The 134,539-nt window shown below is 37.6% G+C and overlaps 4 protein-coding genes across 10 annotated transcripts; 3 read left to right on the forward strand and 1 right to left on the reverse strand.

Annotated features, from left to right (window-relative positions):
• Positions 1-2,637: 2,637 nt before the first annotated feature.
• LOC131144224 (uncharacterized) lies at positions 2,638-30,362 on the forward strand. The gene is made up of 18 exons (XM_058092739.1): positions 2,638-2,821; positions 2,891-3,197; positions 7,007-7,219; positions 10,458-10,516; positions 10,623-10,760; positions 13,017-13,091; positions 13,213-13,296; positions 13,401-13,462; positions 13,678-13,747; positions 24,981-25,056; positions 25,162-25,292; positions 29,061-29,120; positions 29,233-29,307; positions 29,385-29,489; positions 29,568-29,663; positions 29,759-29,839; positions 29,917-30,018; positions 30,098-30,362. Exons 1-18 carry the CDS (start codon positions 2,780-2,782, stop codon positions 30,164-30,166), a joined length of 1,845 nt encoding a protein of 614 aa, XP_057948722.1. The 5' UTR covers positions 2,638-2,779; the 3' UTR covers positions 30,167-30,362.
• A 13,139-nt stretch (positions 30,363-43,501) lies between these two features.
• LOC131144225 (UDP-glycosyltransferase 74B1) lies at positions 43,502-46,541 on the forward strand. Its single transcript, XM_058092740.1, has 2 exons — positions 43,502-44,162; positions 45,602-46,541. Exons 1-2 carry the CDS (start codon positions 43,518-43,520, stop codon positions 46,340-46,342), a joined length of 1,386 nt encoding a protein of 461 aa, XP_057948723.1. The 5' UTR covers positions 43,502-43,517; the 3' UTR covers positions 46,343-46,541.
• A 540-nt stretch (positions 46,542-47,081) lies between these two features.
• On the reverse strand, positions 47,082-76,212 carry LOC131144226 (DEAD-box ATP-dependent RNA helicase 22). 7 transcript variants are annotated; one of them, XM_058092745.1, is made up of 9 exons: positions 75,742-76,212; positions 74,558-74,845; positions 74,282-74,404; positions 73,754-74,187; positions 68,972-69,299; positions 66,223-66,375; positions 65,883-65,934; positions 65,554-65,634; positions 47,082-47,710 (listed from the first exon to the last, which is right to left on the reverse strand). In XM_058092745.1, the coding sequence occupies exons 1-8, from the start codon at positions 76,078-76,080 to the stop codon at positions 65,576-65,578; spliced, it is 1,776 nt and encodes a 591-aa protein (XP_057948728.1). In that variant the 5' UTR covers positions 76,081-76,212; the 3' UTR covers positions 47,082-47,710; positions 65,554-65,575. The 7 variants fall into 7 exon arrangements, with proteins under 7 accessions (XP_057948728.1, XP_057948729.1, XP_057948727.1 ...); XM_058092746.1 differs by having other exon boundaries at positions 47,082-47,715; XM_058092744.1 differs by having other exon boundaries at positions 47,082-47,878.
• Positions 76,213-120,509: 44,297 nt separating this feature from the next.
• LOC131144390 (endonuclease 2) lies at positions 120,510-122,840 on the forward strand. Its single transcript, XM_058093014.1, has 9 exons — positions 120,510-120,841; positions 120,943-121,117; positions 121,333-121,431; positions 121,530-121,585; positions 121,678-121,761; positions 122,001-122,093; positions 122,183-122,250; positions 122,360-122,433; positions 122,528-122,840. Exons 1-9 carry the CDS (start codon positions 120,728-120,730, stop codon positions 122,620-122,622), a joined length of 858 nt encoding a protein of 285 aa, XP_057948997.1. The 5' UTR covers positions 120,510-120,727; the 3' UTR covers positions 122,623-122,840.
• Positions 122,841-134,539: the final 11,699 nt, after the last annotated feature.

Consider the following 134,539-nt stretch of genomic DNA (forward strand, 5'->3'; position numbering starts at 1 on the left):
ATTTTTAATGTTGTAATACATATACCATACATTTCACATACCATAAAACATAAATCATAATATGATTAGATAAACATATAATTTCATACTTCAAAGTAATCATACAAATCATGTATTATCTGATATAATCTATAATACTGAAAACTACCCGGGATGTATAACTAACTGATGTCATGTATTACCCCCCATGATGGGTTGTGCAGCCTGAAGGCAGGACCCGACAATGGCTGGCCGACTACTGCCGAATAAAAAATGTTTGTAAGTACGATGGGCTCGCCACACCCTGGTCTGGATTGCCAGGTGGACGTCTACACTCTACACTAAAAGCCATATCGACTATCTATCTCCCACCCCTTCGTGGGGTGGTTAGCACCGATCTGATAATAAATATCTGATTTATAAGCTACAGTACCGTGCTCTTGAAACTGAACTAAACTAACATTCGAGTTTTGATAACATATAATACATGAACATATATTGTTTATCATAAATCAATAACATTTTTTGAATCTTACATTAACATAATAATTACGGCCTCGCGCCGAAAACATGAATAAATACGGCCTCGCGCCAAAAACATGAATAAATACGACCTCGCGCCGAATAACATGAGTAAATACGGCCTCACGCCAAACATCAATTACGGTCTTGCGCCGAACATATCATATATTCCGAAAACATAATTTACTGTATTACCATGTTATTCCTGAAAATACTTATCAACATACTTTATCTTGTAAATCTAACTTAACATGGTATAATATATATATAAAATAATATTCATGCCATATGAATTGAAGGAAACCGTATATTCCGTTCTGAAAACACATTTCCTGTACAATTGCAGTATTTTCCCAAACTTATTTTTTCTCAAGTATCCTTATATATAATCAATTGATTTCTGAAAATTATTTTACTATTAAATAATAATAATTTCAATGAAAAATAACTATTTTAATTTATCCCCTTACCTGGCAACTAAAAAGCCCCTATGAATTCCTGGACTCAAACTCGTAGGATTTCCTGATCAATACCCTGAAAATGAAAACTCCCAGTATTAAATTTCAATATTTATTCGAGTACATCATTTCCTTCAACCGTGGAAAGACTAAATTTTGAATAAAAAACCTTACCTCAACTCAGGGATGAATTCCAATTTGCTTTCTCCAACGCTCCGTTCCAATAGATTTGGAGAGAACTTCCCCAGGAACGTCGTTGTGGCCTCAAATCGTCAATCCGGCGAACGACGGAGTCGAAATCGAATAGAGAAGGAAGAGAAACCGAAGGGAGAGAGAGAGAGAGTGAGAAATTTCTGATTTTCTACAATTAAATCCGAGTTTTAGGCTATTTATAGAGCTGAATTTGTCGACGAGACACGTCACCTCGTCGACGAGTCCTGTAGAAAGTTCGTCAACGAACCTGCACCTTCGTTGACGAATTTCAGAGTTCCCAAAATCCTCTCTCAATATCTTCTCGTCGATGAAACTTGTCTTTGTTGACGAGACCCTTTTGTACCCTCGTCGACAAATCCCCTGTATTCGTCGACGAGGACCTGATAAATTCCTTAGTCATTTCTCCCAAAGTGCAATGTCATTAACGGATGTGAAACATTCATCGACGAAGTCGACTGGCTCTTTCTATTACTGTTTCCATTTCTCTTCCTCTCTATTTAAATTACATTATTATTATTCGAGTCATTACAACCTATGTATGTGGGGTTTGGGGAAAGTGCGGACCATAATGGGTCTATAGTACGCAATTTTACCATGCATTTTTGTAAGAGACTCTTTCCACACCTCGAACCCGTGACCTCCAGGTCCACGCCTCGAAACCATGAATTCACCATGTGAATTACACACACACACACACACACACAAAATTATGTAATTGTAATTATTTTTTGTATACATGGTCAAATTATATTGGTTTCAATGTACACATCTGGTGTACCAAATAATTTTTTTGGGAGCAGGGGTCTCCTCCTTCCCTCACCTATGAGAGAGAGAAAACGTAAGTAAAAAAAAATTTAAATTAAAATTAAAATAAAAAATTGGGGGTGATGCATACCTAACCCAGGCTTAAAAACTTTATATGGATAAAAGATATGATAGAAGAAATTAATCTCCTTGAGGTTAGACTAAAGACAATAATATCTCATAATGTTTCAAAATCATACAAACCTTTTCTGAAATTTCAAAAATCCTAGACCTTTCTTGAAAGTTTGGTTTTTGAAACAATTATGCCTTTAAAAATTTATTTTTTTATCAAGTATAAAGAAAGGTATGTGCTTTTTAGGCAAATATTAAGGGAAACTTGTGAAAATTTTAAAATTTTAGGAAATATATTTAAAATATTTAAAAATTTTAAAAGAATTGTATGTCTTTTTGTCGAACTATAGGAGGTTAATATCTTTTACACTAGAAGATATGTTTGGTTCAAAAATTGATCAAATAATCTTGTAAAAAACAAAAATAATAACTGGTCTGAGAAAACAAATTTTAAAAATAAAAATAAAATCTTGTCGCAAAAAGCACATTTTTGAACCACTTCAATGAAATGGTTGCATTTAACGGGTCGGGTTTTGACCCGAGTTTGAAAACACTAGAAGTGAAGTTTGCGTGATAATAGACTCGGCGCCCCATCCCTCCTCCCCCCGCCTGGTCCATCCCTAGTCACCCGCCGCTGCAACTCAGTTACTCTCCCGACGGTCCGTAAGGGCAGGATAAGAACCTACCACCCCTATGCTCTCCTAAGTCACCGTCGCCTCTCCCTCTTTGCTATGGCCTCCGCCTGCACCGTCTCTCTCTGCTCTCATCCCAAGGTCTCTCTCTCTCTCTCCTTGTTTTTTTTTTTTCAAAATCTAATGCTTACAAGCGTGCGGATTTTTCAGATTCCGGCTGGGGCGGTCTCGCTTAAGCGTGGACGGCGAAGCCTAGTGTTGGGCGGTTCCTCCAGCTATTGTGCGCACCAGGTGCTGTATCCTGTGTTTTGTGGCTCGTTTATTGATAGGAGAAGATGTTTCAGATTGGTGACTTGGGCGGCTGCTTCTAGGGGTTCCGGAGCTCCGAGGCGGCCGGCCACCAGCCGGAGAGTGTACAGGGAATCGCAGAGCGAGCGGCCTTTTCTTGGTGGCATTCAAGGGAAGGAGATTGCCTCATTTGTTATCCCTGTCGGTGTGTTTGTCACGGTTACACTAGGTATTGCTTATTCTGGTTACTTATTTTGATTCAAACGTATTATTTTTATGCGTTTTAGCATTTTTATGTTCATATTGTAGTAAACTTTGCTTATTAAGTGGAAGCATATGCAACTCGCTGAACAGGGCAAGAAATGAAGCTAATGTTTATCTTATAGTTGCAAGCATTGTCACTATAAGTGGATGATGAGTGGAAATCAGAGGTGAAAGCTACTTTAATGGAAATTCATCTGACTCCGTGTTTCCATAGTATAATTGTTGTGCATAATTATTTAGTCTTCTCATAGCCTCTGAACGTATACTTTTGGCTGTGTCTTTGAGAATTTTGCATTTCCAATAAAAAACTATGATTAAGCCTTCATTTTATGCACTAGAAATAAGTTTGCAAGGTAAACGGTTTTGATCAAGAGTGGGCATGTCAATATTTTTACGGTGATTGGTGAATATTCCTTTGGAGTTTGGATTAGGCATTTATGGGGCCTTCATGTATGGGTATCTCATTTGTCTGCCATATCATGCATCCAATGCCTTTTTATGTTACCGAAGTCCCTTAATCATAAGTTCTATGCTGCTGATACATTATTGCAAACCCCCGCATAATAAGCCATAAACTCAGTTTCGTACTGCATGTTTTCCTGCATGACAGCATATTCAAGCCTCAAGTCATTGCTTCTATCCATGCAATATAGAAAACAGACCAAGTTCCCACTTCCAGTCTCACTAAATTTGATAGCAGTTGTAATGCACTATGGTCACATTGTTAATCAATTGTAGACCTTCAGCAGGTCACAATCTTCATCTTCTATTTGCTTCACTCCAAAACAATGTGGTGAAAGGCAATGTAAGTTTGTTTGAAATAGGATTCCCGGAGGTTCCTTATGGTAGGTTTGGCTGATGAATTACATGCTTATCTCACACTAGAGGACAAGCAATAAGTTTGACAAACTTATCCTAGCTCATTTTTTATTTTTATTTTTATTTTTTTCATTTGTGCAAGTGTTGACCATTTTGTTGGGGTAGTGTGTTTTGAAGGATGACTTGAAAGACTATGAAGACAAGTGGCATTTTGCCTTAAACATGTCTCGCCGCAATGTTTTGTTGCACCTCTCATAAATGTCTACCATACTGAAGTCATAAAAACCTATTGAACCTTTTGAACTCCTAATTTGTGTCAATGGGAATATACCACTTCCTGTAATGTTGTGTTGGAGTTTTCTTGACTAGCATAGAAGCCTAGAAGGCAATGCTGGACCCAATGGCATTAAAACCTATTAAGGCTTGATGTACGTGAATGTTTTAAAAGGTGAAGGCGTAAGGCAAGGCGTTTTAACCCTTAAAAGGTGAGGCGTAAGCCTTTTAAGAATTTATTTTTAAGATTAAAAAAAATGTAAATAAATTTTATATATTTTAAAAATAAAGAAAAAATTAAGAAAATCACAAATATAATGTAAGAAAGAAATATTGTATATACTTTGCAAACTACTTGTAGGCTATTCAAAAATTGCTAACTTGAATACATGGTATAAATCATGACAAGAATTAGCTATACTATTTCATAGTTCAAATTATTTTCATGATCTAAGATATGACCTTTGTTATTTTGGAAAGATTGAGGTTCAAGAGTTCTAGAAATCAACTCATATTATGAGATTCTTTTTATACAAACATGTAGTTAAAATATTTTAATCAATTTTACTTGAGAATCACACACCCAAAATGCATAAGCTTCATCTAAAAGGGCACAAAAGGTGTGTCTTTTCTAAAAATGCATTAGCCTCAACATATAATGCGTTAGCTTTTTTGGAATTTAGTATTTTAGATTGAGCCTCAAGGCGTTTAAGGCATGTTGTGCCTTGAGGCGAGCCTTGATTGAGCCTTTTAAAACACTGATGTACTTGTTGGCACACAACCTATTAGTTTAAGCTTTGAGGCGAGCGTTGATTGAGCCTTTTAAAACACTGATGTACGATGTTGGCACGCAACCTATCAGTTTAAGCTTTTAGTTAAAGTTGTAATCTAGCATAGTATCAAAACCATGGTTGCTAGGAGATCTTGGGTTCTAGTCTCATTGCCTGCATTTAATTTAAGTTTGTTAAAAAAATAATGTGTTCTCAATATGGGTGTTATTCTTTATTTATTTATTTATTTATTTATTTATTTTAATCTCTCCATCATGCCACACGTGCTAGGGAGTGTCAAGGCTTGATATACTTTGGCTTAGTTTGGCCCCCTTGTGGCTTTTTAAAAGGATCTAGAGACGAGCTAATGAGAAGGAGCTTATTGATAGTGTTTTAAAAATGTTTGGGCCCATGTGAAAAAAAGGAGTTGTTAGAAAGAAAAAGCTAACTTTGAGTGTTTGGTAAAAAACTTGTGAGATGCCTGAAAGTAGTACTAAAATGGATATGTATTTTCTTAGGAAATATAATTAATGATTTTGATAGTTTTTGTAATATTTGAAAAAAATTAAGGACGACAATGGAATAAAATCATTTACTGGAGAAAAGAAGTTAGCTTTTTTGCTTTTAAAAGCTCCCCCAAAAAGTTAAAAGCTGGATTTTAAAAGGCAGAGAAGTTGATTACCAAACACGATAGACGTGGCATTTTCTTTTAAAAAGGATAAGTTGGGGCAAAAGAGCAGGCTATAGTTGGCCCATAATCTATCAGCTTGGGCTTTTAGGTAAAGTGGTAATCTAACCAAAAGGGAAGGTCACAGAAACAGCTCCTCTGAATGTGGAGATATGGCTGCGTGCATCGTTTCCCCCAAAGATCCTGATATAATGTGGGAGACTTTTTATCTGGGTGTTACATTTTCTTAGACTAGCACAATATGTGGCTGGAAGATGGATACTCAGGCTTCCAATATGGTCCTAACGGTGTTTTGCCGTACCGAGCCTTTTCCATGTAGTTTTACCCCCCTGTATCCTCTCATGGGGAATGCCTTAAGCATGCATTGAATTCATTAACTGTTGTTTTGCGATTTAACGAGAATTTTGTCATTCCCTGAGCCTGAACAAAGGTTTGGTTGGTCCGTGCACTCATGAGTTTATATTTATCCAGAAAACTCATGCTAGTGAATGGTATGTGCATCTTCTCTATCACTTTATTTTCTGACAGGTGCAGTTACATCCAACATAGGTGATTGACTTGCATGATTTTGTCCTATAGAAAAAAAATACTTGTCACAAAACTCATGCTGTTGTGTTCCAATTTTCATTTAGAGCGGCTGCATTCATATCATCTACGGGATCTTTTTTTTTTTTTTCCCTATTTCAATAGGCTTACTAATATGTGAATCATTTTCCTTTGGAAATATTGCCCGAATAAGTGTTCATTCTTGTCTATTTTCCAGAATAACTGGTTAAGTTTTGAGAAATCTTATTGCATTCTCTCATGATTTTTTTTTTCTTATGGCATTGATGGCATGGGGGGTAAAGATCTCTTAAAATTTTCCTCTTTATCTGCTATTTACACAATCTCACCTTTTGACTTTATTCCCCCCTTTACTTTAGTCAGGAACTGCACTTGTTCTCCTTAATCATGCTACTACGTATGAACTTTACTTTCCATTAGCAATTGATACTTTTTTGAGTAATTGAGATGTTATTATGGATGTCTTGTACCATTTTTAGAATCTAGATACAATATTTAGTTTGTTGATCAAAATTGATTCATAGAAAATATCTTTGCATCAAAATATGTATATTCAAGCACATTTTTTGATAGAAAGATTCAAGTACAATTTAGGTGTCATGATTCATGAAAGATGAAAGATTCTCAATGGATGTACTAATTTATGCATTCAGCTGACAGTTTTATGGAAATTGGTGGAGAGAGTCGTCATGCCAAAACCATTGAAGCCATCAGTAGCGGAGAAAAAATCCTCTGCGCAAGGAATGAAATGGTCAATTGCGGCAGGAACAAATTTGTTGTCAGGATTAGGTGCAAAGATTGAAAGAGAGTCCAAGCAGAAGCTCAATGAATTTGCAAAAGAGCTCAGGTCATTCAGAAGCGTTGACATGTCAGGTATGGTAGTTGAATAGACCAAAGGTAAGAAATGTGTAGAAGATTGTTGCGAAATGATTTAGTACTGATTCATGCTATTAGTTTGACTTATTATTTTTGATTGGCCCTATTTAAGGCCCAACTTGCCTTACCATTTTTTATTGTATTGAGCTCCCAAAATGACAATTAAGTGAAACATTGGCTGTTAGGGGCTCCCTGTGGCCAGTCATCTATTCTGGGATCATTGATCTTTCGATATCGAAAATGATGCATTAATTTTGAAGAACAATGATAAATGAAGCATCTGGTGTGCTGATATTCGATGTTGGAAAATTGGTTCAAATCCATGGTTGGCAATGATGCCTGACTATTTAGTGAAGATTGATTTTTCATAATTGCCTGAATTGAGGGAAATAAACTGAGAAAATAATTGGGTATTTAGGGAATATTTTCTTACATAGTTTTGGGAAGGGACTAAAGGAGACATCCTGCAAAAGGCTGGATCTCTTAACTCTAATGCTATGAGTATAGGGTACGAGGAGATACAGAAAACAAAGCATGGATGGCGACAGGAGACTTAAAACCCTAGAAGAGATAAGGAAAGGTGGGGGGGGGGGGTGTTGCGGTTAGAAGAGAGATCACAAGAGGGGTACTCCCTTTCCCTCCTTCATGGATGCATAAGCAGCCAGTCAACCCATCATCCCCTTCCTTTCTGTCTCTTTCTTCTCATCCAAGGTGAAAACCACCATGGCCAAGCCTTTAGAAAGCCGAACCATCATTGGCATTTAGCAGAGTTGGCATCCACAACCACCTGTGCCTTGAATCATTGTTCACACATATAGCCCCCAAACTCGAGACAGCCCCTAGTCCCCTTTTGTTCTTGTTCTTCTTAATTTGGAGTTTAGTGGGTGAGATGAGCCACTACGGATCATCACTGGTGATGGCAATTGATGAAGGAAGTGCAGCAGCAAAGGAGCATTTCAGCTTCGCCAATGATGGCTGGGGGGGGGGGTGTTTCACTGAAACCTAGATGCATGGAGAAGATGAGGATTGAATACCTCCTGGTGCTGTAACTACATGCAAGTATTTGTACTGGGTCACCCAATCTGACCCAGTCAGGCCTACCTGGCCAGAGCCTTTCTTTATATATATGTATGTATGTATGTATTCTTCTTTTACAAAATTCATAAAAACCTATTTAAAAAATGAAAAAAATGGAAAATAAAAAGTAGAAAAATATAGTGTTTAGAGTTATATGGTTGCAATGGTTGCCCAAAAAGCCCCCGTCTGGAACGTTTTAAAAAATAAGTACTTTTTATAAGTACTTATGTCAATAAGTAGTGTTTCGTTTACGCTTAAGTACTTATTTCAAAAAGTACTTTTCCAAACTACTTTTTTTAAGGAAAATAAGCATTTTCAAAAAATAATTTTTTTGAAAAAGTACTTGTAATAAGTAATCTCAGACTAATTTTAGATAAGTATTTTTTTTCAAGTAAGTACTTTTTCCATAAAAGTACTTTTTATAAGTGGTCAAACGATCCCAAGCTGTGCTCTTTCTATGTTTGACCTTGTTCTGTACAGAACTCTATGTTTGTAAATTGTTTTCTATTGGGGTGCCTAGCCCCATGAAATAGAGAGAGGCGCTAGAATCCTAGGATCTCTCCCAAAACATCCCCTTTCTTTTCCTAATTAAATAGTGCATTATTTTCCATGGTTTTTGGAGCAAATAGCAATTACGCAGGATGTTGATATCGTGCAATCTGGGCAACCTTGGACAGGCTGTTGGAGTCGATCCAATCTGTAATTTTTCATTATAATTTTGTATAATTGGAGCAGTCCGCCCCTTCCCCGGAGTCCGGACCTCGCATACATGGGGGCTTTGTGCACCAGGCTGCCTTATTTTATTTTATTATTTTAATTGGACTGTTTTTTATGGACATTTTTGAAAATTTATTTATTATTTATTTTAATGCAGTGATTCAATATCGTTCTGTTAATGAAATTAGGTTCCAGGACCAATCTATTCCCGCTACCAATTGAATTGAATACACAGATAATAAGCAATAAATAATTTGGCAATATAAGCTAACAGCCCATGAAATGCTAGTCCAAATAGCAATGAGTGTCAAGCCGGCCTTGATCAGTCAAAATAGGATGTCTACGTATGGTATGGATTAATTTACTACTTATTTTAATGCAGCAATTTGATATTACTCTGTTAATGAAATTAGGGTTGAGGACCAATCTATTCCCATCACTAATTGAATTGAATACACAGTTAATAAAAAATAAATAATTTGATAGATAAATGCTAACAGCCCAAGAAATGCTAGTCCAAATATCAACGAGGTCAAGTCAGCCTTAATTAGTCAAAATGGGGTATCTACGTATGGAATTGATATCCCAATTTTTTTTCATTTTCTTTCTAACAGGTAGCCTTAGATGCACCGTGTCATAGTCCCACATCAGGTGTGTATTAGGGACCTATTGTGCTTATAAGGTTAGTTTAGGTTCAAAGTATGCGGGACACTTTTTATAGGACAAAACCATGAAGTTGGTGGGTTGAAGCAGACAATAACTAACTGGAGTTGGGCTGAGACCATTACATTTGGTATCAGTGCTGCCTTAGGGTTAGGGATGCTATCACTCTGACGAGAGCGTCAGAGATTGGATGGGGGAGTGTGTTATGATCTGATATTGGAAGTGTACTAGGGAGATCTTGGGCTTATAAGGTTGATTTAAGCTCCAACTGTGTGAGGTGCCTTTTATAGGTCAAAACCATGAAGCTGGTGGGTCAAAGTAGGCAATACCTTGCTGGAGTTGGGCCGAGACCGTACACACTGCTTGCACATCTATTTTATCTATGCTAGTTTATTCATAATTGGACTAAGATCTCCTGAAATAAAGTTTCCTGCACTCCTGAGATGTGCTCATGTGCTTTAATTTTCTTCCCTCTCTTGTACTCGGGATGAAATTGTCCTCAGCTTCGAATAAACAACTTACAGCTCAAAGTACAATCCTACAAAAATTTTCTAAAAAAGAGAGGAAGTGTATGGCCTTGATCGCAGGATATGAACATTTAACATTTATCTTAATCATCAATTCCTTAACATCTAAAATATGGTAGAGAAGATCCATTTTTTATTACCTTTTTTTTTTTTTTTCTGTTGGGCATTTATTAGCAATAGTAATATGCTTTTAGCTAATATGGAATCTCTATTTTTGCCACTTAATGGATCTCAAGAAAATTTATTGGCAGGTTGCAACTTTGGGGATGAAGGATTGTTTTTTCTTGCTGAGAGCTTAGGGTACAATCAGGTTATTGTTTAATAAATCTTAATTTTATCTTATTATCCAATATTTAATTTGATACTACTGGTATTCTTTCTCCAAATATCTGAGCAAATCTCTTATCTCGTTCCAGACTGCAGAGGAAGTGAATTTTGCTGCTAATGGAATAACTGCTGTTGGAGTGAAGGCCTTTGATGGTGTTCTTCAATCAAATATAATATTGAAGACTCTTAATCTTTCTGGAAATGCTATTGGAGATGAAGGAGCTAAGGTAATCCAAGTCTGAACTGCTGTCTTTTGGATCTGATTACCAGAGTGAGAAGCAAAAACTAGCAACGTGGTTAGCAGGTGGAGAAACAGTATATGAAGAGTGGACATAGTTAAAATGGAACATGAAACTTTTGTGGAAATTTAGTGTACGTTGTGCAGTAATACGTGCCTTAAATTGTCAAGCATAAGCATGTAGCCGCAACTCTTAAGGAAGGTGCTTCATGCAAAAAATCTCAACGCTTGTATGATATTACAAGAAAACTCTCATGGAATGCAAGCCACATGCATGTGTGCATTGAGAGAGATAGAGGATGTTGGGAAGTTGGTTCTGCACTTGAAACTGAGTTTCCTTATATAATGGCCAGTGGTTATAGTGAATTTGAATATTTTTGCAAGATTGAGTTCTGCCAAAAAGAAAAAAAGAAAAAAAGAAAGAAAGAAAAAGAAAAAGGAAAAGAAAAGGTGTAATGCATTGTGCAATGACTTAAGAAGAAGGTTTCTAGGTCAATTTATGCGCTTGTGTGCAAAGTGCAAACCATGTTGTTTGATTTGTGAGCTGTGGTTTGAAAACTAACAGCTTTTGGAAAAGGGTCACTGAGTAATCAATAAATTTAGTATAGTTTTAAAACCAGTGTGTATCAGTCATATCAAATGTTACATATGGTCACAGCAGATTTGGGGTGATACTATGCTGCCTGATGAATAATATGAAATGGGTCTTTCAAGCCTCCTTTTGTTTTTTTGTTTTTTGTTTTACCATCTTCCCTTTACTAAATCTTAGTAGTTCAAAAGCCTACTTAGCAATTGTTCCCAAAACTTTCGTTCTGGCCTGCTTTCTGCTGTTCACTATCTTCCCTATGCTAAACTTAGAAACTCAATTTATTTTAGTTTTTTTGTCAAAATTAGTAATTGTGTTTAAATGATTCATTTTTAGTTTTTTATTTTTTATTTGATAACTAGCCTTCAAATAAATCCAGAGTTTTTTCTCTCATTAAAATAATAAAAAATTGTATTCTAGTTCTGTTAATTTTCTTATTTTCTTTTTATGTTTTTTTTTATTCTAATCTGGAGATTAAAAAAACACCTTCTACAGATATGCATTTATGTATTTCTGTGAAATATGAATATTCTATCTTTTATGTTTCATTATATTTATGGTTTCTTAGTTTAAATTGCATTCATAGTTAATTAAGTAGAGAAAGTCGAAAACTAGCAGATACATGCCTTTCTCACCAATAGCTACTAGAGATACCAAAAGAACATTCAATACTTATAGTGTTTTGTGGATTAATTAAAATTTGCTAAAATCATTTAAAACATCAGTGTATAGGATTCTGCAATTGCAACATGTGAATCAATATGTTATGCAAAACTGAATTTGCGGATGCTGTTTCCTTTTATCTCTCCCTTAACATCTATGATTGCTATGACTGTTGCACCACCTCCATCACACTGACTGCCATTGTTTTTTAAAGCATTAGTATCAAGCTGGACGGTCATTCTTTCTCTCGTTTATGGGATTTTCTGTGTACTTTCAGAGTTGGGGGGAGAATTCACCAGCTTTCAAGCTCATGTTTTCTGTCCTGGAAACTTGTATTGATTGGTCTGAATATGATAATTTGCAGAATTTAGGGCCTTGTTCCTTCGTTAAACTTCTCTGTGTGGATATATTCAGATTGGTCTTTCTGTTCCTCATTAAATGATGAAACACTGCTCTAAATTGATTGAATAATTTAGAAAGATGTTCTTTCTTTTTTTATTTAGAGAGTAAATTGTGCGATTTTAAGTTACACAATTGCCTTTTTTTTTTGTTTGGGTAAATGATGAAATGCTTTCTCATCAGGAGCTTAATTTGATTCAAATAATTTTAGAAAAACGTTACTCCTTTAGTCATTCACATGGGATTGTGTAGATTGTGGAATTTTTAGTAACGAGCGTTAAAAAAGTTCCTCTGTGGTACTAAGCATGTTCTGGCTATAATGATTTGTGATGATAAACATGTTGAGTTTACTCGAAAAGTAATCAAGTCTGCATTTCTATATTGATATCCTTTCTGGGATGCTGCTCATGGATTGCAAAAGTTGCACCTTAAATTGTATCATTTGCTATGAAATAAGTCAAATAACGTCAATAAAGTGTATGAGAGGCTTCTGCACTTGTTGTTGGCTTCTTGCCATAAGCCACACATTTCATCTGAATGTTTTACTGTGTTCTGACATTAGTAAGAAATGCAACATTCCCTGCTTGGACTTTGCAGTGCCTATGTGATATTCTGGTGTACAATTCTGGTATTCAAAAGCTCCAGCTAAACAATGCTGACTTAGGGGATGAGGTTAGCTTTTCATTAAAGTCATTTCCTGCTGAGAATTAACCTTTGCCTCGAAGTTGAGATGAAGAACAAAAGGCTCTTCAGTGGTGGTATGCTCTAATTGTATGCTTACTTTTCTGTGCAGGGAGCCAAAGCTATTGCCGATATGTTGAAGGGAAATTCAACTATATGTGTTCTTGAACTCAACAACAATATGATTGACTATTCTGTATGCTGTTGACCTTTAACATATTCCAAGTGTCTTGCTTCAATGCAAGCTAGCCAATGTAGCTGTTCTGATTTTGTTTATGCTTCATTTTTAACATGATGTAGGGATTTGCAAGTATTGCTGGAGCGCTTCTTGAGAATAACTCTATACAAAATTTACAACTCAAGTGAGTAGTGTTTCTTGCATGCGTTGTCTTGTCCTTGTCCTCTATTCCAATGTCATCTCTGTTTTACACATGCTATTAATTTGTGCATTAACAGGCTTTGCACATCTTTCATTCCTGCAAAAATAAATTAAGTTTCTTCTACCACTGCACTTTTTTTTTTATTTTTTATTTTTTATTTTTGTTTCTTTCTGTAATGATATTAATTTTTTTTTTAGTGGCAATTATGGTGGTGCCCTTGGGGCTGCTGCTTTGGCTAAAGGGCTTGAAGGGAACAAGTCTTTGAGGGTAAGTGTTTTTTACTTTCATCTCTCTCTTTTCCCCTATTTCAACATGGAGAAAGTTCTAGTACTGTGTTAATGACTTTCAATTCATTCATGGCTCATGAAGGGCTTGATGGTTTTTGTTACTGGTCTGGAAAATTAGTGCACAATTAGGTAATCTAAACAAGCTATTTATGTGAAAATTAACAAGCAAATTGGCATATCACTAGTGGCGAGGAACTTGATTGTATAACTCTCCTTTCAAAGGTGTTCCTACATAGTGTGTTGTTGTTTGATGTAAGGTTCTGCATTCATCTCTGTCAATGCTGAAACTGAATCAGAATCCTAAATATCCTTTGTAAATATGGAATGAGGCTGTTTTCATGGTAACAGCCCTGCTAAGAAAATTCAAATTTGCTTCTCAGGGATAAATTCCATTTTATGAAAAGAACATATGTGGTTCTCCATTTGGTCATCTATCTTCTTCTCTTATAAATTTCTTTGTTTATTGGAAATATAAAATATCAAAAACATAAAATAACATGTGGTTTATGCATTGACTAGGACAAAGTTTAATGGTCATGCTTGAATTGCTATCAACTGGAGATCAATGTGGTAATTTGATAAATTTCAAACATGGTTGCCTTGCCTTTTGAGGATTCTCATGCTGCCTATTTTAATTTTCAAATTTAAAACTCTGGTTCTAAACACAATGCATCTGCAAATTTGAATTTAAATTTTTAACCTGTTGAGGCCCTTAGTTTCTAAACTATGGTCCTAACCATCACGATCCCCTTTAATATGAATTATGAATTTTCAAGAATTTTATTCTAAAGACACCATGGCAGACCCTAAAACTTGAGCTATATGTTGAGACTTCAAAGGTTTCTCAATTTTTTAAAATTTTTTGTTTCTCATCTGTTCCAATGTTGAGAGACCCTTTTTTGTCGTGATTGGCTACATTGAGCTCCATATCCTGCACGAAGGTGGCTAACACCTCAAAGGTTCCTAGGGTTGATGAGTTGGAGAAAATAGAGAAGGTCCCAAAACATGGCCTCATTGCTTTCGTTTCAACTTTGTATTGGTGAGCTCAATGGTGCTAACACACATCTTACCTATGAACAAAAGGTGATCATTACAATCGAAGCTCGATCAGTTACTTTGTATTGGCAAGCTTGATCACACTAGCTGTTTGGTGAATAGTTGAAGTGATCTATAAACTCTTGGTATTGTTGCTTCCTATGCAATGAAGTCAGGCTTTAAATGTGTATGCCAATCAATTGTGTTGCCTTTGGAAAAGTGGTTGAAGTGTATGGTAAGCAGGTCATCCTTTCTACCAACATTATTGCATGTTTCAAAAACTGAGCAACAATCTGCTTTCTGTTGCCTTTTGCTGAACTGGAACTTGGGAGGTTGATACCCAACAGGGATTCTCAAGCTATGATTTCTCTTGGTGTATGGTTTGCAGCAGAGGAGAAAACTTTGAGGTGTCCCACCATATTGTGCTGGTTTTGTTATCATGTCTTGTAGCTGTTGGACAAATAATGAAGCCAAAGAGGTGAGATGAAATGGAGCAGCTTGGTTCGTTTTGTAAACCGCATCAAACTTTTGTGATGCCTTGCTCTTTCCTAACACCATTTTAGGCCTACATAGGCATCATGGTTAACTCATCAACACTCTTAATTCTTAACTTATAACTTATTCATATAGTTGGTGATTAGGAGATTGTTCTCGAGTTACAAGTCTTCTTCAAAAGTTATGTTGAGCTCGATTGCTTGCTACATTTTTGCTAATTGCTCGTGGCAATTCGTTAGTAGTTCTTCGATATTTTTAAAGTGATCGGTTGGTGCCTTGTGGCAGTAGCAGTGTGTGTAGGCTTATTTTTTAGGGCTGTGGCAATGCTGTCTGGTTGTTGGTGACTTCTTCATGGTTGAATTAGTGGTTGACTCATTTGTGGTTGTTTTGGTTGGTCCAGAACTTTTTTTTCGGAATTCCAAGAGCATTTTGTTTTGTGTATTTTCGGTTTGCTGCTGTATCAGTTGTGTGTGTGTGTGTGTTGGGACAGCATCCTCAAATCCCAAAAGTGTGTCTCTCTTGCCAGCACTTGTTTAGGTGGACAATGTACTATAACTGTCTTGGAGGTATTCATGGTTCCTACAGGATCAGGCATTCCAACAAGCATCTCTTCACAGTGCATCATTGGTTTAGAAGGGTAATCCTACAGTCTGTATGTCATCTGGTATTTCTCTTGCTAGTCCTTGGATTATTGACTTTGTTGCTATTGACCATATGATAGGTGTAACCAACATCTTTTCCTCCCTGCAATATCCTAACAATCTACCTCAAGTTACCCTTTCTGATAGGTCCTAATCGTGCCACATTGAAATTGTGGTTTCGGTACTTTCTTACATTTGTTGATGAATACTCGGGATGACTTGGTTGTATTTAATGAAAGATCGTTTTTAGTTGTTTAATATATTTTATGGCTTCTATTCTTAAATAAATACTTAGTTTAATATGCCAGTCAAGATACTTTGTACTAATGCTAAGGAGTAAGACTAATTTTGGTATGATCTACCATTCATCTTGTGCTCGCACTTCACAACAAAATGGTGTGACGGAATGAAAAAAATAGACGTATTCTTGAAGTCACTTCTACCTTATAGCATCAAATGAATGTTCTCAAAGTTTTTTGGAGTGATGTCGCGCTCATTAATATAATATCATCCTCTATCCTTGGTGGTAAATTCTCATGTTCAGCTATCTTCCATAAGGCTCCTTTGTTCTGTCGCCCTCCTCGTATATTTGGTTGTCTTTTGTTCATCAATTAACTCTAGAAACAGATAAGTTGGATCCTTGTGCGATCAAATGTATTTTTCTAGGGTATTCCTATACTCAAAAGGGATATTGATGTTATAGCCCTACTTTACGTTGATTATTTGTCTCTATTGGTGTCTTTTTTTTGAGTCAACACCATACTATGATTCCTTGAGTTCTGTTGACCTTAATGAGCCCCTTCTTGCCTTGCCTTCCAGATCCTAATCTAATATTTGTGCCTAATCCTCCTACATCTTCATCTAATTTGAGTCCTTCTCATTGCTTGGATCATCCCAATTTGCAGGTATACACATAGCTACTCAAGGGAGGATAACCTTCTCTAGCTTCCACTTCTACACCTTTAGCTCTCTCATCAGATGACCCTATTTCCCACAATGTTGTTCCTCCCATTGCTGTTCGAAAAGGTAAATGTAGTTGTACCCAATATCTGACCTTAAGTTCTGTTATGATTTCTTGCCACCCTTATATTACCATTTTGTTAGTACTTTATCTTTTGTTGCTTTTCCAAACTCTATTTTTGAAGTCTTGTCAATTATGGGTGGAGGAAAGCAATGATTGACGAGATGCATGCACTTTAGGATAGAGATACTTGGTAGTTGGTGCCTTTACCTTTCGATAAGTCTATGATTGGTTGTTGTTGGGTGTATACTATGAAGGACAATCAAGATGATTCCGTGGCTCGGTTGAAGGCCCGCCATTTTGCTAAGGGATATACTCAAGTGTATGGTTTGAATTATTCAAACACATTTTCTCAATGGCTAAACTTGCTTCAGTACATTTATTCATCTCTTAGCCACTACTTGTTATTAGCATCTAATTAGTTAGATGTCAAGAATACTTTCCTACATGGTGTTCTTCAGGAGGAGGTCTATATGGAGCAACCGCCTGGGTTTGTTGCTTAGAGGGAGTCAGGCTTAGTGTGTCATTGTATGGTTTAAAGTCTCTGAGAGCATGGCTTGGTCGATTCAATGCCATTGTACTTGAGTTTGGCCTCCAATGTGGTAAATCAATTTGTATTTTATCATCATACGCCGTTTGGTAGGATTTTGCTTGTTGTGTACGTGGATGATGGCGTGATTACTAAAAATGATGATCAAGGAATCTAGGATCTAAAGCTTTTCTTATAGTCTAAATTTTAGACCAAGGATTTGGGACCATTGAAGTACTTCTTGAGTATAAGTATCGAGGTCTTGTATGGGAATATTCTTGTCATAGAGATTATGTTCTTGATCTTTTAGATGAGACTGACTTATTGGGATCCAAACTTGTTGATACACTCATGGATCTTAACAGTAAGTTAGTCCTAGATATGGGTGATTTGTTGCCTAACCTAGGATGGTACCAGGGAATTATTGGAAAGTTGAATTATCTCATAGTCGCTCGATTAGATATATATTTTGTAACGAGTTTTTTAAGTCAGTTTCTTGATTCTCTCAGAACAGTCATTCGGATGTAGTAATTCGCATTTTGAAATATCTCAAAGGTGCCCCATGGAGTGGTCTGTTATATTAGGATCATAGTAGTCAGAGGCGCGAGGCGAGCCGAGGCGCAAAGGGTCTTTGAAGCTGAGGCCCGAGGCGCGAGGCGAAGGCGCGCGCCTCACGAAGGTGAGGCGCACAATTATTAAAATGGTGTAAAATATCTATTTGGGGTAATTTATATATGAACATATGAATATCTAGTCATATTAGAATTTAAAATGTCAAAACATTCAATAAAAAAATTGGAAATTTAATAAAATTGCCAAGACAAAGCCCAAAAGCCTCAACAATTCAACATAGTTCAACATCAAAAGAAAAAAGTACAATAAAAGATTTCAAAATATAAAATCTAAAAATCCTCCTCAATCATCACTCATCACTCATCATCAACTAGGTCGGTGAAGATATCATCATCTTCCTCTTCATCATTAGAACTGTTTTCTCCAACATCTTTTTCCTCTTCCGTCTCCTCTACACTATCCACTTGGATTTCATCCTCATCTACAAGTTCCAACATTGTGGTCCGACCCGTAGCAGTGGTTGCACTACTAGATGAAGCCCTTCCTCTTCCTTTAGACGATGATGGCATTCTTGATCTAGTGTGATGCGGGGGGTTATTTAGTCCAGCGGCTCTAGCAACAGAATCCCAAGTCAAATTATCATCTTCAAACACAAGTTCATCATCCTCATCAGAATCACCATCCATCCTACCAATCAACCACTCATTACTATCATCAATGTCCTTCAGGAGGATGGGATCAATGGTGTCACGTTTGTCGTATCGACGCCTCAAAGTTCGATTATATTTCACAAATACCAAATCATTCAAGCGTTGCTGGGATAGCCTATTTCTCCTTTTGCTATGAAGCTGCAAAAAGTTTAAAGTAATATGGTTAATAATGATTCTAAAAAGCAGTAGATTGGTAGTTCTTGTTCTTTAATAATTAATCCATGATATACTAATGGCTTACATGTTGGAATATGCTCCAATTTCTTTCGCAGCCGGTAGCACTACACGTGAGGCTAAGAATTTTCACAGCAAACTTTTGCAAGTTTGGAGTTGTTGATCCATATGCCATCCACCATTGCGCTGTTATAAAATAAATTTTAAATGAATACCTACTAGGTAAATAGCAAAAATAATTTTCAAAAATGAAGAGGTAGTACAAATGCCACTTTACCTGGTGCTTTTGTCTTCCTTTGTCTCACTGCCAAACTAATTCCAAAGACGCCACTAGCGGCATTGTATTTTTCCAACTCATTTGAAACTTTATCTTGCATTTCAATAGTTGGCACTAACCTTCCAACACATTTGTACAAACCCGTCATAATTTCTTCATCTTGCAAAATGTTGGGGTTTGAATAGAAAAATTCTGGATTCAAGTAGTGTGTAGCTGCATGCAACGGTTGATGGAGTTGGCATCCCCACCTCGTATCAATAATTTCAAATGCCTCCTTGAATTTATCCTCTCTCTCACCAAAAGCCTTAGCTATGACTTCCTTAGCTCTATCCATTGCTTCATAAATATATTCCATTGCAGGCTTCTTTTCCCCATCAACCAAACGGAGTACACGAACAAGTGGACCTGTTAACTTAAGAGCATAGACGATGGTACTCCAAAAAGTAGGCATCAAAACAATAGTAGCTGCTCTTTTGCCAGCCGCCTCCTTTGCCCATTTAGTAGTATTCCAATCTTTAGAAGTAAACATCTTCCTCAAGTTATTCTTTTGAAGATGGATTGAACGAAGAGTGATGAAGGCAGTTGCAAATCTTGTAACTGCAGGTCTTAGCAACTCCTTTCCTCCAGTGAATTGTCTCATCAAGTTGACAACGCCAACACGATTATAGATATAGCCATTCAAAAAAATTGCCCTTTTCAAAGTTGCATGAATTGAAGGCATCTTCCCAATATCCTCCAAAATTAAAGCAATGCAATGAGCAGCACACGGTGTCCAATATAAATGTGGCCTCTTTGCTTCCAACAATCTCCCTGTTGAAAAATTAAGGAATGAAGCCATTAAAATATTAAAATAAACAATATATACACTATAGAAAGTAGTTCTAAAAATAAGTTCTTACCTGCTGCAACATAGTTTGACGCATTGTCAGTTACCACTTGAATCACATTTGATTCTCCAATTTCTTCGACCATCTCATCAAGTAATCTATACATTCTATCTGCATTCTTGACAATATTAGAAACATCAATAGACTTGATGAATACTGATCCCCTTGGAGAGTTCACTAAAAAGTTGATTATGTCCTTATTAGCAACTGAATCTCTCCAACCATCAGACATAATTGAGCAGCCATATTTTGTCCATTCCTCCTTATGGACCTTCAACAACTCTTTCATTCGACTGACTTCCTCCTTTAGGTAAGGAACTCTCACTTCATGATAGCTAAGTGGCTTTATTCCAGGACCATATTGTCCAATCGATTCAAGTGCCACTGCAAAGCTGCTCAAACGTACAGCATTAAATGGTATCCCAGCATCATACATCCACCTAGCAAAATCTCCCATTGCCTTTTTTCTAAGTTCTTTTTTCCACGCTTCATTTATTGATGTTTGCTTCATCTTCCCTTCTTTCCTAGCTTGAATCGCTTTCTTTGGATCGGGAGTAAAAAACAAGTCTATAGGCCCCTTCTGTTTTGGTTTCTTCAAGTTGGATTGGTATGATCTTTTACTTCCATCACTAGTAAACACTCTCTTGCCACGAATGTCAATTTCTTGAACTTCATCTTCTTCATCTTCACCGTAATGATCTATATCATCAAAGTCGGGCAATAACTCATTTTCCTCCTTTTCCATATCTTTCTTCAACATATACTCTTTAATCTCCTCACGTACATGAGTAGGGCATTTAGAGCATTCTTTCACATTTCGAAATCCTCCGACAATGTGTTGTTTTGCTCGAAATATTCCTCCCCTTGTGACTTTAGCACAAAAATTGCAAGTCAAATTATTTCTATTTTTTTGATCCTCCAAATATGCATACTTCCATGCGGGATCTTTCTTTGACGAGGCCTCACATCCAGAACTAGAATCCATTTAAGATTTTAGACTTGGTATCCCGTATCCTAACTGAAAAAACAATGCATCATATATTTATAATTTAAGACTTACATAATGCATTTCCAAACAAATTAAAAAGCAGTACCTAAATTTCAATAAAAAGAAATATTATGTATTAGTTATAATTTATAAACTTACATTAATTAAACTAAATATTATAAATTAAAAAACAGTAGCTAAATTTCTGTAAAAAAAATAAATATTATGTATTAGTTATAATTTGTAAGCTTACATTAATTAAACTTAATATTATAAATTAAAAAACAGTAGCTAAATTTCTGTAAAAAATATACATATTATGTATTAGTTATAAATTGTAAGCTTACATTAATTGAACTTAATATTATAAATTAAAAAACAGTAGCTAAATTTCTGTGAAAAAAATAAATATTATGTTATTAGTTATAATTTATAAGCTTACATTAATTAAACTAAATATTATAAATTAAAAAACAGTGAGCTTACATATAAAGAAGAAGAAGAAGAAGAAAAAAAGCAGGCAGCAGTCAGCAGTCAGCAGTCAGCAGCACGCAGCAAGCATGCAGCAGGAAGAAGAAGAAGAAGAAGAGAAGCAGCAGCAGAAGAAGAAGAAGAAGAAGAAGAAGAGAAGAGAAGCAGCAGGCAGCGGGACGCAAGCAGCAGCAGCAGCAGAAGAAGAAGAAGAAGAAGACTTACAAAGGTTCGAAGTGTTGAAGGCGACGTGACGAACTCACGTCGTGCTCGAAGGCAGTCAGACGAACTCACGACTGCTTCGAAGGCAGGCAGACGAACTCGCGAGGGCTCCGGCTGGTTCGAAACGAAGTTGCGCAGGTCGTGCTTCTTCAAAATGTCGAAGATGAACTCACGATCCTGGTCGAAGCTCGAAGACGAAGTCGCGAAGGCTTCCGGCTGGTTCAAAGGCTCGCAAACGAACTCACGAAGGGCTTCGAAGGGTCGAAAGGGGCTAGGGCTCTGTTCGTTTGAGTCGAATAAGGGATACGAGTCTGGGGCTTGGGCTATTTGTCTCCTTTAAATGGCTTAAAAATACACAGGCGCGCCTCACTGCGCCTCGCGCTTCACTGCGCCTCGTCTTGCCTGGGGTCGCCTCTTGCAGGTCGCCTCGCCCCACCTGGTATGAGGCGGCGGACTCATCGCCTCACTGCGCCTTGCTGAGGCGCGCTTTTAACTACTATGATTAGGATTGGGGCCATACTTATATTGAGGGATGTAGATTGGGCCAGACCGCCTTCTAACCACGTACTATATCTTTGTTGGTGGTAATTTGGTTTAAGAAACAAACGGTGGTGACCTAGTCAAGTGTTAGTATAGGGCTATGGCTCACATTGTATTTGAACTTGTTTGGTTGAAGAGCATGTTGGAAGAACGGGGTTTTCCATGTTCTTAGTCTATGGAGTTGATAATGTGATAATCAAGCTATTATTTATATTGCCTCCATCCTAGTTTCTCGTGAGCAAACAAAGCACATTGAATTTGATTGCCACTTATTTTAGGGGGAAACTTGTACAGAAGCTCATTACAACTACTCATGTGAAGTTTGATTGCTGATTTATTCACTAAAACCTTGGGAGATGCTTGTGTGAGATTCATTTTTAACAAGCTAGAAGCATATGATATATTAATGGGTATTTGGTCATTTATCGTTATTTGTATGTGTTAAGAGGTGTGTTAGTATGAGTTAGTTCAACATGACTAAAATCAATTTGTGGAGACTTGAGTAGTCTTGCCAATTGGTGAAATTCACCCCTTGACAATAGGAAAATGGCTGGGGAACCACACATAAAGTAATCACATGCAGCATTTGACGATTACCTTTCTTGATCCTTCGGCAAAGACTTAGGGACCTAAACATCTCTACTAAGATGGCGGGCATTAGGTTCACCTAGGTAAGAGAAAAAGGACCACAACTTGCTCATGAATCAGCCCTATGGATAATAAAAAAGATGATGAGACTGTAGATGGCTAATGCAAAGGCACGGTTTCCTATTAAGATCAGCATTGTTCTCAACAATGTGTTTCAAATGCCACCAAAAGGATCTCATCTTGCTTGATATATTCACACCATTGTGGAAATTTTTTGAATATGTCAGGACAACTCAAAGCAGCATCATAGAAACATTGCCAAAAATTTCTTAACCACATGACCAGCATAATAGGGACAGGACTGCCCTGTCCGCTGTAGTAAGATGACACCTATGCTCATCGTGTTGAAAATAGAAAATAGGCCAAGCCACTTTGGGTATATCGTGCCTTTTGTGGTCTTCCTTTTTTTGATCTGAAAATTATAATTATAATGGTCACAATAGATATGTACATCTACACTGGGCATACCCAGGAGAAAGGAGTACTTGACTCCATCTACTCTTCCTACAAGTTCCTCAGGCCAGGGCATATGCCCATGAGCATTCACAACTACTCAATAAACATCACATAAGTACTACTCAACAATACATCAGATCCTGAGCATACCCAGGGGTGCAAGCATCAATATCGCTACAACTCAATTGCATAAAGAAGGAAATTTATCATACATCACTCTAAAAGTATGCGTCTGAATCACTTTTATGATGACATCTGGATGGGTGATAACTCCTTCAAATTTCCTTTTGTTTCTAAAATGCCATAACCAATATACTGTGATTGCAAGACAAGCTTTCTTGGCCACTGCTTGAATCCCTGGGCCTTTTTCATTCCTTTAGGAGCCACTTAAGGCTAGCTTTGATGGTGGACATAGCTCTACTCAGACCCAGCCAGCTTTTCAATCTGTTCCAAACAACAAAAGAGTTTCTGCATTTAAAAAAGAGATGATCATTCAATTCCTCTTCAATACCACACAACCCACATTTATTATCAATCCCCAATTCACTGATTTTGTCACATGTCAAGAGCTTCACTTTTGCAGCCAACCAGAGAATAAAAGAGTGTTTCAGGTCACTGGCATTCTTCCAAATAATCTTCTGCCATGGCGCATTCCAGCCCTTCACTCTCCAGAAATTATAAGCCTCCGAGCGTTGGAATTTACCATTCACTGTCCATTGTTTTAATAGAGCACCTGCCTTGCTGCAATCCCCCAGTTGGACCAACAATTTATCTTTGATGTCCATCAGTTTCTTAAGTAATGGGGAGTCCTCATGCTTAGCAGCAACCTCCCAAAAATTCCCACCCCTCAAGTAGACATGATTCACCCACTTATTTTGCACATGATTATACTTTTATTTGTAAAATCGGAGAATTAAATTCTATTTTCAATCATTATTAATCTGCCTTACAAAAGAAAATCTCTTTTTTGAAATACCTCAACATCCTCTCTGAAAAATGCAGGTACTGCATTTTAGAGCATGTACCATACAGTGATCCTATTCCCTTCCACAGACCAGTGAACATTCTGGGTAAAACTGCTTAAGACAAAACCTGTTGTCTGAATCTGATCACCGATTTCCTTTTGTATCGCGTGCTATTCCAGATTTGGCTTGTACATGATTACAGGTAAATTGTTGATCACAAAACCATTACATCTCCTACAAAGGGATGGTGATTGTAAACATCTTGGACTCCTGGAACGCAATGGTTCCAATGTTGATTTTGTATAATGTATTAATCTGTTTGATTGAAATGATTTTCTTGTTAAAAATTTATGCTTGCAGCAGGTGATCAGAGAAGACTTATGAAAAGTTAAAAAAAAAATCTTTGTAGCCACTGTTCATCATTGTGTTTTTTAAGACTGTCTGAGCAGTATCTTAAAACAACTAAGAAAAGCTGAATTTTAAGTTTTTGCTTCTTGTACATCTGCATGAGTTTGCAACTGAAATATGGTATGTTGCCCTTTTTTTGGGGCAAGAAATTCATTTGTAAATTATGTGTTCAGGAACTTAGTTTACATGGAAATTCTATTGGAGATGAAGGAGTGCGTGCTTTGATATCAGGTTTACCTTCACGTAAAGGTCTGCATTTGTCATCAATTGCCAATTTGATAATGACACTCCTATATAATTCATATTTCGCTGTTTCTGGTAATGCATTTAATCTTGTGCATGGTTTCTATTTAGGGAAACTTGCACTGCTTGACATTGGCAACAATAGTATTAGCTCAAAAGGTGCCTTCCATGTTTCTGAATACATTAAGAAAAGCAAGAGTCTGCTGACATTGAATCTTTACATGAATGACATTGGAGATGAGGTATTGTTATTTCTCTCTGGATGCCTATTTCTGTAACAAAATTGATGTCCTTTTTAATTCTCTCAAATATTGAAATTTTATTCCGTTAACATCAAATTACTTTAATGTCTCCATTCAGTTGTTACTCTATAAAATTCAGAGGTTAAGTGGTTTTGTTGCTTTGAACTATTCTGAAGCTGTTTCTATTTTAGCCTCACTGATTTTCTGATAATTTAATAAGCTGATAAAGAAACAATGGAAACCAAGCTATATTTTCAGAAAACATTCGTGCGTGCATTCATGAAACATGCATGCATATGCATGCGAGAGAGAAAGAGAGAGAGAGAGAGAGAGAGAGAGAGAGAGAGAGAGAGAGAGAGAGAGACAGGGATACTTGAATAAGAAAGAAGTGGTGAAATGGCCTGCGTGCATATGTTGCAGTGGGACTGAGTGAGAGATTCTCCCATTTATATCTTGATTGTTGACATCCTATTTAGTCTAGGGTCAATTTAGCCAAATTTTGGGTTAGGAGTTAATTAATTGAGCAAATAAGGAGCAAAAAGTTAAGAGCAAGTAATTAAGGAATTCTATATTTTTGATTGTTTTAGCTTGCATATAGTGGGTTTGGGCCATTTTCAAGCTTCAATTTCATGTTTTTAGAGTTTTGCTCCCTTTTATTGGAGTAAAGAGGACATTCCTAACACATTTGGCTGCTGCTAATTGAGAATAGGGTGGGATAATACCCAAAAAATCATCCCATTTTGGATAAAGAAGGAAACCCTTTTGTTTTTAAGGGTATTAGGGCTAAGGATTCGAGGTATGCGCTTCCTTTTTCTTATATGCTTATTTTAATTACATATGTTCCCGTCCTATGTTAGGGGTTCACCATCATCTTCCATTCATCCCCAAACATCACCTTAATCCTCCACCATCAACTATTGCTATCTTTCATTCATCCACATAAATATGCACATATAGCTTAGGGTTAGCTCCATCATCACCTTTATTATACACACAGATTACTCTCCTGTATTATTAATAGCCATAAAAAAACAGCAGCAATAGCAAGAAATAAAATCTCCATAGATCCACAGTGTGCACTTCCAGTGTCCATGGGTGCAGTGCTACCATCATTCTCTTCTTCTCCTTCTGCTTTCCTCTTTTCTTTTTCTTGAGAGAGATAGGGGGGAAAGATTAAAGGAGGGAGAGTGATCAGAACAAGAGCAACAGTTTCCTCAATTTTTTTTTTTTTTGGAAAAAAGCTCCGATAGGACGAGGTACTGAAACGAGTAGCAGCAGCAATGAGCTGAACAAACGGCCGGCTACAACCATGGCTGCACTTGCAGGTTCGATGCTGAGTCGTCTCTGAGAGGAGTGTCTACCTGTTTCGGCGACTCTCCGATAGCCGACAGTAGCATCTGGCAGCAGCGGCACTGGATGATGTTGAGCAGCTGGGTGGGCCAATGGGATGCCCTAACCAAGTGGTGGCCACTTGGCCTGGCTTCCTTGTGTGATGATGCCCTAGCCAAGGTAGAAGATGAAGTCCTGCATGTGCTAAACATTTGTTTCAATTTTCATTATTTTATTGTTATTTTGCTGTTTTAATTAGTGTAAATTAGAATAGAAATCCATTAAAACATTAAAAAAATCTCAAAAAATTCAATTTTTTTTTAAAAAATTTTGGTAGTTATTACAAAAAAAAAAAATATTTTGGTTATTATTATTATTATTATTAGGATAAAAAACACTGACATTGCCTGAGTTTGTCATAAAGATAGAGACCTTCCTTGAGGTTTCAAAAGTCTCAAAGACCTTTCTTGAGGTTTGAAGAATTCTAAAAACCTTCCTTGAGGTTTGTCAAAAAGACACAAACCTACCGATATATTTAGAAAAATGACAAGTCATTTGAAGGGAAACTTGTGTCTTTTCGGCAAATTTCAGGGTTTGAAATCTCAAGGGAGGTAAATGGGATTTTTGAAACCTCAAAGGAGGTCCTCATCTTTTTGTCAAACCTCAAGGAGGTCACTTTCTTTTGCCCTTATTATTATTTATATTGTTATTATTATATTTTGTTCAAAATAATCAAAAAAATTAAAAATTTATAAGTAGAAAAAAATTAATTTTCTTGTTTATTATTATTTATAATTTTATTTAATTTGTATTATTAATAGGATTTTTATTTATTATTAACCAGTTTTACCAACAAGTAAATCATTTAGATACAAAAAAAAAGTGGAAAGTTACCAAAGAAATTTTTTGATGTTTGCAAGGGTTTTTAGGGCTTCTAGGATTTTCCGTCAATGCATTTTAGGGTTTTTAAACTTGCAAATAAAATAAATAAAAGATAAAAATTGAAAAAAAAATGAAAAAGAGTTTCCTTGTGATAAAAAGTGTGTATATATATATATATATATTTGGTATTTGTTTCTTAAATTAGAAATATAGAATCTTTTAAAATAGGAAATTAGGGTTTGAATTTGCTTAGTTACCTCTTGTAGATTAGGGTAAGTATCTCATTGAAACCACATTCTTTTTTCTACCTTTCAGAAGATGAATTTCTGGCAAATTCACCAGTGCTGGGAGTTCTCAGGGCCAAAACTGTAGTTTGATTGCTCTCCTTAGAAACTTCAGCATTGGTCTGACTTTTGGCAGTGCAAGTGAAGCCCATAGTTCATCTTCAAGTTTTGAAGAGAGGAGAGATTCTTGACATGGGAGCAGCATTGCGCCCCCCACAATGAGAAGAAGCTCTTGCTGCTGATGACCATGGAGGTTGCCTGTGTTAAAGGTTACAGCACCAAAAAGCTCCGTTTTAAAGCATTTTCTTCTCATATTTATTTTGTTCTCTCAAGCTTTTTCTTTGTTCCCAGTCCAAACAATTGGCTTTGAAGGAATTGATAAAGTTCATACCTGAGAAAAAAATGCCAACATATTGTGGCTTGACTTGTCTGGATATGGATCTCTTTCCTGTAAAATTTAATGATGTTAGTCCGGATATGAGATCAGTTTTGGTCATTATGCATAGTTCAGAGAGCGTTTGAGCGTGAACCATGGATTAAGTGGGTTGATAAAGGAGTTCATGGAGGAAATGGCCTTGAAAATTGATTTGGTGAAGGCGATAAAAGCATGGGGTCGAAGGAAAATGAGAATGAGACTTTTTTGGTTAAAGCAACGGCCCTGGAAGCATGGTGGCAAGGTGTGCTTTTTTAGGTGCAGGGCCTGTGTGTGAAGGTCTTGAGGGTAGGTGTTAGATATATTGAAAAGACAAAAAGAACTGAAAAGGAGATTAAGGGCTACTAGATGAGGATAATATTTTAAGCTAATTAGTGATGCATTAATGGCGGGGACAAAAGTGGGCGTCTCCAAACTAGGGGATGCTTTTGTTAGTGAGATTAAAATAAAGGGACCTGTTAAAAAAGTGATTTTGGTGCTTTATTTCCTTTTTTGTTCATATTGGTATCGAGAAGATAGGAAAATATAAGAAAATTCATATTTGTAACCTAATCAACTCCAGTTTGTTGTAACCTTACGAATTCTCTTCCTCTTCTTTGACTTTCTCGTTTCTCAACAACCAAACATTGTGCTCTGTTTTGATAGAACTTCCATTGTATGCTCTGGAAAGTGCGGAAAAGGTTTTAATTTCCTGAGAAATTCTCATAATTGAATTTCTCAAGGGGGAAATCTCAAATGTGATAATTAATTTGAAGCATCTCGCTATGTTTTTTGGAGCTTTGTTCTTCCATTCCTTGTCTATTCATTTCTTGTTTTAAGGATTTATTAATATACATCCAGGGGGCTGAAAGAATCGCAGATGGTTTGGAGCAAAATCGCACAATAACATACTTAGACCTGGTGAGAAGAGAATGCTTCTGTACTCAAATCTCTTGTATTTGCATGTTTGATTTTCTTAAGGATCTTTGGCAAGTCAGTTCTAAGAGATGTCAAATGGGGAGAACTCTTACAGGGGGGAAATAACATCCATGCCAAGGGGGTCAGTGCTATAGCTGAAGCTTTGAAAGATGAACTTGCCATTATATTTGTGAGTCCTCTGTTACTATTTTATTTTATTTAAACTTTTGCCGAAAGCTAACATTGGCCATATCTCCCTCTCCTCAGCTTGATCTTGCTTATAACCCTATTGGGCCTGATGGAGCAAAGGCTTTATCTGAGGTTCTTAAGTTTCATGGGAAGATAAAAACCCTCAAGCTTGGTTGGTGTCAGGTAATCCATAGAATTCAACTGTTGTGGATCCATCTTAAAGAATCACCCGGTGGTATAATATGGGCGTTTTTTTCACAGATAGGAGCAAAGGGTGCAGAGTTCATAGCAGATACTTTGAAATATAATACTACCATATCAACCTTGGACTTGCAGGCAAATGGACTTAGAGATGAGGTATTTTACTCCAGATAATGACATCATTATTTGGCTTTTAGGCCACTTAGTTGCTCCTTCGGTACTTCACCTTCTTTTACTGCTATTTTTTGCAGGGTGCAGTCTGCCTGGCTCAGAGCTTGAAAGTTGTTAATGAAGCGTTAACATCACTTGATTTGGCATTTAATGAAATTAGGGTATGAAATTTCTCTTCCAGCTCTTTGCTTAGATGACCATAGCCTCATGCATTATATTATTTATGTTTCGTTAACAGGATGAAGGGGCTTTTGCCATTGCTCGGGCACTCAAGGCTAATGAAGATGTGGCAGTTACATCTCTAAACCTATCCAGGAACTTCCTTACAAAATTTGGACAGGTAACGTTACCTCTTTTTTCTATGTTTTTTATTTTTTCATCCCTAGTCTGTATTCTAATACTTTTTTTTATATACACAGAGCGCTCTCACCGATGCAAGAGACCATGTATATGAGATGAGTGAAAAGGAAGTCAATATTTTTTTCTAAGGGACTTCCCCTTGAATACATTTTTGTGCGTTTTTTAAACAGGTCCATTCTTTTGGTTACTCCTTGCGGCATGTATGCGGAAGTAATTATTGAGCTTTTAGTGGGTCATTGTTGAGGGATTGTTGTAAATTTGAGGGGGAGAGATTGTAGTTAGCTTCATCAATAATATAATTTTTCATCTTACCTCTTCCAGAAAGTCTGAATGGGACTTCTTAAAATCCATTTACAAGTCTGCTTAGTTCGGTGAAGCTGCTGGCTGAAAATCTAGTCTTTAAATGTTATGATAAATTACTCATTTTCTTTTTAAGTAATGGTAAGGGCTTTGCTTTTAAACTTGCAGTAAAATGTTGCATTCAAACTTGAGAGACGCAGGTTCAAATCACAATCTGTATGAGCATGGATGTAAGATTTACATACATCTTCTCCGATGGCATGGGAGTTATGTGGTAAGTGAAATGATGTTTTATTTTTTGGCATTATTCATCTGAGTTTAATTTAGTCCGTTGGCTAGTGGATACTGTATTCGTTGCTTATAAAAAGATAAGAAAGATTGTTGGGCTAATGTAGGGAGGGGCAGGTTGGCACAATACACAGCTCATTTCCATATTTAAAATTGCTAAGTATCTGAAGCAACTGGAAAAAGTAGTAGCAACCACCCTCATCTTTTATTTTGAATGTTGGATGAAAGTGTCCCCAACTCATAATACGGAATGGGTCAAAGACATGGACTCGCGCCAAATTATGTGCACTGAACATAGCTAGCTATGAGTGCTGGCCGGGGGACCATGGTGAATGAACGTTAGGAGACCAAAGTATGAATCTATGCCATCCATTGTCATAATTTCATATCGAATATGTATTAGTGAGATCTTGGACTTATAAAGATGATTTACACTTTAATTATGTGACAAATTCGACATGCCATAGGATCAAGATAAACAATATCTTACCGAAGCTAAGTCTAAGATTATTACAATATGTAATGAAAAGCGTATGTGCGGATGATTAATTCATGTGTATTTTTCTAAGGATGGTACAAAATCTCTTATTAAGTATATACTAAAATCTATACAAATTAAAAGAAAGGAAGCTTGACTTTCTTTTTTCCATTCTTTGATGTTTGGGTGATAGCAGGCTGAGGATAAAAATTAAACCATTTTCACCTTTATTTGACTCATTTCAAAAATGGTTTAGTACAGTTTTTACAGAAAAAATTGAAAATATTTTCGTATGACATTTTAGGCTGGTTATGTAAACTAAAAAAAAATAATAATAATTTTTTTTGCAATTATAAATTTTTTTTTTTAAAAAATAAAACTAAAATTATTTTCACAACTAAATAGCTTTATTTTTTCGTTATTCATTCACCTTGATTTTTTTTTCTTTTTTCTTTTTGATAATTCGAAAACTCCAGTTACCATCTTGTCACATTGGATACTATGGTACGGCACCAAACTTGGGAGTGAAAACCGCCTACCTATTGACATAGTCCTATTAATTCACCGGCTTAATGCCTTGAGGAAGAATCAAATCCATGACTTTGGGTCTCCAAAGTCACAAGTTCACTCTTACCAGTTGCCTGGCTGGGCCATTCCCCTTTGATTGTTATTCAACAATGAATTCTAGAACACAGAACAAAGCTTAAGTGCATACTTTTATGCACGCACTTATGCATGTAAGCGTGCATGTATATGATAATTTTTGAACCCCATGTATGTATATATTTGATTTAAAATCACACACAAAAAAGTCAGTTATTAGATTTTTAAAAAAAATAATTTGTTCTCCCCTACTCAAACAAAAATGAAGAAATTTTTTGTTGTAGAAGAAATTAAGAAAGAAAAATTTGAAAACTGAAGAGGGCAGAGAACTGACTATCCTCTGGAAGATACTATCCATGCGAATTGCGATGCATGCATTTCTCACCTCTCAACTCCCATCCTTTTCTCATTGTGCAGAGAGTCCAAAAGTACATCCACAGAGAGAGAGAGAGAGAGAGAGCTGCCGCCTGTATCCCAGTTGCATCAGCTGCATGCAACTTGGCTTCGAGATCGAGAGAGAGATGATGATATATATATTGATATATAAATTATATAAGATGAAAGTGCCGAGTCCATCCATGATTTGCCTGTCACCATCTTCAGCTTTTCACACACAAAGACGTACATTATCAATCCAACCCTCCTCCACCCGAATAATAATAATGTAATTTAAATAGAGAGGGAGGGAAATAGAAATAGTAACAAAGGAGGTAGTCAATGACGTTGCACTTTGGGATGCAATGACCTAAGAAAATTTATCAGGTTCTCGTCGACAAACATAGGGGATTCGTCGACGAGGGTACAAGAGGGCCTCGTCAACGAAGTCAAGTTTCATCGACGAGAAGATACTAAGAGAGAATTTTTGGAAATCTGAAATTCGTCGACGAGGGTGCAAGTTTATTGACGAACTTTCTACAAGACTCGTCAACGAGGTGACGTGTCTCGTCAATGAATCCGACTCTATAAATAGCCTAAAATTCGGATTTAATTGCAGCAAAATCAGAAAATCACACACTCTTTCTCTCCCTACGGTTTCTCTCTCCCCTCTCTTCGATTTCGGCCCCGTTAGACGCCGAATTGATGATCTGAGGCCATCACGACGTTCCTGGGAAAGTTCTCTCTAAATCTGCCGAAGCGGATCATTGGTGGAAGCAAGTCAAAATTCATCTCTAAGTTGAGGTAAGACTTTTTATTCGAAATTTGGTCTTTCCACAGTTAAAGGAAATGATGTACTTGAATAAATACTGAAGTTTAGTTCTGAAAATTATCATTTTTAGGGTACTGCTCAGGGTTTCCTACGGGTGTAAGACCAGTATTATAGAGGGACTTTTTAGTTGTCAGGTAAGGGGATAAATTAAAACAGTTATTTTCCATTGAAATTACTATTATTTAATAGTATAATAATTTTCAGAAAGCATGTGATTATATATGAGTATAATTGAGAAAAGGTAAGTTTGAGAAAATACTGCAATTGTATAGGAAATGTGATTCAGAACGAAATATATGGTTTCATTCAATTCGTGTGGCGTGAATATATATATATATATATATATATATATATATATATATATTATACAATGTTAAGTTAAATTTACGAAATAAGCATGTTGACAAATATTTTCAGGAATAACATGATAAACACAGTAAATTATGATTTCAGAATATATGATATGTTCGATGCAAGACCGTAATTGATGATCGGCGCAAGGCCGCAATCACTTATGTTATTCGGTGTAAGGCGACATTTATTCATATTTTCGGTGTGAGGCCGTAATTATTATGTTAATGTAGGATTCAAAAAATGTTATTATTTGATTTACGATAAACAGTATATGTTTATGTACTATATGTTATCAGAACCCGGATGTTAGTTTAGAACAGTTTCAGGTACGGTACCGTAGCTTATAAATCAGATATCTATGATCAGATTGGTGCTAACCCCCCCCCTCCCACGAGGGGGTGAGAGATAGATAGTTGATGTGACTTTCAATGTAGAGTTGTAGACGTCCACCTGACAATCCGGAGCAAGATGTGGCAAACCCATCGTACTTACAGACATTTTTTACTCGGCAGTGGTTGGCCAGCCATTGTCGGGTCCCGTCTTCGGGCTACACAACCCGTCATGAGGGGTAATGCATGACATCAACTAGCTATTCATCTTAGGTAGTTTTCAGTATTATAGATTATATCAGATAATACATGATTAGTATGATTACTTGGAAGTATGGAATTATATGTTTATTTAACCATATTACGATCTATGTTTTATGATATGTGAAATGTACAATATATGTATTACAACATTAAATATTCATGTTACCACACAACTGATTTTAATTTATTTACCCTTACTGAGAGGTGTCTCACCTTAAGTTTAAATTATTTTAAGAAACCTGGAGAGACCGACGGGTCAGGGCCGCCGCTGAGTGAGTTGAGCTTTCCTACTAGAAGGGTAAGTTCTGATTTAGGATCAGGAGATTTTTGAGGTAAGATCTTAGATTTATTTTGATATTTTGGAGGTTATATGTATAAACACAGTATCTTTGGGAATATAGTAGACTATGGTATTATGTAATTTGTGGTTAATGAACGTGATTTACATTTACTGCTGTCTAGGTTCCGTTATATATAACAGGTGTCCCCGCTACCCACGAGTTCGAATTGATTATTTTATTTATTATGTTTCATTTTATATTAAGATAAGCAGGTCGTTACAACCTCCCCGCTTAATTTCTGTCTTCATCCATCTATAAAGCTACGAGCTACCATCCCCATCATCACACCACCTCTCTCTCTCTCTCTCTCTCTCTCTCTTTATATATATATATATATATATAAAGTGGATAAGATCAAGAACATATATATATAAAGTGGATAAGATCAAGAACATGTTTCAACATCACTTGTGCTGGAGTTCTAATTAGGGCTATTTTCTTTTTTAACCAAAATTGGGTGTTGGTTGAGAATCAAATTACTACTAGGCCAGTGAATCTGCCTTGTACAATCAATAATGTTATTATTCATCACTAGGACATATTTTATTACTCCTAAAGTAGTTTAGGTGGCAAATTCAAGATTTTACTAGTTAAATGATCGTGATTTAATTCTTAGGGGCCATGACTTTTTATTTGAGATAATAACTTGATATTTAGATAAAGTAGAGGGTCAAGTTCATTATGTGGATTAGTCGAATGTTTAAAGGATCTTAGATACCATCGTTTCAAAAAGATTAATAATTCATAATTGTACAAACAAATAATTCATAATTGTACATAATTTATTAAATAAATAATTCATAAACAAGTAAAAAGGGTTGACAAGTCAACAAACAAATAATTGTACAAAAAATTCTTGTGAGATCATTTTAATTTAACTAATAACATGTGCATACAAGTTTATAATTCAATACATAAAAATAATAAGTGTTTGCATACAGGCATAATTGCTAATTGTACCTTTCAATTTTGCCATAACCATCATCTTTGCTTTCTTCATGCCTACTCCCAATTCTCTCTCTCTCAACATGATTCGGTTGGGTTAGATTGGAAATGGTTCTCAGGTTGGGAACCGGGATTGACTCGATTTTTTGAAATCGGGTTGACCTAGCCTAAACCGGATTCAGACCATTTTGTCAAACCTACAAACAAATAATAATGAGATTTTATAGACTTAAATGGGCAGCAAGTTGAATAACAAAATAAGTCATCACCAGGACATTACTTAATTGGTAAATGGGCCTGGGTTGCGCCCATTTACCATTTAACATTAGTAAAGACCAATGCATCTATTTTACCAATCATAGGTAGTGAATGCATTTATTTTTATTTCTACTAGTTACATTGTTATATACACATTAATAATTTATAATGCCCACAATATTAATATTATTATTAATAAAGAAAATTGAAGAGGAAAATCAAAATACCAGTTTCACATCATTAATTTCTTTAATATAAGTCATAATTGTTGAATGTAACAAGGAAGGACGAACACAAACTAGAATGCAAAATCAGAATTAGGCAGAGGATAATTAATTGAAGATCCCATCACCATAAAAAATAACATTCCATTATACGAATACCTTTGACGCTTGCATTTTGTCTTTTAACCCAATGGATTTCCCTCTAATTCAATAACGTGTAACACACATTGACCTTTATATATACATGGTTCAGGTGGTAGTGCGGGCTGCGGGAGTGTCTTTCACGAGGTCAGGTGTTCAAATCCTTACGGACTCGTTTCCGCCCCTGGACTCCTGAATTGACCCTCCTTTTGGAGTTGTGGGATCAACTTTAAAAGGAGCAGAATTAGTCACGTGGACCGTAAAACGGACGCGTGGATACTCAGTGCGTATTCCAAAAAAAAAAAAAAGTGAAAGAAGAGAGCACATGCCATCATGCGATGTGAAAGGTCCCAAGTCAGAGCAAGACCTTTGGTGGTTCACTTCTTTTCAAAGCTGAAACATGATACTTTCACTTCTTTTAAAATCATTAACTAGTCGTCATCTTTGGACGTCACCTCCAATTTCGTCATCTCGGGATGTCACCTAATTGATCAGACACAAGACGTTTGTACCAACTCAAAAAAAATAAAATAAAAAATAAAGGAACATTTCAAATTCTTCGTAGAGCAACCTGTCTTTATCAAAGACTCCAACATTGTACATGACAATGAGTAGGGTACAACTTGATCACAGGCCGTCGTGCACTGCTCTGTGAAAGGTCCCAAATTAAAGCAAGACCTTTGGTCCAAGCGTCTCCATGCCCAACTCAAAAGCTGTGGTTCAAGTTCCGCCTGCCTTGTCTGCACAAGCTTGATGCACAATACCGACATGATCTAAATGCTTTAAATCATTTAGGCTCTTTTTTCTCATTCGCTTTCAACATGAATGACAGTTCTCAAAAGAATCTTAATTTCTATGGCTCCAAATAGCGTGCGTGATTGCTTAGTACTCCTGCAATTACCCGAGTTTCTCAATTGTAGTTTCATATTCAGACTAGTTCCAGCCTCTGTTTGGAGATCTCATCAAGGCTAAAATTGAAATATAAAAATCAGGAACGAAGTGCTGTTCAGTCAAACTTCAAGGGTCAATACTAATAGACTTATGTTCCGAGAGAGAGGTCAACTATTTAGTAAGAACTAAATTAATGGGCAGTTTGTTTGCAACCATTTTCCTCTCACTTCTACAGGGGAAAAAAATAGCACAACGTAAATGAGTCGAACCCTAGCAATTAGGCAATTAGACAGTAACAAGATCAATTGAAGTAATGAGCATTTGTGATGGCATCATCAAAGAGGCATACTACATAAGTTTTTCCTTTTTAAAAAAAAAAAAAAACTCTTTGTTTGAACTTTAAAGTTTGTGTTTGTCTTGTCTCCTCCTACTTAAAAAGAGAAAGAGACCATGTAAGTAGTTTGTTTATGACTAACAAAATAGTCACTCATAAATTTGCTTCTAATCCATTTTGGTTAGTAGGCGGATCAAACATCGGAAATTATTGCACTAACAAATTAATTTTTGTAAAAATGAAACTGAAACTATTGATCATTTTTTCTTTAGTTGCATCTTCTCTTCACAGGTTTAGGACGGTATCAGGAAGTGGCTGGGAATAGGGAGGTCCATGTCTACACTGAAAGTAGCAGTGAAGTGGCTTCATAAAGAGGTAAAAGGAAATGGTATTGGTGCGATAGGGAAAAGGGGTGGTCTTGCCACTACTATTTTTTTCCTATGGCACTTGAGGAATAAGATGAGATTTGAACACAAGGCTATTGGGATTGAGGAGTTGATTGAGGTTATTGAGAGAAACATTTATAGAGTTGTATTTGATAAATTTGACTTACACAGGATTTGATTGTAATATGCTAGCTGAGTAGGTCACCATTTGATTGTATTGATGTTTTGTTGAGTTTTTATGTGAAATGGCATCGTGCCCCTGGGTATGCCTAGTTTATGACTTGCAACTTGTGTTATTTGGATGGGGGAACTCTGTTTCCTCGAATGGTCTATTTACTATACATATTCCATTTTGATAAATATATTTACCCTTTACTGATAAAAAAAGAAGATGATGCTAATGATGGGCATCATTAAGACATTAACAATGATTTGCATGACATTGATGAAGCAATTGCGGCCCTCATGATGACATTAATATTGATTAATAAGTTCGATAGTTTTGAGTTCATGTCATATAACTAAAATATTTGAGTTAAAAAATTAACATTTTTCTTAAAATTATTTAATCTTTATTCCATTATGATTTGGGTTTGATGAAGTTAGGGATGCAAAAATTTGAACCTAAAACATTTTTTTTTTAACATGAGAATGCTACCATTTGAGCAACTAGCACTTTTTTTGTTTTTTTTTTTTTTTATACAAGAGGCTTTAAGTTCTTGAAATTCATAGAATCTTAATGTATAAATTTTTTCCTACTATTTATTGTTAATAAAATTTTAAGATGATCCCATCCTGTAAACTCCACATACACCAATTTCAACCACCCTACTCAACTCCTCATTGTTCCCTTCTTCATTGAAATGCTGTCTTCGCCAAAAAAGGAAAGAAATTTCTCTCGTAGCTGCTCGCCGAGTTGTGTGGTATGCTCATTTGATTGACGGGAGTTCCTCTACCCACCTACCTTGCGCTGACTCCAGACGTGTCTTTTGGCCATACAGAATCATTTTGTTCATATTTTTCACCTGCCCATTGCTTTGCAGATGTGCCACAGACGCAAAGAGTAGCCTCATGCCAAGGTTAGTGCAAAAAATTTTGAAACAATTGTTTTCAAATTGCCTTCCATAGTTCGTCACTATGGCTCAAGGTACTCTGTATCTACATATCACTGAACTCCATACGAACTTGGTGAGATTCCGCTCTATTATATGGGATAGAGCTTCAACTTCCACCCATTTTGTGAAGTAGTTGATGACAACCAGCATGAACTTTCACTGCCCAACTGTTTGTGGTAATGGCCCCAATATGTCTGGTCCCCATTGAGCGAAAGGACATGGACTAGTTAAGGGGGATAACGTACTGGCTGGCAAGTGTGGTATGTTAGCACATTTTTGGCATCTGTCGCACCATTTCACCAATTCTATCGCATCTTTTCTCATAGTAGGCTAATATAATACTCTTGCCACAGAGCCTTGTGGGCCAAGGCTCTACTGGCCAGATGGCTCCCACATATCCCCTCATGAATCTCCCTCAATATATACTCCCCTTCCTTGCTACCCAAGCACCATAAATATGGCAACATCAAAGATCGCCTATACAATTCTTTATCTATAAGTGTGTACTTGACTGCCTTCCTCCTTATCTTTAGAGACTGCTTCCTGTCTTCTAGGAAAGACCCGTCCTGAAGATACTGTATCACGATGGTCCTCCAGTCTTCTTCATCCTCTTTTATTGTTGCTACATTGACTTTGGTCTCCTTGTAAGTCATCTTCTCTATTCGCTCCAAGTAAACAACATTCTCCCAATCTGATTTTAAAGCTGGAGCCTGCTTTGCTAGCACATCAGCTTTTGCATTTGCTGCTCGAGGGATGTGCTCAACTATAAACTGAGAGAACACCTAGATATACTCCTGTGCCTTTGCCAAATATCTCTTCATATCTTGGTCACTAGCTTTGAATTCACCCTTCACCTACTCAACCACAAGCTAGGAATCTATCGACACTCGAAGCCTTTCAACTCCAAGGGACATTGAGAGCCGCAACCCTGCTAGTGAGGCTTTATACTCAATATCATTATTGGTCGTTGCTGTAAAGACTCGAAGACTTATAGTAATTAAATAATAAAAGAAATGAGAGAAAAGAATTTTTCAAAAAGGGGGTTCAGTGGGGTCTCGTCGACGAGTGCAGAATGCTCATCGACGAACAGGTTTCTTGAGCTCGTCGACGTGGATGCGTGTCTCGTCAACGAGACATTACCAAGAGGGCTGATTTAAAGGTCTGAAACTTGTTGACGAGGAGTAAGTGTTCGTCGATGAACTCCCTTCATGGACTTGTTGACGAGGTGACGTGTCTCGTCGACGAATCTGTGTTTTATATATATACCAACTTCGGGTTTTCAGCGTGAAAATTTTGCATGAAACCCTTTCTCTCTCTAAGTTTCATCTCTCGACCCCCCCTTCTCTCTAGATTTCTGGCTTCGTTCTTCGCCGATTCGACGATCGGAAGCCACCATGCTACTCCTGGGAAGATTCTCTTCAAGTCTGTTGGAATAGTTCGTTGGTTAGGCTAACTTGGGCACCATCCCAAAATCTGGATAAGTTAGGTATTTTAAGTTTTATAAGGTATTTGGTATTTCTGGATTAAGGAAAATGCTTTAGATAGAATAATTGTAGATATCCGAAAAATTATGGTAGTTAAATAATAAAGGAAACGAGAGAAATAGGGAAATATTTAAAGGAAATTTATAGGGTCTCGTGGACGAACATAGAGCACTTGTCGACGAGCATCCTTCTTGGGTTTGTCGATGAGGACATTCATTTCATTGACGAGAAGTTACCGAGAGTGCCATTTTCAGGGCCTGAATCTCGTCGACGAGGAGTAGGTGTTTGTCGACGAGACTACAACTTGGACTCGTAAATGAGGTGACGTGGCTTGTCGACAAGACCACGTGGAAAGCATTCTATATATGGCCCTAAAACGAATTTTTACGGAAAATTTATTTTACAGTTCCTCTCTCTCTCTCTCTCTCGCTCTCTCTTTCTCTCTCTAAAATGGTTTCTCTGACTTCTCTCTAAGATTCTGGCTCCGTCTCTCCCTGGTTCGACGATCAGAAGCTACCACGGTGATCCTGGGGAGATTCTCTACGACATAGTCAGAGCGAAATGTTGATTTGAGAAGTTTGGGAACCATTCCAAAATCAGGGTAAGTAGATTATGTGAGTATTTTCAGTATTACTCAGTTCATTTGAGGCCAGATTCTATATTATATGTGAATATACTGAAATTTTGTGAAGTAAAATTAGGGTCCTGTATTTTCAGGAATAGGGTGTTTTGGGACCCTGTAGGTAAGGGTTGAGGACCCCAGTGGGAGGTATTTCATGAACGCAGGTAAAATGATATATGGATTATAGTTTAAGAATTGAGCATATGTGGATTTGGGGAAATATGTATGTGATAATTATTTAGGTGAATTCAGTTGTTTGATTGGGAAATTATGTGTGTATTATCTCAGAATGTTGAAAATATACATACCGTACGTGTGAGACTGTAAATAGCAGCTAGTGTTCAGATAGTCAGGTAAGGGAAATATGCTATGCTATGAATTTTAGTATAATTATTAGCAGAAATTACATGATTTATCAGATTATTATTATTCAGATGATAAAACATTTGTATAGCAAAAAATACAGATTTCAGAGCATGTGAATTTATTTATTTAAATCGTGTGGCATGAGCTTATAGTAAATTAGCATAGTATTTATGCAGCTATAAATACCATGTTTTACAGTATATTAGCATAAAATATCATGTGATATATATATTTTATAGAATGATGAATTTTCAGTACATATTTTTTTGCTGTAGGATCATACTGAACATGTCCTCCATCCTTTTTTGAAAAGCAAGGAACACACCTCTTGTCACGTTGGAATTGTCACCTAGTGCGAAGTGTATGGATTAGGGTGATTGGTCACCTATGGGAGGCTTTGGTTTCAAATTATTTGATGTGGTCATAATTCAAGGATTGGAAAAGAAAACGTGTCAAGAGGTTCCCACAAACGGCGCCAACTATTGCTGAATGAAATTGAACGATCTTTGGAGATGTTCCTCAATCACGACTACTTGAAAGAGAGAAGTTAAGGATGGCTTGGAGGACCCAGGGTGTACTCCAAGGAATCACTCTGATGTCTAAGTAAAGGACTTTGTTGAGAGGCTAACTGCAACAGTAAAAGAATGGGTATCAATAGGATGCTTTACCTCTTCCCCATGTACCTTTTTATAGTGGCGGAGGTTAACTCTTTAGTGATTCGAAATTTGTGAGCACATTATTGCGCTTGCGGGAGTTATTTCAACTTTATGGACATTGATTTGGGGTCTTGAAATATGATTTCGTAATTGCCCTTCTCACCAATGTGGGTGATTTAATCTTCCCGTTGGTTATGGAAGGTGGTTTAATGGAGGAATCGAAAATGTTCCTCCTTTTTAATGAGGATATTTTTGGGGTATATAAATGGTAAAAAAAAAAAAAAAAACTCATTACTTGTTGGACAATTTTGATTACTCTAGAATCATTTGAGGCATTAAATTTTTTTTTTTCTTCTAAAATATAAGGAAAAAGGATTATTTTTGCTTTTTTTCAAAACTTAAACATGATATATTTAATATAAAAGTTTTAAAATCATTAATGAGACGTCATCTTGAGATGTTACCTCCAATTACATTATCTCGGGACTGCACCTCCTTTGTGTACTTTGTTTTTTTTTTTTTTTTTGTATACACTGAGTTTCCTAGGCTTACGTGTCAAACTAATCCCATGCCTACACCAGTCGTGCCCACAACCAACATGTAGGAGGTAAATCCGGATGTGCACTGCAAACGGCAAGGTTTGAACTCCAGATCCACCATTGTAAGCGGTCTTCTGGGGAACCTCCTTACCACTTGAGCTTATGTGTGGAGGCACCTCCTTCATGTACTTGATCACACACAATTAGTTTCTATGGAAAATAAATAAATGAATAAAACAACTTCAAATACTTTTCACCTTTTTTTTTGGAAAAAGAGGGCGGCACCTCCTAAACTTTATTAGAAAACCCCTCACTTATGGCGGAGGAAAACCGTGGTTACAATTTTGAGACTTTAAGACAATTAAAACAAAATTCCAAGACCCTAAAACTAACTTAACCAACATAAACCAAACCAAAAAACCAAACACCAGCAACCAAAAAAACTAAGAAACTAAACCACTAAAAGTGAATTAACACAAAACATCATAAACGCAAAGAAGGAAAACCCAACAAGTCCAATCGAATCATTCCCCTGACTTGCTGAGGAAGATCATCTTGGCAACTATATGATCGAGAAATACCAAATTTACCCTGTTTAGCAAAGAAATCTGCACTTTTATTCGCCTCCCTGTAAACATGTTCCACTTTGAACTGTATGCCTCTTAATGCTAGCATAAGTTCTTCCCACAAATCTCATAAGTTCCAAACCGAGCACTTCCCAGAATTTATCCATTGAACCAACAAAGCAGAGTCACATGCAATCTCCACTTGATCAAATCTGAGATCTTTACACAGATTAATCCCTAAAATAATCGTCTTCAATTCAGCCATGTTATTTGTTCCATAACCCAATAATGAGGAAAAAGCTACTTTAAATTAACCTTTTTCATCTCTTATCACGCCTCCACCACCACAATTCCCTGGGTTTCCTCTACAGCTCCCATCCACATTCAGCTTAACCTAACCTATCCCAGGTTTACACCATCTGACTACACGAGGAAGACGAACCCCAACATTTTTTACTTGAATATCCAAAGCATGAAGGACTGCAATATCTGTGCAAGAAGCAGGTGCACATTTATTTAACTTGTCTGAAATGGATCTCAGCCAATATTGAATATCAAGTCACATAGTTCTCACCGAATCATGAATTGATTCCATCCTGACTCTACATCGACGAGTCCAGAGTCTCCAAATGATGAGACTAGGTATAAGACCTACCAAAATGCCTAACTGTGAGGCCCGTCTTGCACAACCAAACTAGACATTAACTCTGCCTTTCCAAATACTTTTCGCCTATATAAATAAGAAGCCTAGATGATCATGTAACACATCAAAACACAAACAAAAAGAAATGGGAGAGAAGGAGCCATGCATAGGCCATGTCATAGTCGTCCCCTACCCAAGCCAAGGCCACATCAACCCCATCCTTCAATTCGCTAAGCGCTTGGCCTCCAAGGGTGCCAAGGCTACCATAGCCACCACCCGTTACACCCTCGCCTCTATCCGCGTCCCCAACGTCAGAGTCGAATCCATATCCGACGGCTTCGACGACGGCGGCTTCGGCCAGGCCGGCGGCGAACACACCTTCCTCGAGGGCTTCAAGACCCACGGCTCCAGAACGCTCTCCGACCTCATCCTAAAGTTCCGGTACACGGAATCTCCGGTGACCTGCGTGGTGTACGACTCGTTTCTGCCGTGGGCTCTCGACGTGGCCAAGAAGCACGGCGCGGTGGGGGCCGCCTTCTTCACGAACTCCGCCGCCGTGTGCTCCATCTTCTGCCTGATACACCGGGGGCTGGTGGCGCTCCCGGTGAAGCGGGAAAAGCTGCCGCTGGTGCTGCCGGGAATGCCGCCCCTGGAGTATCCGGACTTGCCAAGTTTTGTGAAGCGGCCGGAGAGCCACCCTGCTTACTTGGCCATGAAGTTGGGGCAGTACTCCAACTTGGAGGGGGCTGATTGGGTGTTTGCAAACACCTTTGAAGACTTGGAAGGCCAGGTAATGCCCAATTTTTGTTTGGTGATTGCATGGGCAGGGCCGCAGGGGTGATAGTTTTAAACCATTCTTATTCATAAACATATAAACTTACAAGTTATATTAACTATTTATATATATATATATATATATATATATTTTAATTTTAAAGTAGTGAATCACAAGTGCTCCACAATTTTGCCATTTAAGAGTATTTTTCAGAAGAGAGAAGGCTTGTGTGAGGTCCATGATTCTCTAAATTTTGCTATATTTGAATATCTAGAAAAAAAACAGAGTACGAGTGGGATCCATGTCTGTGGTGAGGCCCGCCACATTATGTCTTCTTAGGATACTTCAAGGATGGCAAAATTAGGAAGCTTATATTTTACCTTCCAAAAAGTCTTATAAAAACATTACTCATGTTGATCTCTTTCAGAATGGCCCAAATTTTTTTCTTAGATACTGCTGTGTGGGGGCATTATAGATTTTGAGTTTTAAATTTTTAGATTTATGTGAACTTGAATGAAACTCAATGTACCTTTGTACTGCGTTTTGTTCAAGCTATCAAATGCAAAGTTAGTTATTTCGTCTATTTTGAATGAAGTAGATATAACCAACTTAGCTAAAGCACTTGATACAATATAGGCATCCCTAATTGATTAAATAGGTTGATGACTATATAATATTTTGCTATGATTAAACGTGGATTCCCCCCCCCCCCCCCAATATGTCTCAATTTTGCCTTTTAGTATGAGAAAAATGAAGAAAGAAATTGAAAAATAAATTACCTTTTTTTCTTCCAAATTGAAAATAAATTTAATCTATATATTTTTTTAAAAATAGTCTTAAGAGTTATTCTTGTATGGATAGCATTAGGAATCTTAGGGCACATGACCTAAGTTTGCAAAAATAGCTTGAATGGCATTCCAACGAGACACATACATGATGATAAAGGTCATAAATCCCATTCTCATGTCTCTAATTAGGATATCGCCTGGGATACATGACCCATCTTTTGAGTGATATCCTAACTAGACATATGAAGGTGGAGCCTATAAGCCCCACCATCATGTGTCTAAATAGAACATTGCTTGTGAAACACGACTTAGCCGATCTACATACTAACTAGATATATGGTGATGCGACCAATATTGCATTTAGGACATGTACATTGTATGTGTGGTACCATAAAAGGTGTACAATCCAATTATTAAAATATGTTCGTAAGTTACACTTGATTCGTAGATTACCTATTGCTGAAAAAAGTAAGATCAAATATAATAAGAATGTAATGACAATTGCATAAGGATGAAGTAACTAAGAAAAATAAGTTTGTAACATTCCATCTAACATGATATGGGAAAGAAAGATTTTGAGTCAATTGAACATTGCATTCCATTCACTCTTATACAAATCATCTTTTAACACCAACACATTTTGTGTTGTGCATGTTTACAATTAAGGAAGCAAAAGGCACATCAGAGTACTGGCCGGCAGCATTGGTCGGTCCCATGGTCCCATCAGCCTACTTGGATGGCCAAATCAAGGGGGACAAGGGATACGGCGCTAGCCTATGGAGTCCTTTAAGTGAAGAGTGCCTGGAATGGCTAGAACAGAGGCCTTCGCACTCAGTGGTGTATGTATCCTTCGGCAGCATGGCTTCCCTAATGCCCACCCAGATGGAGGAGATTGCATGGGGTTTGAGGGACAGCGGCTTCCCTTTCTTATGGGTAGTAAAGGAGTCTGAGCGCGCAAAACTGCCCAAAGGCTTCGCCAACTTTGTCAAAGAGAAGGGTCTAATTGTGACATGGTGCAACCAGCTAGAAATGCTGGCTCATAGGGCTGTGGGGTGTTTCGTGACACATTGTGGGTGGAACTCCATACTGGAGGGGTTCAGCACTGGGGTGCCAATGGTGGCAGTGCCGCAGTGGGCAGACCAATTTACGAATGCCAAGTTTGTGGCAGAGATTTGGGGGGTTGGGGTGAGAGCCAAGGAGGAGGAGGGGGTGGTGAGGAGAGAGCAACTGGTGTTTTGTTTAAAGGACGTGATGGAAGGAGAGAGGAGCAAGGAGATAAGGAGGAATGTAGGTAAATGGAGGGAGTTGGCTAAGAGGGCAGTTAGTGATGGAGGGAGCTCTGATAAGTGTATTAATATATTTGTTGAGCATTTGAAGACTACTCATGCTAATTGGAAAGGGAAGTAAAGGAAGTACTTAATATAGAGAGTGCACATAATTAAATGCATCTCAATGCACCTAATACAACCAAGAGTTGCAAATAATTAGTAATTGGGACGAAGGTCAGCTACTTTGTTGTAATGAGTTCTTATATTTGCATTAACATGCATTTCCGTTGCAATTTTAATTTGGTTTGTTAATTCACATTTTTACGAGTGATTTTGCTCTCTATTGTTATATTTAATTCCCAGTTAGAGCATATGTTCATGCACAAACCAATTTGAAGTATCATTTTATTTACTACATCTACAACTAGCATAATGTTCGGGTCATATTCAATGGTTTCAAGATTTTTGGATCACCAAATTAACTCATGTGCCCAAATCAAGTCACTGCCAAAAGGTAGCCATGAATTCATTAGATTCATGAAGTGAAATTGGATGAAAATAAAATAAAAATTGCATAAAAACATAATCATTTACGAAAAGGAAAAGAAAAAGTCACGTAAAAATTTATATTATTTCACCAAGCATAAAATATAATAGAAATAAAAAATTCTCATGATAAAATTTAAATACATTCATTTATTCTGTTGTCCATCCCATACAAAGGATCAATACAAGTTTTTATGTTGTCATTTACTTTATGACACATTTTTCTTTCATAAGCTATCAAAACCCTAATATGACCATTCTTAAAAATAGTCATTCTACAAATCACACATAATCTAAGTTATCACCATCTTCTACCACTCAAAACTCAGAAGTCTCACAAGTCAATTATCTGATTGACCTTTCATAGAATAATACGTGTTCATCAAAGATTCCAACATGGTACATAACAATACGTATACTACAACATGATCACGTACTATCATGCTCTATTTGAGAGGGTCCCAAATCAAAACAAGATCTATGGTTCAAGAGTCACCATGCCCAACTCAAAACCTGTAGTTCTAGTTCCACCTGCATTGTAAAGTCTGCACAAACTTGATTCACAATACCGACATGATCTAAATGCTTTTAATCATTAAGCTTTAGGCCACCAATGTATAATGTCTCATGCTCTTTCGACATGACAATTTTTAAAAGAATCCCCAGAATCTTAAATTCTGTGGCTGCAATAACATTTGTAATTGCTTACTACTACTGCAGTCTGGTCCCCCTTCCAGTCCAGTCTATTCCAATTGAGACTGCAGTCTGCCCAGAATCTTAAATTCTGTGGCTCCAAATAGCAGTCCGGTACTTTTAATGTTCCACATTGACGCATTTGCCACGGCCAATTATCACAGCCACAAAGAGGAAATGCAGGGGCCAAACACATGAAATCATCCATCAACTTGGACCATGCATCCATCATGTGCAAATTGCAGGAAGAATCATCACCAAGCTATTACTGTCCTACAAAAACAGAGGACAGCATATAATCTTTCCCTTTTTTGGGGTAAACAACAGCATGTGATCTTTCATCAACTGCATTGATAATTGATATATAGTCCTTGAACATATGATGTTTGAAAACACCTAAACAGATGATACTTGACATACAGTCCATCGCTGTAACCTGCAATTACACGAGTTTCTGAAGTTTCAGTAAATTGAACTTCATCCAAGTATTGCCAGAGTTTGGCTCCTAAGTTTCGTATTCAGATCAGTTCTAGTCTCTGTTTGGAGATCTCATCAAATCTAAAATTTGAAACATAAAAATCAAACTTGTTGCAATTTAAATTCCAAGGAACGAAGTGCTGCTCAGTAAAACTTCAAGGGTCTGAGGCATAATTCACACACACAGAGAATATTAATAGACTTACGTTCCGGGAGAGAGCTCAAAAGGGGGGTTACGTTCCGGGAAAGAGCTCAAAAGGGGGGTGGGGGGGCAAAAATACAACTATTTAGTAAGAATAAAATAACAAATTTAATGAGCTAAATTAATGGGCAAGTTTGTTTGCATCCATTTTCCTCTCACATCTACAGGGAAAAAAAATTAGCACAACGTAAATGACTTCACATGAAACACAACATAAGAGTCAAACCCTGGCAATTAGGCAATTAGACAATAACAAGATCAATTGAATAAATGAGCATGTGGTAGAGGTTTGTGATGGCATCACCAATTTGTTCGAATTATAGAGTTTGTGTTTGTCTCCTCCTACTTAAAAGAGAAAGAGACAATGAAAGAAAGTAATTTGTTTATTACAAACAAAATAGTAGCTCATAAATTTGCTTCTAATCCATAGTGGTTAGTAGGCAGATCAAACATCGATGTTGAGGTTGAGAATGAAGACAGAAATTATTGCATTAACAAATTCAATGATAATGAAGAAGATGATACTAATGATAGGCTTCATTAAGACATTAGCAATGATTTGCAAGACATTGATGAAGCAATTGCAACTCGGATGATGACATTAATGTTGATTAAAAAGTTTGACAGTTTTGCTTTTGTTATTTATAATTTTATACACTATTTTGTTTTAATTATAGGAGTTCATGTCATATAATTGACACATTCAAGTTAAAAAGTAACATTTTTCTAAAAGTATTTAATCTTTATTCCATTATGAGTTGAGTTTGATTAAGATGGGGATGCAAAAATTTGAACCTAAAACATTTATTTTTAACATGAGAATGCTAACATTTTGACCTACTAGTATGCTAACATACTAACATTTTGACCTACTAGTACTTTTTTTGTACAAGAGGCTTTAAATTCTTGAAATTTATAGAATCTTAACATATAAATTTATTCCCGCTATTTATTGTTATAAAATCTTAAGATGATCCCATCCTCTGAACTCCAAATACACCAAACTCCTCTGAACTCCAAATACACCAATCTCAACCACCTTGCTTCCAGTCAAGAGATTTCAAGATATATAATGATGACAACAGACCCTTCACCCAAAATAGCGAGCATGCACTTAAACACAGACCCCTGTCAACCATAGTTCTCAAATTCGGATTCATATTGTGAATCAAAATTCCAACTTCATGAATTTAGAATAGAATTATAGGAATCGACACAAAAATAGAAAAATCAATCACAAATTACATGAACAACAAACAAAATTGTAAAAAACTTGGAAATTTCAATAAATATGAATTGATACAATAAAAGCACTAGAGTCAAAACTAAAGCACTAGGTCTAAGAGTTCAAAATACAATAAAAATATAAGATAAGGATTCAAGAAAAATCTTTAAAAATTAAACTTTACGTTTATGGTGAGTGTACCATGTTTAACAATTAAAACGATTCATGTGCATGCTTTCTGTAGGAAAAAATTCCAAAACCTTGTTGGACAAACTTGAATCATTGTACGCCTTCAAAACTGGGAACAATAAGCTGTATTTGTTGAACAAGATGATGTATTTGAGATATAGAGAAGGATCTTCCATATCAGATCACTTGAATGAATTTCAAGGAGTTTTGGATCAGTTGTCAGGAATGGGCATAAAGTTTGACGATGAGATATTGGGATTTTGGTTGCTTAATACTTTTTGTTGGAAAAAATTCCAAAACCTTGTTGGACAAACTTGAATCATTGTACGCCTTGAAAACTGGGAACAATAAGCTGTATTTGTTGAACAAGATGATGTATTTGAGATATAGAGAAGGATCTTCCATATCAAATCACTTGAATGAATTTCAAGGAGTTTGGGATCAGTTGTCAGGAATGGGCATAAAGTTTGACGATGAGATACTAGGATTTTGGTTGCTTAATACTTTGCTTGATTCTTGGGAAACATTTTGAAAAAAATTCTGCCCTTAATGTGGTGTGTTATCCATACAACTTGCCAAGAGTGGTGTTTTGAATAAGGAAGTGAAAAGGACTCAAGATTCATTATCACACTCTAAAGTTCTAGTTGTTGAAATAGGGGGAGAAGCAAATCTACAAACCAAAAGGTTACAAAAGATAAAGCAAGTCTAGATCAAGATACAAGAAGGTTGAATATCACTATTGCGGCAAAAAGGGGCATATGAAGAAGTATTGTTTCAAGTTGAAAAGAGAGAACAAGGATAGTAATACCAAGCAAGACAAGGAAGATTAAGATGATATTTCTGATGGTCTTCTCATTGTTTGTGATGGGAATGTGGTCAATCCTAGTGAGGAAGTGATCAATCTTGCATCCTATAAGACGAGTGATAGATAGTGGTGCTTCACAGCGTGTTATACCAAGGAAGGAATTTTTCACATCTTAGACTCCAAGAAATTTTGGAGTTTCAAAGATGGGTCATAGTGGCTTGACAAAGTGTTAAAATATCAATCCCGAATATCTTTGTAAATAAAATACAAATTAGGAAAGTGGGTAATTATGGAGGATTTGATATTAATTCAATAGAAATTGTTTCCTTGCTTAGAATAGGTAATCGTATTATATATTGGATTGTACATAAGAACAAAATAATGAAGAAAATATTTTTCAATCGTTTCTTCTTTCATCGTATCAGAGCTAGGGTTTCTTAAACCCAGCTAAACGATGGCTAACAGCAGAGGTTCTACCTCCTCTGCAAACATCACCGGTGACTCAGAGGTTACGTTCGGTGGGTATACGAATGAACTGGATAACGCAGTCTTTCCACTCTCATTGGAAAAACTAAACGGAAAAAATTTCCGTGAATGGGCTCAGTCCATGAAACTAGTGATTGAGGGAAAAGGGAAGCTTGGTTATCTTACCAGTCAGCGGAGGAAACCAGAGCCTTCCGACGCTGTAGCCCTGCAAAGATGGAGGTCCGAAAACTCCATGGTCACGGCTTGGCTCGTCAACTTGATGCAACCATCAATCGGAAAAATTTACCTGTTCTTGCCAACGGCGAAGGAAGTCTGGGAAGCCGTACGTGAGACGTACTCCGATGTCGAAAGCTACTCACAAATCTTCGACATCAAGACCCGATTGTGGCAGATGAGGCAAGGTGAGAGAGGTGTTACCGAGTATTTCATGGAGATGACTCATCTCTGGAAGGAGCTCAATCTGAGCATCGACGAGGAGTGGGAGTGCTCCGGCGACAGCACGCAATACCGAAGGAGGCTCAAAAACGAGAGGGTCTTCGAGTTTCTTGCCGGCCTGAATCGAGAGCTCGACAACGTGAGGGGACGAATCCTTGGCCGGCGACCTCTTCCTTCGACCCGAGAAGTCTTCGCAAAGGTCAGACGGGAAGAGAACAGGAGGCGGGTGATGCTGCGGCCTCAAAATGAATCCGCTGGGCTGGACCCTCCTATACCTGTATCCACCCAAAAATTAGATGGGCTGCACGCTGGGCCAGATGCCTCAGCTTTTGTATTAAAAGGCCTAGGGGGACCTACTCAACGACCGCAAAGAGGAAAAATATTGTGCGAACATTGCCGAAAAACAGGTCATTCAAAAAATACCTACTGGGAGATTCATGGAAAACCGGCAGATTGGAAACCGAGATAATACCAGAAAAATCGTGGGTACCAGGCCAGCACAGGCGGATCAACTGAAAAAGCACAAGGAGAGAACAACAATAACCCGTCCAGCAGTGCATTCAGTCTTGAACAGTTGGATCAGTTATATAAGATGATTTCATCAATGCAAACATCGGATCAGTCTTCCTCTGTTTCCCTGGCTCACCGAGGTAATCATATGTCAGCTTTAAAAATCACATCTTGTTACAAATGTCCATGGATAATTGATTCGGGTGCATCCGATCATATGACTGGATCTTATCAATATTTTTCATCCTACTCACCATATGGCGGGAATTTGAGGGTAAAAATTGCAGATGGCTCCATGGTTTTAAATAACGGAAATTGCAGATGGCTCCATGGTTTTAAATAACGGCCGTTATGTAGCGTAACGTCCGATACGTAACATAAATCAAGGGCTCCAAAATCGATACGGGCCGATAATGCGGTTCGGAAAAAATTCACAGCCGTAACGGCCGTTACGGAGACGTAATGGCCGTTACCCCAATGTTACACTCCATAACGGTCCGTTACGGACCGTTACATGCCGACAGCTTGCAGAATCTCCTTTCTGCTGCGCATCGCTCCTTTCCCCCTCTCCCAAGTCCCAACCAACCATCTAGCAATCTAACATTCAAAGAGTGAAAAAACATACCTTGAAAGTTTGTTGGCCGAGCCGCCAAAGCAATAAGAAGGCTTGAAGCCTGAGCAGATCTACTCATCTTCGCAGTCTTCGTCTAGCCTTCCTAAATCCTGATCCTAACTAAGTTCTTCGAAGCTTGAGAGTGGCCGAAGGCAGCTTCATCCGCCAGTCGTCGCACTCGCCGCCACCAGCCAGTCATCGCACAGAGCTTGGAGTCATTGATAGCCCTTCAGCAACCTCCGCCAGTCGTCGTACTCGCCGCCACCAGCCAGCCCTCCGCCAGTCGTCGCACGAAGCTTCGAGGCTTCGAGGCAGTCCCCTCCCCTCTCTCGGTCTCACTTAGACTCTCTGGCCTCTACTCATCTCAGCGTATGAGATAAACTTTAAAATTTCAGTCAACACTCAACACCCACATCTTAAACTTTTTATTTTTATTTTTTTTTAATTATAATTTGTTGAAAATTATGTTTGTTAAATTGTTAAAAAAAAGAGTAATTTAATAGAGTAAAAAATTAGAAAATAATAATAACTATGTAAAATAAATTTTTCTTAATTTATAAATATTTTAATTGTCTTATATTTTTTGAAAGGTAATTAGGAAAATCTAGTTCCATCACATATTTCCTGTTTATAAATATTTTTTAAGTTTTAAAACATCATTTTGACCTTAAATTTAAAATTAGGGAAAATAAATCGTTACATGATCTATTTTTTGTTTTTAGTTATCAAATAAAGTAAAAATTGATAACTTAAAAAATAAAATTTTAACCTAATAGTTAATATATTAATAATTCAGATTTTTACTAATTACTAGTTTACTACTAGAATTTGTAGAAAAATTATATTTTAATCCATATACTGAGAAAATGCTTAAAAAGTTAAGCAGTCAATTTGTACTATATGGATCTCTATTAGTGATGCTGCGATGTATATGAAAGTAGAGCAAAAGTCTTTTCCACCTTTAAAATTACAATGTTAATTTCTTATAGTTATAAATGAAAATAAAATCAAGTTATAAAAAATAATGAAAATATCTTTTTAAAGATAAAGGAATATTTTTTTTTGTAATAAAATACCTAATATTTTATAATTGTTTATTTAAATATAAAAATAAATTAAACATTACTTATTATTTTTAATCAAATATTATATTTTATTTTTACGTAATAAGTATTTAAAATTAGAAGGACTATTTAGTACTTATTATTTAATATTTACTAAATTACTAATTATAATATTATTCCTGACATTTTTTTAGAAAGGTTGTAACTTTGTATTTTCTTTATGTTTTGTATAGAGATCATCAAATTAAATCTATCAATATGTCACGTGATAGAGGAAATGAGAACTTACCTAGTGAGGATATTGGATGGCATTTTAGTACTACGGTGAACGGTAATAGACATGTTATTATGTGTAAGTTATGTGGGAAGATAATTAAAGGGGGCATTACACGCTTGAAACAACACTTGGCACATAAAAAAGGTCAAGTAGCTAGATGCTCAATTGTGACCACACAAGTCAGAGAACAAATGATGAAACATCTACAACAGTATGCTGAGAAGAAAAGAGATAAACAAAAAAGGCAAGAAGAAGCAGAAGCCAAATTAGAGGAGATTTTGAGAATTTAAACGATGAAGAAGACTTGGAAGAAGAAAGCATGAAATTTGCTCAACAAGAAAGCATACGATCACAGCAACAATGGGAAGAGAGACAAAGATTTCGAACAAGAACATCTAGAGGGGGTAATATTTATTAAGAGGGAGGTGGCTCTGGCAGTGGTGCTACCAGTGGTTTCAATAGAGCAGGAGTTCGATCTTATAGTGGTCGAGAAGCTGGAGGCAGTGAACGACAATGGATCAATCCTGATGCCCCTGAAGCTAGACTAAAGGCAATGGATCCTATTTTAGAAAGAAGTAAGAGTGCGAAACAACCAAAAATCAACACTAAGTTACTGAAAAATTTAAAAAGTAAATTAGGAAAAGTAGTTGGAAAATTCCTAATTTATAATCGGATTCCAGCGAATGTAGCTGACTCTCCATTTATGCAGTCTATGCTTGATATTGCTGCAGAGGTTGGAAAGGGAATGAAGGGTCGATCACCCTATGAAATATCTTAAATTTATTTGGAGCAAGAGTATCAAGAAATGAAAAATTATATAGCTTCTTTTGCTGGAATTTGGAAGGAGAGAGGTGTAACCCTTATGTGCAATGGTTGGTCATGACTAACTAGAAAACACATTATAAACTTTTTAGTTTATTGCGATAGAGGCACCGTGTTTCATAAATCAGTTGATGCCTCTGATGTGTCAAGCAGAACAGCTGAATATTATTTCAAGTAATTTTTTAATTTTAATTGTATATGCAAATAGTATTATGAACTTGCATGTTTTTAATTAAATAGTAGTAATTATTAAATCTATAATTTCATTTCAGATTAATGGACGAGGTGGTTGAAAAAATTAGAGAGGAGAATGTTATCCAAGTAGTGACTGATAATGAAGTTGCAATGAAGGCAGGAGGAAAATTATTAATACAGAAGAGGCCCAATCTCTATTGGACAGCATGTGCAGTTCATTGCATAGACCTTATTCTTGAAGATATTGGTAAGAAAAGTAACGTGAAGAAGGTCTTAGAAGATGCAAGAATAATAACCTCATTTATTTACAACCACACATGGACAATGAATTTCATGAAGAAATTCACAAATAATAGAGAGTTACTTCGTCCTGCCATCACTCGATTTGCCACAAATTTCATTGCTTTGGAGACTATTGTCAGGCATAAACAAGCATTAAGGGAAATGTTTACATCTGATGCTTGAAAAAACTCAAGGTTTGGGATGGCAAAATTAGGCCCAACATATGATTCAAAGAAAATTATCTTAGGCAAAGAGTTTTGGCAAAAGGCCTCTGATATAATTAAAGTGCAAGAACCCTTAGTGAAAGTTCTTAAATTGGTTGATGGTAATGAAAAACCAACCATGGGCTTCATATACGAGACAATTGATAGGGCGAAGTTGGTCACTCAAAAAGATTGTTGGTTTTACAAAGACTATTGAAAAATTATTGACAATCAATGGAGTTTTCAGTTGCACCAAGATTTGCACGCTGCTGGTAAGTGTAAATCAAATACAATTTCTTATTATTTTAACTTTTAAATTATGCATAGTTGCATTACAAAACTGTTGATTAATATGTTTTTAAATTTAATTGTAGGGTATTTTTTGAACCCACAATTTCTTTATGGTGCCCCACCCTCTCCTGAAGTTGCTAGAGAAGTCATAGATGGGGTTAAAAAAGTGATAACCAAGTTGGTACCCAATATAGATACTCAAATTCGGGCTATTAATCAAGTAAGTATTGGTTCCATTAAATTGAATAATGAATTGTTCTAGTATTCTGTAATACTTTCAAGAATAATTATTAATACATCTAATTAATTAATTATATTTCACAATCATCCTTTTTTAGTTGTTGCTATATCGAGATAGGCAGGAGACTTTTGGAACCCCGTTGGCTCAAAGGGCAGTAAAACAAACAGATCCTGGTAAATATGGCTATATAGCTAAATAATGGATGAATAACTCTATTTTCTCTCTTTATGTTCAAATTTGACTTTTGAAATATACGCTATACTAACATAAAACTCTTTTTAATTATTCATACAGCTGAATGGTGGATTCATTATGGCTTGTGTGCTCCTGAGCTCCAAAGAATAGCAATTAGAGTTCTTAACCAGACCACATCAACTTCGGATTTTGAGCGTAATTGGAGCATCTTTAGCCTCATCCATACGAAAACAAGAAATAGATTAAAGTACATGAGACTACAAAAACTTGTTTTCGTACTCTACAACATGAGGTTAAAGTTAAGACGTACAATGGGAAGAAGCCAACAAGAAATTGAAGAGGGTTTCAATCCTATCAATTTGAACTACATTTTCAAAGAAGATGATCCTTTAAGTCAATGGTTAGAGGAGAGAGAGACACCACTACTCGACGGTCAGGACAATTCAAATTGGTTAAATGAAGAAGTTGGTGGTACTACAAAAGGAGGTGATCGACCACCAATAAATGCGCATGATGATTCAAGTTCAAGCCCTGAACGTACACAAAGTGATGACAATCTTGATTTGAGCCCACCAAGTGATGATGATGGTAATAGTGGTGCTGGAGCTGGGGTTGGGGGGGGTGGCAGTCGTGGTGGTGGAGGCGGCGGTGTAGAATATAATTATGGATATGACACAGGGACATCATTGGCAAGGGATATACATCCTTCTGATCCTTATGGACTACATGACATACCTGAAAATTATGACTTGAGTATTCCTCCAGGGAACCAATCTTCACAACCCAGGAGAAGGAGTGCTCGTGGTGACCCTAGTGATTCTACTGAAGATTCATATGGTGTGGTTCATAGTTTTGACGACTTTGGTTTAGATGGTTCATCATCACAATCATATGGATCTCATCCAGCATATCCACATTATGCATTTCGTGACTCACATTTTTATCCTAGTGGATCAGGAATCTCAGAATCTAGTGAGTCTTCTTCTACACACTACCCACAGCCCCTGCCCCAACTTATGGACATTATTCAGGAGGATTTTCACCACCAGTACATTTTCAAGAGCAACAACGAAATGACGCAAACTTGGGTTTATTCAACTATGTATTTCCACAAGGATGGGGAGATAATTTCCCATCCCAATCTCAAGATACAGATGCAAATTATAAAGACCCTCCACATCATTCTTTTTGGTGGTGACATGTGTTATGTTATAAATTTGTAATATTATATTCATGTATTTTCAACTATTTATTGATATTTGATATTAATCACTTTTTAAATTCATGTATGTGTAATGTCTATATTGAGTATTGACTATTGAGTCTATTGATTCATTTTTAGTAACTTTATGACTTTAATTAATTGACTCTTACATTTCTACATCTTTTTACTCATTAAAATAATGTAAACTATAAAAAAATATGCTTCTTTTTGTAAACAGCGCACTAAAATTAATATAAAAATCATAATGCCTATTAAAAAGCATTTGTAGGTTGAATGAAAGCCTTCAAAATTCATTAAAAATAATGTATTAATGGATTTCATGCTTATTTTTCGATTTTGGCATGGTTGTGCATGCGTGAAAAAAATTCACGACCATTATGCCCGCTTCCCATTACGTAACACCAGCAACACCCGCGACCGTTACGCGACGTTACCCGCGACCGCGATTTCGAACCATGGATGGCTCTCTCTCACCAGTTGCTGGAAAAGGAAGTATTCGCATATATGATTCCTTAACTTTACAATCGGTCTTACATGTCCCCAAGTTATCTTGCAATCTGTTATCTATCAGTCAGTTAACAAAAGACTCGAATTGTTCCGCTAAATTTGTTTCCTCTCATTGTGTTTTTCAGGACCTATCATCGGGGAAGACGATTGGTACTGCTAAAGCGTATGAGGGACTCTACTACTTTGAGGAGGCAAGTTTGAGTGAACTATGTAATACTGCAATTTGTGATTCTGCATCTACTTCTAGAAATAGTGAACTTTTGTTATGGCATTCACAGATGGGTCATCCCAATTTTCAATATTTAAAACGTTTGTTTCCTTCTCTTTGTTCAAATAAAATGGCTTCTGAGTTTCAATGTGAAGTCTGTGAGCTTGCTAAACATCGTCGTACTTCTTTTCCATCATCCATATACAAACCATCTCGCTCATTTGCTATGTTTCACAATGATGTATGGGGTCCCTCACGTTCCCTAAATCGCACCAATACAAAATGGATTGTGACCTTTATCGATGACCATACTCGTCTTTGTTGGGTCTACTTACTGAAAAACAAAACTGAAGTCCGCTCAATTTTCATCAATTTTCATACCATGATTCATACACAGTTCCAAACTCATATTTAGATCCTACATACTGATAATGGTACGGAATATTTTAATACCATCCTGGGAACTTATCTTCAAGATAATGGAATTATTCATCAAAGTTCTTGTGTGGATACTCCTCAACAAAATGGGATTACTGAACGAAAAAATAGACATAAACTTGAAGTAGTCAGGGCATTAATGTTTACTACCCACATGAAACATTATTTTTGGGGCGATGCCATCTTAATAGCCACACATCTCATTAATCGAATGCCAAGTCGAACACTCTCATTTGTCACCCCTCTTCAAAAATTTCAGGAACACTTTCCTACCTCTCGACTCCCTTCCAGTCTCCCACTGAAGATTTTTGGTTATACTGCTTTTGTTCATGTCCATGCACACCTTCGCGATAAATTGAATCCTCGTGCCATTAAATGTGTCTTCCTTGGTTATTCACCTACCCAAAAAGGCTACAAATGCTATGATCCGGTCTCAAAACGACTGTTCATTAGTCTTGATGTCACTTTCTTTGAAACCACTCCTTATTTCCCAAAGCCCTCTCTTCAGGGGGAGAAATGGAGTGAAGATCGATTCTTTGATCCTTTTACTACTGAATCTGCGGTTACTCCAGTTACTCCTTCATTCCCTGACCCATCTATTGAGTCTTCCATTGCATTACTTCCCGACTTGCCAAACACAACTGAACGCTTACCCTCAGGGGGAGATGCAGGAGAGCAAAACACCGCAGACATACTAGTTTACTCAAGAAAGCCGAAAACAAAGGAGAGGGAGAACCTCATACCTGAGGCATCAAAAGCATTGGAACCGATGATGGATCCAAATAATCATGAGCCCTTGCCTTATCCTGATATGGTAATTGAGTCTTCCTTTGATAATTCTGCACCTGATGATATTAATTTACCTATTGCAATCAGAAAACAAACCAGGTCATGTACTCAATACCCTTGGTCGAAATACATGTCTTATAAAAGCTTGTTTACAGGATATCGTGCATTTGTCTCTAATCTTGACAGGATGAAAATACCAAAAAACATTCAGGAAGCTCTAGAAATACCAGAATGGAGAGAGGCAGTCATGGAAGAAATGCGAGCCCTAGAAAAAAATGGAATTTGGAAGTTGACAGATCTACCGAAAGGGAACAAGCCAGTGGGTTGTAAATGGGTCTTCACAGTGAAATGTAAATCTGATGGAACAGTTGAAAGATATAAGGCCAGACTTGTTGCAAAAGGCTTTACACAGACCTACGGCATTGACTATACTGAGACATTTGCACCAATGGCAAACTTAAATACAGTTCGGGTTCTCTTGTCCCTGGCAGCCAATTTAGATTGGCCACTACAACAACTTCATATTAAAAATGCTTTCTTAAATGGAGAATTAGAAGAGGAAGTTTACATGACTATACCACCAGGATTCAGTAGAACAAGTGAAGAAGGATTCAGTAGAACAGGTGAAGAAAACAGAGTGTGTAAACTAAAGAAATCGTTATATGGCCTCAAACAATCTCCTAAAGCGTGGTTCGACAGATTCGCAAAGGTACTAAAGAATCAAGGGTATTGACAAGGGCAATCAGACCATACACTATTCTTCCAACAGTCTGAAGGAGGTAAGAGAACAATTCTAATAGTGTATGTTGATGATATAATCCTTACTGGTGATGATACTGTAGAAATGGAGAGATTGAAGAAGGTTCTGGCTACTGCATTTGAAATTAAAGGCTTAGGACAGATGCGGTATTTTTTGGGCATGGAAGTGACAAGAACGAAAAAGGGAATTAGTGTTTCTCAGCGAAAGTATGTTACCGACCTCCTAGTTGAAACTGGCATGCTTGGATGCAAACCCAGCGAAACCCCGATAGAAACAGTAAAGAGGGTTGAAGATTGTGGAAAACCAGTAGAAAAGGAGAGGTAACAGAGATTGGTTGGCAAGCTGATCTACCTATCACATACCAAACCAGATATTGCATTTGCAGTCAGTGTAGTAAGTCAACACATGCATTCACCAAAGGAAGTTCAGTTAGATGTTGTATACAAGATCCTTAGATATCTCAAGGGATCCCCGGGAAGAGGACTCTTCTTTAAGAAATGTGAAAGGTAGGAAGAAGTAGAGATCTTTACAGATGCAGATTGGGCAGGACCAGTAGAAGATAGAAGGTCCACCACAGGATATTGTACATTCGTCTGGGGAAATCTCGTAACTTGGATAAGCAAAAAACAGAATGTGGTGGCTCGTAGTAGTGCTGAAGCTGAATTCAGGGTAGTCGCTCAAGGGATTTGTGAAGGATTATGGTTACGAAAACTATTGGAGTAATTACGGGTATCGGTGAACCTTCCTATCAAACTCTACAGTGACAATAAGGCAGCTATCAGCATCTCTCTTAATCCAGTTCAACGTGACAGGACTAAACATGTGGAGGTGGACAAGCACTTCATCAAAGAAAAAATTGAAGAAGGAATTATATGTATGACTTATGTACCAACCAAGGAATAAACTGCAGATATTCTCACTAAAGGGTTGGGACGACAGAGCTTTGATGATCTTATCAGCAAGTTGGAGATGATTAATATTTATGATCCAACTTGAGGGGGAGTGTTAAAATATCAATCCCGAATATCTTTGTAAATAAAATACAAATTAGGAAAGTGGGTAATTATGGAGGATTTGATATTAATTCAGTAGAAATTGTTTCCTTACTTAAAATAGGTAATCGTATTATATATTGGATTGTACACATGAACAAAATAATGAAGAAAATATTTTTCAATCGTTTCTTCTTTCACAAAGGCTATTGGCATGGGAGATGTTTGTCTGGTTACTAATAATGTTACATATCCCTGAGATTCGTCTAAATTTGATTTTGGTTGGGGAACTCGATGATGAAGGGTTTTGCAATAGCTTTAGATCAAGAAAATGGAAACTTTCCATAGGCAACTTGATTGTGGCTCAGGGGCAGAAGTGCTCAAATTTATATATGATGCAAGCTTCGATTCCAAGTATAGTGTAAATGCAGTGGGAAGTGAAGATGCGTCTAAACTATGGCACAAGAGACTTAGTCACATTACTGAGAAGAGGCTGAATTGCTTCGCCAAGTAAAATTTGCTTTCTAGTGTGAAGGATGTAGAACTAGAGAAATGTGATCATTGCATGGTGTCATGGTCCGACTATTTTCACACCCTTGTGAAGGGCCGTGCGGCGCTAGCTAAAGCACTCTTGCTTAATTAGCCAGTCTATCGTTTACCAACATTCATCCACGAAACACTTTCATTAGCATTCATTCAAATAGCAGCGGAAACAGTAATCAATTCATGAAAGTCGTGGCAAGCAAGTAGTAAACATTGAAACAAACGTAATTCATTAACAACACCTCCGTTGACATTGTGTTTAACGAGGGAGGCAAGTAGGCTAAACATGTTGACAACAGCTAGTGAGTTTTACAATGACTGATGAACACTCACCCTCCCCTAAAGAGGTTTTTATGTAATTATCATCCTGGCACTAGGAAACATCAAAGTGACCGAGGGGTTTGGCATACAAATAAACTACCAGCAAAATAACCCTACACTAGTATTTACATGATGAAAACCCATCCCAAGCACATGAGATAAGTGGTCACAGGCAAGCATAATGGCCTGAACAAGCTTAACTCGTGACACATAGCAGGAAAACAAAACAGAGTATCCTTCAATAAGAGCTCTTCAAGAATATCTACTTTCTTACAAGTGGTGTATTCAAATGTTTGTGGTCCTCTAAAGGTGAATTCTCTTGGTGGTGCACTTTATCTAGTAACCTTATTTATGATCATTCTATGAAGCTTTGGGTCTATGCTTTGAAGACAAAGGACCAAGTGCTTGATAAGTTTAAACAATTTCAAGCATTGGTCAAGAGACAAACAAGGAAGAAGCTCAAATGCATTCGTATTGATAATGGTGGTAAGTACTCTGGGGTATTTGATGAGTATTGCAAACGACAAGGTATCAAACATCAAAAAACACCGACATCTCAGTTAAATGGTTTGGCAGAAAAAAAGAACAAGACACTGATTAAGAGATTTAGGTGTTTGCTTTTTGAAGCAAAATTACCTAGATCCCTTGAGGTGAGGCACTAACACAATAGTATATGTGATTAACTAGAGTCCAACAGTTGCTTTGCAAGGTGATGTTTTGGACAAGATTTGGTTTGGCAAGGATGTATCCTATAACCACTTGCTAGTTTTTGGGCTACAAGGCTTATGTTCATGTCCCAAAGGATGAAAGGTAAAAGTTAGATGTGAAGACTTGTTGGTGTGTTTTTATGGGCTATGACAATGATGAATTTGGCTACAAATTCTATGATCCAGTTGAGAAAAATTTGTTACAAGCCGAGATGTAGTGTTCATTGAAGACCAGAGCATTGATGATATTGAGAAGGCAAAGCATATTGAATCCTAGAGAAAATTATGACTGAACTGATATGGATCCAGTTCGATTGCCACATACACCAGAGCAAGTTGAAATTGATGTTCATAATGATATGCAGGAAAATGATGAACAAAACAAACTGCAGGATACAATTGATTTAGATGCTCCAACAGATGACATTGTTAGTGAGCAATCTAAGAAACTAGTAGATCTACTAATAGCTCCACTATGGAGGTCTAGCAGAGATCAACAACCTTCTTCGAGATACTCTTTTAATGATTTTGAGCTCTTGACTGATGAGGGGGAACCTGAGTGTTATAAAGAGGCCATTGAAAGTGAGCAGAACAAAAATGGGTTGATGCAGTGCAAGATGAAATAAATTCTTTGCATGATAATCATACTTTCGAATAGATGAGGTTGCCTACGAGTAAGAAAGCATTGAAGAACAAGTGAGTGTACAAGAAAAAGCACGAAGAACACAGCTCATAGCCTCAATATAAAGCAATACTGATTGTTAAAGGCTTTAGTCAAAGAAAGGGGATTGATTTTGGAGACGCATTCTCTCCTATTGTGAATATGTCCTCCATTCATGCAGTGTTCGAATTAGTAGCTAGTCTTGACTTGGAGATTGAGCAAATAGACGTGAAGACTGCTTTCCTTCACATGATTTGGAAGAAGAAATCTACATGGAGCAATTAGAAAAATTTGAAGTGAAAGGGAAAGAGGATTATGTTTGCAAGTTGAAGAAAAGTCTTTATGGATTAAAGCAAGCTCCAAGACAATGGTATAAGAAGTTTGAGTCAATTATGAGAGAGCATGGCTACAAGAAGACTACTTCAAATCGTTGTGTATTTGTGCCAAAATTCCCTGGTGATGATTTTATCATTCTTTTACTTTATGTAGATGATATAATTATTGTTGGTAAGAATGCTTGCAGGATTGATGCTTTGAAGAATCAATCAATTAAGTTCTTTGCCATGAAGGACTTAGGTGTTGCAAAACGAATGTTGGGAATGATAATTAATTGAGGGAGCTACATAGAAGTTGTATCTATCACAAGAGAAGTACATCCGTGAAGTACTTCAATGGTTCGGCATGGACAAGGCTAAAGCGGTTGGTAGCCCTCTTGCACCTCATTTAAAATTGAGCAACAAGCAATATCCCGCTACACAAGAAAGGAAGAGATGAAGAGAATTCCTTATGCTTCAACGTTTGGAAGCTTAATGTATGCCATGATATGTACTAGGCCTAATATAGCTCATGCGGTTGGTATTGTCGGTCATTTTCTCTCAAATCCAAGTAAAGACCATTGGAATGCTGTGAAGTGGATTATAAGATATTTTGTGGTAACTAAAACTTAAGACTTTCCTTTGGTGAAGATAAGCCTCTCTTAGTTAGCTTTACAAGTGTAGACTTGGCATGAGATATGGATTCTCAAAAGTCAACTTCAGAATATTTGATAAATTTTGCAAGGGTAGCAGGGGCATGCAACCAAGGTTGCAAAAGTGTGTTGCACTCTCAACTACAAAAGCAGAGTTTATTGCAGCAACCAAAGCATGTAAAGAGCTGCTATGGATGAAGAAGTTTCTTCAAGAGCTTGGTTTCAAGATACAAGTTGTTTTGTGACATCGAAAGTGCCATTCACACTAGTACAAATTCTACTTTTCATTCAAGGTCAAAGCATTGACATTGGGTATCACTGGATACATGATGTGTTAAGCTCTAAGTTGTTACAACTTGAGAAAATCCAAATAGATGATAATGGTACTGACGTGTTGACAAAGCCACTATTAAGAGAGAAGCTTGATACATGTCATCAATCGTCGGTATGGTGAATTTCTCCACATAGTCGTGATGGGGAGATTTTTTGAGTTTGGGTTCCTATGTGGAGAAAGGCCTAAGATTAAAGGTCCATTTGGGCTCCTTTTTAATTTTGGGAGAATAAATTAGGCTTTTTTGGGATGTGTGAAGTTTAGCAGCCCTCAAAAGAGACAGGAAGACATGAGAAGTGAAGTGCAGAAAATTCTGCTCGTTCTCCCACTGCACAGTCTTGATCAAACTGACAATCGGAGGGTCATCCATGGCTCGATTTGGCTGGAATTTTAAAACAGGTAGAGGACATCAGGTCCCCAATTCTGAACGGTGCGATCTTCATTTGGATGCCTCTAGGTCAGCCGTTTCTGTTCATGACAGCAACTCTGTTTTGGGGAAATTTCTCTGTTTTCTCATCTTCCTCATCTAGTCTTTGTTTTCTATGGCAATGATGTGACTATTGTTGAGTTTATTAGTAACCATTAGTGATCACTGGAACTTGTCATGTAAAACCAAAATTTGCTCATTGTGGAATTTTTATTTGGGCTTTGTGGCCCCGTGGTTTTTACTCTTCAATTTTGAAGGGGTTTTCCACCTTAAATTTGGTGTTATTTGTGATTGCATTTTGTAATGGCAAGTTCCATTTGTTGTTTTGGTTGTCTCCTCACAGGTTCTTACAATCAGGGGATTGGTTCGTGTTTCAGTCCCATCAAAGTACACCTACAAACTGATGGAACTATCATGGATTTTGCAATACAATCCAATGAGAAGCTACCTGATGCTGAATTAGCATTACCTGAGAGGTCCAATGAAGTATGCATGATGATTCATTCAAAACATTCACCAACAAGGAAAAGGATAGAAATGTGTCAACATCAATAGTGACTCCTGATTTTGATGACAAAAGAGTATGTAAACACTTGCTCAAAATCTCACTCCAATATAGAAGACGATCAAAATATAGAGATTCACAAGTAGCACATATCAAAATATGATTCAAAGATGTTAATAATAAAATAATTACATTGCACAAAAATATGCTTTTCTTACCAAATTCCCAAAGCTCATTGAATTAAGCAAGAACTCCATTGTTGATAAATGATGCATCCCTAACTCTAACCATGCTGGAACCTACTAACATATGAAGATGAAAAACAAGTTAAAATTTACTATCATAACACACTGCATTCTTACATCATGCAAACGACAACAAATTATTTGAGCAAAAAAGTAAACTGACATTACTTCACAATGATAGCGTGCATAAACTGCTCAAGTTCATGCTTTGCATAATATTGCCAAATAATTTCAAGCCCATCTTAATATTTATAGTATGCATTTTTATTTTTATTTTTCGGAAAAGAAGAAATGAACACTACCTCTCTTCTTGAGCTTCTTTCGAAAGCTCCTTTTTCTACTAAATGCTTCCTCCTGTAGCCATAGAATAAATCATAGAAATCACCAGAGAATGTCTACATATACATTTTCATCTGCAACTAAATCTCAAGCAGCAATTAATTCTTTTAGTGCATATCTCATTACAACAATATGATTTAATAGGCACATTTTTTAAACTATCTCTGAAATTCTATATTCCAAGCAATAAAGGTCAGCCAAAACTGCAGTTTCAGGATTTCTTATATTTTAAGGAGCAGCCAAATTGTCATTTCAGGCAAAGAATTTTCATCCTGTACAAAGTTTCTTAGTTGGAAGCAATACCACAGGTTGACCCAGTTTCCCTGCTTGGCGGACTGCAGCAACAAGTTCTCGACTTGATTCATTATACAGGCTTGTTACAAGTCCGAATTGACCAGCTCTAGCCGTACGACCAGTTCTATGCAAAAAATCCACAGCAGACTTGGAAAATTCTGCCTGGGATGAAACAAAAGAACCCAGCAGTAAGATCCCTTATGAATATGAATCTTGTGGCTATGATCAATAATTAGAACATAACAGAAGGAAAAGAATCAAAGAAAAACCTGCTAGTTATCATGTAATTATATCAAAGGCAGCAAGTTATAAACTTATAATATAGTCTTCAGTTTGACTAACCTCAAAAGGAAGATCAAAACCTGCAGTCTACATGCACATGTAGGGCATGCATGCATCCCTACCTCCACAATTAGAGAGTTTGTTTCCATGACTTGAACCCATGAAATTGAGTAGGTTGTAATACTATTACGCTTACCGCCCCCACCCGTCCTCTCTCTTTCAGCCCAAGTAAAAAAATTTAAATAATAATAACACCAACAACAACAACATTGTAAAATTCTTATCCAATCCACATCAGTTGAAACATAAATTTTTCCAGATTTAATTCTCTATTTCATAAACTTCCAAGCCCCATTTTTTCAAGTTTCACACTGCACTAAAAAAATTAAGTTATCTAACTGCACACTAGAAACAATTAACTTATTTAATTGCAGAAGAAAGAGATCAAACCCTTATTAGTTCCTTACTTTTGACAGAGTTCTTTATTTCATGATGATTTTCCCATCATACATGACAATCTAACTAATCTTTCGACCTTAATGTCCACTCTGCATCACAGCCTGTCCCACACTCTCCTGAAGAAACCACAGCATTCCTTTGAACATTATAGCTTGTTGCCCTTAAATTTGATTAATTTCATTAAATTATTTGAAGTCTACAAACATCAAACGTGCCAAGTCCAAAGTGCTGTTCGGGTTCGCAATAACATGGCTTCCACATGCAAACTCCAAAATCTAAATCCACAATGTCTTTCACCAACATGCTATGATGGTGCTGGGAACTGTAAGATTACATTTGGTTTGTAGAATAAAACAGGGTGAAGATGGAATACAGTAGTATAGGGGATAAAACAGTTTACAACAAAAAATTTGTGTTATTCCACGTTTCCAACCAGCAAGTTAAAAAGTTTGTGTTATTACAACCATAGACAATGAATGACTTAAAGCTCACAACAAAAATGTCTATCCATACGTTACTCCATGATTTATGATTGGAATAACTACATTTTACATGATTATTTTCCTTAAAATGACTAGTCACAGAACTTTTTTTAACCATTATATCCTTGTACCATAGTTGCTCTATTCCCATCCTATAACATTACGCAAACCAAACACAAAATTGTACTCCATTTTCCAAAACAGAAAATCACTTCCTGACAATAATTGCAAAAAATGCTTTCCTGGAAAATGATTTATTTCTGTTGTCTAGATAGAACACTCTAGAAATTACTTTCCAATTTCTTTCATGCCCTGGAAAAATGTTAAATGCGCGTCTCAAAAATAACTTCCATGACTGCTATGTAAGGCAGCTCATTCCCTTGACAGAAATTTTTGGTGGCCCAAATGCTAGAAATAAGGAAAATTTATTTTTCTTAAAAGTCATTTTCCACAAAACAAATGGAGCCTAAATATTTGAACCCCAACTGTCTCACCAGAATGCCTTGCAAGGCTGAATCTAAATAACCTTCTTTATATTGGCAAAGTGAACAAAAGTGATACAATAAAATAACTAAGAACAAGCCACACTTTTTTACAGAAAAGGAAAATTATTGAGAAAGAAAAAAATACAAAAGTAGGAGAAGAAGGTCACAAGGTTTAGAACAAAATCAAGTCCAAAACAGTGACTAACAGGCTAGTTCCATTTGTCAGCTACTTAGCTTCACCAATTTAAAAAGTACCACATAACTAAAGCCACCATATGAACAAGTTCCCAAAGAGAGGTGCTAAAACGAATAACATATATATCTTACTAGATAACATACTGCTCAGAGCAAAAAGATCAGCTACTGTAATCTCCCCAACAGCCCAAACTTGGCCCATTCAGGCCTAGAACTAGGTGGAATAATCAATTTCTCGATAGAAATTAGGCTACCCAGGGCCTAGATATTGGATTCAGAGTTGATTTCAGATGTAACTTGGGTTGACCTCATTTAGTCACTAGCTTCAAGTTTAACAGGTTAACCTTTATAAATATTTTGGATGCAACACTTTAAGAACATTGCAGTTTTTAACTCAACAATGCAAATAGTTCAATTAAGGGGGAAAATAAAAAGAAACAAAATTTTTATCTTAAAAAAAGGAACTCCTAGTTCTAGCCACCTTTAATTGAATTCAGAGGATTAAGTGAAATGTGCTCCATCTCCACATAAATTTTAATCCTTTTATATCATGCTACTTCAAATTTGGAAATACTTATAAATAATAAAGATAGAGCAAGTTTGTTTTTTTTTTTTTTTCTTTGTTTAAAAGCAATGCTTTCTTCCAAATTCCTGTTTATATCTCTTACTCATTTGAAGCTAAATTTCTTATATCTTTAATAAAATTTTCTTTTTTCTATTATTACATAAAATCTTAAGGTCTAAGTGATGTTACTTTTTTTTTTAATTTACAAGCTGCTACTATTCAATTGTTCCACTTGTAATACAACTAATGCATGATTCAAGACCCTAAGTGATTCTGTTGAAGAAAAGTACCTGAATAACATGTGAAACATAAGGTATGTCAAGACCACGAGCAGCTGCATCAGTGCACACAAGAACACCACCTTTCTGTTGAAAATCAGTTAAGATCTCTGCGCGCTCCTCCAAAGAACAATCACAATGGTAACGAAGACACTCAATTCCAGCTCCTTGCAATATCTTAGCCACTGATTCAACAGCTACAACAGTATTTGCAAAAACCATTGTACGACTAACACCATCACCAGAATCTAGAAATTTAGATCTGGAACCACTGTTCATAGCATTTATTAGTGCATCTACCTGTGTATCAACTGTAACTTCAACCCATTCCTGCTTCAATCTGACACAAGAAAGAGAAAGTCACATCATCAACATGATATTGACTCCACTTTCAAGTCCAAGGGGAAGGCAAACAATTCATCAGGTTGATTACACTTGAGGCTAACCATCACAACATCAGTTCAACAGAATAAGTACTAGAATATATACATTTATAAAAAAAAATTAAAAAATTAAAAAAAACACTCATTCTATTCTTAATGACACATTCGTTACCAATCTCTTGGTGCAAACTGGAAAGTCATCAGAGAAATATGGCTGGCGAGAAAAAGGAAGCTTAATTAAGTTTTCACTTTCCACCAAAAGATTTATTTTTTCCTGTAACTGCAAAACTTAGCACGTCTCTACAAATGTCACCTATTTGCAGGAGGTCTCGCTGGGGACACATCGTAACACACTAGCACTAACAATAAAACAACAACAAAAATGTGATTAGATGATTAATTAATTGAGCAAAAAAACATGATACGTTCAATATCTTTAACATGTGCAGTGAGAAAAAATTAGAAGAGCCCCTAATCTATCAATTGCTGATTCTGTTGTCCCATGCTTGGGTCTATTAAATGATAATTAAGGATTAAAGTGATGTAAAGCGTTACAAAAGATGTAATTCAGACTCGGAGACCACAACACACGATAAGAGGGCTATTTAATGTCTATTGGCAATCCAAAAACAATGCAGCACAATATCATATCGTCCAACAGTTAGTAATTTATCAACCAGTGCACCGAAGAAGAGTGATACTTTAAATGCAACCAAAGGTCGCCATACTAAAAAAGGTTACAAAATACGACAGCTCTAATTCAAAGCTCATCCAAACAATGAAGTGCTCGCAATTCATTTTCTCTCATCATGCTTCAACAGATAAATCAGTGAGGTTCATGTTTTAAGTTCTCAAACTAGCATCAAAGATGTGCTGAAGGGTGACATCCAAAAAAGTCCAAGACACCAATTGTCAACAGGACAAAGAATCCAATATATCATAAAATCATAATTGAAAGAATATATAGCCATCCAGACAAAGTCTCCTCCATGAATTACATGCAGATGTGATTCCATTACAAAACACCATTGTGCTATTCACTCTGAGTCAGCTTAATTTTTAAAATAAATAAATAAAATCAGCAGCTGTGCTTTCTATAGCAACAACAAAACCGAGCCTTAATCCCACTAAGTGGGGTAGGCTATATGAATCCTTTTCCGCCAATTTATGCGATCATAGACCATTTCTTTTGATAGATTCAAAGATATTAAATCCTTACTCACTATCTCCTCCCAAGTTATTTTAGGTCTACCCCTACCCCTTCTACTGCCCCCCACAGTAACTAAGTCACTCTTCCTCACAGGTGCACTATAAGGCCTACGTTGCAAGTGTCCATACCATTTGAGTCGTCCTTCCCTTATCTTATCTTCTATAGGAGCTACACCTAACTTACCACGAATATGTTCATTCCTTAATTTATCTTTCAAAGTTATACCACTCATCCATCTAAGCATCCTCATCTCGGCAACTTCTACTTTTTGGATATTATGTTTCTTCATCGCCCAACATTCTGATCCATATAGCATAGCTGGTCTTATAACTGTCCTATAAAACTTCCCTTTCAATTTTAAGGGTATTCTACGATCACATAGAACACTTGAAGAACTTCTCCATTTTACCCAACCTGCTTTAACTCTATGCATTACATCATCTTCAATTTCTCCTTAAACTTGCATAATAGATCCAAGGTATCGAAATCTACAAGTACTATTTATTTCTTCATCATCAAGTTTAACTTTGTCTCCAATATTCCTCCTATCATTACTAAAATTACATTTCATATATTCTATTTTATTTCTACTTATCTTAAAGACTCTAAATTCCAAAGCTTCTCTCCATAATTCTAACTCAGCCTCTACTCCATTCCTAGTTTCGTAAATTAATACAATATCATCTGCAAACAACATACGCCATGGAACCTCCTTTTGAATACTCTTAGTCAATTGGTCCATCACTAAAGCAAAAAGATAAGGACTCAAAGCAGATCCTTGATGTACACCTATGGTAATTGGAAATTCTCTAGTTTCTCCATCTATAGTCTTTACACTAGTCATTACTCCATCGTACATATCCTTAATGACATCGGTATACCTACAACATACACCCTTTTTTTCTAAAACCCATCATAGAACTTCCCTAACTATCCTATCATATGCTTTCCCAAGGTCAATAAATATCATATGCAAGTCCCTCTTCTTTTCCCTAAACTTTTCCATTAATCTTCTTAAAAGATAAATAGCTTCTGTGGTAGATCTCCCAAGCATAAAACCAAATTGATTTTCTGAGATCTTCGTTTCTAACCTTAATCTTTGTTCAACTACTCTTTCCCATGGTTTCATCGTATGACTCATAAGTTTAATTCCACGATAGTTATTACAATTTTGAATATCTCCTTTATTTTTGTATATAGGTATTAAATTGCTTTTCCTCCATTCATCTGACATTTTCTTAGTTTTTACAATTGTATTAAATAAATTAGTTAACCATATAATTCCGTTATCACCTAAGCATTTCCAAACTTCAATTGGGATGTTATCTGGTCCCATAGCTTTCCCATTTTTCATCTTTTTTAGTGCAAACTTAACTTCGTTAACTCTAATTTTTCGAATAAATCTTATATTTTTAGTCTTTTCCTCATTTGACAATTTTAAATTTAAGTCTTCTATTTGGTTTTCGTTAAACAACAAAATAACTTCCCCATCTTTCTTTAATATCTTCGTCCTTAACCAAGACAATATCATCCTCACTTTTTATACATTTTACATTTCCTAAGTCTTTATTCTTCCTTTCTCTAACTTTAGCAAGTTTAAATATATCTCTTTCCCCTTCTTTTGTACCTAATCTATCATACAAACTATTAAATGATCTATATTTAGCTTCACTAACGGCCCTTTTTGCATCTTTTCTTGCCTCCTTATATTTTTCAAAGTTATCGCTATTTCTACATTTTTGCCACATTTTATACCAAATTCTTTTTGTCTTTATGATTTTTTGTACATCTTTATCCCACCACCAACTTTCTTTGCTATTTGAGAATCTTCCCCTTGATTCGCCTAAAATCTCTTTTGCTATCTTTTTAATAGAGCTAGCTAATCTATTCCAAAGAGTATTTGAATCTATCCCATCCTCTAAGGTCCAATCCCCATCTTTGATCATTTTATCTTTAAATTTTATTATATTTTCTCCTTTTAGGTTCCACCATCTAGTTCTCCTACACTGGTTTATTTTATCCTTTTTCTTCCATTTTTTAATGCATATATCTAACACTAAGACTCTATGTTGTGTGGTTAGACTTTCACCTGGAATAACTTTACAATCCTTGCATGATACACGATCTACCCTCCTAGTTAAAAAAAAATCTATTTGACTTCTATTTTTTCCACTTTTAAAGGTTATTAAGTGTTCTTCTCTCTTCTTAAAGCAAGTATTCATTATACTAAAATCATATGACATAGCAAAGTCTAAGATCATCTCCCCAGACTCATTTTTGTCTCCATATCCATATCCTCTATGTATCCTTTCATAATTTTTATTATCTCTTCCAACGTGTCCATTCAGATCTCCTCCTATAAATATTTTCTCAGTCCCTGGTATGCTTTGTATAATACTATCCATATCTTCCCAAAATTGTCTCCTAAGATTTTCTGCTAAGCCAACTTGAGGAGCATAAGCACTAATGATATTTATTATCTCCTGTCCTAATACTATTTTGATTTTTATAATTCTATCCCTTACTCTAGTTACATCTACAACGCTATCTTTTAAGTTTTTGTCTATAATAATGCCTAATCCATTCTTATGTTTTTCTTTTCCAGTGTACCAAAGTTTAAAACCTGATTTATCGATTTCTCTAACTTTCTCCCCCACCCACTTAGTTTCTTGAAGGCAAATTATATTAATTCTTCTTCTAATCATTGTATCCACAATTTCCATGTTTTTACTCGTAAGTGTCCCTATATTCCAAGTTGCTAATCTAATTCTAGTTTCCTGAACTAACGTCTTTACCTGCCCACGTCCACAATGATGCAGGAACCCTCGCATATTTGACACCGTACCTGGGCGCCGACACCGCACGTCGCTTCGGGGCGACGACCTAGCCCACCCTCGCCCACTTTTCGCTACACCCGGGTGGTTCAAGTGCAACGTGTCGCTCGTAGGAGACGCCCCAACAAATATTCGGTAAGGATTCATATCATAGTGATCTGACAAATTTTACGCTGGCTATCAGCTACCTAACGCATCCCTCCTCCTTAACCCGGGCTTGGGACCGGCTGTGTGTGAAAAAATTAGGACATTTAAATGCATCACAGGCAGAGTTAGCAGCTGTGCTTTCTAAAAGACCATTAAAATCCCTCGAATATCAGTGCTTTTAAGAAATTTAATATGATATAACCAGAAAAAAAATGTGCACCTAGGGTTATGACAGTGAAGAAAATTCCCACTGATCCAACTAGCATCTGGAAACATCTGTTTCAGTACTCCCCCAGCAGTTTTCCTTCCATTTACGGGAAGTGTGGCTGCAATGAATATGTACTGCTTACTACGCTTATAAGTTTTTCTTACTCTCCTCCAGTCTTTTCTCTTGATGGCCCCTGCTTCAATCTTCTCTCTGAAGTCTTCAACACCAGCATCTTCCTCCTCTTCCTGGATGATTTCAATATGCAGGTCTTCGCCTTCATCCAAATCAAAATGAGATGGGGAATCAGAATCCATTTCTATTGACCTTTCAGGTACAGATCCTTTTATCTGAGACAATAGCTTTTCATCAAAACGGAGCAAATTTATGAGACGGATAACTTGGTTCTGAAAGCTACCACAAAGAAGTATATCTGCTTCATCAAACACCTGCCAAATTAATTATTAATAGTTTAATATGAACACATTAATTAAATTTGTGATTTCTCGAGTGCCAATATTTATACAGTCTCTAAAAAATTACCACAGATTTTACACCACGCATAAAATCAGACCGGCGGCGTTTTTCAGGGTCAATTGCTTTAAGATAATTCAGAAGAGCAGCTGGTGTTGACACAATAATATCTGGTCTTTTAACAGGCCAACCCTGCCAGTCAAATCTTTTTATTAATGAAAATCAATTTCTGACAAACAAGCCTATAAGAAAAAGAATTATAAGATATTATAAAGATATAAAGACAAACAAGAATAGAAAATGTGCATCATGCTTTAAGAGCAACAACAATTTGAACATCAGTACCTGTCGCCCACAGAGAGCTGCAGTTCTGAGAAGTGGCTCATCATTATCACCACGAAGACAGTTAGCCATTCGAACCACTTGCTCACATAGAGCTATATTGGGGCAAAGAACAAGAGAGAACGAAGGGAACTGATTAAATCCTTCATGAGCATCAGCATTTGCAGAATCACCAGGTCCATTGCATAGCTTATTAATAAGTGGAACTAGGTAGCCATGTGTTTTACCACTACCAGTCTCTGCTGCAACTACCACATCAGTCCCTGAGAGCATACTTGGTATGCATGCAGCCTAAACAAAATGTCCAAAATATTACCATAAAAGCGTAAACTGTAGTAGTGTATCTCACACATATATACACACACAAACACAAAATCATATAACACTGCCTTCTTAAACCATATAAATTGAACAACTCCCAACTAGCTCCATATCCCCAAGTAATTCTGTGTTTTCTTGTTGAGTTGAACTCTGAGAAAAATATGAACAAATGTATCTCTTCTTTCGGAGATTCTGATCTAATCTTTTAACTCAAATTTGAGAATTTTACTTGAGTTAAAACCAGTATCAAGTTTGTTATTCTTGGATTCTAGGTGCCGATTCAATTCTGGGTCAAGCTGGTGACTATAAAGACTTGCAACGTCAGAGAGCATAATGCTCCGGGTACTGTTTCATATTGTCAACAGAAATTGAAAAAATAAAATACCAACAAAAAAAAAAGTATACATATGATGAGGAAACTTTGCCGGCAACCCATCAAATGCAGTTCAAATATTTCACTTCGAAAAGTTCTATTTTACAGTGCCTTCGGATTTTGGCAAGTCTCCAGCTACTGCTATTCCTAATTTCTTTCAGCACAAAATATTAGAATTTTTTTTGGGTAAAAAATCTTACTTCGTAACGTTCTGCACTTCAAAGTGATGTTATAGAGTACAGAAGTTACTTCAAAGATATCAAATTCAACGCTTGCTAGATACGTAGCCCCTCTTATTCAAAAAAGAAAGAAAAATTGAACGGATGGTTTTCTTCTCCTCGGGGCTTCTACCCCTAAACGATGTCAACAAAATTTTCGCCCAACCCAGCTAAGAAGAACCGAAGCTGCCAGACACATCTTTTTTCCTTTTGGGAGGGTACTTCGAAACGGTATAGAAAAGAATTGAATTAAGTAGCGCAAAACTTAAAAGCACCTGAACCAGAGATGGTCTGTCGAGACCGGCATCGGAGAGAGCTCGCGAAAGCTGGTCCGATACGCCGAGAGATGTCCACGAAACGGCGTCGTCAGCGAAGAATGTGTCACTGTGTGCTGGGGCGACAACTCCGGCAGTTCCGAATGCCCTGGTATGCCTCCTGCCATGTTGATTTGGCCGAAAAAAACACAGTCGGGGGGAAGAAGTCGACGAACGTAGAGGAGAAGATGAGGAGTTGAGAAGCGGGGAAGAAGAATGAAAAGTGAAGGAGAGGAATCGAGTAGGCGGAGAGGGCAGTCTACAAAGATGGAGCATCGACGCAAAACGGCGAATAATCATCCGTCTTGGTTCCCTTCACGCCCAATTGCTTTGCTTTGATTTTTTGTTGGCAGATGCAGAGGATAAGAGACGAGGGAAACGGAGGCCTGGGGTTTTGGGATATCCTTAAACCCTTCGTGTGTGTGACAGTGCGAAATGGATATGGGAAACATATCCATTTCAACCCACAAAAAAAATCACTAGATTAATATTTAGAGTATTTTCCCAAATTATTACTATTTAAAAATAATATATTAAATAATACTTCGAGAAAATTATTCCCAAAATAACGTTCACTTAATCTTGCTACTTAATCCAACGAGATTTAAACAAATCTCGTTAAACCAACCAACGAGATTTGTCATGCGTCAAGACCAACTTAACCAAGAAGTGAGAATTATTATGTATTCAATTTTTTTTTATTAATAATCCTAAGTATTCCATTTCCAAAAATCTTTTTAACTGTAATTTATAATATAGGTTGTTTCAATTTTTTTGTGTTCTCCTTTTTTGTTTATTTATTATAATAGTAATAAATTAAATTTTTGGAATGAAAAATCATTTATTAATTTTTGACTTACAATAAATTAATTTTTTTAATTTAATTAAAAATAATTATTATTAAAATTATTAACTAAAAATTTTAATAATTCTTATTTAAATTATATTTAAAACTAATAATAACACTTATTTAAATACAATCAAATGCCACTTATAATTTACAGAGCTTCTCTAATCCAATACTTATTATAAACACAAAATAAATTCAACGTTTCTACATAAACACTCCAAACGATTCTTTAGTTGTGTTTTTTAAAGAGTTGCATTTAGATTGAAGAAGATATTTCAAATTTTAGTATACAATACTCTTGAACTTGAAAGTAATTTTCGAATGAGGAGTTGGGATAGTTGATGGAGGGAAAAATAAATCTATAGTTAGAAAAGCCTTATAGCTCCTTATAATTAAATTAAACGCACTCAACAATGAATCTCAAAAAAGTAATTGTATAACATATCAAGGTTCTTTGTAAGGCACAAAAGGAATTCAAGTCACTTATTTATTTTTCTTGATTGTAGTAGATTTTACAATTTGTGCATGCAGAATTTGTGGTACTTATTTGGCATCACCACTATAACAATCTAAAAAAATAAAAAATAAAAATAAAAATTAATTAATTAATTAAAAAATTTTATTATTAATTAACTAATTATTATAAATAAAATTAATTAAATTAAGAAATTTAAGGATTTTGGATATATATATATATATATATATATATATATATAAGTATATATAAAACTAAAGTATGGATAAAGGAGAAAAAATAAAAATAAAAAGACTTAGTGATTAAGTCTATGATGGAATCACTTGGAACAAAACAGAAGTAGGAACTCACGCTGGAGTAAACAGGAAGAGAAAAAGAAAAAAGAAAAAAAAAATCTCTCAACTCACGTTTCCACTCCTCTTCTTTCTACGATTTCATGGCGGATTCTCGTCCAATTGGAAATCCGAGAATACCACCGAACTCCATTCTCCGCCACCAACATATCTACCGAAGTAGATTTGTCATAGGATTAATGTGACCATATCTCCTAGGGTAAGTCAAATTCTCATTCTTACCTCATTTTTTCTTAAATTTTAAGTCAAATGGGCGATCGAACACCACCACGAGAAACTATGGATGATTCTCTACAAATTTAGAGGAACAGATTTCTCGTGAAATCGTTGTAGGAATAGCCCCAAAAGTACGATAAATGAATTATTTATATATTAATTGGTATTTAATTATTGTAAATTAAGAAAGGTTAAAATAATATTTTATTATGATTGATTTGATTGAATCAGGGTTCGAGTGAGCGCTGCGGGTATAAGTTTGGGAGTCCTACAGGCGTGATTTAAGGAATCGGGTAAGGGGGAATAAAATTATATCAGTATTTTATTAAGGTGAACTGATTATTTATGAATATATGAAATTTATTATTTATTTATATGATTTTTTTAGAACAGCTTGAGTACTGGAAAATGATGATTTTATTTAAGATTTACATTTAGGATAATTGCGTATGATATTAAATTCGTGTGACATGAGAACATTTTTTTCCTAATAAATTGAATATGAATTTCTGTGGCATTTGGGCTTGCATGAGGGGTTATTTGGAATGATTATGACATGATGAATGAATTGCTATGTTTGACTCATGTATGGAAATGTATTGATTTGTTGGATTACTGTGTGGGAACGTGGATATGTTGAATACCTATGTGGTAACGCATTGATGCGTCTGTGTGAACTAACTGGTGTGGTTATTCGTATGCATCTCAATATAACGTTGGCATGAGGAGGTTGTTATATTGCCTGGATATAAATCATGATATGACGTTGACAGGTTGAGGAGCTTGTCATATTGTCATTTATATGGGGTAAGACATTGGCAGGTCGAGGAGCTTGTTCTACTGATATATGACGGGTAAGTCATGGGGATTGGATACTGGTGAATAGTGGTGCCTGCGTGGGCCACGTGTCGCAGAAGCTGGAGTGGTGCCTGTGTGGGCCACGTTATATCTTGTGTGGATAATGGCGCTTGTATGGGTCATGTTATGTACCCTGTGTGGGTAGTGGTGCCTGTATGGGCCACGTTATATCCTGTGTGGATAATGGCGCCTGTGTGGGCCATGTTATGTACCCTGTGTGGGTAGTAGTGCCTATGTAGGTCACGTGTAGATAAGAAGTATGTTGGTGCTTGTGTGGGCCACGTACTGACATGTACGCAGTTGTTCTGTGTGGGCCACATACTGAGGACATTGGAAGATAAAGTATAAGATGCATGATTCCTGTGTGGATGTGTTGTGCGCATGTGAATTTAATTATAACATAAAAGTAATGGTATAACATATTGTGAATGCATGTGTGTGCATGCGGCGAGGTAAACATACCACCGGGGGTTTGCTGAGAAAGGCGAGTGCTCTATTAGGTAGTTTCTTGGTATCAGTGCAAAGGGATGCTACTTGTATGGGCGGGTAGACATCCCGATCCTCTGAAACATTTGCCTTTAAAATAATAAAGATGTGTGTACTGGCGGCGAGGTAATACTTCACCTGAGGGCTTACTAAGTAAGGTGAGTGCTCTGGTAGGTAGTTTTTTAGTACCAGAGCAGAGGGAAGCTACTTGTATGGGCGGGTAATCTTCCCTATCCTTAGGGACTTTCGCCTGCATAAAAATTATGCACTTATGCATATTGGATGTGTGTATGACATTAAATGTCGGGAATGTTAGTAATGGTACATTTTCTCAGTTGTTATTGATATTATGTGAGAAGCAGTTTATTTTGATATGTAGATATTAAAACTCATGTGTCACACATTGTTATAATTTATTCCACCCTTACTGAGAAGTGTCTCACCCTAGTGGATTAACAATTTTTCAGGTTCTTCTGGAGACCGAGTTTGAAGGCTAGGCTGGGACTGTTTTTGTTGGTTTCTTTTTGGGGTATTGTGAGATACTGATATATGTATATATATATATATATATTTGTACAGGATTATGTTTTAAATACTGGTTGTGGATATATATATATATATATATATATATATATATATATATATATATCTGGATGTTGTAGTGTTTGTTTTTGGGTTGTTATATAGAACTCTGGTATTTATTTGAGGTTATTTATTTATGTTCCACTGCATGCATGATAATTATGGTATCAGATGCAGGTGATTGGAACATGTGGCACCCGGGCCCCACTTGGCGGGTTTTGGGGCATCACAACCACTATGAATTTCATGCAAGCATTATTTATTTGTCAAATAATGTCTTAATAAAATTTCTAAAATGTGAGCCTATAACAGTATCTGGTAACAAATTGATGGATTCTTTTACTTTAATATATTTTGCTTTCGTTGGTCCTTATTCAAGTACAATGACCAACCTTCAATAGGAATGAGCCACGTAGCAGTCACTATATGCTTATTACAGGAAAAAGGCTCTAGTCTCACTGTCTCAGCTTGAGTGCCAAGAATTCAGAAAGACATGTGGTCGTACCATCCTTACATCCTCAATTTCTTCTTTCTTAACTATTGTTTCCCTTCTTCTTCTTCTTCTTCTTCTTCTTCTTCTTCTGAAGATATAATTAATTAATGGCTAAAGTGTACTAGTGGAGATCATCAGCAGTGACTTTGATCAGAGCATTTTCTGGGTGCTTGATCTGTTTTGTTGAGGTAATACATTCACCTTTGATCTTGTTTTATTTGTCATTTTTAGCACTTATATATATGCTTCTCTTCTCCTAATTGTTTAGAAAAGCTAAAAGCTCCAACCTACCTTCGGAACCTTGGAGACTATTTAATCCTAATTCCATCACTGTGTCATCGTTGGATGCTATGGTGTAGTGGTTATCGCGTTAGGCAGCATCACTTTCCCTTCTTTTTCACTTCAATCTTTCATTTAAACCTCAAGAGGTTTAAATTACAAAAAAGATCCTTATCAAGCACAATGATTATAAAGTTGCACATGTCGTATGATCCCTAAAACCCCAATGGGACCTTTGTGTAAGGTGCTACGTAACTTTCAACTGATAGACCAGGAGAATTAAGGAAGCTAGCTAGCTATCATCATATTAGTATGATGAGCAAGTTGATGCATCTTGCTTGATACTTCAAATTAACTTTAGGCTGACTATGAACAATTTTTTTTTAATTACTTATATTTAACCCAAAATCAAAAGATTTTAAAAAATATATTTGAAAGTTTTGACCTATAGAGTAAATCGTGAAAATTCATCTGATCAAATTTTGATATTTTGTACATCTCTGTCCCCAAATAGAATTCATTGGATATTTGAACAGTAAGATGTAACTCCTCTCTTGTTAGGTGATTTTGTATTATGGGTTTGGCTCGATCTCCTCCATCTTTTATTTTTTATCATCATAATTAAGAAGTCCAAAATCATCATTTTTTTCAGAGGTGTTGATTATAAGATATGGTAGTGGTAGAAGGTTTAGCAGCAAGCAAAGGTGTACATAAACATTACTAAGCATTGATCTCATAGTTTTCATTTCATGATTTAATCTCTGTGTACCTCTATGTGTTCCAAGCTAGGCTTCTTGAAGAAAAGGAGAAGACGAAGCGTGGGTTCAATATAGGTCAGGCAATTTCCAATATTACTACATGTTTGTGTGGTGAAGTCGAGCAATTAGAAGAACTTTTTATTCCCAGTGATGAGCTCATTGAGGCATTGCTCATTTCTCCACAAAGTTCAAGCACAAAACATTCATGGACCTCCTCATTAACCTCAACCACAAATCATGCGTCATCAATCCCATAAACACTACTCACTCCTCCTCCAGTCGTCATCCCGCAATTCCCCAGCTCAACCACAGTTACAATTAGCACCCCTCCTGCTCCTACTCCCACCATCATTACTAGTGCTCCTGCAATATTTCAGCAAAAACCTTTACCACACACTTCTAATTCACTAGCTAGCTCTCCAAACTTTGATGACTCCTTGAAAAGATCTGATGATGACCGGTTAAGTCCGTTCAAGGAGGCAATTGATTCAAACAGTAGTTTCCAACATAGCCTACCAGTAATTACTTCTTCCAAGTTGGACTTTGGGAGCTGGAGCAAGGATCTCGCCTATTATTTTATAGTAATATATTAAATAATACTTTATTTGGGAAAAATTCTTAAGTATTCCATTTTCAAAAATCCTTTTAACTGCAATTTGTAATATGGACTATTTCCATTTTTTGTGTTATCCTTTTTTATTTATTTATAATAATAATAATAATAATAATGAGGACGAATGTTACGACCCAAAAAATTTAATTAATAAAAATAATAAAAGAAGAGAAAAGGGGAAGAAAAATAAATATTTTAAAGGGTGTCAACAAAAAATTGTCGACGAACCAACTGGTTTTGTGGACAAGAGTTCTACCTTGGCTCGTTGACGACGGCACATGTCTCGTTGACGAGAAGTTACAAAAAGGGGTTTTCATATTACTAAAATTCATTGACGAGTTTCCGGCTTTGTCCGCGAACAGTGTTCTTGAACACGTCGACGAGTCTACGTGTCTCGTCGACAAATCTCTGCCTATAAATAGCAAATCCTTTAATTTCAACGAGGATTTTCTGCATGTAGCCTCTCTCTCTCCAGAAAAAAACGGCCCTCTCGCCTTCTCTCTAGGTTTCTGGCCCCATTTCTCCTCGGTTCAACGATCGGAAGCTACCACGAGACTCTTGGGAAGATTCTCTGCAACATATGCGGAGCAAAATTTTGATTTGAGAAGTTTGGGAAATATCCCAAAAATAGGGTAAGCGATTTATTTTGGAATTTTCTTAATAAATATAATTACTTGGAGCTTAGAAAGTATGGGAATTTTTTTAAGATTTGAGTAAGTTGAGATTTTTGGAATACAAGGTCTCGTTTTGTTCAGTTTAGGCAGGAATCCCGAGGAGCAGGTAAGAAGAAAAATTTTATAACGACATTTTTATTAATTTTAAACCGGCTAATTTTGGGTATGAACTCTACATATTTAGGTATAATTTTTTGAACCGTATAGGTATTGAAAATATTGTTTTTTGAATATATAATATATTGGGAAAATTTGTGTGGCATGAAAATAGTTTTGAAAATTAAATGGTTACGAGTACTGTGACATGATGATTTATTATGATTGTAAATATTGTTTGTAAGAACCCAATCCGTGAGATCTGGAATAAATAAGTAAGAAAAGGGTAAAATAGTAAATTGAGCAGGTTTCGTCAACGAAGCTAGAGTTCGTCGACGAAGGCCCTTCTGCTATTTGGCGACGAAATACAGGTACTCTTCGACGAGGAGATGTCGAAAGGTTTTGGGAAATCCGGAAATCTCAGGCTCGTCGGCGAGGCCACCGCTACGTCGACGAACTGCCTATGTTGACTCATCGACGAAGACGCTGCCTTGTCGATGTGGTTGGCCGAGTTAAAGGTGTTATAAATATCTTTTTCCATTGCTTTATGGCTAAGATATTTAAATCCTCTCTCTCTCTCTCTAAGAACTCTCTCTCTCTCTCTCTCTCTCTCTAGATTTCTTCCTCGTACGTTATTAGAATTGATGATCCGACGTTACTACATGGATCAGGGAAGCATTCTCTTCAAGATTTGTGGAACAGATCTTCATTTTGAGTGTTTTCGAGATTTGACCCAAAATCGTGGTAAGGCTCGGAGCCACAATATCTATTTCGTCTTATTGCGATGTGTCTCACCTGTTATACAATTCATCTTTTTCAAGACCTCCGCATGATCGAGCTTAACAAACTCGGGGCTGGGTTTGTTGGCATAGCATTTTTGTGAGAGGGTACAAATCTTGGATGCATTTTTGGGTTCATGTTTTTAGTTTTCTGAGATGAATATATATATATATAGATATAGATATTGGATGTTGGGAAATTTTTGGGATGTTGATATAGAACTCTAGTATATTATTAAGGAATTTTAATTATTTTTCCGCTGCGTATTTGAAGTTATGGTATCAGACACACGTGATTGGATCACATCACAACCTAGGCCCCACTTGGTGAATTCAAGGCGTGACATTAACTGATAATCAATATATAATAATCACAGGAAATATATATATATATATAATCATTTTTCAAAACTAAATACCATATTCTCAATCTCGTATTCTTACTCAACAATTAATTTCCCAAAAATACCTGTTATAATTTATTCCCCTTACTTGCTTACTAAGAGAGTTCCTGCAAAGATCCTAAAGCCACGCCCGCAGCGTTCGGAGCTCAAAAACCCTGAAATCATTTTTCCCCGGTTCAATCAACTAAATCCCCAAATCATATTTACATTCACATTTCCAAGGCCCATATATTCTAAATAACCAGTTAAACTATAAAACAACTGATAATTCATCTCCCTTACCTCAGCTTTGGAATGGTGCGTAGAATGCCTAAATTGAAAATCTACTCCGACTAACTTGCTCAGGGTCGCTCCCAGGATCCCATGGTAGCGTTTGATCGTCAATTTGGGTTGAAATCGAAGAGAAATCGAAGAGAGAAGGGAGAGAGTTCCGTTGTCGAGAGAGAGAGAGAGAGAGATTTATTTTTGTTTAAACAAATGAGGCTGTGGGATCTCCTTTATTAAGCACTGCCAGACGAAACCGTCAATGGTTTTCTTGTGGACTTCAAGACCGTCGACGATTTGGTCTTTAACCAAATCATTTGAACTGTTTTACCCATTTACCTGGCTGCGGTACACATAGCCATCGACGGTTTTTTTTTAGCTCCATGAAACCGTCGACGATTTGGTCTTTACCAAACCAAATTTCCTTCTTTCCTTTATTTTTATTATTAATTTAATTGTTCGAATATCTACAATTACATAGAAATTATTGTTCCAAAAACTAAAAATCGATAATGAAAAATTGAAAAATTAGTAGTGCAAACTTTCACTTGTTTCTTTACTATATTATAAAAAAAAAATAGAATATAAAAAATAATGGCAAACAACTTCTAAATTATAAATTTTAAAAAACAATTTTTTTTTTTTTTTGTAAATGTTCTTAAACTTGATTTTGGATTTTAAAAGGAGAAACTAATTTTTGGGCCATTTCTCCCTATGGTGTTTTTTTTTTTAATTAAAAAAAAACCTAATTTATTCATATAAGTGCCCATAATTATCATAAAATATTCCTATAAATATTCATAACTATCACAAAACGTCCAAATAATTATGTCAAATTTAACTACATTCTTTACTTAAACAAAGCACATAATAATGCACGTGAGTAATGAATTAAAATGAGAAGGAAGAATTGAGCGTGGAAAACATTTCTATGGTGACTAAACTAATTTAAACGCAGGAGAATATTGAAAATAAATGGAAATTGTATTTGGTTTCGAGAACTAATAAAAAATAAATAAATGAGAGAAATAAAAAGAAAGGGTGAATAAAGATGAGAGCATCATTGTAACAACTTGCTTAATTTCCATAATTTTTTTTTAATATAATAAAAACATAATCCACCTGAACCCGTGGGTACCAGAAATATAACAGAAATACAAAACGGAAGCTTACACAGTAGGAAACATAAAATCACAATATCATAAACACCAAATCATCCATCTCAATACTAGAGTTACTACATCCATTATTATTATATTTACAACCCAAAAGGAGACCTAGGGTCATTCCCACAAAAATCATCCGACCCTAGCACAAAATACATACCCTTCAGAAAAAGCAAGTCAACTGTATCTACCTCGGTGGAGCTTTATCCGCTTTCCTATTAGGGGCTCCTGAAAAGTTCATGAAATTTTGAGGTAAGACACCTCTCAGTAAGGGAAATAAACTAATACTAGTGTGTGGCAACATGAGTATTTCTGTGATATATATATATATAATCATGAACATAATCAGTTAAAACTGTATATATATTTCTGGGAAAAACATGTATAATCATAGCATAACAGAACATATTGTATTCTCATAGCATAACCCATCTGATATAATAATAATACAAAACAATCTTGGTAGGTTAACTGGGTGTTGTCATGTATTACCCCCACATGACTGGGTTGTGTGGCCTGTAGGCGGGACTTGACAATGGTTGGCCGACCACTGTCAAGTCAAAAGTACAGTTTGTAAGTCCGATGGGTCTGCCAGACCTGGTCCGTACACCAGGGGCGCTCGCACTTCTTAAAACCACATCGACCATCTAACCTCACAACACTCCGTACAGTAGCGTTAATACAAATATCATGATAAATCATGAACACATAGCATCGGTACCGTGTAAGTGCTAGCCTAGACCAAACTAACTAGATTCTGATATCATATAACATATAATCAAACTATGATACATGGATATTTCATACTATTAGTTGTCAAATCAACATATATCATCTCATCATTTTGCATGTTTATACATATATCATGAAAATCATCAACCCTTACTCCGATATTTCATATTTACCATAGCTCGGCCCATACGCTGGCAAATCATATCCATACCTCGAACAGTACGCTGGCAAATCATATCCATAGCATGGCCCGTACGCCGGCAGATCATATCAAAATTCTCAGTCCGTACACCAGTAAATCACATACATAGCACGCCTCGTACGCCAACAAATCATATCCATATCATTATCATATTTCTAGAAAATAGTACTTCATTATAAATTCTACTCATGCCACGCGAAATAGGTTTTTTCATATATTTAACATACCATCATTTTCAACAATATTTCCCAAATAATAAACATATATATATTTATTTTCCTGAAATCAGATGTTGTAATAACATATAAACATTTTCATAAAATAACTAACTTAGTTTATCTCCTTACTTGATCCTGAAGAACCCCTAAGAGAAATACTTTTGCACCCGTAGGGTTCCCCGCTCAACACCTTGAAAATGATATTCCCCATAACTAAACTTTAGTATTTCTATGCGTACTACGCTTTCTACAACTGACAATAAGTCAAATATTAAGTAGAAAGTCTTACCTTGGATTTGGGATGAATTCCGAACTCGACCTATCGACGATCCACTCTAGCAGATATGCAGAGAACTTCCCCAAGAGTTTCATGGTAGCTTCGGATCGTTGATCCAGTGAAGAATGGATCCAAAAAACTAGAAAGAAGGTTAGGGAACTGAAGGGAGAGAGAAGGGAGGATTGATTACGCGCCGAAACTGCGTAATTGGACGTTTAACCCGAGTTTTACGGTTTATATTTTTAATTAAATATCTAAAATTGTCCAATATTTTAATAAAATGCCAAAATCATCATTCTTGAACTTTATTGCACTATTTATGAAGTTTTGGTAATTTTTTGTCGCAGGAAAAATCCCGGGAATCAAAACCGACACCTATTCGTATTTTGTACATAACTTTTCCATCCGAGCTCCAATTGAGACGATTTAAATTTATAGAGAAATATGAAAGGATTATCTACAACTTTTGTGTTTTGAGTTTTGTGAGATATGGCTCCAGAAGAGCAGAATTTGCAATGAACAGAGAATGAAAAAAATGAAAAAATATAGCAATTCGGGTTTCCTATTCGGGTCTAGGGCTTTCCCCCCTATCCTATTTAACCCTTCTCTTTCTCTTCCTACATAGGCAGCCCCCATGGCTCCCCATTCTCCTCTTCTCCTTCTTCTTCTTCTTTAGTTTGTTTTTTTTATTCTCTTCAATTCTGCTTCTCTCCCCTTGTCTCTCTTCCTTCCCTTTGTCTTGCGTCCCTCACTCTCCCCCTTTCCTCTGTTTCTCTTGGCCTCCTCTGCCCTCTTGCAGTACGGCCAGCCTCCTCCACCATCTTCAGCAGTCCCCAAGCACAGCAGAACACTAACCGACTCCATAGCAGGACCACCAAAGCGCAGCAGCAACTTCTCCAGCATAGCAGCAACTTCACGGCTCCGTGGATTTGTTTCTCTCTCTCTCTTTTCCTTTCTTTCTTTCTTTTATTTACTTTTCTTTGAATCTTGGAATATTGAAGAAAATTTAGTTTTTTTTTAATGTTATTGGAGTTTTCTTTCTTTTTGTTTAAGTTGAGTATTTCATTATTGTTAAATTAATCTCTTTGTTTATCTAATTGATTGTTATTTTAATTTAGCATTCTTAATTAAATTCAGATATTTTTTTGTCAAAATTTGATTTAGTTAGGGTCTATGATTAGTAAAGGTTGTGTTTTATTGTGTTCCGTTATTGTTTATGTCTTTTAAATTTCCGTTGAGTTCATGTTTACATTTAAATTGTGAGTCTTGATTTGATCTCTTAATTGTGCTAAAGGTTCGATTTTTAGTAGGTTTGGTTTTTTTTTAGTGTGTGTCTAATTTAGTTTCCATTGTGTGTTTTTAATTCCATGTTCTAGGTTACCATCTTTAATTAGTGCGTGTTTCGATGTTTCCTTAGGTAGATTAGAGTTTCCATTCTTGCATGTTTTAGTTCCATGTTTTAGGTTTCTAGTTTTTATTAACGCGTGTCGCAATGTTTTTTTAAGTAGACGTAGGGTTTTTATTCTTGTTTTCTTTTATTTAGTGCATGTTAATTTTAGGGTTTAAATTGCGTGTCATTTAATTTTTCAAAAGTGAAATTGAATCATCTTGAAAAACCCGAATCTGAACTGAGTTCAGTACCTTTTTAATTTCGATTGGAAGAACGTAAAATCTGAGATTAAACGCATTCCCTGAGGAGACGATCTAACCTTTGGGCTTAATATTACACGACAGAACTCCTATACTTGGGATAGCTTTCGAGCTGCTCATTTTTCGAGTGAGTCAAGGATTCTGCGCCGAAATTCTATTAAAAATCGCGTTTAGAACTATTTATACTACGGCCTTTGTCGACGAGCCACGTCACCTTGTTGACGAGGTCATGAAGGAAATTCGTTGACAAACTATGTTCCTCGTCAACAAAATTCAGAAAAGAGAGGATCGTTCTTCGGTATTTTCTCGTCGACAAAACGTAGCCTCGTCAATGAGCCCAATCGTAACTTCATCGAGGCCTACTGCCTCTTTCTTTTCCTTTCCAATTCCTATTTTCTCCCTCTCTGTTATTATTTAAATATTATAATTATTCAGGTCACTACATTCTCCCCTCCTTATAAAATTTCGTCCTCAAAATTTACTGTTCATATAACTTTTCATCCCTTAAAAGAAGAAGGGTCTACTTATTTTATTACTTACCCTCACTTATGGCGGAAGAATACCCTAGTTACATTCCAAGTTTTGGAAGATTACATATACAAAAGAAAATTCTCCCAAAACTAAAATACCACTTACTAATTAAATTATTACATGTACCTGCAAAAGAAACATTACCTAACTACTTACCTTTTACCCTCTTAAACTTCTTGGGATAAGTGCGGATACTTCTGCTTCACCTGCTTATCGGATTCCCAAGAAGCCTCTTCGACTGTATGATTCCTCTACAAAACTTTTACCTGAGGAATCTCTTTGTTACGTAATTCTTGTACTTTCCTATCCAGAATCTGTACTAATACCTCCTCATATACCAGTGAATCATTGAGCTTTAATTCACCATAACTAATAATATGGGAAGGGTCTGAAACGTATTTCCTCAACATAGATACGTGGAATACGTCGTGAATTCTGGATAATACAGGTGGCAATGCTAGCCTATAGGCCACCGACCTCATTTTCTCTAGGATCTTAAATGGACCGATAAACCTAGGACTAAGTTTACTCTTCTTTCCAAATAGCATAATCCCTTTCAACAGAGCTATTCTCAAAAATACATGATTACCCACATCAAATTCCAGATTCCTATGGCAATTATCCGCATAACTCTTCTGTCGGCTCTGAGCTACACTGATTCTCTCGTTGATGAGTTGAACTTTATCACACACTTGTTGTACCAGTTCTGGCCCCACAACTCGCCATTCACTCATCTCATCCCAAAACAAAGGAGAATGACATCTCCTACCATACAGTGCTTAAAATGGTGTCGTGCCAATACTGGTCTGATAATTGTTATTATACGCAAACTCTATTAGCGGTATGAACTGAGTCCAATTACCCCCAAAATCCAATACGCATGCTCGGAGCATATCCTCTAATGTCTGTATCGTGCTCTCAGTCTGCTCATCTGACTGAGGATGGAATGTCGTGCTAAACGATAACTGAGACCCTAGTGCTTCCTGCAAACTCTTCCAAAAACATGACGTAAAATGCGGGTCTTAATCTGACACAATCGATATTGGCACCCCATGAGAACGAACTATCTCCTGAATGTAAATCTCTGTCAAACGGTTAAGGGAGTAGCTGATCTTGATAGGTAAAATGTAAGAATCCGAACCGTAGTATGTGGATTTAATATTTGAAAGAATGGTAAAAAGGTAATTGTGCAGACTTCGTTGATGAGGCCATCATTCGTCAACAAAGGTTGAAGGCTCCTCATCGACAAAATTCAGAGGCTCGTCAACGAGGGAATGCCGAGAGGTTCAGAAAAATTGGAAATATCCGACTCGTTGACGAGGCCACCGTCTTATCGACGAAGGTAATGGCGGACTCGTCGACGAGGATGCCAATTCGTCAACGAATCCACCCGAGTTAAGGGCTATAAATATTAGTTTCCATTGCTTCTAAGCTAAGTATTCTCAAAATATCCTCTCTCTCTCTCTCTCTAGAACTTGAAGAACTCTCTCTCTCTAGTTTTCTTCACCGTTCCTCGCTTGATTCATAAATCTAACATTACTGCGAGGATCAGGGAAGGATTCTCTACGTTTCTAGCGGATCAGAATCTCGTTTTAAGCGTTTTTTGGGTTCTGGCTAAAATCGAGGCAAGGCTCGGTTTTCGTTTCTGATTTAGAATATGTGTAGTAGTATGAGTTGTAAGTATGTATTGTATTGTGGTTTGTAGGTTTTGAAGTCTCGGTTCGTAGTTTTGGGAACCATAGAGTTCGTTGTTGGAATTTGGGTTAAGGTAAGGGGATTCAGTTTATATCAGTTTATTTTCGAAATCAGGATCGGTAAGCTTGTAGGCTACGATCATATGTATGTTTTGGTAACTTATTTGAGGAAATCTATCGGGTAAAAATACAAGATTTTCGGGTTATAGTTTTCAGGGAAATTTGGGGATTTCAGGTATCATCTCTACTTTGTTTGGAAAATCATTCATTTGTTTAAACTATATTATTGAGATGACTGCTATTCATATTTGCATAAACTATATACTTTAATTGGGAAACGATATGATTTTCCGTAAACCAAATAAGTGTGGTATGAATGGTTGTATGTAATTGTTTTAGGTATTTGTAAAACAGCTAGTGGCGGCTAATTACCGTATGCTGATATGTATAGGAGTGTGAACTCCAAAATGATTCTAGGTTTTGTGAAATCGGCTTATGGGGGCTAATTACAGTACGCGAAAATAGCTATGTGGCGGCTAATTACCGTACGCTGCGTCATGTATCGATGTGAAAATCGTGGGCGAGAGTGTCCGGCTCTATATCTGAGGGTATGAAATATCACAACGTATCCTAGCTGGTCACTGAGGGGTGTGAGCTACACTGTATGGCAATTTAATCACTGTGAAGTTCGGGTTTCATGGAGTAGTTACGTGTTGGCAATGTAATCACTATGAAACTTTGGATTCATGGAGTAGTTGCATACTGTTGTGAGCTACATCGTATTGGCAATGTAATCGCTTGAAGCTTCGGGTTTCATAGTGTAGTTGCGTATTAGTGTGACGACACTGACCGTATGTTTTGGGTATCGTATATACTGGAATGCATTTGTGAAAATACTAGAACTGTATGGAAATATTTTCGAACTGTATCGTATTGTATAGTGTTATGTTTTGAGTAAAATAACATTAGTATGCCACACACTGATATAACCTGCTTTCTTACTGAGAGGTGTCTCATTCCGAATGTACATACAATGTTTTCAGGTTCTTTCAGGTAGCCATAATTAGCATCCTAGCAATTAGGGTGTCGTTAGTTGCTGCTAGTGCCTGTTTAGGTACGAGTTTTTGTAACCCGGTTGTCATGATGGCTTTTGTAGACACCCGGAGTATGTACGATATTATGGAATTGTATACCTTAGTTTTGTATGGGTTTGTGTATCCTAGTTTTGTACAGACTCTGGTATGGTATGTTATATAGATAGATGAAGTATTTTTTGCTATGTAACTAATGAGTATGGATGTATATGTGTATGTGTATAGGGCATCCGTGTACCCCACGGGTCAGACACTAGGTTACATACTCAGCGATCTCTCTCTTTATACCACTCCATAAGTACGACTCTCGCAAATCCCTGTACATCTTCTTACTATCATGATGAACTGTATACAGAGATCTGTGAGTCTCCTCTAGAATGGTCCTCCTAATATCCACATCGGTAGGAACACATAATCTGGAACGGAACCGCAAAGCTCCGTCATCTGCAACACTAAATTCCTCCCCCTGACCACTCTGCACTCTGTTTATCACCTCTATTAATTTTTGGTCTTCTTTCTGAACAGATTTAATTCTTTCCTGTAGGATTGGTTGCACTACTAAACTGGCAATGTGAGCCTGAGAACCACTCTCAACTAATTCAATGCCGAGTCTATCCAGATCCATTATGATCGGATACTGGATCTCCATAATCGCCAACACTGATTCTCGCTGTGACGCCCCGAAACCCATCAAGTGGGGCCGGGGTGCCACGTGTTCCAATCATCTGCATCTGATACCATAATTATCATGCACGCAGCGGAACATAAATAAATAACCTCAAATAAATACCAGAGTTCTACATAACAACCCAAAAACAAACACCACAACGTCCAGATATCCATATCCACATCCAGTACTTAAACATAACCTAGTAGAAATATATCTGTATATATATACCAATATGTCACAATACCCGAAAAAGAAATCAGCAAAAATAGTCCTAGCCTAGGCCTTCAAACCCGGTCTCCAGAAGAACCTGAAAATTTGTTAATCCACTAGGGTGAGACACTTCTCAGTAAGAATGGAATAAATTATAACAGTGTGTGACAAATGAGTTTTAATATCTACATATCAAAATAAACTGCTTCTCATATAATATCAATAACAACTGAGAAAATGTACCATTAATAACATCCCCAACATCTAATATCATACACACATCCAATATGCACAAGTACATAATTTTTATGCAGGCGAAAGTTCCCAAGGATAGGGAAGATTACCCGCCCATACAAGTAGCTTCCCTCTGCTCTGGTACTAAAAACTACCTACCAGAGCACTCATCTTACTCATTAAGCCCTCGGGTGAAGAATTACCTCGCCTCCAGTATACACATCTTTATTGTTTTAAAGGCGAAGGTTTTCGAGGATTGGTATGTCTACCCGCCCATACAAGTAGCATCCCTTTGCATTGATACCAAGAAACTACCTAATAGAGCACTCGCCTTTCTCAACAAGCCCCCAGTGGTATGTTTACCTCGTCGCATGCACACACATGCATTCACAATGTGCTATACTATTATTTTTATGCTATAATTAAATTCACATGTGCACAACACATCCACACATGAATCACACAACTTATACTTCGTCTTCCAATGTCCTCAATACATGGCCTAAACAGAGCAACTGCGTACATATCAGTACATGGCCCACACAAACACCTACATACTTCTTATCTACACGTGGCTCACACAGGCACCACTACCCACACAGGGTATGTAACATGGCCCACACAGGCGCCATTATCCACACAAGATATAACGTGGCCCACACAAGCACCACTACCCACACAGGGTACATAACATGGCCCACACAGGTGCCATTATCCACATAGGATATAACGTGGCCCGCACAGGCACCACTCCAGCTTCCGCAACACGTGGCCTACACAGGCACCACTATTCACCAGTATCCAATCCCCATGACTTATCCGTCATACATCAGTAGAACAAGCTCCTCGACTTGCCAATGTCCTACCCCATATAAATGACAATATGACAAGCTCCTCGACCTGCCAACATCATATCATGATTTACATCTAGGCAATATAACAACCTCATCATGCCAACGTTATATTGAGATGCATACGAATAACCACACTAGTTAGTTCACACAGACGCATCAATGCATTTCCACATAGGAATCCAACAGATCAATTCATTTCCCACACAGTATCCCAACAGATAAATACATTTTCACATAGGAGTCAAACATAACAATTCATTCATCGTGTCATAATCATTCCAAACACTCCCACATGCAAAACCAAATACCACAATAATTCATATTCAATTTATTAGGAAAAATTACTCTCATGTCATACAAATTTAATATCATATGCAATTATCCCAAATATAAACCTTAAACAATATCATCATTTTCTAGTACTCGGACGGTTTTAAAAATCATATAGATAAATAATAAATTTCATACGCTCGTAAATAACCAGTTTACCTTAATAAAATACTGATATAATTTTATTTCCCCTTACCTGATTCCCTGAACCACGCCTGCAGGGCTCCCAAAATTATACTCGCGACGCTCACCCGAATCTTGATTCAATCAAATCAACCCCAAAAAAATAATATTTTAACATGTCCTAATTTACAATAATTAAATAATAATTAATTTCTAAATAACCCATTTATCCTAATTTTGGGTTATTTTTACAACGACCCCACGAGAATTTCGCTCCACTAGATTTGTAGAGAATCATACCTAGATTCTCGTGGTGGTATCCGATCGCCCATTTGGCTTAAAATTTAGGAAAAATTAAGACAAGAATGAGAATTTGGCTTACCCCAGGAGATATGCTTACATTACTCCTACGATAAATCCACTTCTGTAGATATGTCGGTGGTGGAGAATGGAGTCTAGTGGTATTTTCGGATTTTCAATTGGGCGAGAATCCGCCGCGAAATTGTAGAAAGAAGAGGAGTGAAAAGCGTGAAAGAATATTTTTTTTTCTTTCTTTCTCTTTTTCTCTTTCTGTCTGCCCAGCGTGAGTCTCTCTTCTTTTTTTCTTTTCTCTTTCTATTTCCTGCTTCCTTAGCCTTTAAGTTTCCTTTTTCCTTTTTTTTTTTCTCCTTTATCCATACTTTACTTTTATATATATACTTATATATATACTTTTATATATATATATATATATATATATATATATCCAAAATCCTCAACTTTCTTAATTTAATTAGTTTTCTTAATAATAATTAATTAATTAATAATAATAATAATTTTTAATTAGTAATATATTTTATTTATTTATTTATTTATTTGGGTCGTTACACCCGCGATTTACTCAATGCATCAGCTACCACATTTGCTTTTCCTAGGTGATTACTAATGGTACAATCGAAATCCTTAATTAGCTCTAACCACCTTCTTTGCCTCATATTTCATTCTTCTTGCATGAAAAAGTTCTTCAAACTCTTGTGATTGGAAAAGATCTCACACCGCTTGCCATACAAGTAATGCCTCCAAATCTTCAATGCGTGTACAACTGCAGCCAACTCAAGATTATAGGTAGGGTAGTTCTTTTCGTATTCTTTTAATTGCCTGGACACATACGCCACCACCCTGCCATGCGGCATCAATACACAGTCAAGTCCCTTCAAGGATGCATTACTGTAAATGACATAACCCTGACCCCCTGACGGGATGACCAATACTGGCGTTGTGATTAATCTTTGCTTCAATTCCTAAAAAATCTGCTCACAACTGTCGTCCTACTCAAATCTGACATTCTTCTTAGTCAGTCGTGTTAAAGGCCCCGATAACGCTGAGAATCCCTCTACAAAACGATGGTAATACCCAATTAGCCCCAAGAAACTCCTGATCTCTTGGACATTCCTCGGTCTAGCCCAATTCATTACCACCTCAATCTTACTGGGATCCACATAACTACCATCTCTTGAGATGACATGCCCCAAAAATACGACTTTATCAAGCTAGAATTCACATTTATTGAACTTAGCGTACAACCCCTTTTCCCGAAGCGTCTGCAGAACCTGCCTCAAGTGTGTCTCTTACTCCTCATAGCTCATCGAATAGACCAGTATATCATCAATAAAAATAACAACAAACTGGTCTAGGTATTCGTGGAAGACTCTGTTCATCGAGTTCATAAGTACCGTAGGAGCATTCGTCAAACCAAATGGCATAATAAGAAATTTGTAATGCCCATACCTGGTCTTGAAGGTCGTCTTCAAGACGTCTTCTGCCCTCACTTTTACTTGATGATAATCGGATCTAAGATCAATCTTCGAATACACCCGTGTACTCTGGAGTTGGTCAAACAAATCATCTATATGGGGTAGAAGATATTTGTTCTTGATTGTCACTTTATTAATCTCCCTGTAATCTATGCACATCCTTATAGACCCATCTTTTTTCTTTACAAATAGAACCGGAGCTCCCCACGGAGATACATATCAAGCAAATCTTGCAACTGATCCTTTAATTCTGCTAACTCCGCTGGCGCCATCCGGTAAGGCACTTTAGAGATCGGTGCTGTACCTGGAAGTAGATCAATAGGAAAATCTATCTTGCGATTGGGTGGCAAGCCTAGTAACTCATTTGAGAAAACATCTGTAAATTCCTTTACTATAGGCGTGCTAGCAAGTTTCAATTCATTCTCTGACACCTCCTTTACTATAGCCACAAACCCCTGACAACCACCCAGTAGTAGTCTCCTAGCCTGAATAGCTGAAACTAGCTGAGGCGGGGATTGTACTTGTGATCCTACAAACCTGAATTTCGCTCTTCCTAGAGGTCTAAATATCACTTCTCGTGAATGGCAATTTATGCTGGCAAGATTAGCTGCTAGCCAATCCATGCCGAAGGTTACATAGAATCCATGCATATCAAGCACTATCAGATTAGCAGATAAAATTTCCCCTTGAATATCAACTGAACAATCTCAGAGTACCTTACTACATTTTACTGCTAGCCCAGTTGGTATAGATACTGACAATTTAGTATCTAGCAACTGTGTTTCTGCCCACATAGTCTACTGCACTATGAAGACACAAACAAGTGTGTAGCTCCTGAATCAAACAATGCAATAACTTTAAAAGAAAGCATACTAACCATACCTGTCACCACGTCGCCTGCCGTCTTAGCATCACCCGGCGTCAGCACAAACACTCTAGCTAGAGCCGTATTCCTCTGCTGGCCCCCACATGGCGTCTAATAACCTCCCCGATATAGTTTGAGAGTTGGAGCTACATCTGGTGGTGTAGGGCAGTCTCGCACCATGTGCCTAAGTCTACCGCAGCGATAGCAAACTAAAGCAGGTAATCGGGTAAGGGAATAAACTAAAGCAGTTACTTTTCACGCAAACTTTTATTATTTATGAGTAACTTGATTTCCTGAAAGTATTTACAGTATTTGAATAATATGGAATAATGTACGTTCGAGAAAAATACTACTAATGTGATGAAATGTATATATATGTATGAGATGCCAGAAATTAAGATTTTTAGAATATAATGTATGGTTTTATACAGCAAATGTGTGACATGAATGTTATTTTCTATAAAAGAATATCATGATACGGTGATGATATGAATGAAATATGTTTTGAGAGATTATGAAAGAGTATAGTACATTATAATGTTGAATTACATGATAAATGATTTATTTTAAGAATGATATGCATGATATGTTCGGCACGAGGCCGTAATTATGATATGTTCGACATGAGGCCGTAATTATGATATGTTCGACACGGGGCCGTAATTATGAAAGATGCTATATAATCATGTACTATATGTTATCAGAACCCAGATGTTAATTTAGTTCAGTTCAGGAGCACGCTACCGTATCTTATAGACCAGTCGTTTATGATCAAATTAGTGCTAACCACCCCACGAGGGAGTGGGAGATGGATAGTCGATGTGGCTTTCAGTAGAGTGTGGACGTCCACCTGGCAGTCCGGACTAGGGTGTGGCGGGCTCATCGTACTTATACACATATTTGACTCGGCAGTGGTCGGTCAGCCATTGTCGAGTCCCGCCTTCAAGCTGCACAACCCGTTATAGGGGGTAATACATGACATTAGCTAGCTATTCATCCTTGATATGTTTTCAGTATTATCAGTTATAACAGATGTTTATGTACATTATGATTTATTAATAAATATGAAAGTTTTTGAGAATTTAGTATGTTATGATAAATGTTTACCGATATATGAAATGTACTGTATATGTATAATTGCACTAAATGTTCATGTTGCCACACAACTATATTTAGTTTATTTTCCTTTATTGAGAAGTGTCTCACCCCCAAACTAAATGTATTTTTCAGGAGACCCTGAGTGACCAGCGGGTTGTGGCCGCCGTTGAGTCAGTGTTATTACCCCGCTAGGAGGGTGAGATTTTGTACAAGGGTCAGAATTATTTTGTGTTTGATCCTAGAGTTATTTTGATGTTTATGAGGATGTATATAAAATACAGAATTATGATATTGTAGTAAACTCTGGTATTATACTTATGCATGGATGATTTAGATTTTATGTTTGCTGCTGCTTAGGCTTCCGCTGCGATTGACAGGTGTCCCCGTTACCCACGGGTTCGGGTCGACTTTTCCATTTATTATGTTACATTTCATATTAAGAAATTGAGGTTGTTACATTTGGTATTAGAGCCTAGGATACTAGGTTCTGTAGACTCTAGAGTGTAGCAGTAATAATACTAGAGTATAGGATAAGGGGATTTGAGGTCTAGTTTTGTAGTATAGATGCAGGACTTCCGTGGTGGTTTGTGTGATTTTCCTAGAGTGATGATTTCAGAAAAGTCATGGTAAACTATTTTCGGGTTGGGTATCTGGGTTGCAGGATTGAACCTTGAATTGAGATTAAGAGAGATGAATTAATTAGGAGAAAATATTATATGAGTCGGATGATATGTGAGAAGAGGGTTCTGGGTTAAGTTACTTATTTTTCAAGATGGACCTTGGTGGTAATAGTTGTCACGACCTGCTCATTTTTCCACATATTGTTTTTTAATAATAATATCATTATAAAATCAATACTACATATCCCACCATCCAGCTTAGTAGGTCATCATCCACCTGGACCTGTGGGTACCAGGGATATAACAGAACATACAGCAGAAGCCTACGCAGTAGAAAGTATAAAGTCATATACATCTCATCATAATGTGCATAACACATACCAGAGTACTACAAACACTTTCTCTCAGTATATACATCCCAAAAATAAATCTAGGGACAATTCCCACAAAAATCTAACTGTCCCTACCAAGACTCACCCTTCCAACAAGGGCAGATAATTGCTTTATATCAGCGGGGCCATTCTCGCTCTCCTATTTGGGACTCCTGAAAAGTTAATGAAATTTAGGGGTGAGACACCTCTCGGTAAAGGAAATAAACTAATACTACTGTGTGGCAACATGAGTATTTCGTGTTCAACATATATCATATATAACACATTCATTACTGTTCTATCAAATCTGGGAAAACATATATATAAATCAACATAGCAGAACATACTGCATTTTCATGACATATCTCATCTCATATCATAATAATAATAAAAACATAAAACATTCCTGGTAAGTTAGCTGGCTGTTGTCATGTATTACCCCCACATGACTGCGTTGTATGGCCCGAAGGCGGGACCTGACAATGGTTGGCCGACCACTGCCAAGTCAATAGTCTAGTCTGTAGGTCCGATGGGTCTACCCAGACTGGTCCGTACACCAGGGGCGATAACAACACACTTCTTAAACATAACCACATCGACCATCCAATCTCACACCACTCCGTACAGCGGCGTTAACACAGATATCATGATCACGAGGACCATGGACACATAGCAACGGTACCGTGCAAGTGCTAGCCTAGACAAGGCCAACCAGGTTCTGATATCATCTACATATACTAAAACCGTGAGACATAAATATCTCATATCATTTATTTTCACATCAATCATATCATTTCACATATATACGTGTATCATGAAAATCACCGGCCTGTATGCCGGTATTACACATTTTAACACAACCCGTACGCTAGTAAATCACATCTCATAGCACAGCCCGTACGCTGGCAAATCACATCACATAGCATAGCCCGTACGCTGGCAAATCTCTCCCACATAGCACGGTCCGTACGCTGGCAAATCACATCACATAGCACGGCCCGTACGCTGGCAAGTCACATCACATAACACGGCCCGTACGCCGGCAAGTCACATCACATAAAAATCTCGGCCCGTATGCCGGTTTTCCATCATAAAAATCCATATCATCCATATTTTTAGAAAACTGTATATCACAACATTTTTACTCGTGCCACACAATAGATTTTCCACATATTCAATATACGATCATTTTCACAGTATTTTGCAAATATAAAACATATATATATATATATATATAAACATATAAGTTTTCCATAAATCAAATGATAAGTATATATATAAGCATTTTCTCAAAAACAGAAACTAACTTAGTTTATCCCCTTACCTAATTCCTGGGAAGCCCCTAATAAAACTGCCCCGCACCCACAGGGTTCCTAACTCAAAACCCTGAAAATGAAAAATCCTAGAATTAAAGTTCAGTATTTCTGAGCGTACAATATTTTCCTCAACTATCAAAAACCCACATATTGAGTAGAAAGTTTTTACTCAAAAGCATTCAAGTTTAACACTTAAGGGGTTCCCTGACCAATACCTTGAAACCGAAAACCTCTAGTATTAAACTTCAGTATTTTCATGCGCACAACATTTCTTATAACTAGCGTAAGACCAAATATGGACTCTGGGATGATTTCCAACTAGCTTTCTCCCATGATCCGCTCCAGCAGATTTGAAGAGAACTCCGCCAGGATTGTCGTGGTAGCTTCGGATTGTCAATCCGACGACTGGTGGGGCCGAAAACGAAGAGAGAAGGGAGAGAGAGTCATAGAGAGAGAGAGAGAGAGAGAGAGAGAGAGAGAGAGAGAGAGAGATTTCTTAAAAATGAAATAATTCCTGAATTTTCGTATATATATAAAACAAGGGATTTCGTCGACGAGCCTGTTTTTCGTCGACGAGTCCTTAACAAATTTTGTAGACGAGACCCTGTATTCGTCGACAAAATTTAGGCTGCCTCAGAATCCCTCTCGGTATTTTCTCGTCGACGAAACCCTGTGTTCATCAACGAATTCTCTTAAGCCTTCGTCGATGAAACCCTGTGTTCGTCGACGAAGCTTGGCAGCTTCCCTTCTTTCCCAACTTTCATTTCCCTTTTCTTTTATTGTTTAAAGACCATTTTTATTTGGGTTGTTACATCCTCCCCTTCTTATAAAAATTTCATCCTTGAAATTTACCGTTCACATAACTCGTCATCCCTTTATAAGAAAAATGGTCTACTCATTTATTACCTACCCTCACTTATGGTGGAGGAATACCGTGGTTACATTCCAAGTCTTGGAAGATTATATGCACAAAAGAAAACTTCCTCCAGAACTAAAATACTATGCTAATTAAACCATTACATGTACTTGCAAAAGAAACTACTTAACTACTTACTTTTATCCACTCAGACCTTTTGAAATAATTGCGGATATGTCTGCTTCATCTGCTCCTCGGATTCCCAAGAAGCCTCTTCTACTGCATGATTCCTCCACAAAACTTTTACCTAAGGAATCTTCTTGTTACGTAATTCCTGTACTTTCCTGTCCAGAATCTGTACTGGTACCTCCTCATATCCCAGTGAATCACTAAGCTCTAACTCATCATAACTGATGATATGAGAATGATCTGGAACGTACTTCCTTAACATAGCAAGATGGAATACGTCGTGGATCTTGGACAACATAGGTGGTAAAGCTAGCCTGTAGGCTACCGGCCCCACTTTATCTAAAATCTCAAATGGACCGATAAACTTAGGACTAAGTTTACCCTTCTTCCCAAATTGCATAACCCCTTTCATCAGAGCTATCTTCAGAAACACATGATTACCCACTTCAAACTCCAGATTCCTGAGGCAGTTATCAGCATAACTTTTTTATCTGCTCTAAGCTGCACTGATCTTGTCCTTGATAAGCCAAACCTTATCACATGTTTGCTGCACAAGCTCTGGCCCCATAACTCACCGCTCACCCACTTCATCCCAAAACAAAGGAGAACGACATCTCCTACCGTATAGAGCCTCAAATGGTGCCATGGCAATGCTAGACTGATAACTGTTATTATACGCAAACTCTACCAGTGGCATGAACTGAGTTCAACTACCCCCAAAGTCCAATACGCACGCACGAAGCATGTCCTCTAGTATCTATATCGTCCTCTCAGTCTGCCCATCTGACTGCGGATGGAATGCCGTGCCAAACTAATTAAGACCCCATAGCCTCCTACAAACTCCTCCAAAATCGTGATGTAAATCGCGGGTCTCTATCCGACACAATCGATACTGGCACCCCATGAGAACGAACTATCTCCTGAACGTAAATATCCGCTAAACGACTAAGGGAGTAGCTGATCTTGATAGGAATAAAGTGGGCGGTCTTCGTTAATCGATCAACAATCACCCAGATGACATTCTGGCTATGCAACGCCGTCGGCAGTCCTGACACAAAGTCCATGAATATATGATCCCACTTCCACTCCGGGATAAATAACGGCTGCAACTGCCCTGCCGGCCTCTAGTGCTCAGCTTTTACCTACTGGCACGTCAAACACTGGGCTATATACTCGGCAATCTCCCTCTTCATACCACTCCACCAGTACGACTCTCGCAGATCTCTATACATATTTGTACTACCAGGATAAACTATATACAAAGATCTGTAAGCTTCCTCTAGAATGGTCTTCCTGATCTCAATATCTCCAGAAATGCATAATCTAGAACAGAATCGCAAAGCTCAGTCGTCTGCAATACTGAACTCCTCCCCCTGACCACTCTGTACTCTATCCATCACCTCTACTAATTCTGGATCCTCCTTCTGGGCTGCTTTAATTCTCTTCTGCAGAGTAGGCTGTACCACAAGGTTGGCAATACACACTGGGAGATCACTCTCCACCAACTCTATGCCGAGTCTCTCCAGGTCCATCATGATCGGATGCTGGATCCCCATTGCCGCCAACACTGGCTCCCTAGATTTCCTGCTCAATGCATCAGCTACCACGCTTGCTTTCCCTGGGTGATGGCTGATGGTACAGTCAAAATCTTTAATTAGCTCCAACCACCTTCTCTGCCTCATATTCGGCTCCTTCTGTGTGAAGAAATACTTTAAGCTCTTGTGGTTAAAGAAGATCTCACACTGCTAGCTGTACAGGTAATGCCTCCAAATTTTCAACGCGTGTACCACTACAGCCAATTCAAGATCATGCGTAGGGTAGTTCTTTTCATATTCCTTCAACTATCGGGACGCATATGCAACTACCCTGCCATGCTGCATCAATACACAGCCAAGTCCTTTCAAGGATGCATCACTGTAAATGACATACCCCTCAACCCCAGATAGGATAACCAATACAGGCACTGTGACTAACTTCTGCTTCAGCTCCTGAAAACTCTGCTCATAGCTATCGTCCCACTCAAATCTGACATTCTTCCTCGTCAGTCGTGTCAAAGGTCCCGACAAAGCTGAGAATCCCTCAACGAAACGACGGTAATAGCCTGCTAGACCTAAGAAACTCCTAATTTCTTGGACATTCCTCGATCTAGCCCAATTCACTACCGCCTCAATCTTGCTAGGATCCACCGAAATATCGTCTCCAGATATAACATGTCCCAAGAACATGACCTTCTCCAGCCAAAATTCACATTTACTGAACTTGGCGTACAATTTCTTTTCACGAAGTGTCTGCAAAACTTGCCTTAGGTGCATCTCATGCTCCTCATAGCTCCTCCAATAGACCAGTACATCATCAATAAAAACAACAACAAACCGGTTTAGGTACTGGTGGAAGATTCTGTTCATCAAGTCCATAAATATCGTAGGAGCATTCGTCAATCCAAACGGCATAACAAGAAACTCATAATGCCTGTACCTGGTCCTCAAGGCCGTCTTCGAGACGTCTTCTGCTTTCACCTTCACCTGATGGTAGCGGATCTGAGGTCAATCTTCGAATACACCCATGTACCCTGGAGCTGGTCAAACAAATCGTCAATACGGGGTAGAGGATACTTGTTCTTGATTGTTACTTTATTAATCTCCCTATAGTCAATACACATCCTCATAGTCCCGTCCTTCTTTTTCACAAATAGAACAGGAGCTCCCCACGGAGATACACTGGGTCGTATGAAGCCCTTATCAAGCAGATCTTGCAACTGATTCTTCAATTCTTCCAATTCTACTGGCGCCATCCGATAAGGTACTTTAGAAATCGGCGTCATACCGGAAGGTAGATCAATAGAGAAATTTACCTCACGATCGGATGGCAAGCCTGGTAACTCATTTGGAAAAACATCTATAAACTCCTTCACTACAGGCGTGCTAGCAAGTTTCGATTCATTCTCTGACATTTCTTTCACAATAGCCACAAACCCCTGGCACCCACTCAGTAGTAGTCTCTTGGCCTGAATAGCTGATACTAACTAAGGCGAGGATTGCACTCGTGACCCTACGAACTTAAATTTCACTTTCCCGGAACACCTTCCGTAAATGCTCAATGTCACGGTCCGCCTTTTTCACACCGTTGTGAAGGGCCGTGTGGCGCTAGCTAAAGCACTCTTGCTTAACTAGCCAGCCTTTTGTTTACCAACATTCATCCATGAAGCAATATCACCTCTCGTGCACGGCAATCTATGCTGGAAAAATTAGCCGCTAGCCAATCCATGCCAAATATAACGTCAAACCCGTGCATGTCTAACACTATCAAATCAGCAGACAATATTTTCCCCTGAATCTATACTGGACAGTCACGGAGTACCCTACTACACCTCATTACTGATCCAGTAGGCATAGATACCAACAATTCAACATCTAATGACTGTGTTTCAGCCCCACATAGTTTAGCACACCCCGAAGACACAAACGAGTGTGTAGCTCCTGAATCGAATAATGCAATAACTTTAAAAGAAAGCATAATCACCGTACCTGTCACCACATCACCTGCCGTCTCAGCCTCACCCGGCGTTAGAGTAAACACCTTGGCTGGAGCCGTATTCCTCTGCTGGCCCCCACGTGGCGCCTGATAACCTCCCCGATATAGTCTAGGAGTTGGAACTGTATCTGGTGGTGTAGAGCAGTCTTGTACCATATCTTCCGATTTACCGCAGCGATAGCACACCGGAACTGCATGTGGTAGGGTAGGACAGTGTTGCACCATGTGCCCCTATTTACCACAACGGTAGCACACCATACCACCAGCTCGACACTCCTCCCAATGCCTCTTACCACAAGTCTGACAGAATGAAGGACCCTGCCCTGCCTGCACCTCACGTCCTCCCGTCTCCTTTCTCCGTCCTTTGCCATGATTACCTCTCCTCCACTGGCCCGGTCTATGACCCTGCTAGTAGCCGGTAGATGCAGATCTCTTCTTCTGTCCCTGCTCCTCTGCATCAAGACGCTCCCCAATCTCTGCCAAAGCCGCCCTGTCAACCAACTCAGCAAAGTCCTGGATCCGCAACACCACTACCTGCTTAAATATACTTCGCCTCAAGCCTCTCTCAAATAGTCTCGCCTTCCTCACCTCATCAGGAACAATATACAGGGCGAAACGAGAGAGCTCGATGAAACGTGCTGCGTACTGCTGGACGGATAGCAGTCCCTGCTTCAGACTCAGGAACTCTTCTACTTTAGCCTCCTTAACAGTAGCTGGAAAATATCTATCAAAGAACAACTCTTTAAATCGGTCCCATGTCATAGCTATCGGAGTCATCCTCTGCTGCTCCAATAGTCTCACCGCAGTCCACCACCTCTCGGCCTTTTCTGTCAGTCTATAGGTGGCAAAGAGGACCCTCTGTTCCTCAGTACACTGTAGTACAACCAAGATCTTCTCAATCTCCTACATCCAGTTCTCAGCGGCTACAGGATCAACTCCACCTGAGAACGCTGGAGGATTCATCTTCGTGAACTTCTCTATGGTGCACCTATGGCCTGCAGATGGACCACTCTACTCCCTCGAGCTCCTAGCGATCTCAGCCATAACCTGCTGAGCCACGCTACGTAATACTGCGTCAGAGTCGGTCCCAGCTGCACCTGATGGTCCTACACCATCACTGCCACTCGCATTGGCACTATTTCCTCCTTCTAGATCCATCCTGAAACAACAAACACGACTTAGAACTTCTATCCTTATAGTTTACCCACCTATCCTCAGCACTTATCTCAACATTCCTAACTCATTTCTAATCCCTAGTCCTACATTTTAGGAACACAACCCGACAATAGCTTACTATGGTTTTCCTAAAATCATCACCCAAGGAAAAACATAGAAACTACCACAGAAGTCCTGCTTCCAGACTGTAGAACAAAACCTCAAATCCTTTCCTAAACTCTGGTATTGTTTCTACTGCACCCTAAAGTCTATAGAACCTAGTAACCTAGGCTCTGATACCAAGCTATCACAACCTGCTCATTTTTCGACATAATTTTTTTTAATAATAATATCATCATAAAATCAATACTACATATCCCACCATCCAGCTCAGCAGGTCATCATCCACTTGGACCCATGGGTACCAAGGATATAATAGAACATACAGCAGAAGCCTACGTAGCAGAAAGTATAAAGTCATATACTTCTCATCATAATGTGCATAACATATACCAGAGTACTACAAACACTTTCTCTCAGTATATACATCCCAAAAATAAATCTAGGGACAATTCCCACAAAAATCTAACTATCCCTACCAAGACTCACCCTTCCAACAAGGGCAAATAACTGCTCTATATCAGCGGGGCTTTTCCCGCTCTCCTATCTAGGGCTCCTGAAAAGTTAATGAAATTTAGGGGTGAGACACCTCTCAGTAAGGGAAATAAACTAATACTACTGTGTGGCAACATGAGTATTTCGCGTTTAACATATATCATATATAACACATTCATTACTGTTCTATCAAATCTGGGAAAACATATATATAAATCAACATGGCAGAACATACTGCATTTTCATGACATATCTCATCTCATATCATAATAATAATAAAAACATAAAACATTCCTGGTAAGTTAGTTGGCTGTTGTCATGTATTACCCCCACATGACTGCTTTGTATAGCCCAAAGGCGGGACCTGACAATGGTTGGCCGACCATTGCCAAGTCAATAGTCTAGTCTGTAGGTCCGATGGGTCTACCCAGACTGGTCCGTACACCAGGGGCGATAACTGCACACTTCTTGAACATAACCACATCGACCATCCAATCTCACACCACTCCGTACAGCGGCATTAACACAGATATCATGATCACGAGGACCATAGACACATAGCAACGGTACCGTGCAAGTGCTAGCCTAGACCAAGCCAACCAGGTTCTGATATCATATACATATACTAAAACCATGATACATAAATATCACATATCATTTATGTTCACATCAATCATATCATTTCACATATATACGTGTATCATGAAAATCATCGGCCCGTACGCCAGTATTACACATTTGGTAAATCACATCTCATAGCACAGCCCGTACGTTGGCAAATCACATCACATAGCACGGCCCGTACGCCGGCAAGTCACATCACATAGCACGACCCGTACACCGGCAAGTCACATCACATAAAAATCTCGGCCCGTGTGCCGGTTTTCCATCATAAAAATCCATATCATCCATATTTCTAGAAAACAGTATATCACACCATTTTTACTCATAACACACAACAAATTTTCCACATATTCAACATGCAATCATTTTCACAGTATTTTGCAAATATAAAACATATATATATATATATATATATATAAACATATACGTTTTCCATAAATCAAATGATAAGTATATATATAAGCATTTTCTAAAAAATAGAAACTAGCTTAGTTTATCCCCTTACCTGATTCCTGGAAAGCCCCTAATAAAACTGCTCCGCATCCGCAGGGTTCCTAACTCAAAACCCTGAAAATGAAAAATCCTAGAATTAAAGTTCAGTATTTTTGAGCATACAATATTTTCCTCAATTGTCAAAAACTCACATATTGAGTAGAAAGTTTTTACTCAAAAGCATTCAAGTTTAACACCTGAGGGGTTCCCTGACCAATACCTTGAAACTTAAAACCCTCAGTGTTAAACTTCAGTATTTTCATGCGCACAACATTTCTTATAACTAGCACAAGACCAAATATGGCTTAAAAAGCCTTACCTCAACTCTGGGATGATTTCCAACTAGCTTTCTCCCACAATCCGCTCTAGAAGATTTGAAGAGAACTACACCAGGATTGTCGTGGTAGTTTCGGATAGTCGATCCGACGACTAGTGGGGCCGGAAACGAAGAGAGAAAGGAGAGAGAGTCGTAGAGAGAGAGAAAGACAGGGAGGAGAGAGAGAGATTTCTTAAAAATGAAATAATTCCTGGATTTTCGTATATATATAAAACAGGGGATTTCGTCGACGAGCCCGTTCTTCATCAACGAGTCCTTAACAAATTTCGTCGACGAGACCCTGTATTCGTCGACGAAATTCAGGCTGCCTCAGAACTCCTCTCGGTATTTTCTCTTCGACGAAGCCTTGTGTTCGTCGATGAATTCTCTTAAGCCTTCGTCGACGAAACCTCGTGTTCGTCGACTCGTCGACGAAGCTTGGCAGCTTCCCTTCTTTCCCAACTTCCATTTCCCTTTTCTTTTATTGTTTAAAGACCATTTTTATTCAGGTCATTACAATAGTGCCCACGCTAGTGGGAGTGAGGGTACTGGACCCTTAGGCGCTGCGGGTAGTGATTCGGATGCCGTTTTACGCAGCGTGGCACAGCAGGTTATGGGAGAAATTGTCAGGAGTTCGAAAGAACCGAGTGGTCCATTGGCAGGCCACGGTAGTTCGATTGAGAAGTTTATTAAGATGAGTCCTCCGGCTTTCTCAGGAGGGACAGATCTTGCAGTTGCTGAAAACTGGGTGTAGGAGATAAAGAAAATATTTGTCGTGCTGTAGTGTTCAGAGGAGCAGAAGGTGTTATTTGCCATCTATAGACTGACCGAGGAGGCCGAGAGATGGTGGTCAGTAGTGAGACTTTTAGAGCAGTAGAGGACTATACTTGTGGAGATGTCGTGGGAGCGGTTTAAAGAAATATTCTTCAATAGGTATTTTCTAGCCTTGTCTAGGGAGGCTAAGATTGAGGAGTTCCTAAATCTAAAGCAGGGACAACTGTTAGTACAACAGTACACGGCAAGGTTCATCGAGCTATTTTGCTTCACCGCGTACATCATTCCAGATGAGGTAAAGAAGGTACGACAGTTTGAAAGAGGCCTGAGGAGAGAAATATACAAGCAAGTATCGATTCTGAAGCAGGATTTTGCCGAACTGGTTGATAGGGCCACTATAGCAGAGATTGGTGAGCGGTTGGAAGTTAAGGAACAGAGACAAAAGAAGAGATTCGCACCTTCCGGTTCCTAGTAGGGAGTCGGCCATGCTACATGGAAGAGAGGTGGCTATTATAGGGACTAGAGATAGGAGACTGGGAATCGCGATTTCTAGGGTATGCAGCCATCTCCAGCTTGCCCATCTTGCGGGAAGAGACACTTGGAGGAGTGTCGTGCCGGGTGAGGTATTTGCTACAGGTGCGGGGAGCTAGGACATATGATGAGGGAGTGTCCGACGCAGTTTGGTGCTGCTCCTGCTCCTACACCTACACGAGGAGGTTACCAGACACCACGTAGAGGCCAGCAGAGGAATATGGCCCCAGCTAGGGTTTTCGCTTTGACACCGGGTGATGCTGAGGCAGCCGGTGACGTGGTGACAGGTACTGTTAATATGTTTTCATTTAAAGTTATTGTACTTTTTGATTTTGGTGCCACGCACTCGTTTGTGTCATTGGGGTGTGTTAAATTATGTGGGGGTGGAAACACAATCATTAGATGTCGAACTATTAGTGGCTACACCGACCGGGTCAGCGGTGAGGTGTAGTAGGATGCTTCGTGGTTGTCCAGTTGATGTTTAGGGGAGAATTTTATCCGCTGATTTGGTAGTGCTGGATATGGATGGGTTTGACATTATCTTTGGCATGGATTGGCTAGCGGCTAATTCTGCTATTATAGATTGTCGTGCAAGAGAAGTGATATTTAGACCTCCAGGGAAACCAGAATTTAGATTTACAGGGTCACGAGTGTAATTCTTACCTCTGATGATCTCAGCTGTTCAGGCAAGGAGACTGCTCCAAAATGGTTCTTTAGGATTCGTGGCTTAAGTGAAGGAAATGTCAGAAAATGAATTAAAGCTTATTAATACGCCTGTAGCGAAAGAATTTACAGAAGTGTTTCTAGATGAATTACCAGTTGCAAGATTTTCTTGATAAGGGCTTCATACGACCTAGTGTATCGTCGTGGGGAGCTCCAGTGCTATTTGTGAAGAAGAAGGACGGGTCTATGAGGATGTGCATAGATTACAGAGAGATTAATAAAGTTACCATCAAGAACAAGTATCCACTACCCCGTATTGATGATTTGTTTGACCAGCTCCAGAGTACACAGGTGTATTCCAAGATCGATCTCAGGTCAGGCTATCATCAAGTAAAGGTGAGAGTGAAAGATGTATCGAAGACGGCTTTCAGGACCAGATATGGGTATTACGAGTTTCTTGTATGCCATTTGGTCTGACAAATGCTCCTACGATATTTATGGATTTAATAAATCGGATCTTCCATCCATATTTAGATCAGTTTGTGGTTGTTTTTATTGATGATGTACTGGTCTATTTGAGGAGCTTTGAGGAGCACGAAATACATTTGAGGCAGTTTTTGCAGATGCTTAAGGAGAAGAAGTTGTATGCCAAGTTCAGTAAATGTGACTTCTGGTTCGAGAAAGTTGTGTTTTTGGGGCATGTTATCTTAGGAGGTGGAGTTTCTGTAGATCCCAGCAAGATTAAGGCGGTAGTGAACTGGGCTAGACCGAGGAACATCTAGGAGATTAGGAGTTTTTTAGGGTTAGTCGGTTATTATTGTTGTTTTTTCAAGGGGTTTGTCAGGGCCTTTGACACGACTGACGAAGAAGAATGCCAGATTTGAATGGGATGATAGCTGTGAGCAGAGTTTTCAGGAACTAAAGCAGAGGTTAGTCACAACGCCTATATTGATCATCCTGTCTGGGGGTGAAGGGTATACTATTTACAGTGATGCGTCCTTAAAGGGGCTTGACTGTGTATTGATGCAGCATGGCAGGGTAGTGGCGTATGCGTCTAGACAATTGAAAGAATATGAAAAGAACTATCCTACCTACAACCTTGAGTTGGCTGCAGTGGTACACACATTGAAAATTTGGAGGCATTATTTGTACGGTGAGCAGTGCGAGATTTTCTCCGATCACAAGAGTTTAAAGTATTTCTTCACCTAGAATGAATTGAATATAAGGTAGAGAAGGTGATTAGAGTCAATTAAAGATTTTGGTTGTACTATCAGTTACCACCCAGGGAAAGCAAATGTGGTAACTGATGCACTGAGCAGGAAGTCTGGGGTATCAGCGTTGGCAGCTATGGAGATCCAGCGTCTAATCATGATGGATCTAGAAAGACTCAGCATTCAATTATTAGAGAGTAATACTCCAGTATGTATCGCTAGCCTAGTGGTACAGCCTACTTTGTAGGAAAGAATTAAAGCAGCCTAGAAAGACGATCCAGAATTGGTAGAGGTAATGGACAGAGTGCAGAGTGGTCAGGAGAGGAATTTTGCATTTCAGATGACGAAACTTTGTGGTTTCGTTCCAGACTGTGTGTTCCTACTGATGCTGACATTAGGAGGACTATTTTAAATGAGTCTCATAGATCCTTGTATACAGTTCATTCGCAATACAAAAATGTACAGGGATTTGCGAGAGTTTTATTGGTGGAGTGGTATGAAGAGAGAAATTGCCGAGTATGTAGTCCAGTGTTTGACATGCAAGTAGGTAAAAGCTGAGCACCAAAAGCCAGCAGGTCAGTTGTAGTCACTATTTATCCTAGAGTGGAAGTGGGATCATATATCCATGGACTTCGTTTTAGGGCTGCCGTCGACATTGCATGACCAAAATATGATTTGGGTGATAGTAGACCAATTGACTAAGTCCGCCCATTTTCTCCCTATCAATATTAGCTATTCCCTCAGCTGTTTAGCGGAGATTTATATTCAGGAGATAGTTCATTCTCATGGGGTGCCTATATGTATTGTGTCAGATCAAGACCCGCGATTCACGTCACAATTTTGGAGGAGCTTGCAGGAGGCTCTAGGGTCTCAATTATCATTTAGCACGACATTCCATCCTCAGTTAGACGGACAGACTGAGAGGATGATACAGATACTTGAAGATATGCTCCATGCATGTGTATTAGATTTTGGGGGTAACTGGACTCAATTCATGCCACTGGTGGAGTTCGCGTATAATAACAGTTACCAGTCCAGCATTGGCATGGCACTGTTTGAGGCCTTGTACAGTGGGAGATGTCGATCTCCTTTGTATTGGGATGAGATGGGTGAGCGGCGAGTTGTGGGTCTAGAGATGGTACAGCAGGCGTACGATAAGGTTCAGCTTATCAGGGAAAGAATCAGTGCAGCTCAGAGCCGACAAAAGAATTATGCCGACCATCGTCGCAGGAATTTGGAGTTTGATGTGGGTGGTCACATATTTTTGAAGATAGCTCCATTAAAAGGAGTTATGAGGTTTGGTAAGAAGGGTAAACTTAGCCCTAGGTTTATCGGTCCGTTTGAGATTCTAGAGAAAGTGGGGCCGGTGGCTTACAGGCTAGCTTTACCACCTACACTATCCAGAATATATGATGTATTCCACGTATCTATGTTGAGGAAATACGTCCCAAATCCTTCTCATATTATTAGCTATGGTGAGTTAGAGCTTAGTGATTCACTAGTTTATGAGGAGGTACTAGTGCAGATTCTAAACAGAAAGGAATAGGAATTACATAGTAAGAAGATTCCTCTGGTAAAATTTCTATGGAGGAATCATGCGATAGAAGAGGCTTCGTGGGAGCTTGAGGAGCAAATCAGACAGAGATACCAGCAACTATTCCAAGAAATTTAAATGTAATTAGAAAATGTAAGTAAATATGTAGTTTTCTTTTGCAGGTACATGTAATACTTTAGTTAGTATGTGGTATTTTTGTTTTGGGGGAAATTTTCTTTTAGGATGTGTGATCTCCCAGGACTTGAGATGTAACCACGGTATTCCTCCGCCATAAGTGAGGGTAAGTAATAAAATAAGTAGACCATTTTGCCTACTAAGGGATGAATTATATGAATAGTAAATTTCGAGGATGAAATTTTATAAGGAGGGAAGAATAAAACAACCCAAATAATAATAGGATTTAAATAATAAAAGGGAAGGGAAATGGAAACAGTAACAGAAGGAGGAGGTCGACTTCGTCGACGAATACAGGGGATTCGTCGACGAAGACTGAATTTTGCCGACGAAGAAATACCAAGCGAGATTTTGAGCTGATTGAATTTCGTCGACGAGGACTGAATTTTGTCGATGAAATTATTAAAGGATTCGTCGACGAATGATGTGGCTCGTCAACGAATCCCTTGTTCTATAAATATCAAAATCCGAATTTTTAACTTCATAGTTAAGCAAACTCATCCTCTCTCTCCTTCATTCGGCCCTCTCTCTCTCTCATCGATTTTGGTCCAGATTTACGCCAGATTGACAATTCGAAGTCACCACGATGCTCTTGGGGAAGTTCTCTCCAAATCTACCGGAGCGGATTGTTGGTGAAAGCAAGTTGGAAATCATCCCTAAGTTGAGGTAAGGCTTTTTAAGCCAAATTTGATATTACGACAGTTATAGGAAATGATGTACGCGTGAGAATACTGAAGTTTAGTACTGGAAGTTTTCATTTTCAGGATATTGATCAGGAAATCCTACGGGGGTTAGACTAGGATATTTTGGGGGCTTTCTCAATAACCAGGTAAGGGAATAAACTAAAACAGTTACTTTTCACGTAAACTATTATTATTTATGAGTAACTTGATTTCCTGAAAGTATTTACGGTATTTGAATATTATGGAATAAATGTACGTTTAAGAAAAATACTGCTAATGTGATGAAATGTATATATATGTATGAGATGCCAGATTTTAAGATTTTTAGAATATAATGTATGGTTTTATACAGTAAATGTGTGGCATGAATGTTATTTTCCATGAAAGAATATTATGATACGATGATGATATGAATGAAATATGTTTTAAGAGATTATAAAAGAGTACAGTATATTACAATGTTGAATTACATGATAAATGATTTATTTTCAGAATGATATGTATGATATGCTCGGCACGAGGCCGTAATTATGATATGTTCAGTAACGACCCGAATTTAAAATGAAATTTGAATAATTAAGAGGGAGAGAAATAGAAACAGAAACAGAAGGAGGTCGTAGAAGTGTTCGTCAACAACATTGCATTTGGGGGATAAAAATGATTTCAAGAGATTGCCTAGGTTCGTCGACGAGTGCAGAAGAAAATTCGTCGACGAATACAGGGCCTCATTGACGAGAAAATACTGAGAAGGGTTCTGAGGCAGCCTGAATTTCATCGACGAATACAGGGTCTCGTCAATGAATTTAATGAAGGACTCGTCGACGAGATGACCGTCTCATCGACGAATCTGACCCTATTTATATATATATATATATATATATGTAAAAATCCGATTTTTATTTCATTGCAAGCTTCCTCTCCTCTCTCACTCTCTCTCCTCTTCGGCTCTCTCACTCTCTCTCTTCGATTTTGGGTTAGTTTTACTTCGGATCGAAAATTCGAGGCTACCACGATGCTCCTAGCGGAGTTCTCTACGAGTTTGCCGGAGCAGAGTGTTGGGAAAACGAAGTTAGAAATCATCCCTAGGTTGAGGTAAGGCTTTTTAAGCCAAATTAGACTTTATGGTAGTTATAGAAATTGATGTACGCATGAAAATACTGATGATTAATACTGGGAGTTTTAAGTTTTAGGGTATTGATCAGAAAATCATACGAAGGTTAGCCTAGGATTTTTTGGGGGCTTTCTCAGTAGTCAGGTAAGGGAATAAATTAAAGCAGTTATTTTTCACGCAAGTTGTTATTAATTATGAGCTCATTTATTTTCAGAAAAACATATGCTATATTTGTTTATATCACATATGAAATGTATGTTTGGAAAATACTGCTATCATGATTAAAATGTATATGTATGTATGAGATGCCAGAAATGATGATTTTAGAACACGAAGTATGACTTTGACGGCACATGTGTGGCATAAACATTATTTTTATGTGAAGTGAATCATGATATGAATGATTTTACGAGTAAAGTATTATTTCAGGTATTTTGAAAAACGAGTTGTGCTATTTTGAGTTTGATGAATATATGATAAATGAGTTACTTTCAGAATGTAAATACTTGAAACGATTCTGGCGCGAGGCCATATTTATGTTATCGACGCAAGGCCGTATTTACTATATGTTATCGGCGCGAGGCCGTACTTTCTATATGTTATCGGCGCGAGGTCGTATTTACTATATGTTATCGGCATGAGGCTGTACTTACTATATGTTATCGGCGCGAGGCCGTATTTACTATGGTTTCGGCACAAGGCCGTATTTACCATGACTTCGACACAAGGCCGTATTTACTATGATTTCGGTGCGAGGCCGTATTTATGAAATTACGTACTATATGTTATCAGAACCCGAATGTTAGTTTAGTTCAGTTCAAGAGCTCGGTACCGTAGCTATATTGTAGATCAGATATCTACGTCAGATTAGTGCTAACCATCCCACGAGGGGATGGGAGATGGATAGTCGATGTGGCTTTCATTAGAGTGTGGACGTCCACCTGGCAGTCCGGACCAGGGTGTGGCGGGCCCATCGTACTTACAGACATATTTGATTCGGTAGTGGTCGGCGAGCCATTGTCGGGTCCCACCTTCGGGCTGCACAACCTGTCATGGGGGGTAATACATGGCACCAGCTAGCTATTCATCCTTGGTATATTTTTAGTATTACAGTTATAACAGATGTTTATGTATGTTATGTTTTATTAGTAAATATGAAAGTTTATGAGAATGTAGTACTTTATGGTGAATGTTTACTGATACACGAAATGTACTGTATATGTATAAATGCCTTAAATGTTCATGTTGCTACACAGCTGTATTTAGTTTATTTTACCTTACTGAAAAGTGTCTCACCCCCAACATTAAATGATTTTCAGGAAACCCAGAGAGATCGGCGGGTTAGGGCCGCCGTTGAGTGATTGGTGCTTCCCTAATAGAAGGGTAAGCTATGTACTAGGATCAATAGATTTTTTTTATATGGTCCTAGTGTCATTTTGATATTTTGAAGGTTGTATATATATACAGTATTGGGAAATGTAGTAAACTCTAGTATTATGTTTCTAGTATTATGCTTTATGGATGCATGTTGGATTTTATGTTTACTGCTGCATAGATTTCCACTGTGTTTGACAGGCGTCCCCTCTACCCACGGGTTTGGGTTGACAATTTTCCATTTATTATGTTATATTTCTTATCTAGAAAATTGAGGTCGCTACATGTTCGGCACGAGGCCGTAATTATAATATGTTCGGCACGAGGCTGTACTTATGAAATGTTCGGCACGAGGTCGTAATTATGAAAGATGCTATATAATCATGTACTATATGTTATCAGAACTCAGATGTTAGTTTAGTTCAGTTCAGGAGCACACTACCATAGCTTATAGACCAGACGTTTATGATCATATTAGTGCTAACCACCCCACGAGGGGGTGCGAAATGGATAGTCGATGTGGCTTTCAGTAGAGTGTGAACGTCCACCTGACAGTCTGGACTAGGGTGTGATGGGCTTATCGTACTTACAGACATATTTGACTCGGCAGTGGTTGGTCAGCCATTGTTGGGTCCCATCTTCGAGTTGCACAACCCGTCATGGGGCGTAATACATGACATTAGCTAGTTATTCATTTTGGGTATATTTTCAGTATTATCAGTTATAACAGATGTTTATGTACGTTATGATTTATTAATAAATATGAAAGTTTATGAGAATTTAGTATGTTATGAGAAATGTTTACCGATATATGAAATGTTTGTATATGTATAATTGCACTAAATGTTCATGTTGTCACACAACTGTATTTAGTTTATTTTTCCCTTACTAAGAAGTATCTCACCCCCAAACTAAATGTATTTTTCAGGAGACCCTGAGTGACCGGCGAGTCGTGGCCGCCGTTGAGTCAGTGTTATTACCCCGCTAGGAGGGTGAAATTTTGTACTAGGGTCAAAATTATTTTGTGTTTGATCCTAGAGTTATTTTTACGTTTATAAGGATGTATATAAAATACAGAATTATGATATTGTAGTAAACTCTGGCATTACACTTATGGATGGATGCTTTAGATTTTATGTTTGCTGCTGCTTAGGCTTATGCTGTGATTAACAGGTGTTCCCGTTACCCACGGGTTCGGGTCGACTTTTCCATTTATTATGTTACATTTCATATTAAGAAATTGAGGTCATTATAATATCTATCAAAGAACAATTCCCTAAATCGTTCCAAAGTCATGGCTATCAGTGTAGTCCTCTGCTGCTCTAAAAGCCTCACGACAATCCACCACCTCTTAGCCTCGCTTGTCAGTCTATAGGTGGTGAAGAGGACCCTCTGCTCTTCCGTGCATTGCAACATGGCTAGGACCTTCTCGATCTCCTACATCCAGTTCTCAATGGCTGCAGGATCAACTCCTCTTGAAAAGCTCGGAGGACTTATCTTCGTAAACTTCTCGATAGTGCTTCTATGGCCTGCCAATGGACCACCCTGCTCCCTCGAGCTCCTAGCGATCTCAGCCATAACCTGCTGAGCCGTGCTACGTAATACCACATCAGAGTCAGTCCCGCTTGCACCTGATGGCCCTACTCCATTTCTGCCACTCGCATGGGCACTACCTCCTCCTGGATCCATCCTGAAAAATAACAAACGTAACTTAAAAATCCTATCCTTATAATTTACCCACCTATCCTCACCACTTATCTTAACATTCCCAACTTATTTTTAACCCCAGTCATACATTCTAGGAACATGATCCGACAATAGTTTACTATGGTTTTCCTGAAATCGTCACCCTAGGAAAAACACAGAAACGACCATGAGTCCTACCTCTAGACTGTAGAACAACACCTGAAATCATTTTCCTATACTCTAGTATCATTTCTGCTGCATTCTAAAGTCTACAGAACCTAGCAACCTAGGCTCTGATACCAAACTATAACGATCTGCTTAATTTCCATAGATTTTTTTAATATAATAAAAACATAATCCACTTGAACCCGTGGGTACCAGGGATATAATAGAAATACAAAACGGAAGCCTACGCAGCAGGAAACATAAAATCACAATATCATAAACACCAAACCATCCATCTTAAATTATTATATTTACAACCCAAAAGGAGACCTAGGGTCATTCCCACAAAAATCATCCGACCCTATCACAAAATACACACCCTTCCGAAAGGGCAAGTCAATCATATCTACCTCAGCGGAGCTTTATCTGCTGTCCTATCAGGGGCTCCCGAAAAGTTCATGAAATTTCGGGATGAGACACCTCTCAGTAAGGAAAATAAACTAACACTAGTGTGTGACAATATGAGCATTTATGTAATATATATATATATATAATCATGAACATAACCAGTTAAAACTGTACATATATTTCTATAAAAAACATGTATAATCATAACATGACAGAACATATTGTATTCTCATAGCATAACTCATCTCATATAATAATAATACAAAACAATCCTGGTAGGTTAGCTGATTGTTGACATGTATTACCCCCACATGATTGGGTTGTGTGGCCCGTAGGCGAGACCTGACAATGGTTGGCTGACCACTGCCAAGTCAAAAGTACAGTCTGTAAGTCCGATGGGTCTGTCAGACCTAGTCCGTACACTAGAGGCACTCACACTTCTTAAAACCACATCGACCATCCAACCTTACGCCACTCTGTACAGCAGTGTTAACACAAATATCATGATAAATCATGAACACATAATATCGGTACCGTGCAAGTGCTAGTCTAGACCAAGCCAACCAGGTTCTGATATCATATAATATATAATCAAACTGTGATACATGGATATTTCATACTATTAGTTGTCAAATCAACATCATCTCATCATTTTGCATGTTTATACATATATCATGAAAATCATCGACTCGTATGCCAGTATTTCATATTTTACCATAGCTCGGCCTGTACGCCTGCAAATCATATCCATAGCTCGGCCTGTACCCCGGCAAATCATATCCATAGCTCGGCCCATACGCTGGCAAATCACATACATAGTACGGCCCGTACACCGACAAATCATATCCATAGCACGGCCTGTACACCGGCAAATCATATCAAAATTCTCGGCCCGTACGCCGGTAAATCACATACATAGCACGACCCGTACGCCGACAAATCATATCCATATCATTATCATATTCTCAGAAAATAATATTTCATTATAAATTCTACTCATACCACACGAAATAGGTTTTTTCGTATATTTAACATATCATCATTTTCAGCAGTATTTCCCAAATAATAAACATATATATATATATATATATATTCCTGAAATCAGATTTTGTAATAACATATAAATATTTTCATAAAATAACTAGTTTAGTTTATCCTCTTTCCTGATTCCTGAAATGCCTCTAAGAGAAATACTTTTGCACCCACAGGGTTTCCCGCTCAACACCCTGAAAATGATATTCCCCATAATTAAACTTCAGTATTTCTACGCGTACTACATTTTCTACAATTGACAAGAAGTCAAATATTGAGTAGAAAGTTTTACCCTAGATCTAGGATGAATTCCGAACTCGACCCACCGACGATCCACTCCAACAGATATGCAGAGAACTTCCCCAAGAGTGTCGTGGTGATTTTGGATCGTCGATTTGACGAATAATGGACCCAGAAAACTAGAGAGAAGGTTGGGGAACCGAAGGGAGAAAGAAGGGAGGATTTTGCGCCAAAATTCTATCAAAAATTCGCGTTTAGAACTATTTATACTGCGGCCTTCGTCGACGAGTCACGTCACCTCGTTGACGAGGTCATGAAGGAAGTTCGTCAACGAACTCTGTTCTTCGTCGATGAAATTTAGAAAAGAGATGAAATTTAGAAAAGTCAAAATTTCATATTGGAGGTTTTAGATTCAAGAAAATAGTGGAAAGATCTGCAAAATGGGAAATAACATTATCATCCATTATGTAATCCAAACCTAATATAGGCATCTAATCGCCCAAACAAAACAAAATTATTAATTTAGGTAAAAATATATCACGTCACTTATTGATATGAAGTTACCACTTAAGATTATGATGGACTACTTTAAATAAATTAAAACATGCGCATGCATAAAATTTTCAATCGTGTTTCAAAGTTTCTACTATTTGGTATGTGATTTCTCCATCTATCCTAATTTTTCCCATGCATTTTCTTTCATAGCATATTCCAAGTATATGGATTTTTTACTTTTAGGACCAAAATATTCCCATTCCTAACTGACTTTAACTCCATCTCCAATGTCATCATTAAAAAAAAAAAATAGTTTCTCTTATGTAAAACTTTAAATCCACTAGATTCATAAAAATAAAACTATGTTTTGTTGTGCGAATCTCAATCACTGTAATCCCTCAAACAGGGCTAAGCATTTATGAACTATGCTTTAATACATATACATAATAATAGCTTGTGATTAATAATTCCCAAATCTGTAAGAAGACTTAATCATGATGTACAGCGGGCAAAAAAAGGAAAAGTGGTGTGAATGAAAGGAAAGCATCTCATGGGTGGGGAAGAATATTCGTGTCAGCAATAATTTCCTCTTCAATTCTTTCTTTCCATAAAAATTAATTTGCAAATTTTGTATGAACCAAACATGAAGATGCTCTGGTTCTGCGCGAGACATCGGACACGCAACAGTCCAAAAACCGCAGCTACCAGCCAATCATTCGCCCATTTTGGCGCTGTGTTTCCTTGTTTGGCTTCCCATGGCCGCCTATAAGAACAACCAGCTTGAAAATGAAACCCCACTTGTCTCATCTACACTGGTTCTGCTTAATTAACGGTTGACAATGGAGTACTCCGGCGGAATTCAGGCATTAGCTTTCGTCTCCCTCGTGTTCCTCTGTCCACTCGCTCACAGCTGGGGAATTGATGGGCATCTCACCATTTGCAGGATTGCCCAGGTTAATTCTCCCTTCTGACTACATTCGCGGCATTTGCTCTCTTTCCGTCTCTTATCTCTCTGAGAATGGATTCTAATTGATCTGTTTCTGCTTTGTGACAGTCTCGTTTGAGTGCGGCAGCAGCAGATGCTGTGAAGGAACTCCTTCCGGCTTACGCAGAAAACGACCTGGGGAGTCTCTGTGCGTGGGCAGACAGGGTCAAGTTCCGATACCCCTGGTCATCGCCCCTCCATTACATTAACACCCCTGATAATCTCTGCACCTACCAATATGACAGTGAGATTTTACTTTCTAGCCATTTTTCGTTTATACCAAACAATCTCTCTCTCTGTCTCTCTCACTGAAGTAGAAAGAATTTCTGCTTCTGAGTCTCTGTTTCTGACTATAATGCAAGGCACCCAATTGAGGATGACAATATAATCATATGTGGGCTAATTTCAAATACTGGTGTTTTGCTCTAAATGGTTTATCAATTTGTGATCGATCCTCAGGAGACTGCAAAGATGAAGAGGGAGTAAAGGGCAGGTGTGTTGCAGGCGCAATTAACAATTATACCGGCCAGCTTCTCAGCTATGGCAGCCAGTCCCAATGTAATTAACTCCTACTCCAATTCGCCCAAACTCCATCTCTCTCTCTCTCTCTCTCTCTCTCAATATTTTTGCATAATTATGACTTGGGTAATCATCAGATAACCTCACAGAGGCACTCCTGTTCCTTTCTCATCTTATGGGAGACATTCATCAGGTGTGAACCTCTACTTTATTTTGCATTTCTATCGAAGACTGATATAAATGTCTACTTTAACTCGTTGAAATGATGAAAGTTGTGCAACGCAGCCGCTACATGTGGGCTTCACCTCAGACAGGGGTGGTAATACAATTGACGTTCGCTGGTTCACTAGGAAGGCAGTTCTCCATCATGTGAGTTTGATTTTGAATTTGGGCTCATACTCCCAATGATTATTCACTTGAAATAAGTAAATAAGTGAAGGGTTTCGTGTGAAGAATGTCGGCATGGGCTGTCAAAAAATGCATTGTTATCTTTTAGATTTGCTGTTTATGCATACAACAATTCCTGCTAGCTCTCCAAATACATTACAAATTCCAAAACTGAACCGATCTGAAAGAACCTTCACACTAAGTAATTTCAACGGATACAGGTCTGGGACAACAACATTATTGAAACAGCAGAAGAGAGGTACTATGATGCAAATGTGGAAAACCTAATTGACACCATCAAACAGAACATCACGGTATATTATTCTGCAGCTATACGCTCAATTCACAAAATTAAATATATGTTTCTTCTAAATCCTTCTTTTTTGATTTTTCACAATGACAGAAGAAATGGTCAAAGGACGTCGAGATGTGGGAGACCTGCAGCCGCAATCAGAAAGCATGCCCAGACGGGTATACTTTGTTACTATGAGTATAGAGCTTAGTATAAGATGTTTATGTAAATTTGAGATGAACAATATAAGTACCCTTTAATGTGTGTTCTGCAATTCTTGCTGCTCAGATATGCATCCGAGAGCATTTCAGCAGCCTGTGAATGGGCCTATAAAGATGTAAAAAATGGTTCAACATTACAAGGTGAAACTCTGATAATTTTGCGTCTCCAGGGGTTGCTTTGCTCATGGTCAGTGTAGCAGCTTAAAAGAATAACTATAATTAATTCTGCTTGCAGATGAATATTTCCTTTCCCGGCTACCTATCGTTAATTTGCGATTAGCTCAAGGTGGAGTTCGGTTGGCAGCGACTCTGAATCGTATTTTTGGATGATGATTGATGACCAAGTATCTGTATTTTTTTTTTTCAAAAAAAAAATATGGGATTTAGGAGCCTGAAGTTTTAATAATGCTGGGAACCATGCCGCTGCACAATTCTCAGAAGTTAAAGTTCTGGGTATTTACTGCAGAGATTTTTCTCCTCAAAACCTTAGCAGTGTATCTTGTAAAATCTTGTTCTAGACATTAATGGCAACCATAAACTCTGTTTTTTAACTTTACTAGAAAGGTGGCCTTTTTGTATTCTTGTGATCTATGCCTTGTGCATGTTCCAGCTGAAGCATATTTAATGGAATATCAGCCAAATATTTTACTAGAAGCAGCTAAAGAACAGCAGACACAGAAAAAAAAAAGCCAAAAACATAACAAAGTAGTACATCCTCCTCCTCCTTGTTGTGAGGCTCGGGATTATTCCACCTACTTTTACCTAGTTTACTATTGTACAGATGAATAAAGAGTGAATGAATGTATTAAATTACATAAGGTAAATTCCCAAGGAAGTGGAGAGTGACAATGTACCACTTAAGTCCCACTTTTCTAAACAGAATTTTATGTAATTAAAACAATATATCACTACAATTGTACCTGACAATAGCTAACTATTGAATAGATAAAAGGAAGAATACCAGAATTTAACGAGGTCTGGCTAAATGTGCCTACGTCTCGGATACTTCCAACTAATATTTCTCTATTACAGAAATATTATAAAGAGAGAGAAAAGAGAATGTTTCTAAGAGAGAATATGCTTAAGAGGAAAGTAGACAAATTTGGGGATGATTTTACAAATGGAAGTAGTGAGTTTATATAGGGTAGAGAACAACCCATTCACTTACCATTGAAGACTTCTATGGCAATCTCAAGTTCAACAATGGTGAGCTTCTAGAAATGAGCCATAATTCAACAAATATTCACCTTAGCGAAATTTCATCTCTTAAAATCTCTTATAGATTCCATAGTGTCTTCAAAAGCACTTGTAGTGCCAATCTTTCAATTTTTAATATTATTGATCAACTTCAAGTAATGTTGAAACTTGACCACAGTCACCACTTTTGTCATCATATCAGTAGGATTCTCAGTGGTTCGAATCTTCTAGATTACTTGTAGAGACCTAGAAAATAATAGGAATAAAAATAAATAATAAAGGAGGAAATTTGGTTTGACACAAGCCAAACTATCGATGGTTTTGTAAACCTAGAGAAAACCGTCGACGGTTTTGAGTAACTAAGGAGCGGTTAAGGTGAAACGGTAAAAATGATGACGGTTTTGAGTAACTAAGGAGCGGTTAAGGTGAAACGGTAAAAATGATTTGGTTAAAAAGTCAAATCGTCAACGATTTCCCTGTGGTTTCGTCTGGCAACCACTAGTCTAAATATGTGACTTAGCTCATTTGTGTTAAAATTTCATTTCCTCTCCCTTACTCTCTCTCTCTAGGTTGTGAGAAACACTCTTTTTTTTTTTTTTCATTTTCTCCCTTAAATCTCACCCAAATTGATGATCAGACACCACTATAGAGTCCTAAATTAGATCCTCGTCATTTTAACCGGAGCAGTTTAGCTATTTGGGGATTTTAGGCACCACTTCAAGGTTGAGGTAAGAAAATGAATTGTGGTCATTGTTTTTGGGATTTAATCGTTTAATGGGAGTGTGTGAGCCTAGGAATGTTAAATAGTTATTATTTTGGGGTTTGAGTTGATTAAATTAGGGTATATGGATATAGGGTGTTGTGTGAGTGCCGCAGGCACTATTCTTGGATTCCTGCGAGCATATCTCTAGGAATTAGGTAAGAGGAATAAATTATGTCAGATTCTTTAGAAATTAACTCAGTTAATTGGAAGTATAACAATATGAAAATATTGTGTGTGATTTTCTGATATATCAGGCATTTAGAAAATACTGGTTTTGAATTATTATGTATTTATCCGGGCAAGTATTATTTTATGAAATACTACTTAAAACTTGTGTGGCATGAGAATTGGTTTGGTTGTCGTATATTTTACATGTGGGATTATTTTATAATGAAATGTGATTTATACTGGCAGATATTGTGAATAAAGAATATGATTTTATATTTGACATATGGGAATAATTTATGACAGAATGTGATTTATACTGGTTATATGGAATATTGAAAAATACAGATATGATATTTTGATACGGAGAAATGCAATTTATACAGACAAAATATTTTGATGTTGAGATTACTGTGGAAATTGTGGAAATGAGAACCCTGATGGACCAATGATGTAATTGAGAGCATGGTACCGTTGCTAGGAAATGAGTCAGTGCAACCACACTTCTCGGGGAGAGTGTTGGTATGGGAAGTCGATTGGGCCTACGGAGGGATGTTGACCACCCTTGGGTCCGGACCAGGTTGTGGTGGGCCAATCGTACTACAGACGAGGTATGTTTTAACTTGGTTATGGTCAGTCGATCATATGCTAAGTCCAGCCTTCGATCAGCACAACTCGGTCATGTGGGCTGATTACATGACGGTGATATATGAATGTCAATTTAGGTCGGTTCCTCATTACAGACATGATAAAACTATGTTTCCAGATATGTTGGGTTTTGAACCCAGGAAAACGTATTGAGTACATACATATTTTTGAGAAAAATATATAGTTACAAATGTGTATATATATATATATATATGTATATGAATATGAGTGCAAATTTCATGATTACTCAGTTAAATTATTTGTGAAATGAACATGTTTTGATTCATTTGAACTCATATTGTCACACAATGGCGGAAATTTATTCCAACTTACTGGGAGGTGTCTCACTCCTTAATATTTTAACATTTCAGGGAATACAGAGACACGGGCTTAAAGAGCTCCGGGCAGGATTAGTGTTTTTGGGAAATTAAAGTTAGTGTCGATGAGACACTGTTGTTTTGTTTGTATGTGGATATTTTTATGTACCTTGGGTTATATAGGTAGTTTGGGAGAGAGATACTTTTGTATTATGGTGGTATAGTACTCTAGTATGTTTTACATGTGGGATGTATGTATATTATGCTTCCGTTGTATTTTAATATAGCTTATGGGCAATCGTACCCAGTAACCCACTTGGGAGTCGGGTGGTTTATATATATGGCATCAGAGTTGCATACAAAAAAAAAAATAGTAGAATTTTCGGGTCGTCACATTACTACTCCACCTTCTTCCAAAATTTCTCGTACAAAGTGATATCGAACGTCGATGTGCTTTGTCCTCGAATGGTAGACTTGATTCTTTTTTAGATGGATAACACTTTGGTTATCACAATGCACCTTGATGTGCTTTTGTCCAATTCCCAATTCTTTCATTAATCCTTGAAGCCAAATTACCTCCTTCATGGCCTCTGTGACTGCCATATACTCTGCCTTTATAGTGGACAAAGCAACTGTTGATTGTAGGGTAGACCCCCAACTAACTGACGCTTTTGCAAGAGTAAATACATAGCCAATAGTTGACCAACATTTATCCAAATCTCAAGCGTAGTCAGAATCATAGTATTCAAAAATAATATGACCATCTTGTTTATCCTGCTTAAATATCAGTCCATCATCTACAGTATACAAAATGTATCATAGAATCCATTTCATAGCTTACCAATATTCCTTTCCAAGATCATGCATATAGCTGCTCACAACTCCAATAGCTTGTGAGACATTAGGCCTTGTACATACCATGACATACATCAAACTACCAAAAGCACTTGAAAACAATACTTTTGACATGTATCCTCGTTCTGCTTTAGTTTTTGGAGACATAGATGCATTCAACTTGAAATGAGGAGCAAGTGGAGTACTAATAGGTTTTGACTTCTCATTAATGCCAAAACACTTCAGTACTTTCTTCAAATATTGTTTTTGAGTCAAACAAAGCCTCCCCAATTTCCTATCTCTACTTATCTCCATACCGAGAATCTTCTTTGCTTCGTCTAGGTCCTTTGAAGAGACCCGAATAATAATTATAATAATTATAATAAGTAAGAAAAAGGAGAATTTGGTTTGGCATAGGCCAAATTGTCGACGGTTTTGGATGAGCTCAGAAAACCGTCGACGATTTTGAATTACTGCAATCAGGTAAGGGTAAAATAGTAAAAATTGGTTTGGTTAAAAACCAAACTATCGATGGTTTCAAGAAACTGTCGATAGTTTTGCTCTAAGACAGAACCCTATAAATAAGGCAGCAACTTATTTTTGTTTAGAAATTTAATTTCTCTCTCTCTTCTCTCTCCTAGGGCAGCAAAGCTCTGATTCTCTCTCTTCAATTTCTCTCAAACCATTTTCCTAATTGATGATCATATGTCATTTCTAAGGCCTAGCAGAGATCCTCATCAATTTAATCAAAGCAGATTAGCTATTTAGGGGTCCTAGGCACCACTCCAAGGTTGAGGTAAGGAAATGAATTATATCTATTGTTTTTAGGATTTAATTAGTTAATGGGAGTGTGTGGGCCTAGGAATGTTAAAATGGTATTTATCTTGGGGTTGAGCTGATTAAATTAGGGTATATGGATACAGAGTGTTGTGCGAAAGCCGCAGACATCGTTCAAGGATCCCTACAGGCATATCTCCAGGAAACAGGTAAGAGGAATAAATTATGTCAGACATTTTAGAAATCAGTTGATTAATTTAAAGCATGAGAAAATGATAATATTGTAAAGGATTTTCTAACATATCCGGTATTTGAAAATAATGGTTTTGGAATATCATATATTTATCTGAACAATTACTAATTTATGAAATATTACTTAAAATTTGTGTGGCATGAGTATTGATTTTGTTACCGTATATTTAACATATGGGGATATTTTATGATGAAATGTGATTTATACTGACAGATATTGTGAAATGATATAATATGATTTTATATTTAACATGTGAGAATATTTTATGACAGAGTGTGATTTATACTGACTTATGGGAATTATTGAAAATACAGACACAATATTTTGATATTGAGAAATTTGATTTATACAGGCAAGATATTTTTGATATTAAGATTACTGTGAAAATTGTGGAAATTAGAACCCTATTGGACTAGTGATTTAATTAAGAGCACAGTACCGTTGCTAGGAAATGAGTCAGTGCAACCACACTTCTCGGGGAGAGTATTGGTATTGGAAGTCGATTGGGCTTGCAGAGAGATGTTGACCGCCCTTGGCTCCAGACCAGGTTGCAGTGGGCCAATTGTACTACAGACGAGAATTGTTTTGACTTAGCCTGGTGGACCAACCATGGCTAAGTCCCACCTTTAGGCCACACAATCCGGTCATGTGGGTTGATTACATAATGGTGATATATGAACGTCCACTCAGGTTGGTTCCTCATTATAGACATGATGAAACTACGTTTACAAACATGTTGAGTTTCGAATCCCGGAAAATGTATTGAGCACATACATATTTTTTAGAAAAATATATGGTTGCAAATGTACATATATCTATATGGATATGAGTACAAATGAAATTCATGATTACTTAGTTAAGTTATTTATTAAATGAACATGTTTTGACACATTTAAACTCATGTTGTCACCTACTGACAATAATTTATTCCATCTTACTGGGAGGTGTCTCACTCCTTAATATTTTAACATTTCAAGAAATCCAGAGAGATGAGCTTAGAGAGCTTCGGGCAGGATTAGTGGTTTTGAGGATTGAAGTTAGTGCCGGTGAGACGCTACTATTTTATTTGCGTATGTTTATATACCTTGGGTTATTATATAGGTGGTTTTGGGAGAGAGATACTTTTGTATTATGATGGTATTAGTACTCTGGTATGTATTGTATATGGGATGTATGTATATTATGCTTTCGCTATATTGTAATATAACTTATGGACAGTCGTATCCGATAACCCACTTGGGGGTCGCGTGGTTTATATATGGTATCAGAGTTTAATGCATAAAAAAATAGTAAAATTTTCGGGTCGTCACAGTTTGGTATCAGAGCCTAGGTTGCTAGGTTCTTTAGACTTCAGCGGATAGCAATACTAGAGTATAAGAATGGATTTCAATGAGGGTAGGATATGAATATATTAGAAATCGAGTAAGTCATTTTTGAAAGTTAGATAGAATATTGGCTTTTGGTTTCAAAGTTTGGAAGTAGGAATCCATTGACGGTCTTCCATGATTTTCTTGCGATGATGGTTTCAAAAAAATTACGGCAAACCGTTAACGATTTTTGTTTCTATGCAGAGAGACCAAAACTTGAGACGTTAGTTGGTTGGATAGGTCGGAATTTTGTGAGTTAGATATTTGGCCCTTAAAATGGTTAAGTATATATATAAGAAAAGGATAAGAGAGGGATTTTGGGCCAAACCGTCGATGATTTTGTGTGGCGGGTAAAAACCATCGACGGTTTTGTGTCTGGGTTGTGTATTGATACTTACAATGAAGAGGTGAAATGCTTAGTTGTTTTCTAGGTTAGATTATAGTAACTGTCACAATAAGATAATGAAATTCAAAGATTGTTCTGTTCTATTTTCAGGATGGACTCCAGGAATAATAATGTGGGAGGTAGTAGCTGTAACGACCCGAATTTAAAATGGAAATTTGAGTAATAAAGAAAGAGGGAAATAGAGACAGAATCAGAAGGAGGTCGTAGACTTCGTCCGCGTTCGTCGATGACATTGCAATTGGGGAATAAAATAATTTTTAAAGATATTGCCTGAATTCGTCGACAAACACAGGGTTTCATCGACGAGAAAATACCGAGAGGGGTTCTGAGGCAGCCTGAATTTCATCGACGAATACAGGGTCTCGTCGATGAAATTTATGAAGAACTCTTCAACGAAGATCAGGCTCGTCGACGAATTCTGCTATCTATATATATGAAAAATCCGATTTTTATTTCGTTTGAAGCTTCCTCTATCACTCTCTCTCTCTCTCTCTCTCCTCTTCGGCCGTCTCACACTCTCTCTTCAATTTTGGGCTAGTTGTACGCCGGATCGAAGATCTGAGGTTACCACGACGCTCCTGGTGAAGTTCCCTACAAGTTTGTCGGAGCGGATCGTTGGGAAAACGAAGTAGGAAATCATCCCCGAGTTAAGGTAAGACTTTTTAAGCCAAACTAGACTTTATGGTAGTTATAGAAATTGATGTACGCATGAAAATACTTATGTTTAATACTGGGAGTTTTGAGTTTCAGGGTATTGATCAGGAAGTCATACAGGGGTTAGTCTAGGATATTTTGGGGGCTATCTCAGTAGTCAGGTAAGGGAATAAACTAAAGTAGTTGTTTTTCACGCAATTTATTATTGATTATGAGTAAATTTATTTCCAGAAAAGCAAATGTTATACTTGTATATTATAGATGAAATGTATGTTTGGAAAATACTACTATTATGATTAAAATATATATATATATATGTACGAGATACCAGAAATGATGATTTTTAGAATATGAAACATGACTTTAAACGGCATATGTGTGGCATGAACATTATTTTTATGTGAAGTGAATTAAGATATGAATGATTTTACGAGCAATCATATTTCCAGGTATTTTGAAAAGACGAGTTATGTTATACTGAGTTTGACGAATATATGAAAAATGAGTTATTTTCAGAATGTAAATACCTGAAACGTATTTATGTTATTGGCGCGAGGCCATGTATTTATAATATTGGCACGAGGCCGTATTTACGATTTTGGCGCGAGACCATGTATTTATGATTTCGGCACGAGGCCGTATCTATGTTTTCGGCACGAGTTTGTGATGATGTTATGTATGTTCATGTATTAGATGTTATTACAACCAAGATGTTAGTTTAGTTCAGTTCAGGGCTCGGTACCGTAGCTATATGTGTAGATCAGATATCTACGTCAGATTAGTGCTAACCATTCCACGAGGGGATGGGAGATGGATAGTCGATGTGACTTTCAGTAGAGTATGGACGTCCACCTGGCAGTCCGGACCAGGGTGTGGCGGGCCCATCATACTTACAGACATATTTGATTCGGCAGTGGTCGGCCAGCCATTGTCGGATCCCGCTTTCGGGCTGCACAACCCGTCATGGGGGGTAATACATGACATTAGCTAGCTATTCATCCTGGGTATATTTTCAGTATTACAGTTATAACAGATGCTTATGTATGTTATGATTTATTAACAAATGAGCAAGTACATGATTATCGAGTATGATATTATGATTATTTCCATAGTTATGAAATGTACTGTATATGTATAAGCACTTTAAATGTTCATGTTGCCACACAGCTGTATTTAGTTTATTTTCCCCTACTGAGAAGTGTCTCACCCCCAACATTAACATATTTTTTAGGAAACCCAGAGAAACCGGCGGGTTAAGGCCGCCGTTGAGTGAGTGGAGCTTCCCTACTAGAAGGGTAAGCGTTGAACTAGGACTAAGAGATTTTTTGTTGTAAGGTCCTAGTGTCATTTTTGACTTTGGAAAGATTGTAAATAAATACAGTATTTTGGGAATGTAAATAACTCTGGTATTATGTTTTATGATTGGATATTCAAGATCATATGTTTACTGCTGCTAGGTTTTCCACTGTGCTCGACAGGTGTTCCGCTACCCACGGGTTCGGGTTGACCATCTTTATCTATTATGTGACATTTTATATTAAGAAATTGAGGGACGTTACAGTAGCCATGTGGGGGCTTCCAGCTCGAGTGCCAGTGATTCAGATCAAGTCCTGCATAACATGGCTCAACAGGTGATGGCGGAGATAGCACGGAGTTCTAGGGAGCAGGATTGTCCTCTAGTAGACCAGGGCTGTACCATAAAGCAGTTCACTCGAATGAATCCCATGACTTTTCTTGGGAGTGTCGATCCGATTATGGCAAAGACTTAGATGCAAGAGATTGAAAAGATTTTGACAATATAGCATTGCACTGATGAAAAGAAAGTTCAGTATGCAACATTTAAGCTGACAGGAAAGGCTAAGCGATGGTGGTCAGCGGTGAAGCTCCTGGAGGAGTAGAGATTGGTACCTATAGCACTGAATTGGGGATGCTTTAAAAAGATCTTTTTCGACCGCTACTTACTCGCCTCTTTTAAAGATGCTAAGATGGAGGAGTTTCTGAATCTGATCCAAGGTCATTTGACAGTGCTACAGTATGTCGCTAAGTTTGTGGAGCTATCTCGTTTCACCCCATTTATGATTCCTGATGAATTTAGTAAGACGCAGAGGTTCAAGAGAGGGCTGACACAAGAAATATATGAGCAGGTGGTAGTTTTGTAGATATGAAATTTTTTAGAGCTGGTGGATGAAGTCACCGTAGCAGAGACCAGCCGGCAGAGGGGTGTAGGGGACATAGTCAGAGGAAGAGGCCCACATTGCTTGGATTTTAGGCGAGTACGAGTCAGGGGCAGTGGAGGAGATATGATGTGGACCATCGGCAGGTGGAGGTACATCTAGTTCCTCAAGGTAATCTAGCGCCTCTTACTTGCCCTTAATGCTATAGGAGACATTCAAGGAAATGTCGGGCTAGAGCGGTGGTCTATTATCGATGCAATAGACCTGGCCATATGGCACGAGACTGTCGTGTGTAGCTGAACAATGCGCCTGCTCTTAGACCATACTAAGGGAACAACCAAGCACCCCATGGCAAGCAGCAAAGGAACACCGCCCTGACACAGGTGTATGTATGACATCGGGAGACGTAGAGGCGGCAAGCGATATGGTGACAGGTACCATTTTTATTCTGTCATATAAAGTTATTATTTTTTTTGACTCAGGAGCGACTCATTCATTCATAGCCCACGAGTTTGTCAAAATATGGGGAATAGAAGCTCAGCCAATGGATGTCGGTTTGTCAGTGGCTACATCGACAGGTGCCATAGTGGTGTGTAGGAGAATACTTAGGGATTGTCCCATCAGTACTCAGGGGAGGTCATTGCCAGCTAATTTTGTGGTTCTCCATATGCATGGATTTGACGTAATTTTGGGAATGGATTGGCTAGCTACCAACTATGCCAGTATTGATTGTCATCAGAAAGATGTGGTATTCATACCTTTTGGGGAGCAGGAGTACAGATTTGTGGGGTCGTTTGTGCGCTCCTCACCATAGTTATTGTCAGCTATTCAAGTGAGGAGGCTACTACTGGAGGGATGCTAGGGGTATTTAGCTTGTGTGAAGAAAGCATACGAGGGAGGGTTAAAGTTTGAGAATACACCAGTTGTGAAAGAATTCTATGATGTGTTTCCGAAGGATCTGTTGGGGTTGCCTCCTGATCGTGAAGTCGAGTTTGCTATTGATTTACCTCCAGGGATGGCGCCGATCTCTAAGGCTTCATATAGAATGGCTCCGGCGGAATTAAAAGAATTAAAAGAATGGTTACAAGATTTGTTGGACATGGGATTTATTAGGCCTAGTGTGTCACCCTAGGGAGCACCGTTGCTTTTTTTGAAAAAGAAAGATGGGTCGATGAGAATGTGTATAGATTATAGGGAGATAAATAAAGTGACGATTAAGAATAAGTATCTTCTTCCCCATATTGATGATTATTTTGACTAACTCCAGTGAACACGAGTTTTCTCTAAGATTGATATCCTATCCTGGTACCATCAAGTGAAGTTTGAAATAGAAGATTTTCTGAATACAACATTTCGAACTCGGTATAGCCATTATAAATTCCTAGTTATGCCGTTTGGACTGACAAATGCTCCTTTTGCATTCACGGATATGATGAATAGGGTCTTCCACCAGTATTTGGATCAGTTCGTTGTGGTATTTATTGACAACATTCTGGTGTATTCAAGGAGTCCCGAGAAGCATAAGGATCACTTGAGAATAGTTCTTTAGGTGCTGAGAGAAAGGAAGTTGTATGCCAAATTTAAGAAGTGTGAATTATGGTTGGAACAGGTCACATTCCTCGGGCACATGATATCCAAAGGTGGTATATTTATGGATCCGAGCAAGATAAAGGCAGTAGTAGACTGGGTAAGACCGAAAAATGTTCACGAGATTAGGAATTTCTTGGGATTGGCAGGATACTACCGCCGATTTGTAGAGGGATTTTCTAAATTGTCAGGCCTTTTGACAAGATTGACCAGAAAGAATGTAAAATATAAATGGACAAAAGAGTGTGAATAAGGCTTCCAGGAATTAAAGCAGCGACTAGTCACTGCACCGGTACTGACAATCCCTTTGGGAGAAGGGGGTTTCGTAATCTACAGTGATGCATCTCAAAAAGGGTTTGGATGTGTGCTAATACAATAGGGGAAAGTTGTAGCCTATGCTTCTCATCAGCTCAAGGAGTACGAGAAGAATTACCTCACACATTATCTGGATATAGCAGTAGTGGTATATGCGTTGAAGATTTGGAGACATTATTTGTATGGGGGAAAGTGTGAGATTCACAGATCACAAAAGTTTAAAATGTTTTTTCATGTAGAAGGAGCTAAATATGAGGCAGAGGAGGTGGCTCGAGCTAATCAAAGATTACGACTGTACCATTAGTTACCATTCAGGGAAGACTAATGTGGTAGCTGATACCTTGAGCCGAAAGTCAGAAAGTGCCTCAGTATCAGCAGTGGTGGCGCAACATTAGATCAGAATAGATTTAGAAAGACTTGGTGTGGAGATGATAGAAGGAGATCACTAGGCACTCATTGCCAATCTGGTAATTCCGCCCACTTTACAGGAAGGAATTAAGGCTGCTTAGATGAAATATGTGGAGTTGGTAAAGATTGTGGATAAAGTGCAAAGTGGATAGGGAGCCGATTTTAATATTTCAGATGACGGAGCTTTGAGGTTTCAAAACAGGTTGTGTGTACTCGATGACACGGAAATTAAAAGGACTATCTTCAAAGAAGCGCATTGTTTCCTGTATACGGTACATCCAAGAAGCATGAAAATGTACAGGGATTTGCGGGTATCCTTCTGGTGGAGCATTATGAAGAGAGAAATTACTAAATACGTAGAGCAATATTTGACATATTAGCA

The sequence above is a fragment of the Malania oleifera genome, chromosome 12 (assembly GCF_029873635.1).
Source record: "Malania oleifera isolate guangnan ecotype guangnan chromosome 12, ASM2987363v1, whole genome shotgun sequence".
In the NCBI taxonomy this organism is placed as follows: Eukaryota; Viridiplantae; Streptophyta; class Magnoliopsida; order Santalales; family Ximeniaceae; genus Malania; species Malania oleifera.

What these genes read in the sequence shown, in the direction of transcription:
- LOC131144390 (XM_058093014.1), top strand. Translation starts at nt 120,728, where the DNA reads ATGGAGTACTCCGGCGGAATTCAGGCATTAGCTTTCGTCTCCCTCGTG. An exon ending in CAGAAAGCATGCCCAGACGG is followed by an intron (nt 122,251 to 122,359) that starts GTATACTTTGTT and finishes CTTGCTGCTCAG; the next exon opens with ATATGCATCCGAGAGCATTT. An exon ending in AAATGGTTCAACATTACAAG is followed by an intron (nt 122,434 to 122,527) that starts GTGAAACTCTGA and finishes TTCTGCTTGCAG; the next exon opens with ATGAATATTTCCTTTCCCGG.
- LOC131144225 (XM_058092740.1), top strand. Translation starts at nt 43,518, where the DNA reads ATGGGAGAGAAGGAGCCATGCATAGGCCATGTCATAGTCGTCCCCTAC. An exon ending in TTGAAGACTTGGAAGGCCAG is followed by an intron (nt 44,163 to 45,601) that starts GTAATGCCCAAT and finishes TTTACAATTAAG; the next exon opens with GAAGCAAAAGGCACATCAGA.
- LOC131144224 (XM_058092739.1), top strand. Translation starts at nt 2,780, where the DNA reads ATGGCCTCCGCCTGCACCGTCTCTCTCTGCTCTCATCCCAAG. An exon ending in CAAATGGACTTAGAGATGAG is followed by an intron (nt 29,664 to 29,758) that starts GTATTTTACTCC and finishes TATTTTTTGCAG; the next exon opens with GGTGCAGTCTGCCTGGCTCA. An exon ending in TGGCATTTAATGAAATTAGG is followed by an intron (nt 29,840 to 29,916) that starts GTATGAAATTTC and finishes TTTCGTTAACAG; the next exon opens with GATGAAGGGGCTTTTGCCAT.
- LOC131144226 (XM_058092742.1), bottom strand. Translation starts at nt 76,080, where the DNA reads ATGATTATTCGCCGTTTTGCGTCGATGCTCCATCTTTGTAGACTGCCC. An exon ending in CAGCTCTCTGTGGGCGACAG is followed by an intron (nt 74,405 to 74,557) that starts GTACTGATGTTC and finishes TTTGACTGGCAG; the next exon opens with GGTTGGCCTGTTAAAAGACC. An exon ending in AAAGAAGCTCAAGAAGAGAG is followed by an intron (nt 65,638 to 65,882) that starts GTAGTGTTCATT and finishes TTCATATGTTAG; the next exon opens with TAGGTTCCAGCATGGTTAGA.